At 43.2% G+C, this 144,179-nt stretch overlaps 1 protein-coding gene across 1 annotated transcript; it reads left to right on the top strand.

Moving 5' to 3' along the window:
• The first annotated feature begins 76,488 nt into the window (after positions 1-76,488).
• HSD17B3 (hydroxysteroid 17-beta dehydrogenase 3) lies at positions 76,489-128,926 on the top strand. The gene is made up of 11 exons (XM_083158343.1): positions 76,489-76,719; positions 89,610-89,656; positions 90,884-90,959; positions 96,009-96,116; positions 96,893-96,960; positions 98,047-98,082; positions 105,221-105,255; positions 108,988-109,069; positions 112,275-112,340; positions 117,192-117,341; positions 128,820-128,926. The coding sequence occupies exons 1-11, from the start codon at positions 76,569-76,571 to the stop codon at positions 128,916-128,918; spliced, it is 918 nt and encodes a 305-aa protein (XP_083014469.1). The 5' UTR covers positions 76,489-76,568; the 3' UTR covers positions 128,919-128,926.
• Positions 128,927-144,179: the final 15,253 nt, after the last annotated feature.

The following is a 144,179-nucleotide window of genomic DNA, read 5'->3' as shown; positions in this document are numbered from 1 at the left end:
CGTTTTTTTCTCAAGCGCTGATGTAGCGGATAGAATTATCTTCTATACCCGTTACATCCACGACTTGCTAATTTTCTGGCAGGGCGATGGAGGCGAGCTTGCTGCCCACATAGATAGGTACAATAAAGGCCCTGGTACCATCAAATTCACTTACAATTCGAGCAAATCAGTTATACACTTTTTGGATGTTTCAATTTCCATTAATGATGGTCTGATTTCCACTAGTTTGTATTCAAAGCCTACAGACAGAAATAATTTGCTACACTTTGAGAGTTGTCATCCACGGTCCACCCTCTACGGGTTACCATACTCCCAATTAATCAGATGCAAAAGAATTAATTCAGACTCTACATCTGCTGACCAACAAATGAATGCAATGATGGATAACTTTCATGCCAGGGGTTACAATAGAGATCTCTTATTAGAGGCCAAAAAGAAGGTTGACAATACCCCTAGGGAATCTCTCCTGTTAGCATCTAAAAAATCTAGTCTTACAGGACCAATGATGCCTTTCATCCAAACGTTTAATCGGTCCAGCCCATCTATTGTCCATAAAACCAAAAAACTTTGGTCCATCGTGTCATCTGACCAGGATCTTAAATTGCAGTCCACCAGATTAATGCCCTGTTTTAAACGAGGGCGTAATCTACGCGATAAGCTGGTAAAAACATACAGTGAGCCAGTGAGTTCCCCTGTGGGCAAAATGGGGTGTACGCGATGCACCTGTACCACATGTAGATTTCTCATCCCTGGACCGACTTTTTATCACCCACATACGGGCATTCATTGAATTGTAACACAAAATTCACTGTGTATCAGATTATATGCCCCTGTGGGTTGTCATACGTTGGCAAGACTGAACGAGCGTTCAAGGAACGTATGGCAGCCCACAGGTCGGCAATTAAAAATGCATTATCCTCTAAGAAAAGTGACCAACCCGTGGCCCGCCACTTCTTGGACGCCCGTCATGGGGTGTCATCCATCCGTTACAGGATGATAGACCATGTACCGGCGTCCATGAGGGGCGGGGACCGGGGTAAACGTCTGTTGCAACGTGAGGCCTTTTGGATCATGAAATTAAACACTGTTAGCCCTAAGGGCTTAAATGAATCCATAGGTCTTAACGCATTGTTATAGGCATTAGGCACTGATTACTGGTAGAGCGGTCAGTCGACGCAGTATGCCGGCAGCGTGTCGCCTGTGCTAGTATGTATATGAGATAAAACCAAAATTGCCGTTCTCTATGGGCTATTGCTAGGTTCAGTTCGTTATACCTGCAGTGTCATGATGTCCTTACCTGGATGTATGCTTGCTTGTTTGTATATTTGCTGTGGTTTGTTTTTGATGTATTTTTTCACATTTTTCTTTGATATCACCTCATCGTGCATCGCGCTATGGAGCGCGCCATCTTTGCTTTTTTTGTTTACTGGTATCCCCTAGCAACGGTCCGTGACACGGCGTTGAGGGGTGATGACAGCACTCTGTGAAGATCGTGGGGCTGGGCGTGGGCTTGACTCCCGCCTCACGCAGCACACATTGCTATTTAAGCTTGATTCACTTATCTGTATGTTAGCCTGAAGACAACATGTAAATGTTGAAACGTAGCTGATTGCTTATTATTAAACCACCTATTCGTACAAGGCTGGAGTGCTGCATCATTGTTCTCTGTATATGCTGTTCCAGTAGTGGATGCGGGCACCCGCCGAGGGTTTATCTGTACAGTGTTGGAGTGCCGGACACAAGTGTTTTCTATTGCATTGCGTGGAGCATAATGTGTGTCGTAATATCATATGGGCATTATGGTGTGCGGCATATTGTGTAAGGGGCATTACGCTGTGTGGCATAATACATAATGGGCATTACTGTGTGTGGTATAATGTGTTATGGGCATTACGATGTTACTAGTACTTTTATAGGGCCACGCCTCTTCCCCATGAAGTATCGCTCCTACATTTTGCCGCGCGCCTTCGGCGCGCACTCTCCTGTTTTTGGTGTGGTGGTCGGATAAGCACCAATTTCCTTTCTGGCACAGGGTACCAAAGTGGATAGTTATGCCACTGGTTCTGGCATAACTAGCCAGGGGAAGCATCCTGTGGGGGTCCTAATATTATACAGGGGAGCAGCCTGTGGTGTCCTATTATTGTTTTTTTTTTTTTTATTAAACATATACGAAAAACCTCCATTTAACGATGCGCTGTTACTTATGGGCCGGTGCTCTGAACTTGCCCCCCAGGCTAAAAGTTGCCAGCCAGCCCCTGGTATCAAGTTAGCTGTGGTTATGTACCACAGCTAATGAATTTGTATGGAGCTATCCAATCAGCCCTGGTACGTGGTACTTAACAGGGATTATGATTCGGGTGCCCTCTGAGTCGCAATAACACATGGGATCGGGAAATTATCCTGGATTATATGTGAAGCTGCACAAGAAGAGGACATTGGGGGTTATTCAGACCTAATTGTTGCATGCCCGTGAATTTGCAGTTGATAGACTGTGCATGCGTATGCCCTGTAGTATACATGCGCAAAGCCATCCTGCAATAAAATGTTTCTACATGTTTTATCGATAGCAGCATGCATGTGGGTAGTAACCCAGACATTTTCTGGTAGTGTCAGGAAAAATGCAGTCATGCCCAGGCATTTCAAGGGAAATCGTGTGATGTCCGCTCTGGCCCCGATCAGCCTGTTTCTATCCCATCCTCCATAAGTAAGTCCCGGGCTGCGCACTGACTGCACACAGTGGAAAAATCATTTAATGACATGTGTCTTGCATACAGATTAGCTGCTCATCCCCCATAGGCATAATTTTTGTAAGCCATCCACAAGCCATGTACAGTATAGCAATTTGTAGGCTTGCACAGGGAAGGATTCCACTCTTATTTTAAAGTGGCTCACCATTGGATCTGCTACAAGTGCTAGGGCTGTTAAACCTGACTAGACATTGGATTTGAAAGGGTTAATGGAAACTACGTGTTGCATATTTAATCAGCACCTAAACGCTTTCTGAAATTTTATTTATATATATTTTTAATCATTGAAAGATATATTTATTCCATATCACATGTCCCATTAAGGCTTCTTACACATCTGACACTTCAGAAACCTGTTGTAACTCTTCCACTCAAACTCCAAAAAGCAATGAAATTCCGATCATTAAGGCTGGCGCCTTAATGGATGTGTTCCTTGCACAATACAGATATGGTACGCCGTCACAGTTTGTGGGTAAGTGCAGATTCAGCACTCTCACAGAGTGAGATTGCTGTCACTCACACAGTGGTGGAGCTGCTAGTTCACAGATTTGTGTGTTCATTAGAATACACGCATGCAGTCTATAGAACTGAAGGTCTAAGCAGTTATGTGGTCACCCATCCCACTCAGTGCCCACACCCATCCCATTTGGCCACCACAACATTCCCACCTTGTTCCAACATCCTTCTCACTTCATACATCTGTCTCATTTAGTATACACATTTTGCTCACTCAAACATTTTTGGTTAATCAAAATCAAATCAAATTTATTGGCACTACAACATTTTAAAAAATGCATAATGGAATAGCTGCCTCCTTCTCTGATCTCCGGCTCTGCCCCGGAACTTAGATCTGTGCCCCATGCCATGTCCATGTCAGCCTCTGTCTCTGTCCCCCTCTCTAGGGAAAGCAGACCCAGCTAGCTCAAGATCACCAGTCCCCGGCACCAGAGGCAGCAAGTCAGCATCTGGTCCTCTGTTCTGATTGGGGCCGGACCCGAGAGCAGCATGGGACCCGGTGTCTTTCCCCCATCTGCACCATTCTCATTAGCCTATCTGTTGCACTCTGTCTCCCCTCTCCCCCCCACCCCACTGTATTACTCTGTCTTACCTTCCCCCATCTACACCACTACTGTGTTCCACCCATCTGTGTTGCTTTGTCCCCATCGGTGTTGCTGAGTCCCCCCCCCCCCCCATCCACACTGCTCTGTCTCCTCCCTCCAATCAACACCACTATTACCTCAACCGAGCAGCTTTGTCTTCCGCTTTGACATTTGGGTACTTGTTTCCTAGCACGGCCACATATCTTATGGATCGTGTACCTTTAGTTAAGGTACACGATCCATACGATGGACCCGATTTTCTTTGAAATCAGGTCCATTTGGCCGGCTAGGACAAAATATCGGGGGCATCGCGTCGGTCGGGACCGTTTACAATGGTCCCGATGCGACCGACGCGATGCCCGCGATTTCCCCATAGGCTTCAATGTTAAAAAATATTTTAACATTGAAATCGTGTCGGGAAAGGTAAAATATCGGGGGCATCGTGTCGGTCGGGACCATTAACATAGGTCCCGACGCGATGCCCCCGATTTTTACATAGGCTTCAATGTTAAAAGATTTTTTAACATTGAAATCCTGAAAAAATGTGAAAAATGTGAAATGGGCCAATATGACCCATTTCACATTTTAGATGTCCTCGTCGTCACCCCACGATAGACGCCAACCCGAAGCGTGGCGAGCGCAGCGAGCCGGCGAGGGGCGGCGGTGCGCGTCCTCCGACCTTTTCATTCCCCTACTATCCACGTCGGCGTGGAGTTGAGAATAGAATAGTGTGGCGAGCGCAGCGAGCCAACGAGCCCGAAGCGTGGCGAGCGCAGCGTGCCCCGCGAGGGGACGCGGATACCTTCACAGTTATACGCGTCCCCTCGCGGGCTTCACAGGTGTCCGTGGCGACGCGGACACCTGTGAAGTCCGCGAAGGGACGCGTTTACCTGTGAAGGTATCCGCGTCCGCTCGCTGCGCTCGCCACACTATTCTATTCTCAACTCCACGCCAACGTGGATAGTAGGGGAATGAAAAGGTCGGAGGACGCGCACCGCCGCCGCTCGCCACGCTTCGGGTTGGCGTCTATCGTGGGGTGGGGTGTACGCCGTGACATTTGGGGGGGTTGGGAATATTTTACATTGAATCCAATGTAAAATCGGGTCCCAGGGACCCGATTTACATTTAATTAAAAAAAAAAAAATCGGGTCCAAAATCGGTCGGTCGCGACGATCGCATCGCATGTGACCAAATCGCATGCGATGCGATCGACCCGATTTTTCCGACACGACCACCCCGATGTAAATCGGTGTGGCCGTGCTAGGAAACAAGTACCGACATTTGCATAGACTGCATGTGTATTCCAATGAGCACACAAATGTGTGAATTCGCAGCTCCACCATTCCAGTGTGAGTGACTGCAATCTCACTCTGTAGAATCTGGACTTACCCACAGGCTGTGATGGCATACCATATTCTTATTGCGCAAGGAACATGTCCATTAAGGCACCAGCCTTAATGATTGGATTTTCATTGCTTTTTGGAGTTTGAGTGGAAGAGTTACAACAGGTTTCTGAAATGTCAGATTGTGTAGGAAGCCTTATTGGGACATGTGAACCCGTAAGGTTTTTTATCTATGGAATTTCATAGGTTTTTTTTTTCAAGTTATTTTTGTAATTGTAAAATTTCACTGTAAGAATAAACATTGGATTTTTTAATGAAATGTTCGTATAACATCACTGTTTTGTGGAAAATTCTAAAAATATTTTTATTTACCAAACAGAATTGTTTATACTTTTAACTTGGGTCAAGCTACATTGGGCCTTATTCGAGTTCACTCTTTCAGACAAAATCCTTCTTAGATGGAAAAAAACATGTGCACTGCAGGGGGGGCAGATGCAACTTGTGCAGATCTAATTAGATTTGGGTGGGGTTTTACTTCAAAGTGAGATCTATATTGCAGTGTTAAAATAAAGCAGCCAGTATTTACCCTGCAAAGAATCACCAAAAAAATCACCAAATCTATTTCTATCTGTACATGTTACATCTGCCCCCCTGCAGTGCACATGGTTTTGTCCATCTAAGAAGGATTTTGTCAGAAAGAGTGAACTCGAATAAGGCCCACAGGGTGCAATGACTGTAGTAGGGGGCATCAACACCTATTGTCCAGAGGACTGTAGGTTACGCAGGGTGCAGGAGATAAACATGAAATTAGACTTAAAAAAAAAAATCACAGTTCCCTGTGTGTCACCCCCCCCCCCACAGCCCTGTGTGTGTCCTCCTCCCTCCTACAGTCCCCTGCTCCCTGTGTGTCACACCCCCTACAGTCCCCTGCACCCTGTGTCACCACCTATACAGTACCATGCACCCTGTGTGTCACCTTCTATACAGTCCCACTTGCGTGTCACCACCTATACAGTCCCCTGTGTCACATCCACCATGGCGCTTGCCTAAAGACCCCTGTACTGTGCCCAGTCCTGGACCCTCTAGGTGCACTAGAAACCATGGCGCTCACCTCTGCTATGTCTCTGGCTCCACTGGGGTACATGTGGCCCTGTTGTCATTGCGTGGTGACACTGGTGTATTGTGCTCCAGCTCCATGCAGGATATGAGTAGCATATCGCCATGTGTGTTTGTGCCTGGTCTGTGTCTGTGTAAAGGCCGGTGCTTGTGCAGCTGCATACAATCAGGGCTTCCCAGCCTCTCCTGCACGGCTCCGCCTCCCTCTCTGATTGCCTGACCAATCCCAGCACAGCTCACCTGGTAAGTACTGGCTGCTCAGGCTAGTCCAGCAGTCAGTACAATGATGTCGATCCCGTAGCATCATTGCTCCTACCTGGCTCTGTAGTACTCACTACAATCCTGAGCTTCCGCTCTCACCTGGCTCTGTAGTTCCTACTACAATACTGAGCTCCCCCTGGAGAAGATCCTGCGGGCCGTTTACTGCATCAAGTACCACCGGACTCTGCTTACCGCCTATGTGGACAGCGAGGTCAGATCCTCAAAGGGGTCTCACCTTGCTATACTCCCGACGGTCACTTCCAAAGGTTACCTCTGGCAGCAGCCACGACCATAAACTGCAAGGATTCCTCAGTTATCTTCATTTATTATCTTCAAATCATCATCTACATCACCCAATCATCCAATCTACTAACCTTCATCCAATCATCCAATCTTCAAATCCTCATCCAATCATCCAATCCTCCAATCCGCATCAAATCTTCAAATCATCATCCACATCACCCAATCATCCAACCTTCATCCAATCATCCACATCCTCCAATCTTCCAACCTTCATCCAATCTTCCAATCTGCAATACAATCTTCATTTGTTCTTCAAGTCATCCAATCCTCAAGTCCTTCTGCAACCCTTAATTACTACTCCGGTTTATATTCTATTCCACTCTTCAATTATATTGCAATATTCTTCCAGGACCAAGCTTCATCATCTTTATAATACTTTCTGGACAATTGACTTTATATTTGCATACTTGCCATATACCGTTTTTATCATCATCATCATCATTATCACTGTCTGCAATATATTCATTATATTTTATCCTCCTTGTTTCACTCCCTTCTGTCGTGGATGCAACCACCATACGTTAAGCACCCAGCCTCCGTCACTCTCTAGCTGGTGCTTCTAAGAGCGTGATACCCTGCACCCAGTGTGTCACCCCCTACAGTCCCCTGCACCCTGTGTCATGACCCCCACAGACCCTGTGTGTCACCACCTATACAGTCCCCTGCACCCTGTGCGTCACCCCCCCCTACAGTCCCCTGCACCCTGTCACACCCCGCTACAGTCCCCGCTCCCTGTATGTCATCCCCCTACAGTCCCCTGCACCCTGTGTCACACCACATACAGTCCCCTGCACCCTGTGTGTCACATCCGCCACAGTCTTCCTCTCACAGTTCCCTGCACTTTGCATGCCACCCCCCTACAGTTACTACACCCTGTGTCTTATCCCCTTAAGGTCACCTGTGTGTCACCCCCTATAGTCTGCTTCACCTCATACTTGCCTACGTCCCACAAATTTGGTTCCCCTCCTGGCCCCCGGGAAGGTGGGGAAGGTGGGCAAGTCTCCTGCATCGACAAAAGATTTGGACTAATATATCATGCGCTTAAATAGCAGCCCCAAAACCACAACCAAAAAATTGGAGAACCACTCCAGAGGTTAGTTACATACAATACCGTGTGGAATTTGGTAGGTAATCAAGGCGCTTTGCAAACATTTAAGGTGAAACCCAAAAAAAACAAAAGAAAAAAACCACAATAGTGTAATATGGTTTTAACAGTTCAATTAAAACTGGAGTCGACTCGTACCGAATTAAATGGTCCCACACAAGAGATAGATTAATAAAATGGAGAACCTAGGATTGGGTGGAAATATCTGCAGATGGGTAGGGAATTGGCTATGTAATAGAGAACAAAGAGTGGTTGTGAATGGTGCCGTATCAGATATGATACCGGTACTAAGTGGAGTGCCCCAGGGTTCGGTTTTGGGGCCCATTTTGTTTAACATTTTTATTAACGATATTGGGATAGGGTTACTCAGCAATGTATCCATCGTTCAATGTAGATAAATGTAAGGTTATGCACCTTGGGAGACACAACCAGTGTGCAAGTTACAACCTTAGCGGAGAGGAACTGGGTAATTCCATACTTGAAAAGGATCTAGGAGTCCAAATAGACAGCAAACTAGGATGTAGTGCCCATTGTAATGTAGCTACAAAAAAGGCCAACAAAATTCTGGCATGTATTAAGAGGGGAATGGAAACTAGGGACTCAAGGGTAATTATGCCACTATATAAAGCATTGGTGAGACCTCACCTAGAGTACGGAGTACAGTTCTGGGCCCCACACTATAAAAAGGACATCATAGAATTAGAAAAAGTCCAAAGGCGAGCAACAAAGCTTATTAGGGGAATGGAGAATTTAAGCTACGGGGAGAGATTAAGCAATTTGGGACTATTTACATTAGAAAAGAGACATTTAAGGGGGGACATGCTCAACATGTACAAGTATATCAAGGGCCAATATAAGGAACTGTCACACACCCTATTTTCTACTAGAAAGGAATCTAGGACGCGAGGGCATGAGTATAGATTAGAAGAAAAAAGATTTCATTCAGCTAGTAGAAAGAATTTCTTTACGGTCAGAACAGTCAAACTCTGGAACTCTCTTCCCAGAGACTTGGTAACGGCTGGCTCATTAAATGCGTTCAAGGCAAAGTTGGACAAACATTTACTGGAGAAAAACATCCATGGGTACAAATAAGAAATATAATTTGTCTGTAAAATACCAGAACCTACCAAATTAGCAATGGATATCTATACCAGGTTGAACTAGATGGACGCAAGTCTTTTTTCAGCCTTACCTACTATGTAACTATATATATGAGGTAGACAATAAGGCGTAGGGAGGGACATATGCTTGTCACAATGGAACCAAGAACTCCTCTCACTTTCTTTAGATGCTGATGAATCTCAAACGGATAAGAGAAACTTCATGGTGCAGTATAACATACTTTTATTCACACACAATTAAAACATCACACAATGTAAGGGATCTCAGGACTCTCACCATTCAATTATGTACACAAGTGATTGTAGACACAAAAGCATAAGATGTAAAACCACCACAGGCGTCCCTGGATACTGGCTGTAAGGTGAAGTCCGTCCGGTCCCCTTCCAGAGTGTTTTCAAACGACCACTGCCAACCGGTTTCGATACCTTGTGGTATCTTTCTCAAGGCATACAGAAAGTGGTCACCAGTAGGGGTATTTATACTACCATCCCAAATTTACAAAGTATTTCCTAATTCCAGACATGGATTTTCTAGCTTCTAGGTACACATTACAATCAATAGATGATCTGCAATACTGTTACTCCTCATTAGAAGCACCACGCTGAAATAGTGTCCCCTCTGTTAGGGAAACAGCAGCTTTGGTTTTTTGTTCCATTTTTTTTTGGAGTAAAGTGCATATAGTGCTTCCAGTTTACCTCAAAATAAATGAATGGAAGTTAGTAACAATACAAGAAGTATAAAACAAAGATTAAAAAAACATAAGACCAATATATAAAAATAATGTGCATTTTAAAATAGCTATAAAAACCACTTCGTTTCAAAATCCTTATTTAATCCATTTGGTAAAAGAGTATCGTACTGTATTTAAAAATATGTGTCATCTCGCATCTGGCCAATTTTTTATGTAAATCCCCACCTCTTATGCTAGCATACATTTTTTGTAAAATGTAAAAATTCATAATTCCTGACACATTACATTGGTGGTGGAGCCTAAAGTGATCTGAGAGAGCATGGGTTTCTACGCCCTTTTTTATGTTGCGCAAATGCTCACCCAATCGAACTTTAAAAGGTCTGCTGGTGCGACCCATATAAAATTTATTACATTGACATTGAATGGTGTAGACAACATTTGACGAATGGCAAGTTAAAAAATCCTTTATTATAAAGGACTTTCCATTAATGTTCAGTTTGTCGATTTTCATTCCAAAATTATTGGGCACATTTTTACAACCTGGACATGCCCCACATCGATAAAAGCCCTTAGAGGTGACCGTACTTTTTTTAGGTGAAATCGGACACAAACTCTGTACCGATTTGTTTTTTAAGTTGGGGGCCCTTCTAAAAATCATCTTTGGTGTGGGAGGAATATCATTGCCAATTATTGGATCTTTTCTCAACAAATCCCAATGCTTCTTAAATATTTTTGTAACATCGGAGTGTTGAGCAGAATAATTAGTTGTAAAAGACCATTTGTAATGATCTGGTTGATTCTGTCGATCCTTTTTCTTAGAAGTCAAAAGATCTTGTCTATCCCTTTCTTCTACAATCAGGGAAGTTTTATTTAATTTTTCTATGTCATAACCGCTTTGTATGAAGCTTTTCTTCATCTCTCCTACTTGTTCTCTATATATGTCAGTGTCTGTACAATTCCTCCTAAGTCAATGGAATTGTGAAAGTGGAATTGTTTCGAGCCACCTCTGATGGTGGCAACTGTCCATATTGATGTAGGTTCTGGAGTCCGTCGGTTTGACATAATTACGGGTCTTAATCTCCCCATCTTCAATGTAAATTACAAGATCTAAAAAATTCACACTGACCTTACTAATATCGAAAGTGAGGTGAATCCCTCTATCATTTTGATTCAAATAAATGCAGAATTGGTCAAGTGATTCCTTGTCTCCTCTCCACAAAAATAAAATATCATCAATATAGCGCCGCTACGACACCAGGTTTGCCCCATATGGGTGGTGGGACCAGATGTAATCGGTCTCCCACTCACCCATAAAGATGTTGGCATAACTAGGCATAACTAGGGGCAAACCTGGTGCCCATGGCGGTACCCCGTTTCTGTAAGAAAAAATCCTCCTTAAACAAAAAATAATTGTTGTATAGGATGAACTCAATGCCCTCTAGTAAAAAAAATTTCATACAAAGCGGTTATGACATAGAAAAATTAAATAAAACTTCCCTGATTGTAGAAGAAAGGGATAGACAAGATCTTTTGACTTCTAAGAAAAAGGATCGACAGAATCAACCAGATCATTACAAATGGTCTTTTACAACTAATTATTCTGCTCAACACTCCGATGTTACAAAAATATTTAAGAAGCATTGGGATTTGTTGAGAAAAGATCCAATAATTGGCAATGATATTCCTCCCACACCAAAGATGATTTTTAGAAGGGCCCCCAACTTAAAAAACAAATTGGTACAGAGTTTGTGTCCGATTTCACCTAAAAAAAGTACGGTCACCTCTAAGGGCTTTTATCGATGTGGGGCATGTCCAGGTTGTAAAAATGTGCCCAATAATTTTGGAATGAAAATCGACAAACTGAACATTAATGGAAAGTCCTTTATAATAAAGGATTTTTTAACTTGCCATTCGTCAAATGTTGTCTACACCATTCAATGTCAATGTAATAAATTTTATATGGGTCGCACCAGCAGACCTTTTAAAGTTCGATTGGGTGAGCATTTGCGCAACATAAAAAAGGGCGTAGAAACCCATGCTCTCTCCGATCACTTTAGGCTCCACCACCAATGCAATGTGTCAGGAATTATGAATTTTTACATTTTACAAAAAATTTATGCTAGCATAAGAGGTGGGGATTTACATAAAAAATTGGCCAGATGCGAGATGACACATATTTTTAATTACGATACTCTTTTACCAAATGGATTAAATAAGGATTTTGAAACAAAGTGGTTTTTATAGCTATTTTAAAATGCACATTATTTTTATATATTGGTCTTATGTTTTTTTAATCTTGATTTTATACTTCTTGTATTGTTACTAACTTCCATTCATTTATTTTGAGGTAAACTGGAAGCACTATATGCACTTTACTCCAAAAAAAATGGAACAAAAAACCAAAGCTGCTGTTTCCCTAACAGAGGGGACACTATTTCAGCGTGGTGCTTCTAATGAGGAGGTAATTTCACCTGGAACAGAAAACCTGGGATGTATTATTGCAGATCATCTGTTGATTGTAATGTGTACCTAGAAGCTAGAAAATCCATGTCTGAAATTAGGAAATACTTTGTAAATTTGGGATGGTAGTATAAATACCCCTACTGGTGACCACTTTCTGTATGCCTTGAGAAAGATACCGCAAGGTATCGAAACCGGTTGGCAGTGGTCATTTGAAAACACTCTGGAAGGGGACCGGACGGACTTCACCTTACAGCCAGTATCCAGGGACGCCTGTGGTGGTTTTACATCTTATGCTTTTGTGTCTACAATCACTTGTGGACATAATTGAATGGTGAGAGTCCTGAGATCCCTTACATTGTGTGATGTTTTAATTGTGTGTGAATAAAAGTATGTTATACTGCACCATGAAGTTTCTCTTATCCGTTTGAGATTCATCAGCATCTAAAGAAAGTGAGAGGAGTTCTTGGTTCCATTGTGACAAGCATATGTCCCTCCCTACGCCTTATTGTCTACCTCATATGTAGACCATTTCATTCGGTACGAGTCGACTCCAGTTTTAATTGAACTGTTATGTACTGTTAAAACCATATTACACTATTGTGTTTTTTTTTTTTTTTTTTTTTGGGTTTCACCTTGAATGTTTGCAAAGCGCCTTGATTACCTACCAAATTCCACACGGTATTGTAAGTCTCCTGCATCACTGCCGCAGCCCCTGCTCCCCCTTCCATGCGGTATAAAATCACTCATTTCGTGGGCAGGGGGTGATGCTAAAAGTTTGCATAATTTTAGCCCCTCCCCAATCCATGGACCCGCGGAGTAGCCCCCTGCACAAGACTGTTTCCCACTCTCTCCTTATGTCCAACTGCCATTGCATAACAAGTTGAAATGCCCTATCTTTACAATGGGGCATATTTCACTAAATAAAAAAAAAAACATACTGTAACTATCTGAAAAACCTTAACCCCAAAAGGCACTACTCTGGGACAAGCTTAATCTAATAAAACAAAACCCAAGTCTTAATTCTTCATCTTCTCTGAGTTATGCTGTCCCAAAAATCTCCTCATAGACTACATGGGGCAAACGGTCTAAAAAAGCCAAACAGGAAGTGGCAGAAAAAAGGTACTTGTTTCCTAGCATGGCGCCACCGATGTCAATTGTATGACATCGGGTCGATGCGATGCGACCGATTCGACCCGATTTTTAATTGTACAGCCACCCTGATGGCTGATTACAATGTTAAATGCCCCCCCCCTCCAGACCCGATTTTTAATTGTATACCCACCCTGATGGGTAATTACTATGTCAAATATCCCCCCCCCCCCCCATTGTTAATGCCACTCCACGATCAACGCCAACCCAAAGCGTGGCGAGCGGCGGCGGTACGCGTCCTCTGACCTTTTCATACCCCCACTATCCACGTCGGCGTGAAGTTGATTTTATATAATGTGGCGAGCGGACGTGCATTACTTGACACGTATTACGCGTCCCCTCGCGGGGCTTGCTGCGCTCCCCACACTTGTGACCCGCTGCGCTCGCCACACTATATAAACTCCACGCTGACGTGGATAGTGGGGGTATGAAAAGGTCGGAGGACGCGTACCGCCGCCCCCTCGCAGGCTCGCTACGCTCGCCACGCATCGGGTTGGCGTTTATAGTGGCGTTGCGTTAACAATGGGGGGCCATTTGACATAATTAACCATCAGGGTGGGTATACAATTAAAAATCGGGTCTGGGGACCATTTAACTTTGGGTCCAATGTTAAATTGGGTCGGTCGCGTCGCATGCCATTATAATGGCATGCGATGCGACCAGTTTTTATAATTGTACAGAAACTTCTTTGAAGCCGAAAATCGGGTCGGTCTGGTTTGATCGGGTCGTATCGCATACCTTGGGTTATGGTATGCGATGGGACCCGACGGGCGCCGTGCTAGGAAACAAGTACCGAAACAAATGACAGTTGACATTTTAGGTTAATCCCAATTCCTCATTTATTACTATTTTGCCCTGAAAGTTGGCATACAGCAACTGGAGAGGATTCTACGCGTTCATGCCAAATTTCACCTCAGCACGTCCAATCACTTTTGAGGTGTAGCTCCTCAAACACCATGCCCCTATCTCAGAAGTTTGTTCGATTCAGCCTTAATATAAGGGCACGACCGTGCCTTTATAATAATTGTTTTCTGGACAGCGATTGGGCCAAGGGCTGCTCGTGCCTTACAGAAAGTGATGAAATGTGCATGCGCATTTTAATCTGAAATACTGGGATTAGAGGCTCCAATCCAGGTATTGAAACCCTGGCCAAAAATCCCCCAAATCCAGAGATTGGCATCCCTACCTATGGCTATACAGAATGAATAGCAGCAGTGCTGGTGCCATGTTTCTCTACATATATGATCAAAGTTGAAGGCAGATAAACTCATCAAACTGGCCATACTGTAACACACCTGCATTTTTGCTCTCAGTGCTATGTAATCTCCCCAAAATGGTCCCTTCCGTCAATCACTCGACACATCAGTGCAAGTGCCAAGGCACTTTGGCAACTGCAGCACAGTCTGGCGATTGTTGCTCGGTTGCCATAGCATCAGCATTACCTACAAATATGAATAAGGCCTAAAGTACAAAACCAGTATGAAAAAAAGAAGAGAAATGCGGCATAAAGTACAGTTCATTGCAGGTTTCTAAACATTGCTGCATCAGCAGCCATAATACCCGAATAGGGCAGCGTGGCAGTATCTAAGGAGTAGATGTCGTTGTAATCAGTAGGGAAGAGATGATTATATAAGTGAGGGAAGAGGGACCAAATTTTGAGAGCATTCAGAGTCTACAGGGAAAAGGGAGACAGACAGGAGGGGACTCAGAGGGGAGAGCCAGTGATCATGGAGCCTTGGTTTAGGATGAGAGCTGAAAAGCTTTTTATAAAGTGGGTCATGAGAGTTCTCCTTAATGCCACCTTTGTTCCTAAATACAGCATCAAAATAATTTGCAGCAAGAATGGGAAAATATTAAAGATTTCAAACACACAGCGTACCCATTGCATTTCCTTTCCAGAATGTAGTCAGAAGGAATAAAATTCCCAAATTGGCAGAGCAATGACTGAATTGTTGCAGTTTTTGTGCATTCCTTTCTGTCATTCTGTCATTCCTTTAAAGTTAATTGCCCTGCTGTGTCTGTAAATCTCACAGAACTATATCACAAGCTAGACATAATCAATTGCAACCCTGCATTATGCCAACTCCAGTCTCTGAACATTGCCTGCCAATTGGTAAGCTTTCATATAAAAATATATGGCTTACTTTTCAGTAGGATGCCTTTTACAAACAATGGGGCAGATGTATTAAGCCTTAACAAGAGATAAATCCAAGAGTGATAAGGAGAGATAAACATCCAGCCAATCAGCTCCTTACTGACTTTTTTCAAACACAGGCTGTAACATGGCAGTTAGCAGGTGATTGGCTGGGCGTTTATCTCTCCTTATCACCCTTGGATTTATCTCTTGTTAAAGCTTAATACATCTGCCCCCATGATACAGAGCGATTACAGATAGATGCTATAGCAGTTTAGAAAAAACAATGGGGCAGATGTATTATTGCAGCACTTAGCGCACCGCTATAATACTTCCTGCTTCGCTTCATTATTGGTGTCCCATTAGCAGGAAGGGACACCAATAAGATGTATTAATATTTTGTCAGCCAAAGCAGGGGAGCGTAAACTCCCCCCCCCCCCCCTCCGGCGATGTTGCCTCCTGGAGACAACGCATCAGTTCAGACTGACGCTCTGTCTCTGCCTGCCTGGTCGGCTCACTGGGCATGTGCAAAATCTCGGTATTATTGCAAGATCTCGAGCGCAGCCAGGAACCAGTAGCAGGGCAAGTGTTGTCCCTGCAGAGGGGATTGGACAATGCAAGCCCTGAGCTGGTGAAGCGGCTGGGGGGGGATAAACTCCCCAGTCACTGTTTGCTGGGGGGATTGAAAGGGAACAGCTGCTCCGAGTTATTCGGCAGGCTGTCCCTAGCGCGCATTAGTTTTGCTGTTAATACATTTGAAAAAACATTATTCCCCCCCCAGTTAACTAGCAAGAAGTGCAGATATGCACTTAACCTTTAGTTCATACATATGCCCCAGTATGTGTCCCTTTTGACCACTAGGTGGCAGAGCTCATCAAATTCACACTATTCTACTACTGTTATTGTGCTACAGTTACAAAACATTGACATGACATTTGAGACATTTTATAAAACTTTATTCAGTAATGCTGTTTTTTATGTAAAAAATGTATTCCTTTTTTTAATATGTTTATTTTGTGAACAACAAATACAACTGCAAGATAGAGAGTGTGTCAGTTTCCTAAATGAAAGACTTTAAACAATAAAAAGATTATGGTAACATGAAAAAAAGAAAGAAACTCCACCTTAAATAAGAATACTAGAAAAAAATAGAAATGCTAATTTTGTTGTTGGGCTTTACATTTGTAATGGTGAACCACCACTTTCTATTTGCATGTTAAAGATTCCAAGCAATCCATCCTAGGGTTTAAAGGGGTCACATGGAGAGGAGGTCCTAGGACAAGTGTACCATGTGCATCCCCTATTAATCTCTGAGCTGGTAGCAGGAGATGTGAACCCCATAAGCTTCCAGGACCCGTAGCAATGTTCCAACTGTTGTTACCCCCTAGGCAAGGCTACAGGGCCGCCGAGAGGTATGCCAGGCCCTGGTAAATTTGAGGCGTGACCTAATTGCGGGAGGTGTGGCCACCTCCCGCAATTAGGCCACGCACCCAAAATGTTTAAATGGGGTGAAAAAAAACATTCTAAAGTAGAGGGGTTGAGTGTTATTGCCCAGCCCCCCACCACCACCACCACCTCAGCAGCAGCACACCTGACAGCGTATGCGCTCATGCTAAGCCTGCTGTCAGCATAGCACATGCTGTAGGTGTGTGTTTCTGCCTGGGAGGATCGGAGGGGGAAAGTATGGGGGGCTGGTCGGACCAGGGCCCCTGCCGGGCCCCTTCAGCAAGCCCGGGCCCAGGTACTTAGTACCCCCGTACCCCCCCTCTCGGCAACCCTGCAAGGCTATAGGTCTAGTGTCATGATTAAGAAGGCAAATGGCAAAAACAGAAAAATAATTAGATCATTTTGGATAATATTGTGTTTTCCTACAACCACTTCTCACTTTTCCTAAATAAATATAGACAAATTAACTTATAATATTTCTGAAATTGCAAAGACCGGTTTTACTATGTAAATATTAAAAAATTAGGTTAGGTTATAATATATTTTAATATTTGTTTTTCTTTTTGCTGCAATGTATTTTTAGGAATGTGGGTGGGAGGAGGAATAAAGTATTAGTGGGGTCACTTATATACTCATCTATTCCTAGTTAAGAAATGATCAAACTTATAAAAGGTACAGTAGATAAATAAGAAACAGAAGTAGTATATATTGAATCCATCTAGCATGCAGGGACAGGAATTGTAATGTGCACACTGCACTTAGTCAATCTAAAAAACTTAAGCCGTGATCCAATGTTTTGCTACTGCGCATAAGTATTTATTCGCATGTGCAACCTCTTTGTCCGAGCGCGTGCGGCAAATTGATTATTTGCTGGCCCGTTCGGACAAAGCAGTGCAGACGGTGGCGGACATGGGACATGGGTTGTGCAATGAAAATGCTAGGCATTCTCATGGTAACTCGCAGGTGACGCTGGTGCCAGGGGCGGGCAATAGATGTCACCGGATGTCAGCTGTCCACCCTCTTCCCGTACAAAGGCGCTGCAAATCTAAGTCAGCAGAGACTGACTTAGATTTGCGCGCACTTGAGAAATCATTCAATAGTTGGGGACCATTGAAGGATTTCTGCCCCGCACGCAATCTGCAAATGGATGTTTATGCAAAACACTCATTCACATGGGTGCGGGTAAATTCGTTGTGCTTATGTAGGGCGGGCATTCATGTGAGCAGCGTTGAAACGACTCCAAAGCTACAAAATCCGCAGCTTTGCAAGTCAATGAGGGCCATAGTGAGATATCGGCTAATGACCAATTTTGACTAAGCAACTGTTCCATTAAATGCCTGTAGATCATAAAGTGTTCATGCATATGCGATTATAAAGAATGTGTTAGCCAGCGAAGGCTGGCAATGTGGTGTGACGAATGTTAGTGCACCCCCCCCCCCCCACACACACACACACACACACACACACTTTATCCTTTACTGATATCTGACTCCCATTGTTCTTCTGTCAGTAGTTTGGTATCAACTTCTCCAGAGAGCCTGAGAACAATAACCAGTGAAAAGCCCAGACAAGCGCTTATCAAGGATTGGCTATAATGGCACTGCGCATATACCAGCCTGATTTCAGCACCGTCTGCAGCCAATTCTCTATGACGTTCAGGAAGCCATTCCTCTTGACTTCATTCTTTATTCCAATCCACAAAGGCATTATGGGCCTTATTCTAGTTCACTCTTTCTGACAAAATCCTTCTTAGATGGACAAAACCATGTGCACTGCAGGGGGCAGATGTAAAATGTGCAGAGAGGTCCGGCCGCAAGGCGGCCAATAGCGGCATTCGGGAGGCGGAGCCGCACGATGTAAACAAACACCCTGCGTCTCCGTGTCCGGCTGGATTCGGGCTGTCGGTTTGTTTTTTTGCAAAGACCCTTACCTGGACTACGTCGCGCTGGGACAGGTGAGTATGGTTTCCTTCCACAGCTTCCTCCATGGATTTCGTCGGACCCGGACACCGGACGCCATCGCCGACAGGGACGTCGACTTCAAGAAGGACGTCGACATGAAGAGGAACGCCGACACAGGACCGGAGGACATCAGGACCAGGGCTACCTACGGGAAGAAGATAGGTAAGTATTAGTATGTGTGTAATGTGTGTATTAAAGTTTTATTTTAAAAGTGTGTCAGTGTGTTTTGTGCACTATTTTTTTAACTGTGGAACTACAAGTGCCAGCGGGCCCTTTAATGCCCAGCAGGCTGGGACTTGTGGTTCTCCAAGTCCCAGCTTGCTGGGGAGGCTTGCTGGCACTTGTAGTGCCACAGTAAAAAACAATAGGTTCATCTTTTTTTTTACACGATAATCAGCTCGATGCCCACCGCCCAGGGGCATCGAGGACAGCACCAGGCTTCAGCCTGGTCAGGTAAGTCCTGGAGGGGGGGGACCCCTTCATTGGGGGGGTCCCCACTCCCCCAGGGCCCCTGGCCAGGCTGACTGGTCGGTAGGGTTAATGTTTTGGCCGCGGGACCTTATATTATAAGTGTCCCCCGGCTGTGACATTACCCTGCTGGCTGGTTGTGCCTGGGTTGTGCTGGTTCTTAAAATACGGGGGACCCCTAGTCATTTTGTCCCCCGTATTTTGGGAACCAGCCCCGGACCTGGAGCCTGGGGCTGGTTGTTAAAAATCGGGGATCCCCTATTTGTCGGGTTCCCTGATTTTTAATTACCAGCCCCGGCTCCTTCAGCCTGGTGCTGGTTACAGCTGTGGGGGGGACCCCACGCCAATTTTTTTTTTTAATATTTAATTTTTTTTCTATTTTTTTACACTGCAGCCTGCACGGATCTGACTGATCCGTGCAGGCTAAAACGCAAATAGAACAGGAAAATGGTGTTCTATTTTCCTGTCGTATTTGCGTGGGTGTTTTACACCACTAAGCAGCCGTATTATCAGTACGGCTGCTTAGTAAATCAGAAACCACCATTCTTTTGAATGGTGATTTCTGTCGTATCCTATCGATGGTGTAGGGCATTCGTATTTGTAACTACAAATACGAATGTCCCATCTTTAGGACTACGAATTGTTGTATTTTTGGGATTGTAAATCCCGAAAATACAAATTCGTAAAAAAAAGGTGTATTTCTCCCTACGAATACACCTTTTTTCTACGAATCCATTTTGGTAAATGTCCCCCACCGTAGCAGAAAATGTGTTAGCATATACCACCTAAAACTGGATTTTCAGTTTTGAGTGGAATTATCAGTCAAACAGTCCCCAAAGTTTATTTACCTCCTGAGTATGGTGTTCATTTCTGCATTGGCAACATAGTGACTGATGGAAAATACAGGAGTAAGGGAAAAAGGTTAAAAGAGGATTTAATAGAACCTAAACTCTAGAACCAAAGTAACTCTAGAACTACACAGGTGCCATATCAAGAGCCACAGGGGCAGGACCTTATGGGATATGGTCGGATGGTCGACAGTCATTAGGTCGACATGGCACAAGGTCGACAGGTGGTTCGGTCGACAGTCAAAAGGTCGACATGGGGTTTTTCACTGTTTTTTTGAGCCGACAGGCGGTATTTCATGCCCTACCATCCACTAGGGCGTGGTGGTAGAATAAAATAGTGTGCCGAGCACAGTGAGGCATTGTGCCTGAAGCATGACTAGTGCAGCAAGCCATGCAAAGGGACGCGGTGCACTAAAAACGGTGTCCATGTTGACTGTGTCGACATTCGGGTTAAAGAACAGTAAAGAAACCCCATGTCTACCTTTTGACTGTCAACCTAGACAAGGGGTAGCCAACTTGAGAGCTACTGTACCAACAGTTCACATTTTCCAGCTCCTCACAGGTGCACTCATTACTGAGTGACACATTTTAAAACATTCACAGGTGGAGCTAAATACTTCAATTGTGATTCTGTGAGAAGACCTGGAAAACGTGCACTGTTGATAGTTCTCGAGGACTGGAGTTGGCTATCCCTGACCTAGACCATGTTGACCTAATGCTTGTGTTGACCTAACCACCTGTCGACCTTGTGCCATGTAGACCTAGACACCTGTCGACCTAATGACTGTTGAAATATATGTATATAGTGCAATAAATGTATTGGTTAAACTCACTATTTAGATGAATAAAAAGGCATATCACCCTCATAGGGTATGAAGTACCTGTACTCCTGGTGGGGTATTTGAAGAACGTCCCAGTCAAGTGGTAATGATGCATAAACCGGCCAGCGGTGTAGGCAGTGACAGGCAGTTCTCAGTCCCCAGGTCACAGGAGAGTCCGTTCGGCGGCAGTAATGTTTTTATTCATCAAAAATATGTATATTTTTTCAGCATGTAATCATTGTTTCTAATTATATTTGCATTCATTCTATTTTGATATCTATCCATTTTTGTTTTGATATTTTACAGGAATTGGGCAAATGTGGTCTTATTTTTTACAACTCCAGTTTCACAATTCTACCTACATTGATTTTTGTGTTATTTAATGGAGATTTTCAGACCGTAAGTGGATAATAATAATATAGCAACTATTTTATTTACCAATTACAAATCAGAAAATATATTAATCCGAGACTATGGACCTTATTCTGGTCCACGTGCAGTGCTGCGAATTTCGCAGTGTTGCGTGGGGACTAAATGCCTCCTGCCGCCCGCAACCCCATCACACATCGCAATCCCACGCATGGCTGTGAATGGATGATTTGTATAAGCATCCATTTGCAGCCTTGGGTGTGGGGGAGAAATCATTCGATCAAATGATTTCTACAGCACTCGAAGATCAGAGAAACCTCTATGGTGTCTCTGACCTGCGAGCGCCCTGCGCGGGAAGCAGGCGGGCAGCTGACATCTGCTGATGTCAGCTGTCCATCCCCCACATCCGCGTCACTGGGCTATTTGCATGGGAACACCCATGGGCTGTGCCCTCGCCCACTCTGCTAGGTGCAAGCAGGGGATTCAGTATTAAATCCCGGCGGTCGGGATCCCGGCGTTCAGAATCCCGACGCTGGAATCCCGATCGCCGAAATCCCGACAAGGGGGGGACGTGGATTGCCCCCCCCCCCCTTGCGGGCTCGTTGCGCTCGCCACGCAGCGGGCCCCGTGCCTCGCTACGCTCGGCACACTAATTTATTCTCCCTCCAGGGGTGTCATGGACACCCACGGAGGGAGAAAGTGTTGGGATTTCGGCGATTGGGATTCCAGCGTCGGGATTCTGAACGGCGGGATCCCGACCGCTGGGATTTACACTGCATCCCCAAGCGGGACGTAGGCCATGTAGTTCACCGTGCCCACTTGCACCCTATGTCTGGAGATGAGCAGAATTGCATGTGCAAATGTTGGTCCCCCGTGCGAACGTGCGGGGGACTGAACCAATTAGAATAACTCCCTATATCTAAAGGCCCCCATATACTATGTGATTTGGGTCTGATTTCACTCGGATTCCGGCGGATCGGGGTGGAAAATTTAGTGAAATCGTCCTAAATAATGTGTGACCTCTGATCCGAAGTCCGGTCCCGTTCTAATCGAATCAGAGCTGGAGATCATACGTGCTACACCTAAGATCTCTGGTCAGACCCCTCCCAGCGGGAGGGAAGTACCACCTACAATGTATTTGGGTGGCTCAAGGGGGATTGGATTCGACTTCTCTGAGGGAAGGGGCCTTAATAATTGCTGTATTTGTTTTTGGTTTGTATTGGTTTAAGTAAATGGTTTAAGTAAATGAAAGCTGAAGCCACAGGTGTATCTCTCATGGCTGCATAGTATGCCATGTACACAGGTTCAGGGGGCTTGTCCTGCAGTGCCATCTTCTTATTGATGTATTCAAAACGATCATACTGCATAGACTTTGCCAGAGTCTGTGCTCACTTTGGTGCATGCACAATCTTGCACATTTAAACAGTTATGAGGCCCATATGATGGTGGTAGTGGCCTGCTGCACACCCTTCCCCTCAGCTTTTAAGAAACCCCTGACAAACATTGCTATAGTATTTTCTCAATCAAATCTCTATAGTTACTCTAATCCACATCTATTCCTAGGATATATTTTTGTGCTATCTTGGGTATTCAGATGGTTGGTCAACAATGTCTAGGTCTACAGTTAATAGGCTGACGCATGAAAAGGTCATCATGAGATTTCTTGGGATTTTTTCTTTATTTTATTTTTACTTTTCCCTACTGTATCATCTACGATTGGGAACAGTAAAGTGTGGGAAGTGCACGTGTGGACTTTTTATCACAATCAAGCTTGTGCATGTCGACCTTTATGTGTTGACCTAGACATTGTCGACTTAACATATCACATCTGCTATCTTCAAATTCACATGGCAAGGTAACAAAAGTTATGCAACCAGATGGGTGCAGTTTCTCAGTGCAGGTTCATGATGACACTAGGATTCATTAGATGTTATGGGGATGATTTACTAACGCTTCTCAAACAGAATCTGATTGGTTGCTATGGGCATAACCACCAGTTATCTGTTTATCATTTTCTAGAATCTGATTGGTTCGAAGTTGTCTATAGTTCTCAATTTTCTAGCTAATATTTATCAAGTACATTGTAGAAAATACTAAAGTCCGATGGATGTGTTTTGCTGCAACTGCAGGCTATGCAGACTTATACAGAACGGTAAATATGTATGTCCCCAGATACTTCTTATGCACCAAAGGGGTTATTATAATTCGTTCTGTCACCCCTGCATTCTCACAGCGGACCAATGTTTTGCATCTTGCGCATGTGCCGATGCATTTCTGCCCATTGGTGACCATGAATGATGTGGGTTTGAGAATGGATGTTTATGTTAAACATCCATTCGTAGTCAGGAGGGTGAACCAGCGGTGCAAGGGGCATGGGTGTAACGCCGGCGGGGCCTGGGGGACTCTCGAGGCTGCGAATTCACAGCCTTGAGAACGAAAAAAGAAAAGGATTGTCTTTGTTGCTGGCGCACTAGAGAAGAGAAGTTATTATATATTAAAAAGTAACTTTTAATGATATCAATAAAAATAAGCCATTTAAGGTGAAATGAAGACTACGTACATGACTGACAAAAACATTGAACAATGATTAAAAAGATGCACGTGCTGTGTGTGTGTGTCAATTCACTTATGGATCATATCATAGGGTTACTCCTGTTGGTAGGTTGTGGGATTACTCCTATGGGTTGGTCACTATAGTGCGTGACGTAATGGGTCTTTGGGCCCTGAATGTATGTTAGTAATAGAAGCTGTCAACGGAGTCACGTGAGTCAAAAAGGTCGTATGGGTAATCAGACGTTATGTTGTGTCTGGTTCCTCTATTGTTTTACGACTAAAGGATATTCAATTGAATATCTATTGATTGGGTTGGTTGGTGTGTATCAAATCTATAAGTGTAACACACCACACTTCGTTTTGGGGGCTACTGATCACGTGGATGGTTGTATCGACAGTACCTCTCACAAATTGATTGGAGTACACAATAAAGATTTAATTGGTTTGTGATGTGTGTCTTATTCTATACACATGGATCAGGTTGAGTCCATTAAGCACATAATATCACAGACAGGTAAAATTCTGTACCCTGCATTGGTGAGAATTTGCGTATTGGATACAATGCAAATCGTGCATGTATATAAGCACGTGGTGTTAGACAGGCTTTTCCTGCGCACCAAGCTGACTTTGGTTTGCAAGGATTGGGTGGGCGATCTGACAGTGTGTATACTGACAGATCCCTCTATTTAGTTGCAAGCACAGTAGTGTATATCTTATTTTATACACATAGACCAGGCTTGATCCATAAAGCATATGATGTCAGTTGGTGCAGCAGACAGATAAAATTCTGTACCCTGCACAAGTGAGAATTTGCGTGTTGTATGCAATGCAAATCGTTCATGTATATTAATACGTGATGTTAAACAGGTTTCTCCTGCGCAGCAAGCTTACTTTGCTGTTTATAGAGGTGGGTTTGTAAGAATTGCATGGGCGATCTGACAGTGTGTATGCTGTCAGATCCCTCTATTCTATTGCAATTTGAGCTTCACAGACCAACAGGGTAAGTGTACATAATAAACGTTAGTTAGAATCTAATGGAAGTGACACCCTTGGTAACTGTTGGAAACCCGATAATGGTGTGTAGCAGGACGGTGCTTATGCGTGTATAATGTTGGTACACATCAACCAGATTGTGTCGATTATACATATGAGGCCAGCCGATATGGCAAGCAGACAGCGTTCTATATTGTGCACAAATGGGAATACCGTGTCCTGCACTGTATTGTTCGTGCAAGTGTTTTTAACACGTGATGTTAGTAAGGATTTAAATTAATCCTGTGCGACAAGCTGGCTTTGCTGTCTTTTTTTATAAATTTGTTCAGCGGAAATTGTATGGGTGGTCTGACAGTGTGTATGCTGTCTGATCCCTCTATTCTATTACAATTGTCTGCTGATATGTTTATTTCCTTCCAATCTAACAATTATCTGGTTTAGCAACAAAGTGTAATACACTAAGGTCCTTTCAATCGGGTTTAACAACTATTGTAGCAAAGAATACAGTTTGGTCTTAAATAGTTGCATACATTCTATTTCATTATAGCTGTTTGTGCGTTCCTGAAAGGATTGAGGTACCCTGTGTGAGGTTGCTTGGGTAATCTGATGGTGTATATGGTTTAAGAGATTCCTCTATTTAGGTAGCAATTTTCCACATAGGTATTTTATAGGCATACAATGTTTAATATCGTTCAATATTGTATCTCTTTCAACCACTTGTGATTAGGATACATGCGAATAGGGAGTCACAACAGGATTTATATATCGTAGTTTCCACAGTGATAGTAAGTCTGCTAGGTTTCAGACTAAAAGTATGCAGAAAGCGGGGTTTGTTCGTGTGTTAATGATCAGACATTTAATTTGTATACGGTCTCTTCTATCTGGTGCTTTGTCTATCTCAGCACACGTCGTAGTTTAACTGATTGCAGATAAAGAGATAAGTGCAGTATCGTACATTAGCCCTGCTTGTAGTATATGCGCGGTCTATTGAAACCTTGTTCGCTCTTAGTACTAAGCAAATCGGGCGGTGTGTACAACACAACCATATGTCACACCACGCTCAAACACCCGCTAAGCGGTATTCTTTACTGCATATTCGTTAGCTAATGACTGTTCTATTAAGGTCACATATCATTTAAACAATGTAGTTTTTAGACACACATTCAAACAGCACGTGCATGCGGCCAACGCGCGTTTCACATATGGCTTTTTCAAGGCTGAACCCGAACAGCCATGTCGATGGGTATAAGTCAGATAGCTGACCAATCAGGTACTTGGTTTAGGTCATCTGGTATTGCAGTGTCAATCAATGTCTGCTCCGATGGTATTCTCCGTACCATGCTAAGTTAAGTTACGTATCCTAACTATTCTTGCGCGGTGTGTTCCAATTAAATAGAGGGTTGTATACATATAGCCAGTCTGTTGGGTTTAATGATATTATCAGGTATTCCCTGCTTGAGGGGTCTGCGTGTTGTTTTTCAAAGGGGGGACAGCAGTTGTCATGAATTGGTTGAGGGATGTGCGGCATTCTGTAGATATCTAACCTTAAATGTAGTAAGTTTTGGTTTTATTTATATTTAGGTTTTTATTATTATTGTTGGTGTTTGTTCTTTTATTATTAATGTTTATTTTTCGTTTTTTTAATTTTTTGTTTTTTGTTATGTTGTTGAGGTGTTCATTTCTGTTTCATATTTGCAGGGTCGTGCGAGGGAGGTGAAGAAATCACTGCAAGTAAACAAGGTGAGTATCATAACGTGTAGAAAAAAGAAGAAAGAGGATGGAGCTTATTATTCTCCAATATTAGTGATGAAAAGGGGACCGTGGTTGGTGATATTATTTGCTTGGTGGTAAGCCGTTAATTCATATTTGGGTATAGGTAAGAATAAAAAGAAAAAATGGGGACTGGGTGATTATAGTGGGGCATCAATATACAAAGGATGATTTCCCACTCATATTGGTGAAGATTGAGGTGCTGAAATTGTGATTGGGAGCGTATTGAAAATAGATTGAAGCCAAAGTGATAATAGGTCAGGTAGAATGTGTGATGGTCAGATAGATCATAGATATACAGTAGATCGTCTAGGGTCAATCCCTTTCCTCATAAATATGATGAGAAACTGTTGATTTCATTAAGTCCTGTCGGCTGCAGACTATTCATCAAGAATATCATCTTGGTCTCTTGTTGGAGTAGGATTCTGTCAACATCTCCCCCACGTACATTCATTTGAATGTGTTTCATTCCAAAGGCTCTTAAATGCTTGGGGTCACTGTTGTGGACTTGTAAGAAATGGCTGGCTATTGGTGTTAGGGTTTTGAATTTAAGTTTGTCTTGTTTAGAGTTTCTTATACTACCAATATGTTCTAGGATTCTTACTTTCAACTGTCTTTTCGTCTTGCCTATGTATATCTTGTTACATGGGCAGATCAGTTGATACACGACTCCCACTGTGGTGCAATCTATGTAGGTGTCGATTGTCCATTTTTTGTTGTATCTGTCCACAAAATGTGTGGTGGGTGCCATATATTGGCATGCCTTACATAGTCTGCATTTGTATGAGCCTTTTTTGGCATACAGTGCTTTTTTGGGGGATGTTAGGTGGCTTTGTACCACTCTGTCCTTCAAATTTGGGGAGCTTCTCCAACTAGTTTCAACCTTGGCTGGTAATATTTCTTTCAAATCTGGGTCCGTATGTAAAATTGCCCAGTGTTTTTGGCTGTTGAAAGTACCGATGTACCTGATTGGTTCTTCTCGTGTTTGTTTGAGTTTTGGGGCTAGAAGCGATTCCCTCGGGTATCTTCTAACTTCATTTTTAGCTGATTATTTTGTTACTATACCCTCTTTGTTTTAATCGGTTGCACAATTGTGCCTCTCTTGTTTGGAAATCTGAGGATTGGGAGCAGTTGCGTTTGGTTCTTAATAATTCCCCTTTGGGGATGCCCTTGATAGTTGCTTGTAGGTGGGAGCTTGATGCGTGTAAAATGTTGTTTGTGGCGGTTTTTTTGCGGTACATATCGGTAGTAATTTGTCCGTCTTCTTCAATCCTAATCGTTAGGTCCAGGAAGGTTACCTCCTTCTGACTTTCCTCACCAGTAAATTTGAGATTTAAATTGTTTTTGTTAAGAATGGAAATTAATCTTTTAAGGTCCTCTTGCTGGCCATCCCACAGGATCAGTACATCATCAATATACCTGAGGTATATAAGTATGTGTTTTGTGTATATGTCATATTGTTCGGAAAAGACCACTTCTTTTTCCCACCATCCCAGGTAGAGGCCCGCGTAGGTAGGCGCACACGCCGTACCCATCGCGGTGCCTCTAACCTGGAGGTAGTACCTGTCATTGCACAGAAAAAAGTTTTTGGTTAAGATAAATTCCAAGAGTTTGAGTAGAAAGGAATTGAGGTCTTGGTGTTTACCCATCCCTAAGAAATACTCAATGGCTTTGATTCCATTTCTGTGATCAATGCTTGTATACAAGCTCTCTACATCATATGTGGCTATCCATGTGCCTGGGTTCACTACGATGTCTTGTAATTTGGTGAGGACGTCCATGGTATCTCTAACATATGCTGTTAGTGATAGTAGATATGAGCGCAGGTATTGGTCCACAAAGATGCTTGCCTTCTCCGTCAGGCAGCCCATTCCCGAGACAATGGGTCTGCCTGGGGGGGCGGTCTCACTCTTGTGGATTTTAGGGAGTAAGTAAAGCTTGGGTGTGATAGGTTTATCCACTCTTAAAAAATCCAGGTCTTTCCGTGTGATGGTTCCATTCGAGAAGGCTTCATTAATTATGCTATTATAGATTCTCTGGTAGTCTGAAGTGGGATTAAATATCAAGGGTTGGTAACATGTCTGGTCTCTCAGTTGTTTGTTGAGTTCCTTAATGTACAGTTCCCTTGACCATATGACTACATTGTTGCCCTTATCCGATGGTTTAATAATCACGTTATCCCACTTGGAGATCTGGTGAAGGGCATCCCTTTCTCCTTGTGTAAGGTTGTCATGTGTTATAAACGGGGTGTTTTGGATGCATAGTTCATCCAATTCTTTGGAGACTAGGTCCAGAAAAACCTTCACTGGTGGGCAGATTTTGTAGTCAGGGAAGAAGGTAGATTTTTTCTTTAATTTCCTGGCATCTTGTGGGCACAGGCTTGGGTGATCTCCTTCTTGTTCTGATTCTAGCTCTTCCAAAATTTGGATCATTGCTAGATCTTCGTCGTTCAGGGTATTGGGTGTATCGGGGATAAGATGTTGTTGTCTCAATTTCGATTGGTTAGAAAATAATTTTTTCAATAGGATTTTACGGGTGAAAAGGTGGAGGTCCTTTTCACATTCAAATCGATTGGGCTGTGTTACAGGTGAAAAAGACAACCCTTTCGAGAGTAGTGAGATTTGTTCAGAGGTAAGTATTATATCGGATAGATTAATTATTTTCATGGTCTCGGAATTTATGTCCTGTACCTTCTGTTTTCCCTGAAATCTTCTCTCTCTTTCTTCTTTCTGCCCTTCCCCCTCCTGGTCTTGCGGTGTCTATATGGGGGTGGTTCCCTCTCCCTCCTGAATCTAAAAAATGTCTTCCCCTGCCCGGATTGAACATACTCAGGGGGCCTTCGCCCTCTGATGATTCCGCATCCGATGTTGTATAATTCATTGAATTATCATCTTTGTGTTTTTGATTGTAAGACTTCCACCTATAGACATTATTTTGGGCAAAATCGGTTTTGTCCCTGTAGAGTTTCCTACGTTTTCTTTCTATAATGGTTTGCTCAAATTCCTCCAATTCCTTCTGATATTTTTTATACGTGGTTTGGAATTTTTCTGTTGTTTCGAACTTCTTTAAACGTTCCCCCAGTATGGTGATTTCGGATGAGTATTGATTAAGAAGCAGTTCGTCATGTTTGATTAGTATTTTCATGAGGTCTTTTGAACACTGAGTCAGTGTGTTCTCCCATTCTCTCTTAAGCTCTAAGTTTGCTAGCTCGAATGTCGGGAATACTCTAGGTCTTAGACCACGGGGGGTGATGTTATTTTTAAGATAGTTGTCAAACGCATTCCTATTCCACCAAGTTTTAGTTTGTTTTATCTGAGTTTGTTTCAGAGAGTAGAGGTCATCCGACTAGTCCCTGTTCATTGGGTCATTGGTATCCATATCTCCACCTGACATGATGTCCAGTCTATTTTTCAATTTTTCCCGTCTATCATCTAGGTCTCGGGTGAGACTAAAGGTGGCCATTGTTGTATTGGTATCAAATTAATTATATGCAGTTTTCTGTGCGAGAAACTGAAGACTAGAAAACTAGTCAAAGTTGTAAGTACTTGAACAAGGGTAAGGGGGGTTTTGGGAGGTAGTTCTGCACAAGAATGTTTCTGGTTATTTGTGAGGTGTCCCCAATTATTAATTGCCGTGTTGTGATTGCAATTGATACATGGATGGGGGTGCTGCCAAAGACAATAATGGTAATACAGAGAACGAAAAAAGAAAAGGATTGTCTTTGTTGCTGGCGCACTAGAGAAGAGAAGTTATTATATATTAAAAAGTAACTTTTAATGATATCAATAAAAAGAAGCCATTTAAGGTGAAATGAAGACTACGTACATGACTGACAAAAACATTGAACAATGATTAAAAAGATGCACGTGCTGTGTGTGTGTGTCAATTCACTTATGGATCATATCATAGGGTTACTCCTGTTGGTAGGTTGTGGGATTACTCCTATGGGTTGGTCACTATAGTGCGTGACGTAATGGGTCTTTGGGCCCTGAATGTATGTTAGTAATAGAAGCTGTCAACGGAGTCACGTGAGTCAAAAAGGTCAGAGGGCGAAGGCCCCCTGAGTAAGTTCAATCCGGGCAGGGGTAGACATTTTTTAGATTCAGGAGGGAGAGGGAACCACCCCCATATAGACACCGCAAGACCAGGAGGGGGAAGGGCAGAAAGAAGAAAGAGAGAGAAGAGAGAATGGAGAGAAGATTTCAGGGAAAACAGAAGGTACAGGACATAAATTCCGAGACCATGAAAATAATTAATCTATCCGATATAATACTTACCTCTGAACAAATCTCACTACTCTAGAAAGGGTTGTCTTTTTCACCTGTAACACAGCCCAATCGATTTGAATGTGAAAAGGACCTCCACCTTTTCACCCGTAAAATCCTATTGAAAAAATTATTTTCTAACCAATCAAAATTGAGACAACAACATCTTATGCCCGATACACCAAATACCCTGAACGACGAAGATCTAGCAATGATCCAAATTTTGGAAGAGCTAGAATCAGAACAAGAAGGAGATCACCCAAGCCTGTGCCCACAAGATGCCAGGAAATTAAAAAAAAAATCTACCTTCTTCCCTGACTACAAAATCTGCCCACCAGTGAAGGTTTTTCTGGACCTAGTCTCCAAAGAATTGGATGAACTATGCATCCAAAACACCCCGTTTATAACACATGACAACCTTACACAAGGAGAAAGGGATGCCCTTCACCAGATCTCCAAGTGGGATAACGTGATTATTAAACCATCGGATAAGGGCAACAATGTAGTCATATGGTCAAGGGAACTGTACATTAAGGAACTCAACAAACAACTGAGAGACCAGACATGTTACCGACCCTTGATATTTAATCCCACTTCAGACTACCAGAGAATCTATAATAGCATAATCAATGAAGCCTTCTCGAATGGAACCATCACACGGAAAGACCTGGATTTTTTAAGAGTGGATAAACCTATCACACCCACGCTTTACTTACTCCCTAAAATCCACAAGAGTGAGACCGCCCCCCCAGGCAGACCCATTGTCTCGGGAATGGGCTGCCTGATGGAGAAGGCCAGCATCTTTGTGGACCAATACTTGCGCTCATATCTACTATAACTACCAGCATATGTTAGAGATACCATGGACGTCCTCACCAAATTACAAGACATCGTAGTGAACCCAGGCACATGGATAGCCACATATGATGTAGAGAGCTTGTATACAAGCATTGATCACAGAAATGGAATCAAAGTTATTGAGTATTTCTTAGGGATGGGTAAACACCAAGACCTCAATTCCTTTCTACTCAAACTCTTGGAATTTATCTTAACCAAAAACTTTTTTCTGTGCAATGACAGGTACTACCTCCAGGTTAGAGGCACCGTGATGGGTACAGCGTGTGCGCCTACCTACGCGGGCCTCTACCTGGGATGGTGGGAAAAAGAAGTGGTCTTTTCCGAACAATATGACATGTACACAAAACACATACTTATATACCTCAGGTATATTGATGATGTACTGATCCTGTGGGATGGCCAGCAAGAGGACCTTAAAAGATTAATTTCCATTCTTAACAAAAACAATTTAAATCTCAAACTCACTGGTGAGGAAAGTCAGAAGGAGGTAACCTTCCTGGATCTAACGATTAGGATTGAAGAAGACGGACAAATTACTACCGATATGTACCGCAAAAAAAAACGCCACAAACAACATTTTACACGCATCAAGCTCCCACCTACCAGCAACTATCAAGGGCATCCCCAAAGGGGAATTATTAAGAACCAAACGCAACTGCTCCCAATCCTCAGATTTCCAAACAAGAGAGGCACAATTGTGCAACCGATTAAGACAAAGTGGGTATAGTAACAAAATAATCAAAACAGCTAAAAATGAAGTTAGAAGATACCCGAGGGAATCGCTTCTAGTCCCAAAACTCAAACAAACACGAGAAGAACCAATCAGGTACATCGGTACTTTCAACAGCCGATGGCGCAATGTCACCTCAATTCTCCAAAAACACTGGGCAATTTTACATACGGACCCAGATTTGAAAGAAATATTACCCGCCAAGGTTGAAACTAGTTGGAGAAGCTCCCCACATTTGAAGGACAGAGTGGTACATGTTGGCAATTGAGTTTTACCCACGCAGTCAGGATCACCTTCTGTATCAAGCTTCATTCAGTAGACACACACTGGAAAGGTCTTTGTGGTATGATTGGTTTTATATAAACTGGAACTTGTCATAACATGAACTTGTAATGAGAACAAGGTAACTGTACATGAATAACTTCTCACTGCATGCTGCATCTGTCTTTCTCCTTCATGTAACCTTCAGACACAGGAAACAACAACAAACAAGTATATACATACATCACAGACTGTAAGACACACAAACACAAATGTGACAGCACCGCCTGCTGTCCCTCCAGTGTAATTGCAGCTTAAGTCATATCTGATGCATTTATTCTCAACACCCCTTCTCAACAGATGAGGCTTGATCCACGAGACCCATCTTTCTGGATAGTCTGTGATGTCTTTCTCCAACCAATGGCTTGGTGAGAATGTCTGCAGTCATCTCTTCTGTTGGGCAATATTCCAAGTTAAGAAGACCTTGTTCCTGTAGATCCTTCAAGAAATGGTATTTCACATCGATGTGCTTGGTCCTTGGATTTACCCGTTCTGTTTGAGCTAATGCGAGACATCCTTGATTATCTTCAAAGATTTTTGTAGATTCTACTTGTTTCTGTCCCAAACCAGCTAACAATTGTCTCAGCCATATTAGCTCTTGACTTGCTTGAGCTGCTGAAACATACTCTGCTTCTGTTGAAGAAAGTGCAACGCATGATTGCTTCCTACTTGTCCAACTGATTGGTCCTTCACCAAGTAGAAATATGTGTCCACTTGTAGACTTTCTGTCATTAGAGTCTCCGGCCCAATCTGCATCCACGTATCCAATCAGATCACAATTTCTGCTTGCTGGAAGATTAAGCACTAAGTTAATGGTTCCCTTTAAATAACGTATTACCCTTTTCACAGCATTCCAGTCCATCTGACTTGGCTTGGAGACCTTTCTACTTAGAATTGATACTGCTGTAGCGATGTCAGGTCTGGTAATAGTGGCAATGTACAGCAATTTTCCTATTGCCTTTCTGTATTGGTGATTATCTGGTAATGATGTACCTTCATTGTACATTTCCTTTATGTAGTTGGTCTCCATGGGAGTACTTGCCGGTTTTGCATCTTGCATCCCAAACTCTTCAATGGCTTCCTGTATCTTTTGTTTCTGGTTTAAGGTAAAGTCGCCGTTTTCTTCTCTTGATATTTGAATACCTAAATAGTGTGTTATATTTCCTAGGTCTTTTGTTTCAAATTCCTTATTCAGGATCTGCAGTAATTCCACTTTATCCCCTTCTTGCTCGAAACATACTAGAAGATCGTCCACATAGATTAACAGGTAGATCCACCTGTCAGTTATCCTCTTGACATATAGGCAGGGATCTGCTTTGCTTCTCACAAAGTCTTCCTGTATGAGGATTTCGTTTAATTTTTTGTTCCAGGCTCTTGCCGCCTGCTTCAGACCATATATACTTTTCTGGAGCTTGCACACTAGGTCTGGACTTTCAGGGTCTTTGAAACCCGGTGGCTGTTCCATGTAAATATCCTCTTTTAGCTCGCCATGTAAGAACGCTGTCTTTACATCGAAGTGTCTTACTTGCATATCCTTTGCGGCTGCTACTGTAAGCAATGTCCTGATGGTTGTGTGCTTTACTACTGGAGCAAATGTCTCATCATAGTCCTCTCCATATTTTTGTGAGTATCCTTTGGCTACTAGTCTGGCCTTGTATCGCTCCACTTTTCCATCTGTGTTGTATTTAACTTTGAATGTCCATTTGCTGCCTATGGTTTTCCTTCCTGATGGCAGTTCTGTTAGTATTCATGTCTGATTGTCATGCATGGATTTAATTTCTTCTTTTGCTGCTTCTATCCATTTCTCAGCTTCCCTTTCTGGTAAGTTAGATATTTCTTCCCAGGATGTGGGTTCACATATACTAGTGGTACTAGCTTTATATGAGAGACGCACTGGTGGTTTGCCTTTGTTCTCTCTGCTCGAGCGCCTTACTTCACCTGTTGTGCACTCTTCCATACCTTTGGTAATTGGTTCCAGACCGACTTCAACCTCTTTGATGGTATCTGTTGTGGTGGTGTCACTAGAGTCAGCGTTGTCTTCTTTATCCAGATCGGCTGGAATCATTACTTAATTTCTTAGTTCCTCCACAAAGGTCACGCTGTTGCTTATGGTTATCTTATTTGTCTTTGGGTTCAGAATTCTGTATCCCTTGGAACATTCACTGTATCCAACGAAGATTCCTTCTACTGCGCGATTCTGCAGTTTACTTCGTTTTTCTGCTGGAATGTACATAAATGCTTTACATCCAAAGACTCTTATATGTTTCACATTTGGTTTCTTGCCATGCCACAACTCATATGGTGTTTTCTCCACTGTTCTTGAGAATAATCTGTTTTGTAAGTACGTGGCTGTCATTACGGCTTCACCCCAGTATTTATCAGGTAGTCCTGAATCTGTTAACATGCATCTGATCATTTCTGTCAGAGTCCTATTCTTCCTTTAAGCTACCCCATTCTGTTCCGGTGAATAGGGTACGGTCTTGTGGTGCTCTATACCGAGCTGTCTCAGGAAGTGTTCTATTCTGTGACCTGTGAATTCACCTCCATTGTCGCTACGAAACACTAGTGGATTTCTTTGAAATTTATTTATAGCCATTGTTATATAATCCTTTAACTTGTCCAGTACTTCATCTTTGCTTTTGATGAGATAAGTAACTGTGTATCTGGAGTAGTCATCAGTGAAAGTCACTATATATCTGTTACCGCTTGGTGTATGTACTTGCATTGGGCCACACACGTCGCTGTGTATGAGATCTAGAGGTCTCTGGGCTCTGTTCTCACTTTGTTTTGGAACTGTCATTCTTGTGGCTTTGGCTTTTATACAGCATTCACACCTCATGGTTGTTGAACAGTCTGATACTGTGAGATCCTTCGTTAGACCTCTCTTTTGTAGTTCCTTAATGCTGTCTGGATGCCTGTGTCCTAGTCGTCTGTGCCACATGTGAATACAGTCGTTGTGTTCGTGTGTGCTTAATCTCACCTGTTGTACTGTCGTGTCTAAGCGATACAGGTGTTTCTCTGCTTTGGCTGTGGCTACTGTTTCTGTTCCATTCTGGATAAGACACATCTTGTCTTGGAATTTAACAGTAAGTCCTTTATCCGTTAAGCACTTTACAGATATTAATCCTTCCAATCTGGGAACATATAGTACATCTTTAATTGGTATTGTTTTGTCACTTTCATTAGTACTGGAGCATATGAGCATACCATGCCCTTTACCTTCTGCAGTGATATTGGTACCATCTGCAAGATAGATTGCTTCTCTATGACTTGTGTCAATCTCGGTGAAGAAATCTCTGTCGCTTGTCATGTGACTTGTTGCTCCTGAATCTATGAACCAACTAAAGTTTGTATGTGTTACTGTCGCTTTAAAAGTTCCATTCCACTTATCTGTGCATATATCTGTGAGTGCAGCTTTCACTTTCTGCTTGGACCCTTTTAAAAGTAGTTTCTGCTGTTCTTCTTTCCATATGGAACACTGTCTTTTTAAATGCCCGATTTTCTTACATCTAAAACAAGCTCTTGTTTCTTTGTTATGCACCCTGATGTCTGTAACTTTGAGAGATTTTTCAGAGTCACTGTCCATACAATCCTGTGTGATTTCTTTCCTGTGCTGATATTCATCTATAAGCCTATTTTTCACAAAGTCTAGTGTGAGTTCTGTTTCAGGTCTTGTTTCCAAGGCATTTATCAGTGCACTGTATGTGTCTGGTAGACTGCACAGGAGTATGGCTACTATGTGACTGCATTTCAGCTCTTCTCCTATAGATCTGAGCTTTGCTACCATTTCCCGCAATTTACTTATATGCTCTTGCATAGTCTGCCCTTTGCTAAGTCTCATCTGGTACAGTTTTCTTAGCAGGAATAATTTGCTGTTTAAACTGCTTCTTTCATGTAGCTTCTGCAATGTCTCCCACATGCCCTTTGCAGTGTTTTCTCCATTTAAATGGACTAATTGATCATCCTCAACTAATAAGCCTATAGTTGCACGTGCTTGTCTGTTCTTCTTGTCCCATTCCTGGTAATTATCACTTGGTCTGTCTGTAGTTATGACTTCCCACAAATCATCTTTAGTCAGCAGCATTTCAACTTTAAATTTCCACAGTTGGTAGTTATCATTAGACAGCTTGGTTACTGCAAGTCTAAGATCTGTGTGGCTTGCCATCTCTTCCGCTTATCTGCTATTCCCCCTGAGTTATACTGTAATACTGGGTTTACTCACAGTTGCTTTGCAGATCTCTCAGAGATGTTTCTGGTGCCTTAATCCTTGTAAGCTTTACTCCTGGTAACTAGGATCCTCTTGTCTGTGTCTGGGCCCATAACCTGTTGGCAATTGAGTTTTACCCACGCAGTCAGGATCACCTTCTGTATCAAGCTTCATTCAGTAGACACACACTGGAAAGGTCTTTGTGGTATGATTGGTTTTATATAAACTGGAACTTGTCATAACATGAACTTGTAATGAGAACAAGGTAACTGTACATGAATAACTTCTCACTGCATGCTGCATCTGTCTTTCTCTTTCATGTAACCTTCAGACACAGGAAACAACAACAAACAAGTATATACATACATCACAGACTGTAAGATACACAAACACAAATGTGACAGCACCGCCTGCTGTCCCTCCAGTGTAATTGCAGCTTAAGTCTCATCTGATGCATTTATTCTCAACAGTACAAAGCCACCTAACATCCCCCAAAAAAGCACTGTATGCCAAAAAAGGCTCATACAAATGCAGACTATGTAAGGCATGCCAATATATGGCACCCACCACACATTTTGTGGACAGATACAACAAAAAATGGACAATCGACACCTACATAGATTGCACCACAGTGGGAGTCGTGTATCAACTGATCTGCCCATGTAACAAGATATACATAGGCAAGACGAAAAGACAGTTGAAAGTAAGAATCCTAGAACATATTGGTAGTATAAGAAACTCTAAACAAGACAAACTTAAATTCAAAACCCTAACACCAATAGCCAGCCATTTCTTACAAGTCCACAACAGTGACCCCAAGCATTTAAGAGCCTTTGGAATGAAACACATTCAAATGAATGTACGTGGGGGAGATGTTGACAGAATCCTACTCCAACAAGAGACCAAGATGATATTCTTGATGAATAGTCTGCAGCCGACAGGACTTAATGAAATCAACAGTTTCTCATCATATTTATGAGGAAAGGGATTGACCCTAGACGATCTACTGTATATCTATGATCTATCTGACCATCACACATTCTACCTGACCTATTATCACTCTGGCTTCAATCTATTTTCAATACGCTCCCAATCACAATTTCAGCACCTCAATCTTCACCAATATGAGTGGGAAATCATCCTTTGTATATTGATGCCCCACTATAATCACCCAGTCCCCATTTTTTCTTTTTATTCTTACCTATACCCAAATATGAATTAACGGCTTACCACCAAGCAAATAATATCACCAACCACGGTCCCCTTTTCATCACTAATATTGGAGAATAATAAGCTCCATCCTCTTTCTTCTTTTTTCTACACGTTATGATACTCACCTTGTTTACTTGCAGTGATTTCTTCACCTCCCTCGCACGACCCTGCAAATATGAAACAGAAATGAACACCTCAACAACATAACAAAAAACAAAAAATTAAAAAAACGAAAAATAAACATTAATAATAAAAGAACAAACACCAACAATAATAATAAAAACCTAAATATAAATAAAACCAAAACTTACTACATTTAAGGTTAGATATCTACAGAATGCCGCACATCCCTCAACCAATTCATGACAACTGCTGTCCCCCCTTTGAAAAACAACACGCAGACCCCTCAAGCAGGGAATACCTGATAATATCATTAAACCCAACAGACTGGCTATATGTATACAACCCTCTATTTAATTGGAACACACCGCGCAAGAATAGTTAGGATACGTAACTTAACTTAGCATGGTACGGAGAATACCATCGGAGCAGACATTGATTGACACTGCAATACCAGATGACCTAAACCAAGTACCTGATTGGTCAGCTATCTGACTTATACCCATCGACATGGCTGTTCGGGTTCAGCCTTGAAAAAGCCATATGTGAAACGCGCGTTGGCCGCATGCACGTGCTGTTTGAATGTGTGTCTAAAAACTACATTGTTTAAATGATATGTGACCTTAATAGAACAGTCATTAGCTAACGAATATGCAGTAAAGAATACCGCTTAGCGGGTGTTTGAGCATGGTGTGACATACGGTTGTGTTGTACACACCGCCCGATTTGCTTAGTACTAAGAGCGAACAAGGTTTCAATAGACCGCGCATATACTACAAGCAGGGCTAATGTACGATACTGCACTTATCTCTTTATCTGCAATCAGTTAAACTACGACGTGTGCTGAGATAGACAAAGCACCAGATAGAAGAGACCGTATACAAATTAAATGTCTGATCATTAACACACGAACAAACCCCGCTTTCTGCATACTTTTAGTCTGAAACCTAGCAGACTTACTATCACTGTGGAAACTACGATATATAAATCCTGTTGTGACTCCCTATTCACATGTATCCTAATCACAAGTGGTTGAAAGAGATACAATATTGAACGATTTTAAACATTGTATGCCTATAAAATACCTATGTGGAAAATAGCTACCTAAATAGAGGAATCTGTTAAACCATATACACCATCAGATTACCAAAGCAACCTCACACAGGGTACCTCAATCCTTTCAGGAACGCACAAACAGCTATAATGAAATAGAATTTATGCAACTATTTAAGACCAAACTGTATTCTTTGCTACAATAGTTGTTAAACCCGATTGAAAGGACCTTAGTGTATTACACTTTGTTGCTAAACCAGATAATTGTTAGATTGGAAGGAAATAAACATATCAGCAGACAATTGTAATAGAATAGAGGGATCAGACAGCATACACACTGTCAGACCACCCATACAATTTCCGCTGAACAAATTTATAAAAAAAGACAGCAAAGCCAGCTTGTCGCACAGGATTAATTTAAATCCTTACTAACATCACGTGTTAAATACACTTGCACGAACAATACAGTGCAGGACACGGTATTCCCATTTGTGCACAATATAAAATGCTGTCTGCTTGCCATATCGGCTGGCCTCATATGTATAATCGACACAATCTGGTTGATGTGTACCAACATTATACACGCATAAGCACCGTCCTGCTACACACCATTATCGGGTTTCCAACAGTTACCAAGGGTGTCACTTCCATTAGATTCTAACTAACGTTTATTATGTACACTTACCCTGTTGGTCTGTGAAGCTCAAATTGCAATAGAATAGAGGGATCTGACAGCATACACACTGTCAGATCGCCCATGCAATTCTTACAAACCCACCTCTATAAACAGCAAAGTAAGCTTGCTGCGCAGGAGAAACCTGTTTAACATCACGTATTAATATACATGAACGATTTGCATTGCATACAACACGCAAATTCTCACTTGTGCAGGGTACAGAATTTTATCTGTCTGCTGCACCAACTGACATCATATGCTTTATGGATCAAGCCTGGTCTATGTGTATAAAATAAGATATACACTACTGTGCTTGCAACTAAATAGAGGGATCTGTCAGTATACACACTGTCAGATCGCCCACCCAATCCTTGCAAACCAAAGTCAGCTTGGTGCGCAGGAAAAGCCTGTCTAACACCACGTGCTTATATACATGCACGATTTGCATTGTATCCAATACGCAAATTCTCACCAATGCAGGGTACAGAATTTTACCTGTCTGTGATATTATGTGCTTAATGGACTCAACCTGATCCATGTGTATAGAATAAGACACACATCACAAACCAATTAAATCTTTATTGTGTACTCCAATCAATTTGTGAGAGGTACTGTCGATACAACCATCCACGTGATCAGTAGCCCCCAAAACGAAGTGTGGTGTGTTACACTTATAGATTTGATACACACCAACCAACCCAATCAATAGATATTCAATTGAATATCCTTTAGTCGTAAAACAATAGAGGAACCAGACACAACATAACGTCTGATTACCCATACGACCTTTTTGACTCACGTGACTCCGTTGACAGCTTCTATTACTAACATACATTCAGGGCCCAAAGACCCATTACGTCACGCACTATAGTGACCAACCCATAGGAGTAATCCCACAACCTACCAACAGGAGTAACCCTATGATATGATCCATAAGTGAATTGACACACACACACAGCACGTGCATCTTTTTAATCATTGTTCAATGTTTTTGTCAGTCATGTACGTAGTCTTCATTTCACCTTAAATGGCTTCTTTTTATTGATATCATTAAAAGTTACTTTTTAATATATAATAACTTCTCTTCTCTAGTGCGCCAGCAACAAAGACAATCCTTTTCTTTTTTCGTTCTCTGTATTACCATTATTGTCTTTGGCAGCACCCCCATCCATGTATCAATTGCAATCACAACACGGCAATTAATAATTGGGGACACCTCACAAATAACCAGAAGCATTCTTGTGCAGAACTACCTCCCAAAACCCCCCTTCCCCTTGTTCAAGAATTCACAGCCTTGCAAGGCAACCAGAATAAGGGCCCAAGTGTAGGCTGGGACAAGTGTGCACAGAGGATGCTGATGGGCTTTACAGTCAGTAAACAGAAATGTGTACAGACCTTTTATGCAGCAGGGGTGAATATATAGATTTATTTCCATGCGTGCAAATCGAGAGCTTTTGTGACTGAGTTCCTTTCTACTGTGTATCTGGCCCAAAGAGCGAATGACATGGAGTAAAATATTTATTTACAGGGATACCACGTAATATAATGCCTGATCATAAACAGTGTAACCAGTCGAATCATTCACTTGGAGTTGCAGGGCTTGGTCTCATCTAGATAAATCGCTGAAATCCAGGGATTAAAGTGATTTGGCCTGCAGCATCAGGGGCGTATTCAATCCAGGATTCTGACTGTCTGAACGTCCCGATAGTTGTAATCCTGTCCATTTTTGCAGGCTTTCCGACAATCGTAATTCAATGAAAGTCCATGTATCGGGAAAACGGACATTCCCGACAAGTTTTGTCTTTAAAAAAAAAAAAGACAAAATTGACAGCCTTCAATGCTGTTGGAAATCAGTAGCGCACGCAGGGGGGGTTTCTGAGTACCCAGAAACCCCCCAGGCGTCTAAGGGCCCTAGGCTGAAAGCTGAGGGTCCCCTCTTTCTATGGGTATAAGAATTTTAAAAATCGGCCCTTGGGAACCGGAGATATCTCACTTCAAAGCAGTGGTCCCCATCCAAGCCTGTTAATTGCTCTTCCCAGTCAGATATTTCAGGTACTGTCTGATTTAGAGTTTTTCTGAGGGTATATCCTAAAAGCTGGGACTCTCCCCCTTTGAGGGACACTGGTAGTTTGTCTCTACTGTTCCCAGAACCAGAGATATCAGCCTTCCAGCAGCTGGTTACTGCTCCAGCTCCACAAACCTGGTATGTAGTTTTATATTCTCATTGGCAGATTGCTCTGCCTCCTGAACTCTGATCCTCTAGTCCCCAATACCATTTGGTAGGTGGGATTCTCTAGTTTTTAATTCCATTAAAATCTAAGAAATCTATTTCTGGAAAGTGGAGATATCTGCAGTCAAGCAAGCTGTCCTCCCACCAGAAAATTATGAATAATAAGCCCACTCCACTATACACCCCATCCACTGCGTATTAAACATACTCTACCACCCTTCATTCAGCCCAATGCCCCTTTCTCCCACCCCATCTCCCACCATCTGTGCAGTAAAGGGGTAATTAATGGAAATTACTGATCCAGGCCCTACATGCTGAGGTGTTGATATAATACCCCCTGCCACCCGGGGGATATCAAAGCTTCCCCCACCCCAACCGCTGGAGGATCGGTAGGGGCCCCAATACATTGCTATGCCCAGGGGTCATACACTGCTGTTGACGCCCCTGTATGTGTATATATATAAATATATATATATATTATTGTTATTACTTTTATACATTTGGTCTATCTATAATACTTTAACTGACCCGGCATATACTGGGTCACCTAAGTGTCCATCTCCGTGCTTTGCTCCGCCCCTCTGGAAACCCCCTTCTGAAAATCCTGCGTTTGCCCCTGGAAATGGCAGCATTGAATATACGAGTGCCGGTATTTCCCCCTGATTAAATACCGTCCTTCCTCTGCATTTAGGAAAACATGATTTACTGAATTTTAGGCAAAGCAATACTAAACCAAATAACTGGTAAAACTATGTTGCATTGCAGATGGGGCAAATTAAAATGTGCAGATAGGGGCTGATTCTTATGGTAAGCTTGTAACGGTACGGTACACTTTTTGTCAAGGTCTCTATATACAGGGCCTTATTCTGGTTCATTCACTTGGACGCGCGAATGATCCAAACCCCGCCTTGCGAATGGTTAGCCCGCACTACCAATTCGGACACCGAATTCATTTGCATGGCTTGCAAACGGATGTTTTACATGAACATCCATTCGAATGTCAGTGGGAGCCACCCCCATCTTTCTATGGTCACCGACCATCAAATGATTTCTCCTGGGCTCACAAATATGTCAGTGGACACAAAATAGGCAAAAATTGTACCAATATGTCCCTTGGTGCTGACCATAATTTTCTTTACTCTCATATGGTTACCCAAAAACGAAAATAAAAAAAAACACAATAGAGACATTGTGGGACTGGATCCAAGGAGCTAACAGGGACGCCTGTGATCTCATTACCAACTGCTCATTTGTCTGCAATTTATTGTGGACCTTGATGCCTGTTTCTTGCTTATGGTGACATTACTGCTCTCCCAAAGGCGCATATTGTCTACTACACAAGTAGACCAATTGATTTGGTACGAGTCTCATCTACATAAATACTACAGTATATACAAATGGCTATTTCATGTGACATATGAAAAATTGGGTACTTGTGTATTATCACAGCGCCCGTTAGGTAGTTTATTTACTGTCCTGTTCAGCGTAGTGGCCCTTCAGCACGTCTTGGCAGTTCACAGCGCCCATTAAATAGTTTTACGTACTGTCCTATTCAGTGTAGCGTCAGCTATTCAGCGTAGTGTCCCTTCACCATGGCGGCAGCAGTCCCTCCAGCGTAGTGTAAGTGGAGGAATAAGAGACAGAGGGGCACTGCTCGCAAATACCTTGACTTCTACCTGCAGGAGTTTATATGGCAAAAAAACCTTTCCTGCACAGGAAACGCTTTCCTGCGCATTTTACATCCACTAACTCTGGTCCCAATGGCTGACAAACCAGCCGACATCTGAAGGGAATGCAGTAAATGAAGAATGACTGTTTTTAGAGTTTCTTGGCCTTGTTGTATGCTATTATTAAACATTGTTCATTGGTTTTCTTCTTTCCTCTTTATTGTTCAATAAAATCCAGTTGTTAGTTAACACATCGTCATTACTGTTTCAGATGGATGATATACCAGGAGTGGCGAGCAGACGCATTACGTGTCCTCCTGACCTGTTCATACCCCCACTATCCACCTTGGCGTGGAGTTGATTTCATAAAGTGTGGCGAGCGCAGAGAGGCGAGCGCACGCGTAAAATGAGCCCGAAGCGTGGTGAGCGGCCGCAGGATACATGAGCCCGAATGAGCCCGAGAGGCGAGCGCACGCGTAAAATTAGCCCGAAGAGCGGCCGCGGGATATCCGTGTCCCCACGCTCGCCATGCTTCGGGCTCGTTTTACACGGGCGCTTGCCACACTTTATAAAATCAACTCCACACCAATGTGGATAGTGGGGGTATGAACAGGTCAGGAGGACGCGTAATGCGTCCCCTCGTGGGGCTCGTGCTCGCCACGCTTCGGGCTGACGAGGATAGTGGGGTTTTGAAATGGAGGCATTTGCCAGAATTTGACATGGAGCACTGGCAAATGCATTCTTTTTTGTGCACAAGACGCACATGCGCCACACACCGTAACCCTGTCCATCTCATTCAAGTGGAGATGGGCAGGGTTTATTTCCACAGCCACAGAGTTCTGGGACGCTCGTACGTATAAGAGGCTCACGCATCGCAGAGTGTCTGGGACGCTCGTGCGTATGAGACACTCCTGTGTTCAACTAACATGGAGCACCTCTCTACCGGTGTATCAGCCACTCGTCTCTGGCACGCTGCATCCCATGCCCCATGGCACCCCGGTGTGAGCGCCATGCCGACTGTGCAAGTTGAAAAAGGCATCCGCATAGAAGCCATGAACATGCGCATATGAGAATATGTGCATGCACAGAGGCTTACCATAGGTTCCCCATTCGAACACACTGGGGACCGATGGCACCAGAATCAGGCTCATAGATCACTTGGGCAGATTGCTAACAAATAGACATTGTATTAAAGAAGCAAACATTCTCTCCCCAGAACACTGGGCCTTATTCTAGTTCACTCTTTCTGACAAAATCCTTCTTAGATGGACAAAACCATGTGCACTGCAGGGGGGCAGTTGTAACGTGCAGAGATAATTAGATTTGGGTGAGTTATTTTTTTTCTGTGCAGGGTAAATACTGGCTGCTTTATTTTTACACTGCAGCATAGATCTCACTTTGAAGTAAAACCCCACCCAAATCTAATTCTCTGTCAACAAGTAACATCTGCCCCACCTGCAGTACACATGGTTTTGTCCATCTAAGAAGGATTTTGTCAGAGTGAACTAGAATAAGGCCCTCTATTACATGGGATTATCTCCTTTTTTTAAGAATGGCAATGATATGACATGATAAAAAGCATCCTACAGTATAACGTATTGTTACATTATATAACTTACATTAACAGACACTAGATGGTGCTGTTATTATTCCAGTACAAATCTTACTTTAACAGACACTAGGGGCCATATTTACTAAGCTTGAAAAGTGATAAAATAGAAAGTGATAAACCACCAGCCAATCAGCTGCTAACTACCAGGTCACAGGCTGTGTTTGAAAAATGACAGGTAGGAGCTGATTGGTTGGTGGGTTATTATCACTCTCCATTTTATCACTTTTCAAGTCTTAGTACATCTCGCCCTAGATGGAGCTTTTATACTAGTAAATGAGAAAGCTTTGCTGCCACTCTGTTGTCATGGATACTGGAAAATGTGATGGCTTCATATGGCTATGGCTTCATGCTGTATTGTTTATACAGGCCTACTCTTTACTATATTTACTATCTGTACCTTATACTTGTTTATGTGAGTTAAATACAAATATATGTAATAATAAAAAAAAAATACATTCTCTATATTGCTTAGAATGATGTAGAATTACACTGATACAGGATGTCATTTTATTTTAATTGGTCACTATGGACCTGATTAACATGCAGAAGTGCTCTCAGCAGCATCTTTTGGTGGTTTTATGAAAATAGCCTACATTCTTCTTCCCTTGTGTTCCTCTATGTAGTCAAATGTGCAAGGACTCTGATACTCTTTTGGCTCACATGCACACAGTATTACTGTCCTTCGGCAGGTGCATGTTCGCTGCAAGCGACAGTGGCGTATAAGAAGAACACCCAGGAGAGGACCCGCTTGCAGCCTCCGCTGCGTACCCCCCTCCTCTCTGATAGCAAGTAGACTCTGGCAGCATTACAGAGTCATTTGGGTTAACCCTGTACAGGGTTGGGTATATACCTGCACAACCTATTTGAAACTTTATTCACAAATATAGAAAGAGAGACCCCCAAATATTGTATCCACTATGTGGGGGGTGCAGTTCCCAACAGAGATAATATATTTTTATGAGGAGCAGAGAAAAATACTGTATAGGGGAACGCACAAAATATTAAAACGTAACTTTTATTATTTTATATTCTAAGATGCCCTGTATCGAAATAAGGGGCACTACATAAACAGCAAAAATATTAAAGAGGTTAAAAGCACATATAATACACAAACAGAATGGGTGATGGAAGAATAAAGAATTAGTGTGTTAAAATACACATTTGTTATTTAGGGAGAGATGTTTTAGGGTAAACTTGAGAAAAAATCCTCAATGAGGATCAATTCCTTATATTATGTATTTAGTTATTGACCACGGAGAAATATAGGTTATAGGCGAGTTGTTTATTATTCAATCATACTATGGATTATCTGCTTGTGATGGGTGATCCCCTCTCACTGGTTCCCCAGTCTCAAGTGGTAGTAAACCGGTGTTGTCATGTACTGTATATAGTATATGTATTCATGGGCACTCTTTGTGATGGGTGGTCGGATCCGATATGTAATGCCGGCGGTCGGAATCCCGGCGGTCGGAATCCCGACACTGGAATCCCGACCGCCGAAATCCCGCCATGGGGGGGACGTGGAGCGCCCCCCCTTGCGGGCTCGCTGAGCTCGCCACGCAGCGGGCCCGGTGCCTCGCTACGCTCGGCACGCTATTTTATTCTCCCTCTATGGGTGTCGTGGACACCCACGGAGGGAGAAAGTTTCGGGATTTCGGCGGACGGGATTCCAGTGTCGGGATTCCGACCGCCGGGATCCCGACCGCCGGCAAATTGACCGCATCCCGGGTGGTCCCCTCTCACTGGTTCACCCCTCACAATAATTGGTTGGTATGGTTATATGCTGAATTGAGGTGGATAATCCTCCTAAACCAATTCCAAATATTCACAATATATATATTTTTATTGGGTTATACTTTATTTCAGTATCCCATTCGTGCACTTTATAGATAACACATCGGTTTGTGCCTCAGTTCTCTTAATGTATATTGTGATTACATTAATATAAGTGTCTTCACATGAAACACAGTTGCCACCAGTCAAAGTATATCGCCACAACAGTATCTAGTATTATTTCAGGAATACCACTCTCACTGGTATTCCTATTGGTACTAGTTATTGGGTTAAATTACCCTCAATGTAATTATATTCTGGTACATAAGCACTTCTAATTATTGCACAGTTTGGTATGGGATTTCCCTTGTGTTATAGTGATTCAAGTGATATTATCTATTGGCTTAGATTGCCCTCTTGTGGTCAATCAAATGAATCACAAACACATTACTGTTGCAATATTATGTTAAGTACACATACTCAATACATTTCTGATACAATGTCCTATTTCTCCTGTCTCAAGTTTATCCAAGTCCTGGAAATGGAAACATTCTCAGAATTTAATGAATTCCTTTTGGAATTGCTCGAGTTTATACTGACAAATTTTTTTTTTGTATGCCAGGAATCCTACTACCTCCAGGTCAGAGGGACAGCTATGGGGACGGCATGTGCCCCCTCATATGCTAACCTCTACCTGGGGTGGTGGGAGAGAGAATTTGTATTTCACGAATCAATGGAGGAATATACACAAAAATATTCTCATGTACTTTTAATTCTCATGTTCTTGGCATCAAGAAGTAGCCTAGCTACCTTGTGGGGTATGTTTTATACAAAGAGAGAAAATATATGCACAGTTAACTAGGTACTTATGCATCAGCCTCTCAGCGTTCATAACCGGTATATTATAATACATAGGTATATAACAACCATAGGCGTGCGCACATAGAGTGTTAGGGGTGCACAGGCACCCCCTAATGCTGTGCCCGCCCCTTATAAACACCTAACTGCCACTAGCAACCAGCAATATCTTTTACCAAAGACTATTGCTTTTTAGAACTGTATTCTATAAAAAGAAGCGCCCATCATTCAATTATGTGTGTTTTGCATTGTTAATTGTACTAGACCATTGTAATATCACTACCTGTGTCATCCATATATGTTTTTGACTTAAGAACTGACTGAAATAGGCAGGAGATTATGTTGTGGCTCAGAGACTTTTATATTGTAGTGAGTGCCAATAGATGATGGTAGACATGCCTGATTGGTGGTGTAAGACGCACTCAATGGGTGTTGTTAGACATGCACAATAGGTGGTGCACCCCCCTAATAAAATGTGCTGCGCACGCCTATGATAACAACCACTGATGCCACTATGTACCACTGCAGAGGTTTGTTTATAGGCAGGTAGCAGGAACCAAATGATGGGTCTGCTGAGATGTAAAGTCCAACTCTTAGAGGTGGGTACTGTTCTGGTGCCGGATTGTACCACAACAAGCTTGATTAAGCAGAAAATTCTGGGCAAGTAATAATGTGGCAGTTTGTGCTAATTACAGTTCAGGGGGAGTCACGTGACACAAGTGTCCGCATCTGCACCTAGTGGCAAGAGACTGGTATTGAATTCTGCTCAATACAATAGGAGGAATAGGAGGAAGGAGGAGGAAGACCCGACGCTCCTGTCCCCTCACTGTTCGGCAGGAGCTGGATTGTGTACCTGCTCACTGCTGCAGTGTGAGGGATGGAGCCATGGCAGGCATTAGTGTGTGCAGTAGCTGCCAGAACAAGCATGAAGGGGTAGACCCAGTGCTCGGTTCTCCATGTCCACACTTTGCGGCAGGAGCCAGATAGAGTATCCACTCACTGCAGCCATGTGGGAGACGGAGACGCGGCTGAAGACCCTTGTTACCTAAATCCCCGCTGAGGTGCAGAGAGATGGGCTGGCATGAGGCAGATGAGACAGGACACATGCATACAGACAGCTTGGTGATACTGGGCAGTATTCAACGAGAAAAATGACGACGTGCAGTGAATCCTGTTTAGGATTCGCTGCACATTCGCCACTGCCCGCCGTTTTCTGGAGCCTCGCCGGCTCCAGTATTCAACGAGTCAGGGGCTCGCTGCCCCTGACCGGCGAATTTTAACTCCTGCGGCGGATGCCGCAAGGAGCATAGGACAGCGGCAGGCAGGGAGATGGAAGTCTCCCTGCCTGCCCAAGAAATGTGTGGGGGGGGGGAGGTGGGCTCCCCGGATGCCAAGCAGCACAGGCTGCCCCCCGGGAGAGCCAGCAGGAAAGCAGATATTCACTGCACCCGATTGTGCATATGTAATGATCGGGTGCAGTGAATATATGAATATCTAATGAACGGCTCGGCTCCGGCCCCCTGCTGGCTGCTCGTGTAAAAAAAAAATTTTTTTAAATTAAATATATATTCATGTGCTTACAGCACATGAATAAAAATAGCATGCCCCTCCTCAGAATAAAATTCCTGATTTTTTGACACCAAATGTAAAAAACACTTTATTTTAAAAGTTCACATTCCACTTCACCATAAAAAGATAGCGATTGCTACTCGGTGAATCATGGCGAAAAAAACCTTGAAATGTATTCGCCATCTGGTCATTGAATAGGGTGATTCACCGTTTTAGTCAAAAATTTGCCTTACAGCACAAAATCGCCATAAAAACATGGCGAATCAGCCTCATTGAATACTGCCCACTGTGTGACATCGGCTTAGCTCATCCTTGTTAGTCATATGATCTTCTCATCTAGCAGTCTTTCCAGAAACAGTGTCCACCTGCAAGGTCTAATTGAGAGTACCGGGGCTTAGGGGACTCAGAGTCTGTGAGTGCCATGTGGCAGAGCATCTTTTGCCAGGTGGACCGACCAAAAATGTATGCCTGGGGAGAACACTGAATATGATAGTTAGGCTCATCAACAGGGTCTTTCCAATGTCTCGATCAGTGGTCCCAATCGCCTCAATGATTTGAGCCTCATCTAATGTCACAGTCTGATCAATTCCATCTCGGAGGTCACCCATTGTCATTTGTCATGTGAATACAAAAGCAAAACCTCTCATAGTATATAAATTTATGGCGTTTTATTGCACAAATAAACCACAAACTGATATATTAAACAATAAAATAAGATTTCTTATATTTACATTGGAGAAAGTGCTGGTGCAGTAAAGTGATAAAAGTAAATCCCAAAGCGTTTGGTCATTTACGCCAACCGCTGTAGGGCCGGAGTTCATCAGAAGTCCATCCCTACATTGGTGGATGTAAGTGAGGAAACTCGTTCGGGATTACTTTTATCACTGCACCAGTACTGTCTCCAATTTACATGGAAGATTTTTTTTATGGCAGTTTGTGCTTTATTTGTGCAATAAAACTTCATAAGTTTATATACTATGAGAGGTTTTGCATTTGTATTCACATGACAAATGACAATGAGTGACCCTGAGATGGGAGTGATCTCACTGTGCCTTAGACCAGTGGTTCTCCACCTCGGTCCTCAAGTACCCCCAACAGTTCATGTTTGCCAGGTAACCCTGCAGGTGCACAGGTGTACTCATTATGCACTGACACATTTTATAAAGATCACAGGTGGGGCTAATTACTTCACTTGTGATTCTGTGTTAAAACCTGGAAAATGTGAACCGTTGGGGGTCCTTGAGGACCGAGGTTGAGAACCACTGCCTTAGACCACAGGTTTTCAAACTCAGTCCTCAGGACCACACACCATGCATGTTTTGCAGGTCTCCTCACAGAATCACAAGTGAAATAATTAGTTCCACCTATGAATCTTTTAAAATGTGTCAATGAGTAATGAGGTCAGCTGTGTACCTGCTGGGTGACCTGGAAAACGTGAACTGTGTGGGGTCCTGAGGACCGAGTTTGGGAAGCCCTGCCTTAGAAGATATGCGAATCATTGACCCAATTGGGACCACTGATCTCCTGAGACCTTGGAAAAACCCTTTTGATGAGCCTCACTATAATATTTAAGTGGTACACATATTACTTTGTTCTTCCTGTAAATATACTTAAAATACTAAACTAGAGGGAGCTGTTTCTCATTCTTTTTTAGTAAATTATTTATGGGGCAATACAGTAACAGTCCCCAAGGAGAAAAATTAGCTGCCACCGTGACCTGACAGATGGGTAGTGTTAAAAATTGATGGAGGACAAACATGCTGCAAATACACTGTTCAAGTACACCTAGTGTTAGAAGCACCTTTTCAGTTCATTATTTTGTACTAAATTATTTATATCTAGCATATTCTTCTTTTTTTTTTTACCTGTAGGCTATTCATTACAGCGAGTGGACCAATGCTGCTTTTGTTTTTCGATTTTCCCTTTCCTGTGGGATGGGGTAAGTAGTCAACAGTATTTGTAATTTTGAGTGATGAATATATTTTATGAGCATAGATGGAAGTTTTTTAATTGTATACTCAGAAAAACTTTAAAGTCAGAACTCTGGAAAACTCACTGCCACTAGTGTTAAGGTCCATACACACTGAGTGATTTTGCTCATCGTGTATGGTCAGTGATGACCACTGTCATCGCTGGAGGGAAAAGACACTCAGTGTGAATGCTTTCCCCCCTGCCCTGCGCTGTCAGCGGGGGAGAACGGCTTTGTATGCAAAGCTGTCCACAAAGCCGCTCATCTGCTGGTATGACAAGCAGATGAACGGCTTTCCCAGCGATGATGCAGGAGTGCGCATCACCGCTCATCGCTGTGCCATACACATTCAGTGGCAATGAGCTGGAAGCCTCTCAAAACACCAAGTTTGAGCAGCTTTCAGCTCAAAATCACCCAGTGTGTATGTGCCCAACAATTATTTTTTAATATCTTTTATCTATTGTTTCTTTAGTACGCGTCAAAGCCATTGCTATAGGCAGTTTGGCTCTCAGGGTGAGCACCGCAATGGATGTGGCTGTGCAAGAAAAGACTAACTTACACCCCAGATTTGCAAGCTGCACAGTGCTATCACTGGCAGTGACCACTTGAGACCATGTCACTGTAAAAACAGTTGTTGTTCATTGTCACAGAGCATTTCACCCAAGAGTAACATGCCCTATAATATTGAGAATTAAAAATGTTCATATTAATTATATGTTATAAGTTTAAAGTCTGGATAGTAAACTGAAACTAATTGGGGTAAAATGTGTCTATTATTTCTGAAATATCCAAGTAAAATATCCACAAAGACCTCTGTTATACCCCTTTTACACCACCACCAAAGCACAGGTTTTTCCCTCCTGGACCCAGGTCAGAGGCAGTGTAAAAGGGGTTAATCAGTTTCCCTTTACACGGGACTTCTACCCAGGTCCTGACCAGGGTATAACATGGGCAGGACCTGGGTAGAGGGCAATATAAACGGGTACGCCGGGTCATCCGACCCAGCTCAGGTTTACATCAATGGGAAAGCCCAAACTCTGGACTGTCTGCTGTACTCTGCAGAAGTAGTGGAGGCAGGGAGGAGGTGAATGGATGCCTGTGCACCTTGCGGGCTGGGGGGGGGGTGTGCACGTGGGCTGCTGCGGCAATTGGCGATTCTGGCGCTTGTAGATGAAGTAATCTCCAAGTGCAGGCTCAGGAACTGCTTCCACCAGGGGGGGGGGGTATTATTTATATATACAGCATTTGCAGTTAACAAGGTGAATGCTGAAACAAACAATAATGTAGAATATGCAGCTCGCAAGCTAGTTATAAAAATACTAACTGTTTAACTTATCAACATTTCTGTGGTGCCATTCTGGTAAATTTGGGATACCACCAGGATTTTTATTTGGAACCACAATACATATGTATTGTATGTATACATGTGTGTGCTACATACATAACATCATAAAATGAGCAGTATGTGAATACTTTATGGTTATATGCATATAGCTAAGAAGTGGTAGCCACATGTAAAATGGTTCAGAATAGGGTCTTAATCTAAGTCCTAACCAAGGGGGAGATATAACAAAGCATGGAGAAAGAGAAAGTACCGTTCAGTCATCTCCTGACACTTTTTAAACACTGCCTGTAACATGAGATACTAGATTGTTGGTACTTTGTCTCTCTCCAAGTTATCTCCCTCCAAACTTTGATACATCTCCTCATAAATACATACAAAAGGTCCATAAAAGCGCTAGAGAGTCCAGAAATGGAATGGATCCGTCCGTGTATCAGGATCAACATGCAGTGCAGCTGTGCTCCGTTTGGTGTTTCACAAAACACCACAGGGGGTAAACATGTAGAAAAAAAAAACAGAGAGCGCACAAATGAGCTAGTATGAAGGTACAAATTTACTATAATAAAAAGCTCACATACATGTAAGTTAGGATATGCAGGTATGCAATCATATAAAAACCAGCAAGGCAGTAGTCCACAGTCAAAGACTCAGCGGCACGGCGGCTCGACTACAGCGGCTGGAATCGGAGGACCCGGCAGACATCACAACGTCAGAGGATAATCAGCGTCAACCAAGGACCGGCCAACGCGTTTCGTCAGCTTGTGACTTCGTCAGTAGGCGTGTCATGCATCACAAATGGTAGAGCTTATATACCCGAATGGTGCACAGATCGTATATATCATCACTGATTGCTTAAAGGTATATTACCGGCAAGTACATTAACGGAATAGATACAATAGCAAAAAACAGACAAAAGAATACATTGTGTAATACAAGAAATACAATAAAAGTACATTTACATCATAATATAACAATACATATATAATAAGAAAACACAAGAAAATATATAAAATATATAAGGCAGAATGAATGAAATCGACACAGCGTTGCACGACACGGACATCACAACAGGACTAAGCATGGACTAAGGGGTGTACGCCCAACTACAAAGCCCAGCACATCCAAGGAGTGATATCAATGCCATTAGTGCAAAAAAGGTACTATGTCAATGCCCTCATTCATACCAGTAGGAGACATGGTATTAAGGGTAAAAATCCAGTATGATTCTCTGCGGCTTAATTTAGTTAAAATGTCACCACCCCTTTCATCGAGGGTGACATGCTCCAATGCTTTGAAAGAAAAGAAATCAAGATTAGAGTTACAAGATCAGGCAAAATGACGAGGGACACTGTGGAGGATAGATTTATTTCTAATACTCCTTGTGTGCTCCAATATTCTAATTTTCAGAGGACGTTTAGTCTTGCCGATGTAGCTTTTACCGCATCGGCAAGATAGACAATAAATGACACAAGTAGTTAAACAGGACATTCTGCTCTTAATACTCCATGATTTAGAATTGTCACTATTAGCAAACCTATAATGATCCTTATCCACGTACTGACACATCTTACACTTGTTGCAGGGAAAAAACCCATTACAGGTTTTTAACCAACCATCCTTCGGTGTATCATTTTTAATGCGGCTAGGAGCCAAAATAGATCTTAAAGATGATGCCTTTTTAAAGACAATTTGAGGCTTGGGGGGCAATAAGTCATGTAAAAGGGGATCAAGTAAAAGCACATCCCAATGTTTATTAAGAACTTCTCTAATACCTTTGCATCTGGAATTATATTTAGTAACAAAAAGTATGAAATTATCAGATCTAGCAGGACGATTTTTATATTGTAACAGCTCATTACGATCATGGTCGCGAGCTTTCTTCTGGCAATGTTCAACTAAATGAGGGGGGTATTTCTTATCAATAAAACGTTTATTATAAATGGCAGACTGTTCATCAAATTTATTCAAGCTAGCACAATTCCTTCTAACCCTCACAAATTGGGAGTAAGGGATATTCTGGATCCACTTAAAGAAATGACAGCTATTAAAATTAACATAGCTGTTGCTATCCACCTGTTTGATATATGTAGACGTTTCGATGATATTATTGGTAGGAGACCATTCAGAAGAATCTAGCAACAAATCTAAAAAAATCTATTTTGCTATCATGAAAGTTAGAGGTAAAATGGAGATTGTAGGAGTTCACATTAATAGCAGCAAGAAAATTATTAAAAGAGATATCATCCCCGTCCCATATAATAAGGATATCAACTATATATCTATGGAAAGAGACAATCTGGTCTTTATATATAGAATTAATCTCGGGACTGAGCTCCTCCCATAAACATTTATATTTCTGCTTTTCCATTTTTTCACAGATTTGTGCTGCTTTATTCAACAATGCTCTGCAGTTACTATAACTCAGCACTTACAACTACAGTCGTTGGTGCGTTCAAGGTAAACATTAATTGCTTTCTTATAGTAAATTGGACTACAGCTACTTCCAGATAAATTAACTCCACAAGGCATCTACTGTACTTATATTACATTTTTGCATTCTATTATCTAAAAATTAACCAGGTTGGCCAGGCCTGCACTGGTGCATAAGGTAGATGAACCCGCAAGAGGTTCATCAATAATACCACAATTGATTAGAGGTATTAATAACTTACTTAATTATTTAATCACCTGATCAGGAATGTTTTTACCCTTTGTGTAATAGAACATGACACTAGTATTATCCAGATGTCAAGTAGCACATTGACGACTGAGAAAAAAAATATCAGTTTCAACCGGCATTAACATATGACGGTGCAAAATTGCTACCCATTGCACATCCACTTCTCTGAATGAAGAACTTGTTATCATAACCATTTCTAACAAGTCCAATACAAACTGTATATCAGGTCCCTGATAACATTCATTATTGTGTAATAGTCTACATACTGCTACATACTGCCGCCAGCCCACCTTGACTGGGAATGACAGTGTATAGGCTAGTTACATCTACACTACAGAGGAGACTAGCCTCTAGTACTCTCTTAATCTCAGCCAATCTATTAATGAAGGCTGTGGTATCTAACAAATAGCCAGGACTCGACTGAATACATGGTTGCAATAGTGCGTCTATATACGTTGAAATATCCAGAAAAAGTGATCCTCTGGAGGCTATAATTGGCTGTACAGGGGAAGCTACTAGACACTTATGAATCTTAGACAATGTATACAGCGGCGGTACAGTGGGGGAAGACACAATAAGAGCACTATGTAATTCAGCTGTAATAATTCCCTCACTGACCACATGCTGCAACATACTATCCAACTCCCTAGCGAACAAATTTGGTTAGATCACTGTAAACAAAATCATCCGACAACTGGCACTCTATTTCACTTTCGTAATCTGCTAAATTCTGAACCACCAAGGCCCGCCTTTGTCGGCAGGCCGCATGATGATATCAGAATAAGACGCTAGATCCTTAAGTGCCTTGCGTTTACCAGTTGACATATTGTATCTAATGTCTTGTCGTGCCACCTGTGGAAGAACATCATGCTGTACATCAACATCAAGCATACGGATAAACATTTTAATTGTAATATTATTGGAAACCGGTTAAAAAAATGATTTGGCTTGCAATCTTTTCAACTGTATAGGTATAACACTATCATCCATAGCCTTCTCAGTGTCCGCTTGTTTCCCAAAATATTCTCTCAATTTAAGCTGATGATTCAATTTGTATTTCTATATGTCCCATCTCATTGGATGGTACGAACTAATAATATTATTGCCTAAAAATCATTGTCTGTTAAAGGTTTTGGTACATTTTTATTATATGTATGTTATGCATATCTAGCTCTGAGTAATGGACTTTTGCAATCAGGGCCGGTGCCACCACTAGGCAAATCTAGGCATTTGCCTAGGGCGCCGGCCACTGGAGGGCGGCATTTTGTGCCGCCCGGGTACCTGTCCTACGGCGCTGTGTATTTAAATCTGGCGGCGGAGGCAGCGGGGGTCCCTGCAGTCCATTAAAAATCACGAGCGCTATCCGCCGGGCTATGCGGAAGCGCTTCTAGTGTGAAAACTCTGGCAGCACGGCGCACGCTGATCTCAGCCAATCAGCGTGCTGCCAGTGTTTTCACACTATAAGTGCTTCCGCATAGCCCGGCGGATAGCGCTCATGATTTCTAATGGACTGCAGGGACCCCCGCTGCCTCCGCCGCCAGATTTAAATACACAGCGCCGCAGGACAGGTACCCCCCCCCCCGGCACCAGGGCGCCCCCACCCCGACTCGCCTGGGGCGCTCCGGTGCCTTGCACCAGCCCTGTTTGCAATTGTTTGTTATATCCAGAAAAAGGCATGTCTATATTTTGGTATGTCGACCTTTTGTCTGTGTTGACCTAGTGCATGCCTACTTTTTTGTTGTCAAACTATTGACTGTCTACCTAGGCACCGTGTAGACCTTTCGATCCACAGCCTCTCAGTCTTGCCCCACTGGAAAGACTGCTGCATGTGATTGATTCTTGAGTTCCATTTTATACCACTATGATCTTGATTACGTCAAATCTTTTTTAGTTTTCAAAATAATTTAGTTTCCACTGTAAATTATGATATAACACCTTTAATAATTATCTAGCATTGTAAATGTATGTGATGGTGATGACTACATCATTAAACATATTCTTTACAATTTTGTGTTTAAAGTATTGTTACAGATCCATATTTTGGATTTCTTGTTGCCATATGCAGATTTAAATTAAAGTGAACTTTTCGCACTGTTCTTCAATCAGCAAAGCACATGTTTGTATGAAGGTGTATTCCAAATTACATGGGATGGTAGTACACTAATATATAGCATATGGTTTTAAACCTAAAACAGAATTCTTATTTTTTGGCGATGTTGCAAACTACAAATTTCTATGATTGCAGGGTATGTCATTTTTTTTTATAACATTTGTTTTTAATCTTTTACCTTTAGAATATAAGCATTGCCTATATTGGGATTTTCATTAGTGGAGATTATAGCTTTTCTTGGTTAAACTTTTTAGGCTTAAATATTTGGTAAGTATTCTCTATATGTTTTTATTATTATTATATATTTACTTTGCTGTACTAGATTTTTGTATGAGTTTATATTTGCATTACCAATAGTAGCTCTGATACAGGAGAAAATTTAGCTGAAACACACATAAACCTAGTATGTTAAAGATAACACTCTACAAATAAAATGACCTGCAAGCATATTTCTTTTCTCAAGGAATCTAAGAAATGCATCAAGGGTTTTCCATATACAAAACAATGTTGGTTTGGTGTCTGCGTTCCTAGTTTGAGAAACAAAGATTAGATTTAAAGGACTACATTTTTTATCCTTTTATGGGTTTAACATTCATCGATATGTTTAACGCTCACTTTAAAACAATTTTGCCACCTCACAACTCTTGGCAGCACAATGATAACTTTTTCATGAACTATTTTTTCTGTACATCACATTGTGGTGTTCAGTATTTTGGAATCTATCCTGTGTATTTTCCCCCTTCAAATTATAGAAAAGAATAAATATATGAAAAGGAGTTGAATAATGTCACTATGGCCCTTATTCTGATTGAGTCGGATGGCTCCGAGTGCGGACGGATGGCCGATGGTGTTTGCGCATGTGCAGAGGCATTTCTGCGCATGTGCGAATGCCTCACACATACGAACACGGCGCGAGGTCCGTGCAGAAAATGATCTTACGGAAACATCCGAGCAGGGGGTGCAGAGGGGCGTGAGGGGCTGTTTGGGCTCATTACCATATGCATACGCCCTGCGTTTCATGGGCGTTCCCTTTTAAAACGCTGGGCGTACGTATGGTAATCCGCACGTGTGGGGGGCGGAAAGCAGACATAGCCGGATGTCAGCTGCCCGCGCCATATCCCTGTGTTCATACGGAAAAATGTTCGAGTGATCTGGAGCACTCAGTGCTGTCTGACCACTCGGTCCATAATTCAATGGTCGGTGACCATCGGAGGATGGGGTAGGTTCCCACAGATGGAGGAGGTGCTCACATGAAACATCCACTCGCGGTCAGTTTGGTCTGCATTTTACAGCATTCGGGCGGTGTGAGTGATCCTTACGATAGGCAGAGCTAAGAACACTCAGTTCCTGTCCGAAATACGCATCCGTCCGATTCAACTAGAATAAGGGCCTATATGCCAAAATTCATTTTAATAAATAATATTCAAAGTGTAGTATTTGTACATTATGCAGTATTTGTTAATGTCTTTGATAACCTTTTTAATTAAAGGCACTCTTTTCAGTTAACTTTGTGCTAAAGATTTGTCCTCGTACAACAAAATGGCAGTCACATCAAAAAGCCCCTATCTGCATGCCAAATTTTCTAAGGCTGTGCTTATGTTACTCTCTGCACATAATACATTTGCCCCACCTGCATTGCACATGGTTTTGCCCATTAGAGAAAGGCTATTGCTTTTGTGATCCATGCAGTGTCAGGCCCATAATCTGCCTTGCATGCCATTTATGTGCAGCTTGGTGCACTGTATAGGCAGGGGTGTCGACAGGTCGTCCGGGCCCCGGTAAAATTGAGGGGGCATTGCCACCGGGCAGGGCCACTAGAGGTGGCATGACCATGTCCCTGTGAAAATATAAAATAAACGAGAGGGAGAGAGGACAGGCTGCCGCTGTCTCTCTCTCCAGCTCAGCACACAGCACTGAGCAGCGTGTGCTGAGCTGGGGACAGAGGCTGTGCTGCAGCGGCAGCATGTCCCCTCTCTCTCTCTCTCTCCCCACTGCCTGGCTCCCTGGGGGAGCAGGTCACGGGCCCCTCTAGTGGGCCCGGGTAAAAAGAACCCGCCCCACTCCCAGGGGCGGATTTAGGGGTGAGGGCGCCCGTAGGCACAAAAATAATGTCCGCCCTTCTGCCCTAATTTGACGATTTGCTAAGTAAGACAACTGACAGGGGCAGTATCTGCATGTTCCATCTACTGTATTTACACTCTATTCAAGATGGAACCTGGTGCATTACAGTGGATATTTTGCAGTTACTGGTACATTTCAGGCTGACAGTACTATCACATGCATCCAAGTGCCGCCCCCAAACATGTGCCGCCCCTAGGCACGTGCCTCACGTGCCTAATGGGAAATTCGGCACTGCCCACTCCTCTCAATGGCACTCACTGTGGGATCCATGTGACTAAATGGAAATATTGTAGCTCCTTTATGTATAACTTAATCTTTTATGACATATTGCATGTCGCCGGTGTATCCCAGTGATGACACCGGTAAAGTAGTCAAATGAAGCCCTATATAACCCCTCAAAAATATTTTTTAGACATTTTGGTTTTTAGTACATAAAGCACTGTAGCTCGTACACCAAAATATTGCCATTCATTCTGATTTGATATTCTAATACTCTAATACACAGCTTCTCAAACTCGGTCCTCAGGACCCCACACAGTGCATGTTTTCCCGGTCTCCACACAGAATTGCAATTGAAATAATTAGCTCCACCTGTGGATCTTTTAAAATTTGTCAGTGAGTAATGAGTGCACCTGTCAGGTGACCTGGAAAACGTGTCATGCATATAACTGGACATAAGGATTTCAATGGTCGTCCATTTTTATGAACCAGGGGTTATAAATAGGGTTAAGAAGAAATATATGAATAATTTTCAGTATGAATAATTGTAAACAAATTATAACGCACTGGAAATTTATAAGATTGCTTTATGTAAATTATATAATTCTTTTGTAGACACCATATAACACCATTTGTTTGCAAATACTTGGTTCATCCTACAGTGAAGTAATTTGAAGTTACTGCTTTAAATATTTGTAACATAATGTAAGATTTAATTAAATGTAAATTAATATGCTAAAATAAGTTTGAATTGTGACTGCTTATTGCATACTGTACTGTAATGCTGCTACTAGTTATAGTACTCTAATAGGTATAGACTGTAATAGTAATACTATTTTAGCATAGCACATCACATTATTTCTACATATTTGTAACCTACAGTAGACAAACAAAGCTCAAAGAAGATTTAGTAAATTCTAAAGCATCCAGTGGCCAAAATGGAGACCTCCCCTGAAGGAAACACACCCAGTAGATTAGGCCTGGCCTTGGTACAAATAAGAACCACACTGGAACTACAAAACAGCACTGGTATACATAGATCACCTTTTGTATGCAGACCCAAAGTAAAATATATAAAAAAAACAAAAACGTGAATTATCAAACAAAAAAGGAAAATGTTAATTATCAAAAAATATTCATGGAAGATGGAAAAAAAACATAACTCATTTATGCTTTCATTTATCAATTTCAGCATGGCAGGTGGAATGGCATATTCTTTTGCAGTATTACGGCAAAGACCTTAATTTCTGAAGAGCAAGGTCATACTTTGTCACCAAGTGTTGAATCCCAAAAACAGAGTGTGAAAAACATTCACTGAAACATTTATTGAAAATTTGTTGTCCATTGTTGATTTTTAAATGGTAAGAGATGTCAGGCAGAATACGTTAACTAGTTGTACAGAGTATGGCATTTGAAAACTGTATATTCTACTGGTATTAATCTGTTTACGTGCCAAAGTATACTCACACCAACTGCTGCCGTAACTATAGATGCCAAATTTGTTTGATATATTCACATATATTTATTATAATAAGTGACAGTTATGCATATACTAGATTTTAAATATCAGAATAGAAAAGGGGGGGGGGGGGGGGGGGGAATGGAAAATGCGCTAACAAGGTAAATCTTATACTGTCACCCAAGGTGCAAAAATAATGTCGGAAAAATACTTTCCCTGTACAGTAGTGCTCTACTTTGCCTATAACAGGCTTTTGAATATGGTGATATATAACACAGGAAAAAAGGAAAATATGATGCAATACGTTTGCATACTCCTATAATAACGGCAACAAGGAAATTATATTTCGGTACGTGTTTCCTAGCATGGCGCCCGTCGGGTCCCATCACATACTTAAGGTATGTGATGGGACCCGACAGACCCGATTTTCGGTTTTAAAGACCTTCCCATCCAATTTAAAAATCGGTCGCATCGCATGTGACGCGACCGACCCGATTTTACATTGTACCCAATGTTAAATGCCCCCCCAGACCCGATTTTTAATTGTATACCCACATGATGGTTAATTATTATGTCAAATGTCCCCCCTTTGTTAACGCAAGGCCATGATAAACGTGAACCCGAAGCGCGGCGAGCGGCGACGTTACGCGTCCTCTGACTTTTTCATACCCCACGATCCACGTCGGCGTGGAGTTGATTTTACATAGTGTGGCGAGCGCAGCGAGCCACCGGGCCCGAAGCGTGGCGAGCGGACACGGAATACTTCACATGTATTCCGCGTCCCCTCGCAGGGCTCGCTGTGCTCGCCATGCTTCGGGCTCGCCACACTATATAAAATCAACTCCACGCCGACGTGGATAGTGGGGGTATGAAAAGGTCGGAGGACGCGTACCGCTTCGGGTTGGCGTTCATCGTGGCATGGCGTTAACAATGGGGGGGGCATTTGACATAGTAATTACCCATCAGGGGGGGGGGGGGGGCATTTAACATTGTAATCAGCCATCAGGGTGGCTGTACAATTAAAAATCAGGTCGATTTGGACGCATCGCATGCGATCGACCCAATTTTTCAGACCCGATGACATACAATAGAAAACACAATAGTACCTATATTTCTTACATTATTTTTGCACCTTGATAGCTGCCTTGAAAAAAATGCATTGTCCCTTCCCCCTTTTCTGTTCTCAGCTACAGGGAGAGTGTAGCAATAGGGGGTGGAATGCAGCTATTTTTTTTTTTAACTATAGTGCCCACTATCTTTACACAAAATATAATTTTATACTTTAGTTTTTAAAATGCTAATAATCAGTTATGATGCAGGTTTTATTTGTTATAATACATTGTTACCATAAGCATGTTGGAAAAGCACTAATCATGTGACATCTGTGTCGGATGGTGGATTTCTACATTTAAATGGGTATGCGTCATTAGATCAACCCAAGCATTATGTTGACAGTCAAAAGGTTGACATGTTTTTTTTGCTCCGAATGTTGACGTAGTCGACATGGACACCATATCTGTGACGTGCCGATAGGCGGTATTTTATGACCTACCATCCACGGTGCCTCACTACACTCGGCACACTATTCTTTTCTCCCTCCATGTCCTAGTGGATGGTAGAGCATGAAATACCGCCTGTCGGCACATGTCTGCTCCAAAAAAAAGTGAAAAACTAATGTCGACCTTTTGACTGTTGAACTAATGGCCCTGTCAACCTAAAGCCATGTCGACGTTTTTCATGTGTCAACATAAGGTCTGTGGGACCTTCAGTGGTCGATCTATTGCATATCAACCTTTTGAATGTCAACCTAGTGACCATATACCATTTAAACGGGTTTGGTAGCACGGCATGGAGAAACAGCAAAGCATTATGGGAAGTACTTGTTTTGTGGACAGCATAATGCCAGCAGTATTTTGCCAGTGCCATACTATTGCTTATTAAAGCATTTAAACAGTGTTAGAAGTATACCTTTAAACATGTTTACTAGAGCCATGAATGTGTCTAATAATCATTTACAATAGATTCCCTTTTATATGTGTGGTGAATGGGAAATAGTTGAATGAGCTGGTCATACAGTATGATAATACTTGTATCTGCAATGTTTTGCATCCTAACCTTTCGAGTCATCTGTTTTTATTATGAAATTCATATCTGTAGCGATCTAGAAAAAGTTAACAAATAAAAAGTGGGTGTTCCCTCCAATGGCGCCTAAAACAGGAAATATACTTCCCTGTATATGGTTGGACGATCCTCTTCTCCAAATTTAAGAGATCATATAGAAATATAAACCATACGTTCCTCTTACATAACCAACGTCTCCTCTTCTCCAAATAAACGACTACATTCTCTTTTCAGGGAAATTATTTTACGTTCTCATAGGCACATGACAATGGAGAGCAATACCTGGGATCGATCAGCCACAGCAGGCCAGGCGGGTCAGGAATCCAAATACTTGGGCCCTTATTCTGGTCGGTGCGGATATATCTGCATGCGTTCGGCCCGCCGATGTTTTGTGTCTGCGCATGTGCAGAGGCGTCTCTGCGCATGTGCGAGCGGGGCGTACGGCCAAATCCCGCATGATATGTGAACACTCCGAACAGGGGGTGGAGAGGGGCGTGAAGGGCTATTTGGGCTCATTACCATATGCATACGCCCCGCGTTTCATGGGCGTTCCCATGCAAACGCTGGGCGTACGTATGGTAATGCGGCCGTGACGCACGTGTAGGGGGCGGACATATGACATCGCCGGATGTCAGCTGCCCGCCCAGATCCCTGCTTTTGCACGGAGAAATGTCCGTGTGGTCTGAGGTTGCGGGAGCTGGTGAAGCACTCGGTCCTGCATTCGATGGTCTGCAACCATCGAATGATGGGGGAGGTTCCCTTAGATGAAGGAGGCGTATTCCGTGTAAAATACACGTGCGGTCCGTTCGGCCAGCTTCTTACTGGACGGAGTTGGCGATCCGTATGGAAGGCGGGGTTTCGCACGCACGGTCCTGGCCGCATAATCGGATCCGGCCGCACCGACCAGAATAAGGCCCTTTATGTGGAACCGTAGATGATGTTTGGATTCCTGACCAGCCTGGCCTTCTGTGGATCGATTGATTTGTTGATGGTGCAGGGACACCATTTAAGGTTTTTCCCTGACATCCTGTAGGCTGCCAGGCCCACAGACGGACTTTTATCATCCTTTCTGCCATTTGTCCTAGAAAAAGTTAAGTCTGGCAACTGCCTTGATCCATAAAATCGATTACCGATTAAATTATCATTAATCTAAAAAAACATGTTTAACATTACTGGATTAACTGTGTTAATCAGTGCTGCTTCTATCTGAGCGGTTCCTCCTGAATTTTGTCTATTTGAATATTTATCGGAAATGTTCATATGAACAGGAAATTAATTTTGTACCGAGAAGATATTTATCCAGATCTTTATTCAATTACAATATTCACATAAAGGCATTGATGCTCCAATCATGCTAATATATGTAACCTAAGATTACAGTCTATGTAACCTGGTCGACAGTCATTAGGTCGACACATTTGGATCGACATACAGCAAGGTCGGCAGGTGTCTAGGTCAACATGAGATAAGGTCGACAGTGTGCTGGACTGTTTCGACATTCATGTAAAAAAAACAGTGAAAAACCCCAAGTCAACCTTTTGACTGTCAACATAACCCATGTCAACCTAACACATGTGTCGACCTGTTTTTTTACCTGAATGTCAAAACAGTCCAGATGGACACTGTTTTGAGTGCACCGTGCCCCCTCGCATGGCTTGCTGTGTTCGCCATGCCTCGGGCACGGTGCCTCACTGCACTTAGCACACTATTTTATTCTCACACTACGCCCTAGCGGATGGTAGGGCATGAAATACTGTCGGCACGTCGGCTCAAAAAACAGTGAAAAACCCTATGTCGACCTTTTGACTGCCAACCTAACCCACGTCGACCTAGACACCTGTTGACATTGCTGTATGTCGACCCAACTGTGTCGACCTATTGACTGTCGACAATCATTAGGTCGAACCATTGATCCCAACCCAGATTACAGCCTTAATTGAAATAAAACAAAATGTAAACTTATTTCCATATGATGTACACCCTTCGCAGTATTCCATGTTATCTTAAAATTGTATTTTTCCGTAAAATCTAGATAAAAAATTCCTGTGATGTTAGAATATTTTCTAAGCAGTTACTTACTTAACCCCTTGAGTGGTATGCTCGGGAAATTTCCAGACATACCATAAATATGAAATAGGTGTGCGCCAGTGGTGTCCAGGTGTGCACCTCTTGAGCCCCCGGTTACATACCCCAGCCCCCACAATCACCTGTGCTCCGGCGATCGGACGCCGGAGCTCTTCTAACCCCCAGCCTCTAGCCTCCTGCCGCCATTCATTTTGTAGCAATGACGTAGGCGGCAGGCTCGGGGATGTTCAGGCGCCCGAGTCCTCCCAAGGTCCACATGGGTTTAGGTTGACATAGCGTTAGGTCGACATGGGTTATGTCGACAGGTCGCGAGGTCAACATGGTTTTTCCCCACTGTTTTTTTTTACCCGAATGTCGACACAGTCGACAAGGACACTGTTTGCATCGCTCACTCGCCATGCTTCGGGCACGGTGCCTCGCTGCGTTCGGCACACTATTTTATTCTCCCGCCACACCCTAGTCGATGTTAGGGATGAAATACCGCCTGTTGGCACATGTCGGCTCAAAAAAACAGTGAAAAAACCATGTCGACATTGCGACCTGTCAACATAACCCATGTTGACCTAACGCTATGTCGACCTAAAACCATGTCGACCTTGTCCCCTGTCGACCTAGACACCTGTTGACCTTCAACCATGTCGACCAAGAAACCTGTCGACCTAATGACTGTCGACCTAAGTGTGGTCGATAATACAACCGTATCCCATATTTTATAAGTGCACACTGCCATTCGCTGCTAAGGGATGATTTGTTTTGTTAGCAAATATAACCAAAATAAAATTGTTAGCAAAATATATGCCAAGCCCCCCCCCCCCCCCCCCCCGCTCTGTACCGCAACCTTCACAAACATGTACCTTACTCACCTCTGGAATGGCACTTGGGTGTCCCGATAGACCATAGTAAATTATTACATAGAATAGATCCATTACCCATAATGCAACACTTGGCTAGCTGTTTCTGTAGTTTTAATCAACAGATATTCTATTGATTATAATAGAGGAAGTTCAAAAAGTCCCTTCGCAGTGACTGTGCTAACAAAACTGGGGGGTGATTTTGAGCGCTAGGGGCACATGTGCTGTGTGATGTACAGAATGCTGCGCTCTGGTATAGGGTTGCCGTCCTTACAGAAAGCTTTAGCGAAGAAAAGAGAGCCAGTAGGCGCCTTCTGTACACTAAAAAATGTTTTAATCAACAATCAACATACAAGTATCACAATTCACAAACACATAACATGTACCTATGCATGCATGCAAAAGAGATAAAAGCTAAAAAATAAAAAATTAAATAAAAATAAAAATAAAGTAAAAAGTCTGCATCAGATAATTACCGAGCAAGCTCATGTGACGGCGCCCCCCCCCCCCATATATATATACATAAACATAAAACAATAAATATATAAGATACATAAATATACTGTAGCTCCCACACCTGAAACCCCTCACTGTGCAGCCTGTCAGCAGGTCCTCCTCAACCCCCCAGAGCCGAGGTCGGACAGACTGGCGGGCGATGTACATAGTGAACAGCGATGACTCAATCCATGGGGATTTGGGTGAAAACCGGACCGCCGGAATGGAACAACTGTGTCTGTCTCCCTGCAGCCTGTGGCTGCTCTCGCAGTCACTCAGTCTGGGAGCAGCAGCCAAAGGCAGCACTAGTCAGGGAGCCGATCTCAGTCTGGAAACAGCTGCAGATAAGGGAGACGGACACAGCTGGTCCAGTCCGGCGGTCCGGTTTTCACCCAATCCCCACTCCATGTTCTCTCTGACTGGCACTCTACACATGACGGCGCCCTGCAAACCTTTGGCGGCCGGAGCACAAGCTCCGCCGGCGCCACCCTAGCTACACCTCTGAACTGAGTATGCACTTTTTGAGGAGAGAATCACAGTCTATTACATCCATGGAGGAGAGAGGTGGCCTGTCTGTTTTATCAGTCCCCACAATTCCTGATGGTAGCCATGATGGAGTTCAGTCTGAAAATGAACAAATCAGTTGTGTACCGTATGTTGTTATATGCTGTTTTTATTTTATTTTTCTATGATGTACAGATGTAGCGGGTCTTATTGTTGCTGGCGAATCGCCAGCAGCATGTTGCTGGCGATCCGCCAGCAACACGGCGCTCCATCTGACTGAGACGCGCGTGCGTCCCCCACGCATGCGCGTCTCAGTATCCGGGCGGCGGGGCGGTGAGGCGGACGCAATCCTGTCTGCCTCCCGCTTCAGGGGGCTGCGGAGGGTTGCGGGGACCCGGTGTAGACACCGGGCGACCGCCGGCAGCACCGTCGAAAGGGGACGCGCGCGCACCTCGTGCGTGCGCATCCCCTTCCGGCATACAGATGGCGCGGGGCAGGGGATGGTGGCTGGCGTCGCCATCGCCATCCCCTGGATAGATAAGTCCCGCTCCATCTGTATGTTGCTCTGGCAGGGGTGGAGGAGACTACATTCTGAAGCATCATTTAGCTGGTGGGTGGCAAAAGCAGAGAGTTCATTAGAGTTCTCAGCCAACTTACATAGGACATGAAGACATTTCTGAGAACAGTACAACACATCAGTACTAAGAAGCGTAGGACAAATATTCTGATTCATGCAGCCCACGGCTCCCCAGGAGTTAGGCACCATGGCCCAATTTTTTGGCATCATTGTGGATGGAATTTGTCAGTCCTTATTGTAAAAGACATATATTACATCACTTTTTACTCTTGTGTTTCAGGGAACTGCTTTAGACCATAAAAAGTTAAACAACTTCTAACAATATAATTATCCATTGAAAACATTTCAAATGTACAATATGTACTTTCCGAGTTAATTATTTTTCTTTCCCACTGTCTTTTTTTTATCTCCCTCTCCTCCTCTCTCTCTAGGGTTTATTACTGAGATGGGAGTTCTATTGAAGATGGGATGTTGCCCATAGCAACCAATCAGAATCTACTTATTTATTTAGCACCTTCTTGTAGTTAATAAATAGAATCTGATTGGCTGCCCATATCAACATCCCATATTCAATAGAACTCCCATCTTAGTAAATAAGCCCCTCTATCTCTCCTCCTTCTCATGTGCTTCTCTTTACCCCTATTGTGTTTGTGTGATAAAAACATCTAATAAAATACAGTAGGTTACATTTATAAAAAAATAAATAAAAAAAACACATTTTAACCACTGACTTGGTGGTAATATCACCATGCTAGTTGTAATAAATCCCAATGATTATTAACTTACACCATAGAAACCTCTCCCCACATGCAGAGAGCAGTTAAGAGGCACCCAGAGGGACTAATTAATTTTCCCACTTTGTACTTAAATTTTAGTCTAATATGGTGCATCTGCATTCTAGGACCCAAAGACAGCAATGGTCAGTGACTGCCGACATCACTGCCAGGAGTGGGCCAGAGCAAGAAATCAGTTGATGGAGGTCCTACTGTTGCACAGAATTTCTGACCTAACTAAGGGCCAGGGCCATTATGATAAAAACGCAGGCTGATATATGCCTTTAATTTTTAATATTTTCCTGCTGTACTGCAGTCCTAGGTGTAGGCAGTGAAAATGTTGCCATATAAGTGTTTGATGATCTAGGTGTAAGATGATGTAAAGATCAACACTTCTGAAATCCACCTACCGGTATACGTGATGTCATAATTCGCATGGGATTGCAGCCCTGTTCACACACATCTTGGAATTGGTGTGTCCTGCGCTGCAGGGCCGCATGCTTAAAAGCTCGACCCCTCGACTTCATCTCCAGATCGCAGTAAACGGATGGGGCCGTATGGAATCAGAAGCTAATTGGTGCAGTTCTGCTGGGAGCCCAAGGTAGAGGGCATTGCAGTAATCTAATCGAGATGATGCAAATGCATGTATGACCTTTGGAAGATCTTCAGAGGGAATTAAGTCTTTGATTCTGTCTATGTTCCTCAGATGAAAGTATGAGGATTTCATTGTGGTCAAAATTGATGGCAAGATGCATGCAGCATGTTATCAGGAAACACTGGAGGAAAATTTGCACTCTTCAGCCTGGAAACTGCACATGAGACGTACTTGGACGTTCCAACATGACAATGATCCAAAACACAAGGCCAAGTCGACCTGTCATTGGCTACAGCAGAATAAAGTGAAGGTTCAGCAGTGGCCATCTCAGTCTCCTGACCTCAATATCATTGAGCCACTCTGGGGAGATCTCAAATGTGCAGTTCATGTTCCGCAACTGACCCTGCTCCCCTTTCCCAGCACCATCAACCCTCATAATAGCAGTCATCATTTGGTGCTCCTACCCGCAATATTCTAAATAGAAACAGTGCACACATTCGGTGCGCAGCCCAAACAGGGGTGTGTTCTTGCTGGGAAGGGGCATGGCCACCCAATAGTACCCCCAATTCAAATTATGCCACACAGTAGTGCAACTTTATTCACATTATATCATGTGATGGTGTCCCATATTCACTTTACATCACACAGTAGTACCACTTTACCTTATATACATTACTCCTCACATTATACCCATAGGGAAAAATCCTGAGAAAATATTGTATTTTAAGCACCTCCATGGCCACACTCCAACCCAACACAAAGCAGTGTGTGCTGGGCAGAGGAGAGAGCTGCAGCTGCTGCTGTCACTTAAGGGGGGGGCCCGGGGCCCCCACTGGGCCCTTTCATCAGACTTTGGCCTTGGTAATTTGTACCCCCTACCCCTTTCTCTCGGCACCCCTTACACATTATTAATGTCCTTATAAACATAATGCCCCTTACACATTATGCCAACCTTTAGTAATGCCCTTCAGACAAATAATGACACACATAATGCCCCTTACACATATGTTGCACATTATTAATGCATTTATACATGACACACATAATGCCCCTTACACATATGCCGAACACTACTGCACAACCAACTCACCCGCAGACAGCACTCGCACAGCCGCTAACACTGTGACCTCTGCTTGAATATAGATGTTTCCTCATACATCATGCCTCAATAGGCCATGCAGCTCCTGGCCAGTTCTGCTAACGGTGGGTGCCTTTTTTGCTGAAAATTCATCTTATTTGCATTGTTATGATAATGTGACCATGACACACAATGAGCTTCCGATGATTAAAATGATATGCTGCATGGCTATATTCTGTGTGCGACTGTGGCTGTACCTCCATACGGAATGCTATGTTACAGTGATTTCCATGAATACACTATTTCATATGCAGATACAGCCGCACTCACCCACAGAATATAGGCATGCTGTATATCATTTTAATCAGCAGAAGCTGCTGTTGCCCCTAGGCATTCCAAATGCCCTAGGCATTTGCCTTGTTTGCCTATGCCTAGGGCCGGCTCTGCTCATCCACAACTACCACAATAGACTTTGGAGGTTATTCTGGTTGCTGCGTATATTTCCGAATTATTTCGGAGCGGTCCGCACGCCACGCTGTGCGGACATCGTACGAAGAAACGCCCACCGGTCCTCCGCATTCGGACGGACTCACTCTTTAAGAAGAGGGCGTGTTTACGGACGACATCCAAACCTTTGCGTGTGCGGTGGACACACACATATTCTGCACGGTCTTACAGCGTATGCACGGTCTTAACGCGTCAGAACGGACGGGAACCTGTCAGAACGGACGGGAACCTGGCCGTACGCACCGATGCGGTGTATTTCCGCAAAACTCACCACTATTATCTGAACACCGAAATCTGTTACATGACCCACTTATGCAATTAGGCAATGGAACAATGGGGGTAATTGAAAGGGTCCCTGCGCTATTTGCTGCCGGTGGGTTTAAATCAGTGATAGGCTTCACCTATAGGCAACCTCATTAAAAAGGGCGACAAAAGGGGTTGACTGCGCTAAAACATATTGTGCTTTCACAAGCTAGATTAAATTTACATATACATGAGTAGAAACAAATATGAATGGTCAGGTGTGTAAGAAAAATAGAAATTGCATTTATTTTACCATATAATAAAAAATGAATAAAAATATATAAAATAGGGACAAATGAATTAATAGTCACCCAATTATGGAGCAGAGGATTTCAGAATGGTTGGGGAAATCCCAAAATGGTGATAGTCCTGGATAATTGTTTGTAATCCAAGTAGTGAAGAAGGACACTGAGTGCCGATGCCACTGAAATTTCCACAGATGGTTCCCGGGTTCTTTTTAGGGAGGTGGCGTACCTCCACAGCGTGTTGGTGCCTCTGGGTAATAGTGGGGGCTGGTCGGCAATGGTTGTCACTTGTATTACACCGATGGTTCCCGGGCTTCCTTTTAGGAGGTGGCGTTCCTCCACACTGTGCTTGTGCCTCGGACGGTGATGAGTAGCCAAATAACAAATAGATAAAAGACAAAATGTCCCAAATGAACTGGATGAAATTCCAGGGCTCCAAATAATGTGAAGAGGGTGCTAGTAGTCAGGGTCCCTTTGTGAGGTAGCACCTACGCGTTTCGCTGTCGTGTGGCAGCTTTTTCAAGGTCCTTTGTCGTCTTTGTATATTGTATTGGAGGTGACCCCTCCAATTTTAGATTGCAGCTGTTCAGCAAAGCACACTCATATTAAGCGCCCTCAAAACTTGATATAGTTTTCTATATCCCCCCTCCTTTCTCATTAAAAAGGGATTGTTTTTAATGGTCATCTATTATTTCTCAAATTGATTGCTTGCAGTGTAAATGTGTGTCAAAAATGCAGCATATATTTGTGTGTTTAGTAATGGTCCATTTAAGCTGCAATGGTTCCAATTGAAGCAATGACAAGAATGTAATTAATGAGTAATGAGTAAAGGAGTGGATTGTGTTCAGCTGACATTGGTTGAGGTGCGCCCGTACTGATTGGGTGTTCCGAATGCCTAGCGTATGACCGAGTGGTGTCCGCAAAGCAATACTTGCTTATGAAGACCGCATGTTTCCTGCCTTTTTGTTCGTGCGCATTCGGTGTGCTGTCCGAATGTACGCGTACCAGAATTAGTGCACTCCCTCGTGTACGCCCATGTTTACGGCCAGTTTAGCCCACTTTGAAACTACGCCCCTGTGTAGTTCCGAATGACGCCCATAATACGCCCATATTTCACGAGTGAATGCGGTGCACATTTCTGTACGGTATTGGTGAGAACAAGTACGGAGACCTTGCGTGGCACATGCGCATAGCGTTGCCCACGCATGCGCAGACGGCTAAAAAACGCCAGCCGAAAGAGTTCGGGAAAGTACGCACAGACCAGAATAAGGCCTTTAAGCTGTCATTGATGTTAAAGGGGGCAATATCCGGTATTAAGAACTGGGGTATGTAAATTTTTGATCAGGGTCATTTGGGTAGTTTCTGTTGTCATTATTATTTAAAAAGAGTAAACACAGTTGTTTGACAATACATGGCTTCACCCAAACTCTAACCATGAGTGAAAGAAAAGTTTCATTCATATTCTCTGACAAATGGCCAGAAAACCTCAAATTCTGCTAGGGTATGTAAACTTATGAGGACAACTGTAAATGGTGTCCATGTCTACATATTTCGACATATACACCAAAAATTTGAAAAACTCGTGTCAACCTTTTGAGTGTTGACCATGTCCCTGTCGACCGTAAGCTTGTATCGACCCACTGCCAATGCCCGCCTATGGTATGTTGACCACTTCCAGGTGTCGACCATTAGTGGTCGACCTTGGGACTGTCAACCTAGACATTGTCGGCCCAGGGACCGCTTACTGTGATGAAGATTGATGGTAGATCATTATCGCCTGGGAACTCCTGTATATATCCAATGTGTATAAGGAGACCCAGACAGAGGGTTGCAACCTGCCCATTGATTTCAGTGAAACTCATAACCTTTTGCAGGACCACCGGTGGGTGTAGCTTGCTGTGCACAGTGGTTAATATTATGCATATAATAGGCCCCAGGTTATAATATGTACAGATAGAAGATGTTCATATTGTACCACATGGAAAGCGCATATAAATATAAAGCTGCCCTGAGTGCATGCAAAAAATGCAATTATATCCATTATATAGTAGTCTGTCTCTTTAAACATGTGCACCATAGCACTGAATTTACTCCTAAGTAGAAATGACGTGCCCTCCTATACTTATTGGTGGTAGTGGGCTGTCATTTTATCTATGATCCAGTTTAGCAATGGAACACCTACCTTCTCCAGGAAACAGTCGATAGGTTGACAGTTATTAGATTGACAGTCAATAGGTCCACCGCTATTGGTCGACAGTCAAAAGGTCGATATGCATTAGATCAACACGATACATTAGGTTTTTCTAAAAAGGTGTTTTTTCATACTACGGTGCACTTTCAAGTATGTTACACTTAGACGGGGATGCATTCAAGTTATACCTGTCCATGTTGATTTATGCAACCTACCCATTATTTAAATTTCAAAGGCTGATTTGCAAGACGGTCACAGGGTATACTGTGCCACACATGATGCACTGGATCCGACTAATGACCATCGTATCGCAATCATTTGACACAAATGCAACATTTTTAACAAATCAAGAGCCTGCGACTGCCAGTTAGCTCCCGGGAAGCTCTAGGCATATTGTTTCACAATCTTTGCACGATCGTGGTCATTCTGGTGTGTACATAGCCTTTGAGCAGGCATGTCCAAACTATGGCCCTCCCATCATGCCTTGCCACAGTTTTGCTATTAGGGAATGCTTAAACTATGGCAAGGCATGCTGGGATGTGTAGTTTTATAACAGCTGGAGGGCCACAGTTGGGAAATGCCTGCCTTAAGGCCCCCATACACTATGCGATTTTGGGCCGATTTCGGCACTATGTGCTGATAATCGGGTGAAATCGGCCCAAAATCGCAGGTGTGTGATATCTGATCCGATCCGATGCGCGGTCCTGTGCGCATCGGACCGGATCAGGGAGGTCGGACGGTCAGTACATACGATCACGTCCGACCTCCCTGTATGCATATGCCTGCCCACCTGACAGGCATATGCATGCAGACACCGGGGGAGCAGTGGGAAGGGCAGCGGGTCCCTGAGTGCTAAGCTGGCGGCGCCGGGGAGTGCTGACCTGGCCGGGCGGTGATGATCATAGATTTCAGCACAGCAGCGCTGCGGGACGGGACGCGCAGTGGCGGGTATTACATTTTAAAATTCCTGTCAAATGACTAGCCGTTCTCTGATTGGCTGAGCTCTCAGCCAGCCAATCAGAGAACGGCCAGTCATTTGACAGGTACCGCCCGGCCAGGTCAGCACTCCCCAGCTTAGCATTCAGGGACCCGCTGCCCGCCCCACTGCGCCCCCTGACCATCACCGCCCGCCCCCTGCGCCCCGACATGTGATAAATCACAAGCGATTTATCACATGTCAAATTTGGCTCATCAAGTGTCAAATTGTGTGTGAGCCTCCCGGGGAGCTCCCGGGCGGCTCACAGGAGAATTGGGTCCAACTTGTCCTAAGGACAAGTCGGCCAAATGTATGGGGGCCTTTAAAGATTGCAGGGTGGCCAAAAATCTTACCATTAGTGCTGGCTCTGCCTAATTAGAGGATGGGGTAGGGGTAATTAGGAGTCCTTGGGAAATGAGGTCCCCCACCTCTCCAGGACTACCTTAATGGTTTGTACACACGGTGAGTTTCCCTTGCTATTCGACTTAAGAGTCAAGTGCTATACAATCTTAAGAGTCGAGTGCTATCTCTGTACTTTTAACATACAATTCATGCTATCTACATTAGATTTGCACTATATAGTCATTGAAGCCCTGTCTATCTGGGTTTTGATTTGTGCTGTCACGGGAGCGTGCATTGGGATCGCAAGGTAGAAACCCTGTGCGATCTGCATGTGATTTTCACTATATAGTAAAAATCTAATGTCAAATCTCACCGTGTGTACACAGCATAAGCAGAATTCAGAGTGGCTTTGCCAAAAAGAAATCAAGCCCAAAATACATGTGTATGTGGACATCTCAACAATTTCTTTAATCACTTTACTGTTGTCTAGCATTAAGGTAATATTAATAGTAGTGGGCGACAGGAAAATAATATGAACACATAGTTTATAGTTTGCTAGTTAGGTTTAAAGGTTCTAAAGACCTACCCTATACAGCATTGGCATTGTAAGCTATCATTTGGTTCATGGGTCATATCATAATGGCCCATAAACTAGAGAAAAGATAACACAGGCAATCTAGAGTTAGCTGTGCTAAAGGCAAATGTTACCAGAGTCCAACAAGCATCTATACAGTGTAAATACACCTGAAGCTAATGTATTTTATGTTCTACACCGGAAGCCTACTTGTGACATAAACAATCATTTCATTTCTTTCATTCTTCTTTAAGCAGTTTTGAATAGAATGTTACCTTGTTACCTAATAAATACTTGACATACCCAAGTTTGGCATGACATGAGTTAAATAACTCAACAAAGATTTCTATGAACTTGAAAAAAGAAAAAGGAGGAGAGAAGGAGTAACCATGTAAACCGTAAACTATGACATGTTTTGTCAGTATACATGTGATTTCTGAGCTCTCGCCCAAGCAGTTGTTAATAATAAAATCTAGCAAGTAACTAAAGAGTGAGTAAGAGAGTGAGGCAGAGCACAGCATTCAGGACTCTGCTGCTATGGAGCTCATTCAGCAGTTCTTCATTGTGCTGGGACTTCTTGTATGCCTGCGAGTCATACTGCGATGTTTGGGATTTACAAAGTACCTGTTTCCACATCTCTGGGGTGCGGTGCCAGCATCTTTTTTCCAGTCAATGGGAGAGTGGGCAGGTAATGTAACAGGTTTAATTTATTTTTATATATATATATATATATATATATATATATATATATATATATAATGTTACTATAATGACTGATGTGAATGCTCTGAAAAAGAATTCTCTGTAAAGCGCTGCGGAATATGTGTGCACTATAAAAAAAATGTTACTAAATAATATGTATATAATATGTATGTGTGTGTATGTGTGTATACTGTATATATATATATATATATATATATATATATATATATATATATATATATAGTATATCGACGCCATCCCACAATTGTCTGTATATTTGTTCTGTCCCTCCCTCGCAAACAGGGCGGCGGTTTGTGGGTAAGGTAGCCTCATTCAATATCTGATTGATTTCATTTATTTAAACCAAGCACGAGTCAAGAGTCTGTTTTTATATATATATATATATACAATCCAAGAGAACTGGCACTCCCGGGCTTAGGTATAGCCTGATGTAGCTTGCCCCGGTGCCTGCAGTTAGGAACCTTGCAGTCCCAGTATACAACAATAGGAAAGAGGGCACTCGGGGACTCCAATGCGGTGAAAACAGTGGACTGGTTTATTAAACAGTCATAGGTGTCGTCAACGTTTCGGGGTCGCCCCCGTCGTCAGGACAGTAACAGTGAACAGTTCACTGTTACTGTCCTGACGACGGGGGCGACCCCGAAACGTTGACGACACCTATGACTGTTTAATAAACCAGTCCACTGTTTTCACCGCATTGGAGTCCCCGAGTGCCCTCTTTCCTATTGTTGTATATATATATATATATATATATTAGGGCGGAGTGAAAAAACTGAAATTGAGAAATTCAAAATCGGCTAGTGTGGAAAAGTTGTGACTTGACTTGAATAAGAAACATGCAAAAGCATTTTGATCTGAGTCAACATCTTCTGTTCTGGCAAAAGGCCTAAAGTTTCACTTTTTTGGTGAAAATGACGAAAACTATGAAGATGCTCCGATCTAGTTAAAATTATGTCAGGATGTCTTAGAGGGGTTCATTAATATACTTTAGCTTAGTAAAAGAGAGTACGAGATTGTCCTAGTGCAAAGTGACTGACTTTGGTGGGAGAAAAAAATCCCTAATAATTGACCCATTTTCATGGTCACAATTGTGAATATTGTGTGTTTTCTCCTGAACGTGTTTATAATAGAAGAAGCACAAATACTCTAAATGGAATTTCGGTGACACTGTGTGAAATATAACACTGCATAATAGCCCTTAATCAGACCTGATCCCAGTACAAATTTGTTCTCAAAATGGGCAAAACAAATGCTGTATTGCAGGTGGGGCAGATGTAACGTGCTGAGAGAGTTAAATTTGGGTGGTGTGTGTTAAAACTGAAATCTAAATTACAGTGTAAAAATAATGCAGCAGGTATTTACCTTGCACAGAAACAAAATAACTCACACAAATCTAAAGGTGGCCATTCATCTACAGATCGATTGTAAGATTGGGCCGGTTGGAACAAACAGCTGGTAATATCTGAATGACAGTTTTTCAGCATTTCAAAGCAAATGGTCAACTGTCATTTGCTCTCATCTTTTACCAGGATTTTGTTCCAACCAGACAGATCGGACAATAAATCTGTAGATGTATAGCCACCTTAAATCTCTCTGCACATGTTACATCTGCCCCACCTGCAGTCCACCATTTTTTTGCCCATTTTGAGAACAAATTTGTACTGCGATCAGGTCTGATTAAGGGCCATTATGCAGTGTTATATTTCACACAGTGTCACTGAAATACATGAAATTGGATTTATGCTGCTCTCTTTGCAGTGCATATACAAAGATAGACAATCCTGTGTACATAAATAAGAAATAACTGTTGCAGTCTGTTATTGAAAAACAGTAACTGTTACAATAAGTATTACAAGTAACAGTGTAAACTGTCTAATGTATCATTTTACATATCACTTCTGTTTATAAGAAACTAAATAAATAAACAAATACATCTAATGTTTAGGGGGGGGAAAAAAGAACATTGATTCAAAAAATAACAGGTTAATCATTCTATGAGTGGTGTCCAGCAGTACATATATGCCAATCACTGTGTTTATTTCTAGGCAGCAGGGCCGTCTTAGCAGTGTGGGCCCCTGGGCAAAGCAATGCACTGGGGCCCTTACTCATTCTCCCCTCCTAGGGGTGGGGTGGGTGGTATCAGCAGCAGCTTTGATGTCCCAGGGGTGGCAGGGGGTGCTCTATCTTCCATTCAACATGTAGGACCTGGAGCAGTAACTTCTGCTAATTACTCCTTTACTGCACAGGTGGTGGGAGGGTGAACACTAACGTGTGGAAGGGGGCACTGCGCTGAATGAAGGGACCCTTGTAAATGACTGCCAGGGAGGTAGGGGGTGTTTTATACACAGGGGACGGTTGGATAATGGAGTGGGCTTAATATTCGTCATTTTCTGGTGGAAGTGCAGCTTGTTTGACTGCAGATATCGCCATTATCTGGAAATAGATTTCTTAGCCTAGTTTAAAAACCTAGAGTCCCAACTTTCAGGAGGTGCTGGGAACTTGGGGATCAGAGATCAGGGGTGAAATGTAATAGGATGAGAGATTCAGAAAGTGAGAGATTTGGTAAGAAATCTCCAGGTTTTTTAAAGCGGAAATCATTTACACTTTACAATCAAACTGCATTTGCAGTGTAAATGATTGCTGCTTTAAAAAAACTGGAGATTTCTTACCAAATCTCTCACTTTCTGAATCTCTCATCCTATTACATTTCACCCAATGAGTCAGAGCAATCCATTGACAAAAATATAAAACTACACCAGACGTTTGGAGCTGGAGCAGGGATCGGCTGCTGGAAGGCTGATATCTCTGGTTCTGGGTATGATAGACACAAGCCGCTAGTGTCCCCAGAAAGGGGAGAGGGGGGAATATACTCGCAGAAAAACTGTACGTTAGAGAGAACCTGAGAAATATGACTGGGATTTGTAATGAACAGGTCGGATGTGGACTGCTGCTTTGAAGTTGGATATCTGCAGTTCCCCAGGGCCGATTTTCAAAATTCTGGTATCCCTGGAAAAAGGGCTATCAACATACAGCCCTTATACGCCTGGGGCCCCTAGGCAAGTGCCCATTAAGCCCATACAAAAAGACGGCCCTGCTAGGCAGGATTGATCAGCAATACTTATTACAGCATAATGCACTTTAATGTATTCAACTGTTAATATATTGGCTTATCTTTGGCATAATTATATGCTGTAATGCAGCTGCAGGTGGGGCAGATGTAACATGTGCAGAGGGAGTTAATGTGGCCATACATCTACAGATTTATTGTCCGAACTGTCTGTTTGGAACAAAATACTGGTAATGGATGAGAGCACTTTGCTTTGAAATGCTGGAAAACTGCCAAAAACTGTCATTCAGATATTACCAGCTGTTTGTTCCAACCAGCCAGATCTGTCAATCGATCTGTAGATGTATGGCCACCTTTAGATTTGTGTTGAGTTAATTTGTTTCTGTGCAGGGTAAATACCTGCTGCATTATTTTTACACTGCAATTTAGATTTCAGTTTCAACACACCCCACCCAAATTTAACTCTCTCAGCATGTTACATCTGCCCCACCTGCAATGCAGCATTTGTTTTGCCCATTTTGAGAACAAATTTGTACTGCAATCAGGTCTGATTAAGGGCTATTATGCAGTGTTATATTTCACACAGTGTCAATGAAATTCCATTTAGAGTATTTGTGCTTCTTCTATTATAAACACGTTCAGGAGAAAACACACAATATTCACAATTGTGACCATGAAAATGGGTCAATTATTAGGGATTTTTTTCTCCCGCCAGTCAGTCACTTTGCACTAGGACAAGCTCGTACTGTTTTTTACTATGCTAAAGTATATTAATGAACCACTCTAAGACATCCGGACATAATTATAACTAGATTGGAGCATCTTCATAGGTTTCATTATTTTCACCTAAAAAGTGAAACTTTAGGTCTCTTGCCAGAACAGAAGATGTTGACTCAGATCAAAAAGCTTTTGCACGTTTCTTATTCAGGTCAAGTCACAACTTTCCCACACTAGCCGATTTTGAATTTCTCAATTTCAGTTTTTTCACTCCGCCCTAATATATATATATATATATATATATATATATATACATAGGCGTGCGCAGCCCATTTTATTAGGGGGTGCACCATTGGAGGGGCGTGTCTATCACCGCCTACTGGGCGTGTCTATCACCACCTACTGGGCGTGTCTATCACCGCGTACTGGGCATCAATACAAACTAAACAGATGGTGACTTATTTATGTATATGGGCTTCAGAATGAGTCCCCCCCCCCCCCCATATACACACAGTAGAAACAGGGACAAAAATTTACATCATAATGCCCATTACACATTATGCCACACTCCGTAATGCCCATTACACATTAGGTCACAATCCATAATGCCTATAAAACTTTATGCCACACTCCGTAATGCCTATTACACATTATACCAAACACCGTAATGCCCATTACATAGTATGCCAAATGCTGTAATGCCCATTACATCATATGCCACACACCATAAATCCCATTGCACATTATACCACACACTGTAATGCCAATTCCACATTAGAACACAAGCCTTATTATGCCACATAAGTGCCGGGCGGAGACAGTGGACGGGCAGAGAGCGGTGGGCTACCCGCCCAATTCCCTCGATACATCAGGTGCAATGTATCAAATGGAATCCACGTTTTCTGCTGTTGGAAAGGGGGTCCAACATGGAGATCATATGTGCAGCACAAATGATCTCTGGGTCTGATCCGATCGGACGTCAGACACATGCTATTTGGCCCAGTTTCTCATGAAATCGGGCCCAAATTAGATAGTGTATGGGGGCTGTTAATCTGCCACATCTTACATATGAACATAATGTAAAATCCTTAAATATTTAATGTCCCTCCCCCATACCACGCACCCTATATATGTATAATTCACTTTTCCCACCCCTAACCTTATCAAATATATTTAACGATACCTCTCTGCTTTGATAAACTGACCCCCACAAAGCATAGGTAGCTTCCTAAACCTCTGACTCATGTGTACCTGATGCTGCTGTGAGTCTGCTCTGTTGTCTGCGCTGCGGTGAAGCCTACTGCAGCCGCATTGATAGTGCCGGGCGGGACTTGTGTCATGACAGCGCAGCTATGCTACAGAGAAATAGCAGCAGCGCGTAAGTGTGTGGGCGGCCTGGGGAATGGATTCGGAGAGATCGTGTATATGGGGGACTGCGCCGCAGCCAATACCCGCTCCAGCCAGTGCTACTGTGTGCATGCGGCTCAGCTCAGAAGCCAGGGCCATCTTAAGAGCATTAGGGGCCCCTGGGCAAGGCAGCACAGTGGGTCCTTAAATAATAATACACAGCACTAAGCAAAAATATGTGTACATAAAATGTTTGATTAAAGGTGAAATAGTTACAAAATGCCCATATACTGTACATATACTCCAAATAATAGCACCCTCCCACCCCACCCTTCTCCATTCAGACAGAGAGCGACCACTACCAATTGCACAACCAGCTCTCCCTCCCCCTCTTTCTTCCCTGTCCCATCCCATCCTGAATCATCTCACCTGAGCTAATGGGCAGCACTGCATCCTATCTTCATGGCTCCTCTCTCCCTGAATGTGGCATGTCAATTGTAGCACACTGTGACAGTGTATGGGGGACACGGGGGGAGATCCACACAGCGCCGGCACATGTAATAATAGAACGTTTATGCAGCAGAGCAACTGTAGTGGACACCATGAGCCCGGCACCGCCAACAGGGTTATGTAATAAAGCCTATCATAGGCTCTATTAAAAAATTCTGTCAGCGGTTCCGGGCTCATGGTGTCCACTACACTTGCTCTGCTGCAAATATGCCTCTGCATAAGTGCTATCAGTGGAGGAGTGAAAGGGGATCCGCGCCGCAGCAATTGGAAGCTGAGGGTGCAGGGCTTCCGGCGTCACTGCTTACCAGTCCGTTCTCCACCACATGCTGGGCTCCAGAGCCACGATCACCGGACCGTAACTCCTGCACCCGAACTTCCGTTACTTTCTAGCTGTGCGCAAAGCGATCCGCCTGTCTGCATCGTTACACCTGCCCCACTTACTGAATGTCACCATTCAGTAAGCAGGGCAGGTGAAACGTTGCAGACAGGGGAGGGGGAGCATGAGGAGAGCCGCCGCTGCCATTGAGCACCCTACTGTGCCAGTGAAACTGGTACTGTGTTAAAGCGTGAGGCGGGTCATTAGGAGGTGCCTGTGCACCCTCGGCACCCCCCGTGCGCACGCCTATGTATATATATATATAGAGAGAGAGAGAGAGAATGGATGAAGCGGGACTCCGCTGTCTTTGCAAGGAGCTGTAATCACAACTCGGTGCCCCCCGTGTAAGTACCCGGTAGGTTCCCGGGATAAGTAGATGCTGGGTGACGGCGGCACTCGAAGGAATAAAGTAGCCAGACAACTGGATAGTGACCAACGTTTCAAGGCTGGTGCAGCCTCTTTGTCAAGGTGCGGTAAGACAATGTTAGGAACAAACACCACATACCTTTATCCCTGCTCTGTGCAGCTCAGCGTCCGTGGCCACGCCGCCTCCTGGCGCTCAGTCGTGACGTCATCGCCCCGTTGTGGAGGGGCGGGCGTTGTAGCGAGTATGCCAGAGCTGGGGAATGATACATATTATTTGTATTTCAAAAAACAGTGTAATTGATGTATGGTACAAAGTAATGTGACAATATTAAGGCAACTGTTGCTGCAAACATAATCAATGTGAGTCTATTGAATAAAAAATGAAAGTGAACAAAATGAAGTGAATATAACAGCAAACAAAAAGTGATCAATGTGTACTTCAAAAGACATAAATGGTGAAAAAAATGTATAAATAGTGGAACACTCTTTGGAGTGGGGTTAGAGAACAGCGACATCAAATATTAAAATGGGCTGAACAGTTAATCTCAGCATAAACATATGTAGGGTGGGAGTCGACACATCGTGTCAACCACCAACTAGATCTTACCATATATTATTTGTAGCTTAAAAAGATTTATGCTGTCGCTGGCACCAATCAATGGGCGGCAACCTTGCTGAATAGGTACTGGCACATACACAGATGTATACTGTGTGTGCAGAGCCTAATGAGTGCAAATGCTGTTAGAACATACTACAAAAAGTACGCTAGTCCTGCATGCTCATTGAGCCCTCTAGGGGACAGGGTGCTCAACCTGTGTATCCAACGGCTCTCCGATTGGCACAGTTTGAGTCCCCTGTCACCTCCTCTTTTCAATGGGGGTATTTGCTCAATGATCCTATACCTGAGGGATGTTAGAGGGTGTCTAGCCTCCGCGAAGTGGCGAGCCACTCGTCGCTCGCTCACTCCGGTGGCTATGGCATTTTTGATTGCTGATCGGTGGGCGGCTGCCCGTTCTTTGAACATTCTGACAGTTTTACCGACATAGTGTCGGCCGCATGGGCAGCTGATCAAGTAGACAACATGATCTGAAGTACAAGAGACGCGTTGTCTGATCTTAATGGGCCGTCCTGAATAGGGATGATTAAATGTTTCACCGGCTGTCATAAATTTACACGTGGTACATCCGCTACATTTGTAGCACCCATTCTTGGGGACACCAAGGAATGAATTGGTTTTAATAACTGGTGTGGTGACATCATTCTTCACCAGGTAATCTTTTAAATTTTTACCACGTGTATATGCACACATCAACTTTTTCTGATGAAATGTGTGCAAAGCTGGATCGGTGTTCACGATCGGCCAATGAGATTTAGCTATTTTGCTAATGGACGTACTTAGTGGGTTAAAAGCATTAACCCATATGACACTTGTATCACCTTTTGCTGCGGGGAAGGCTGTAATGACTGATGTCTAGTCATGTTTTTCACTTTGTTTTTGGTTTTAAGCAACTCCTCTTTATGATAGCCTCTGGCAGCGAATTTATCTACCATTTGTGTTAAAGATGTCTCAAGCTCATTTGGGTCACTGACTATTCGTCGGACTCTGAGCATCTGTGACAGAGGCAGCCCCCGTTTTAGTGGTGTAGGGTGATGGCTCGTGGCCAATAACAAATTGTTACGGTCCATCTCTTTTTTGTATAGTGAAGTGTTGATCCTGCTGTTAACAATGTTAATTTGCACATCTAAGAAATGGATGTTGTGTTGATCAATAGTGAATGTGAACTTCACTGGAGAGTTGGAGCTATTGAGAGTTGGAGCACACAACTCCACGAGGACCCCCACGAGGGAAAACAGCAGGTGGTCGTCAGGCACCCGGCTGTCGGCATTTTGACAGTCGGGATCCCAACATCGGGTAAACGACTGTCGGGAACCCGTCCGGCACCCATAAGGAATGGTGCGGAAGAGTAACATAAGTTTGGGGAGAAGCAACATTTTGTAGGCAGCTATATGGCCTAACCACGAGCAGGGCCGGATTAACAATGGGCCTGGTGGAGCTGTAGCTCCAGGCCCACTCTCCAAATAGGCCCATTTTGTAGTTGAGGGCCAGGGCTTTCCAATGAGACCGACCCCGCGTCGCTAGCCGCCGGAAACCGAAGATACGGCAGGGCAAATCTGGAACGTTTTCCCCATAGGATAACATGGGACCCGCTAATTCCGACCCCCACTCAGTTCCAATGGCTGCCAGTTGAACCCAAATCGCTGGGCCTTCAATCTGATACCAGGCTGGTCCATATCGGTTAATTGGTTCCAGACATATTGCGGGTAAACCAATTCTTTTTCATTTCTGAAATGTAATTTCTGGCTGTTCATGTTGTTTGAGGGCAGCTTTCTCTGGCATCAAATGGTTTCACAGGTCCAAAATCATTTGAAGCCCACTCAAAAGTTCTTCAGTATGATACTGGTCTCATGTAAATGGATAACTTGGTTCCGAAGATATAGCCGTTGATTGAAGGGGGAGAGGGGGTGGTATTCTTTCCCCCTCACACCAGAAAATGCAGGGACTTTTTCAAATAGCTGAGTCCTGCAGTGCTCTGAATACAGCTGGGCAGCCCCCTGCTCTCTGCCTGGCTGTCAATGGCTGTCACTTCTGCCCGGCAGCGACTACAGGGGATTACATGCTCATTGCCAAGGGGGAATACATTATGAGCATGTATTCCCCCTTGGCAATGAGCATGTAATCCCACATGGAAATGAGCATGGAACCCCTGGCAATGAGCTGTTATGATCTGCCTCCAGGGGATCAGTGTAAATGTGCAGTTTATATATTCTGTTTGCAGTTTGTATGTTTTCCCCTGGATCAGTACTCCCTGGGTTTCATGCATACCCTGCTTCTTGGGTGTGGCTGCATGCAAAGTTATATAGTTAGGTGCTCAACATGCTGACGCTGCCGGTTTTACTGTAGTTCCCAGTGCAGTTCTGTTTGTCTTGGTTCCTGCTCCAGAGTGTTCCCGGTCCCCGCCTTTGTATCCAGCATCCTGTGCCCAGCCTTGCTTGTGCTACAGAGTCTGTGATTCTGGTCCCAATCAGGGCTGCTGCCTGCCTGTTCCTATGCTGCAGTCCCCTGAGTTCCTTCTGCTGTGATACCATCATCCCATATAAGTCAGGGGTTCTCCATGCAGCTCTTCTTTTATTTAAATTGTACTGTACCATCTCTGCATTGTTGCAGCAGATCGCACTGGGGGGGGGTCTGGTTTGCTCTCTAGGGGTCAATCCTTCCCTGTGCGAAGTAGTCTGGGGTTTGTTGTGTATTTAACACCTTAGTGCATTGTTGTACCCATGGGGTTACTTTTCCCACGCATTGGTAGGCTGGGTGTGTAAGCCATCTCACTCCACCTTGTCGTGTGTTTCACTTCCTGCGGGCCACCTTGTCCCACTCAAGACCAGATGGCAACGTTCTGGGGCTGGACCTAATCCTAATCCGACCCACAAATTGGTGAAGCCTTAGCCCGCAAGAGGCCAGCAGAATTGTGGAATCACGGCAACACACACCCAATCCTACTTTACATGAGCATGTAGGTAAGCAGCATTTATAATTTTTAAGAGTCATTATGGTGTTTGGCATAATACGTAATGGACATTATGATGTGTGGCTTAACATGTAATGGGCATTATGGTGTAAATTTTTATGACGCATATTGTGAATTTTTGCTCAATCCGTTTGGTATAATGGGCCTTATTCAGATCTGAGCTCAGTACAAATTTGTTCGGAAAATGGGCAAAACCATGTGCACTGCAGGTGGGGCAGATGTAACGTGCAGAGAGAGTTAGATTTGTCTGAGTTATTTAGCTTCTGTGCAAGGTAAATACTGGCTGTATTATTTTTACACTGCAATTTAGATTTCAGTTTCAGAACACACCACCCAAATTTTATTCTCTTTGCACAGGTTACATCTGCCCAACCTGCAGTGCATATGGTTTTGCCCATTTTCCAAACAAATTTGTACTGAGCTCAGATCTGAATAAGGCTCAATGTGTATTTTGGCTCAATCTATGTGGCAAAATGTGAATTTTGCCTTAATCTGTGTGGCATAACGTGAATTTTGACTCAATCCATGTGCCATAGTGTGAATTTTAGCTCATTCCATGTGGCATGATGTGAATTTTGGCTCATTCCATGTGGCATAATGTGTAAGAGGCAAGTACAGTATAAGGGGGTTACTACTGTGTTGGATGTTTTGTATAAGGGGTATATGGTGTGGTAAACTTAGGTGACCACATAAAAGGTGCTGAAATGTTGTCTACCAAGTTTTGGTTTTCAGTATTTTTTTTATGACTGGAGTGCTGCCTCACCTCGCAAGTATTTTAGGACATCGGCATTCTGCGGGTGCACCTTTGAAGGGCACCCGGCAATATATCTCCCTGCATCCTGTGATATATATGCCATTGCACTCTTTGGCTGGAGGGAGTGTGCATATATATCTTCCGATGCTCTCAGTGCTGGCGATTCATGGTCGGCACTGCAGATGCTGATGGAAGGTAAGTATATCTGCAGCTTCTATTTTCCCTCTTTTCTGTGCCAGGTCCTTGCATATGGCAACCTTTTTGCCATTTTCCACCCTATACTAAACCCATTGCATTTTTCCTATGCCAGCCCCCTGCCTTTTCCAGGCATATATAATTAGTTACAAATATAACAAAATAGGTGACACCACTTAGCGCTAACTTAGTGATCAGATAAAGAATAATTTACATATCTTCCATTGGTACAGTGATCCATATGTAATTCAGGTTTTGCAGGTAATAAAACATCACAAATGATACACCCTTTCTCCCACGTTAGTGGGATTGTTTGAACACAAGGGTATATCATATTGATACACCCTTGTGTTCAAACATTTATTCTCTCCTCCTACAGCTTTGCTCTCTCCCTCACCAAACAATCCTTTTTCCTCCCATCCCCCCTCTGCTGCTGCCATTACCCTTCCACTCCAACTATCCTACTCTGCCCTCCTTCTGCCCCACTACAGAAAAGGAAGTCCACTACCTCATCTTATCCTCTCCCCCCTCTACCTGCCCCTTGGGCTCCTGTCTCCTCTACATCCTGTCCCCCACTGGCTGCTCCCACGTTGCTCACCTTTTCAACCTATTAATCTCTAATAGCATCATTTCCTCACCATTCCAACATGCTCTGGTCTCACCTATTCTAAAAATAAAAAAGCAACCTCAACCCGTTATCACTCACTAACTACTGCCCGATCTCCCTTTGCTTACAAACTACTTGAACGGCTAGTTTACAGCTGTCTCACAGCTAATTTTCTGACAACTCCAGCCTTTATGCCCTACAATCTGCCTTTCACCCACTCCACTCCACTGAGATTGCTCTGGTGAAAGTCACCAATGACATGATTTTGGCCAAAATCCACTTCTCTGCACACTTGAAAACATTTACCCCTCATTATCTTCCCCACAGCCAGAGTAACACCCCCTTCTAATATTTCTATCACTGTTGTAAACATCATCATCTCCCCCATTCCCCAACTCTGCTGTTTGGGTGTCGCTTATTTTAGGCATATCTTATTCTCCCTCCACTCCTCTTCTGCCACTCCCCTTTGACAAAATCTGCACCAGCTCCCATTCCTCTACAGAATCTTCTTCTAACTCCTCAACCTCACATACTAGGCTTTCCCTAATTCCACTGCCCCATACATCTCCAACCTCATATCCCTTCATACTCCCTGTCGCCCTCTACAGTCGGCCAATGCTTATCGCCTCTTCTCTACCCTGGTCACTGTGGTCTCTCACAAGAGAAAAAACACAGTGGTCTCTCACAGGAAAAAACAAACAAACACAGTGGTCCACACAGGAAAAAAGCTGTGGACCCGCACAGATAAAAAAACCTACACTGTGACCTCAAACAAGAAACAAACAAAGACAATGGTCGTTCACAGGTCTCCATATACATGGAGCCTGCAATGCTCCCAGTGGTGAATCATTCACCATTTTCCAAGAGATTTCTGCTGCTATGATTTCTGCCTATACGCAACTCTGGAGAGTTAAGTAATAAAATATGGGTGCAGGGTGTGCATCAGGGCCCCCTGGACCCAGGAGCCTGTGTGCACTGCACCCATTACATATATGCCTATCACACTTTTTTGCTTCATTGTTGGCATATGATAACACTTCTGAATTACAATTGCCACACCCACTATTACTGACCAGTAGCTAAAACTTTTATTCTACTACAATACCTCATATACTGTACCAAGGGTTCCCCATAATTCTTAAATTGTAAGCTCATCTATATGGGCAGAGACCTCTACAGTATGTTTTCTGTTACTGTCGATAAATCTTGTTTGTTTGTGTTATGATCCCCTGTGTAATTTGTCCACACTAAATAAATAATAATTTACTGGTGTAGAGAGTAAATGATTCGAACATTAAATAACTACTGTATACCCTTTTTCTTTTTTAGTTGTGACTGGAGCTGGAGATGGTATCGGTAAAGCATATTCCATTGAGGTAAATATACTTCTTTGGACTTTGTAGAGTCTGTCTGTTATCAGTCTGCTTGTTCTGGCATCATGCAAAAAACTACTGGATGGTGTTTTCACTATTCTATACCTTAGTGAGCCAGAATTATCACAAACACAGGGTCCTTGATTACAATGTTGTTTATTCTCAACAGCAGGTTAAAGCATAGCAGGTTCAATCCACATGCAGTGAGTTTTACAGGTAGAAACATAGCAGACTCTTAACAGGCTCCACTGATCCCTATGCTATAACACTCCCAGTCTATTACTCAGGCAGATATTACACCATCAAGAGCAAGACAACTCTGCCCTAAAAACCCTTATATCAGGAAATCTCTGGTGCTGCTGATTACACCTGGGATTCTGCTGCTGCTACCAAAACCTGATCTGGATCCTCCACATTATTTTCATGTGGGGGAATGCTGACTGAAATATATATACTGTGTTCTGATTGGTGGATCAGTGTGATAAGTATGGGGAGCCGTCAGTCACAAGCCACACCCTCTGACGAAGTTGCATTACGAAACGCGTTAGAGCGGGGCTTGTGATGGCATCTCTCACCTTGTCCAGCTCCCCCCACCGCGTCTGTTCCTGTGTGGTTGTCCCGACATGCTGTTTGCTTCAGTGGGAGATCGTGGTTCCCAGCAGTGCCCCGGATTAGCGGTAGGAGGTTGCCTGGCATTTTCGATTTGAAACTTGTGGTACCCAGCCCACAGCAGTTTTGCATTTGGTACGAGTACACTGTTGCTCCATCTGGATGTGTTTTATACTTCATTTTTATTAAAATCTTGTGTGATACACTATGGAGCACCCATCCTGTTCTTTATTTTAATATATATATATATATATATATATATATATATATATATACACACACTATGTGTAATGTACATATATTGTACACCTGAACGTGAAGAGATGTATGTATACATACTGTATATAAATTCATATATCTATTTCACATGAAAATCCGACTATATATTAATCACTAATTAGGCAGGTTATCTTGACTTATAAAGTTTCAGTTTACACATCAATCCAGTAGATGGTGCACAGAGGATGATCACAATATTAGATGGTCATTCAATATGAGCAATAACAAATATCCATTTGAGCGAAGCCGCAGGCAAAGGCTAGTCGAAATATATTTACACTGATTGGTCATAAAATGTGCACAATGTAATGAGGTAAATGAAAGTTTCACTATCTTTTGTAGTTGGCAAATCGTGGCATGAATATTGTGATGATCAGCCGAACCTCTGAAAAAATGCAGAGAGTTGCTTTAGAAATTGGTAGGTTCCATGATTATTTTGCAAAATGTCACAATCAGGAGCATTTGTGATTGTTCTAGATGTCTACATATATACCAAAACACAATTACACACACACACACACACAGAGGCAGAACTCTGGGAGGCAATGGAGTCATGTGGCACCGAGCTCCTGCTCCCAAGGGGGCACCTCTCCTCACCTTCAAGTTTGAATCAGTTAATTGAAAGCAGTTGATATCGCTAATGTGGCTGATTGGGTTCTAACATAATTTTTGCAAGTGTCACACTTTGTATTAGATCCCATGACCTGTCCTAATGGAGACAGCCACCTTTGTGATTGAGCTATTTGGGGGCACCAATATTTACCTGGCCTCCGGGCAGCTCTGATTAACTTACGCCACTGCACACACACACACACTTCAAGGTTTTAGATTCCATAAGGTGTCAATATTTTGGAGGTGGCAGTCAGATTAATTGAAAACACAGACCTAGCAGGGATTTCACCAACAGATCAGTACATTGGATGCATGAATACAAAAAGGTTATTACCAGTGGCGGCTCCTACCTCTTTTGCAGGTACCCCCCTGTCACTGCCGCCATCGCCGCCATTGCCTCTTCCCGTCCCCGGGGCCTGTCCTATGATGACAGGCGCCATGACTGGCGCATGCACAGTACAAACATATGTACTGCGCATATGGCTAGCTTCTATGGGCTGCTTCATAGAAGTAATCATGGTCCTGGTGCCTGTACAATTTAAGTTACATGCACCGGGACCAGCGCATGTACAGTACCGATATAAATACTGCGTATGCGCATTTGCTGTTTTTGCCCAGCAGCCCGCAACAAGGCGTCCCGGAGGAAGGTTACACCTCCCAATGGGACTGCCTTCGTGACTGGCAGGTCAGACTTCCAACAGGAAGTTTCTGCCAGCCACAGTGAAGCCAGTGCAGTCTCACAGACTGCATCTGGCTTCACGACAATGGCGTATTTTACCTGGGGGGGGGCTGCAGCGCTGCAGCCCATAAGTAAAAACCACCACTGGTTATTACACAGTGTAAAATACCCATCTCCATGTACAGTGTGTTGGTTGCTCTTCACATGACATGCTGATCTCACTTGCCTGCTCTAGGGATGGGAATTACTATGGGAATCAATATTTTTGATATAATGTTTTTTTTATTTATGTATTTTTGTATCAAGGGTGATTTTTCAATGCTGAATCACTAAATAAATTATTTTGATAGTGATTGACTTAGCTCTACTTAACACTTCCCGCTGGTGGTACTTTGGAAACCACACATACAAGTTTCTACAGAAACTATACATGTATTTGGATGTGCCCTATTGTTGCTGAAGCTGGTACAGACCTTCCAACACACACACACATCCATACCTTCTGATGTTAAATCATTAATATTCCAGAACCAGTGTTTAAGGATAAACATCTTAAAGCATGTGTAATACTGATAATTTTGATATCATATCACTAGCATGTTCTTGCTAGTGCTAGGAAATCTGTAATTAATTGTGCAGTGACATAGAGGCTGGTTCAGAGGTGGAGGCTATAGTCTCCATGCATGCATATATGTTCACAATGGCTGTGTGGCAACAGGAGGCGTTTGTGCATGTGTCCTACCGGGATGCGGTCATTTGGTCTACTACAGTATGGTCGACAGTCATTAGGTCGAATCCATTAGGTCGACATGCTAAAAGGTCGACATGACTCTAGGTCGACATAGGAAAAGGTCGACATGATTCTAGTTCGAAAGGTCATTAGTTCGACAAGGTCATTAGTTCGACAAGGTCATTAGTTCGACATTGTCTATGTCGACATTCACAAGGTCGACATGGAGTTTTTCACTGTTTTTTGAGCCAACATGTGCCAACAGGCGGTATTTCATGCCCTACCATCCACTAGGGTGTGGTGGGAGAATAAAATAGTGTGCCGAGCGTAGCGAGGCACCGTGCCCGACGCATCGCGAGCGCAGCGAGCGATGCGAGGGGATGCAGTGCACTTTAAACTGAGTCCATGTCGACTGTGTTGACATTCAGGTAAAAAAACAGTGAAAAACCCCATGTCGACCTTGTGAATGTCGACATAGACAATGTCGAACTAATGACCTTGTCGAACTAATGACCTGTCGAACTAATGACCTTTCGACCTAGAATCATGTCGACCTTTTCCCATGTCGACCTAGAGTCATGTCGACCTTTTAGCATGTCGACCTAATGGATTCGACCTAATGACTTTCGACCATAATGCAATAGACCAAATGATCCCAACCCGTACTACCAATGTCTGCTCTTGAAATTTCATCTCTAGTATAATCTTGCCAAACTTGTTATAAAGAAAATACCACTAAAAAATCTGGTACTTGTGGACAATCACGGCTCCCACGATGTGCATCGTATAGCAAAAAAATCGCATGTGATCGCATCGCATGCGATTACATGCAGTGTTTTTTTTTAACAGATAAGCATCCAAATGCATTGAAATTAGTATCAAACATGTTCAATGGCCCCCAAATGTAATTTTTGAGGCTGTACCACCCCCACTATCAACGCGAACCCGAAGCCTGGCGAGTGCAGCGAGCCCGCGAGGGGCGGCGGTACGCGTCCTACGACCTTTTCATACCCCCACTATCCACGTCGGCGTGGAGTTGAGAATAGAAAGTGTGGCGAGCGCAGCAAGCCACCGAGCCCGAAGCGTGGCGAGCGCTGCGAGCCCCGCGAGGGGACACGGTTACCTTCACAGGTATCCGCGTCCCCTCGCGGCCTTCACAGGTGACCGCGTGCGCTCGCCACGCTTCGGGCTCGGTGGCTCGCTGCGCTCGCCACACTTTCTGTTCTCAACTCCACGCCGACGTGGATAGTGGGGGTATGAAAAGGTCGTAGGAAGCGTACCACCGCCCCTCACGGGCTCGCTGCGCTTGCCACGCTTCGGGTTTGTGTTGATAGTGGGGGTGGTACAGCCTCAAAAATGACATTTGGGGGCCATTGAACATGTTTGATACTAATTTCAATGCATTTGGATGCTTTTCTGTTAAAAAACGCATGCGATGTAAAAAAATTGGTAAAAAATTTGCAAAAAAGTATCCAATCGCATGCCATCGCATGCCACTATATATGGCATGCGATGGCATGCGATGGGAGCCGTGATAATCCACAAGTACCAAAAAATCTAACTGCTCAATAACATAAGGGCTGATTCAGGAGTAGATGCTATAGCATACCTCCCAACATGACCCTCTCCAGGAGGGACACAATGCTCTGTTACTGGACTTTCTCTTAAAGTATGATTGCCATCACCTGTTTCACACAGGTTAATTGATAAGAAAGGTGCTTCAACACAGATGATGGCAATCATAAATTAGGGGAGAAGTCCAGGAGCAGAGCAATATGTCCTTCCTGGAAAGGGTTGTGTTGGGAGGTATGCTATAGTCCCATAACACTCCCAAAAGTCAGGATTGTGTTGTCACTGTCCAGTTCCCACCCTGAAATCCCTTTTTCATGGATAGACAGATCAGGCCAAGTTGTGGCTGAATAGAACAAGACATAGCAAAATGTGTAAATGTGCTTCTATGCATGTGCTGTATGCACAAATATGCCTCTCACATCCATGAACATGAGTCATTTTGCAAAACTTTGCAGTTGCAATTGCCAGTGGGGGAGTCCCTCACTTCAAAATGTTGCAGGTGCATCGCTAGCAAAGTGCTCACACATGAAGTGTAGCCTCTTGCGGAGCTAGACGCACAGAGCTGCCATCTTTTGGATCACAGTAGCTGCATGTGATGGCACTCAGCCGCTGCCCCCCCCCCAATGGTTCGAGCACTCCTCCACTGTCTGCACAACACACCAAAAGTGCTGCACCGCCACCTCCATAACGCCCCCCTTGTGCCTTAGACTGCAGTCACAATTTTCATGATTTTGGATTTTTGGCTCATTTGGAAACACATCTGATTCAGGCCCAATGTGAGGCGTCACCAGGTCTGGTGACATCCGCAACAAGCTCTGTATCCCCAAGTGTGAGCAAGAGTAAGTAATGTGTCACTACCCTAATTTCCAGTAGAATGTCACCCAAATAACGGGCAATGTCTCAACAGTCGGATTTCAAGGCTGTTTGAGCTGAGAGCAACTTGACATTTGGAATTCAATGTTACGGCTGTTGAGTGGCGGAAAGTCTGTGAATCAGCGTAAGCGGCCACGGATTGTCGAAAAAAATCTGTGAATATGACAACACGTGGCTGTTTCTGACAAAACAAATAGTTGGATCTGACACCCTGCAATACTGTCGTTAACGGCAGCATTGAATAGGTGACTGCCGTTATTTCCCCTGTCGGGAAATATCAGCACACAATGAATACCCCCTTAATGTCTGAATGTGGAAATGTTTCTATAGTACTACTGAAAAGAACATGAGATATATAAACACACATTTTAAAATTAAAAACATTCCAAAATGTAGAGGAAAATTATAATTTTATTATACAGGTTGAGTATCCCTTATCCAAAATGCTTGGGACCAGAAGAATTTTGGATAACGGATTATTCAGTATTTCAGAATATTTTTATATTTCAATTGAGAAATCATGCATTTATGTTGTACAAACACATTAAACACATGAAATACACACAAATATGTTATATTACTATATTATAATTTGTGCATGAAATAATGTTTCAAAACATGAAACGAAGTTTGTGTACTATCTCAGATACTGAATTTGAATGCCAAGCAATCATTGTCTTGCACATAGTTAGTGCCACTTACATATCCTGTCCCCAGTAGTGCTTTTACAGTTGTCTCCAGTAGTGCTTTTACAGTTGTCTCCAATATTGTTTTTACAGTTGTCTCCAGTAGTGCTTTTATCATGACATTTTTTATTTTACTTTCTGGAATGTATTGTTTTCGGAATAATTTGGATAAGGGATACTCAACCTGTATTACAATACCTATTCTCCAACTAGAATAATGTAGAAAGAATGGCAACATAGTAAGAAAAACTACTGCTAGAAACTGAAAAAAATAAATATATGTTTAACTTTTTTATATTATACACATTTCAACAGAGCAGTCTACAAAAAGAAGTGTTAAAATCATACAAGCTGACTTCACAAATAATAACATCTATGAGGGTATCGAAGAAAGTTTGAAAGAATTGGAGATTGGAGTTTTGGGTAAGAAATCTGATCATATTTCTCTTATTTGCATACTGCAGTGGTTCCCAAACTTTTTTAAACATGACGTCCTAGGGTATCAGGATTTTTCTCACGGCACTCCTAGTCCAAAAATTTCTTATTGAAAAAGTCACACAAAAAGTAAATTGACTTTATATGTCATCCTTAGGTACTGTCACATGGTGATGGGCAGGATTCACTTCTGTTTGTCCACATATTGTATGATTGGAAGCCTCAAGAACTGTTTTTTTTTTCTATGAAAATAAGCATTAAAAATTTGAATTGGTCCTGGACCAAGAACTGTTTTTTTTTTCTATGAAAATAAGCATAAAAAATTTGAATTGGTCCTGGACCACCATCCCAAGGCACCCTTGCAAGTGTTCCACAGCAACCCAGGATGCCATGGTGGAACACACAGTTTGGGAACCACTGGGATACTGTAAAACATGATAAGTAAATAATGATAGTATAGATAGTATGGAATAAATAAATGACACAGGATTAGATGCAATAATTCAACATTTGCATGATAATGCAAATAATTAATGATTTGCAATGATATTTCTGAGCTGCTTGCCATACTTTCCTTCGGGTGCAGTACAAACATCCTGAGGAAAGGATACTCAGGTGATGCTTTGAAAAGAACCAGTATGTTTTTAGCTGAACAATATGCCGCCTTTCCAAAAATGATATAGATTCAAACTTGCAATATGTTTTGTTAGTATTTAAGTGCATTGAAAATACTAATATTTTTAATTTGTATTTTGTTTGGCTAGTTAACAATGTAGGAATGCTCCCAAGTCCTCATCCAGGCCCATTTCTGACCAGACCAGACAATGATGAGGTGCGGTAATTCAATGCATATTTTAAGGATTACTGAAGACGGTTTTAAAAGTCAACTGACTGACTCTTACAACATGTACCATGAAAGGACATGTAATTGCTATTTTTTTTTTAAATATACATGTCTTGGGAGAGCCTGATCCCTATGGTACTACCAATTTGCACGCTACTTTTACTAAGGGGACAGTGACTGGCTGTGAAATGTTAATATGCTCCAAAAATAGAGGTCGGCATCCTTTTGCTTTCAGTTAAAATCCAGATAATCTTAATAATATCATGATAACAAATAAACAGAAAAATGGTGATGGTTTGCAATCACTCAGCAGGGTAGGGTAAATAGCCTTTCACTATGTCTGGATATATTTTTGGATGCTTTCACAATGGGCGCTAAGGGGAGAGCTTTAGGGTTAGGAGGGTGGCAGGGCTATTTTTGTGAAGGCTCCAGCAGGAACTGAGGCCCTTATTCTAGTTCACTGTTTCTGACAAAATATTCCTCAGATGGACAAAACCGTGTGCACTGCAGGTGAGGCAGGTGTAAAACCCCACCCAAATCTAATTATCTCTGCACAAGTAACACCTGCCTCACCTGCAGTGCACATGGTTTTGTCCATCTGAGGAATATTTTGTCAGAAACAGTGAACTAGAATAAGGGCCACAGTTCCTGCTGGAGCCTGCACAAAAATAGCCCTGGAGGGTGGGTTTAGACTGCAGGGATGGAGCGTTAGGGTCGGGCACGAACGGTGAGGGCTTGAGGTATGCTGGGGGGGAGGGGGCATGGGGGTGGCTAGGGTTAGGAATTAGGTGGGAGAGTTATAGTTAAGGGGGTATGGAGAACAAAATTAAGTGAAGTGTGTTTATAGCTCATCCTTAGGATCAGGATTCACTTCTGTTTGTCAACAATGTATCTATTACATTGGTCCACCATCCCATGGCACCAGTGCAAGTTCCCCCAGGGTGCCATGGCACACAATTTGGGGACCACTGGCCTAAACCATTTCAAAAGTTTGCATCACAGGGCACTAATGATGTCAAATAATTAAAAGCAATTAATTACACTAAGAATAATGCTTTTATTTCTTTTACCTAGAATCTGATTAATTGCAATGTCACTTCTGCAGTTAAGGTATGTACTATACAAATGTAAAAGCAAGTTGTTTAGTTCATGCATGTAGTATATTCCATGCATATATTTAGTCACAGCATACTGAGGGCGGGATGTACTAAAGGGAAAATGCGGTAAAACCCCCGTTTTACTGCATTTTCCTATGCACTATTACCCGGCCGCACCGTTATCGTAGGGCAGGGTATCGCCAACTTTGGGTGGCGATACCATATAGAAGCCTATGGGCTTCTTTTCGCCGCCCGCCGCAACCCCACCGCCTCGCCGACCCCCCCTCTCCCCCTCCCTTGGGCTTACCTTCTTGCAGGTCCTCCTGGCCCCTGTAAGGTAAGCCCTTCCTCCCCCTATCAACGCAGCCGGACGTCCTTATGGCTGCAGGGGGGAGGAGGAGGCACCGGGGACAGCCTGCTTAGCTGTCCCTGGCGTGTAGGCATCAGGAGCCGGCTGGGGAGGTGACGGAGACCCCTGCGGACCAGAGTACAGGTATCGCGGGGGGCTCCGTTAGTACATATGCGTTGGCATCGCGGCGGACAGCCGGCGAAGGGCGGCGATGTATATTAATACATCCCGCCCTCAGAATCTATTACTACAGTTACCAGCCTGTCATTATGACGGAACAACCTAACCTATCAGTATGCACCCGAACAGAGCAACACTTGAATTGCTCCATCGGGCACCATTTGGTGGCTGGCATGCAAAACAGCTGAATCTGCTCAAAAGAGGTAAGAGGTAAGAAGTGACTATTTTTCTATAAGGGTGACGGCTGTGCGCTATAGGTCCACAGTGTATACCCTTCAAAGTATTCAACGGCTTCCTGACATTCTTTGAGTAAGCTGCTGAATACTTTGAGGTGTTGAAACAAATTAGAAAGAGGCCTTTTCTTCTCCTGGTACCAGTTCTCATTTGCACCCAGTGGTGACCATTATGTGGGCGGATCCAGACAAGGCATATTGGACTGCTAACCAAGCCGGGAGTGCATACTTACAAATCGCCATTCGGGTGGCCCCCTGTGCACATTTAACTGATCCCGGCTGAGGCAACCACAATTGCTGTCAAAAGGAGTGGTAACTATAATGCACTGTTTATACTAACAATCATCCACTGTTATCACGTTCCATTGACTATTTAATTATACTAACGGACAATCATCTATTAATCCATAACTACCCCATTGGAACTGTATCAGTTAACCAAATAAGTATTCTTACAAGGACATACTGTATACACAAAGTGGTTTGGATTGGCTCATTAACCCCACTTTAATGCGAGCTATTGTTGCTTCTGACCAAGTTTGTTTTCATTTATATATGTTTTAATTTATGTATTATTTTTAATATCAGATTTAATTTAAATTAAATGTGGTTTCTATTTTAGTGCAGTTTTATTATTATATAAGATTAACATGTTATAGATGTCATATCAGCGAGCGTCTTCTGAAAGAAAGAGTTCAGAGAGGCAAAAGAAGTTTAACATCTTTGTGTGGGCACTCAAATGTAACCTGTAAATTGATAAAACTTAATTTTTATTTAGGATAATTACGGCGCCAGAAAGTGTGTGACATAGGTATAATACCTCTGTCATGTGACACCGTTTCCCCCTGTTCAGGGCTTGTACACACTTGTGTAAACAAGCCCTAAACAGGATGGAATGGCCGTCCTGTGACATATGTAGTTTACCTATGTCACGCTTCCCGGCACCATGGTGCTCATATGGAGTCGGTCTACAGGCATCATGCAGGACCATAGAAGGGATGGACATATGAAGCTCACCATCAAATGATGGCTGGGCATCCGGCATCGAATCTTTTGATATGATGGTCACTGACCATCGCATCAAATGCATTTGTTAGAAAAAAGTATTCATATGATTTGTGCATGCACAAAAGCCCTTTTTTGCAAACATGTTCAGCATGGCTGACGGGAGAGAACAGAAGCACTGCTAAATGGCCACAAGGGGGGCAGGACCGTTGGAATACTGTGAAATGTTTACAATTCAATGATGGCAAACATTGGATTGCTGCCATCGAATGGTAAAACTATTACCATCAAAACAAAACCATTGATGGTTGCAAAACATCGGGATGCGCCTGACGCCACCCTACAATATTATATTGGCAGACTGGCCACAGGGGGAGACCTGCCGACAGCAGAGATGGGACTGCTTCTATCCTTTCAGAACTAAGCATACTGCAGTCCCCTCATGAGCCATTCACTGCACATGCAAATGGCACATAATTAGCAGCTGCAGGATATCTGTGTCCTCACATTATACTGCAGTAATTATAAGCGTTATAAGGTGTCATATCTATATACAGTTATGCAACTTTACTAAGGGCTAGATGTACTAAGCTTGAAAAGTGATAAAATAGACAGTTATAAACCACCAGCCAATCAGCTCCTAACTGCTATGTCACAGGCTGCGTTTGTAAAAATCGCTTTTAAAGGCTTAGTACATGTCGCCCATAGGGAGAAATCACATAAGACTTCCCTTGAACCTCCCAGGATGCGGATCACATGCGATGTATCCCATGCCGCCCTTTTAATGTGATGCCATACCCGCTGCCGAGAGGCTGCCCGTGTCGGAGGACAGACCTGCAAACACATCAGATCGGATCAGATGTCAAACACATCCGATTTGGCCACTTTTCACCCAATTTCTTGGCCAGATCCATCAGAATCTGGTGAAAAGTGGCCAAATCCGATTTAGCACTGACTACTATCTGCAGACTCATACCTAATTTGAATTTGGATTCCTGGGTAGACGCGGGAGTGACTTCCTTGGGCCACTTAGCACATGAGGGGTCTCTTTTACAGTTTTCCTCTCTTCAGGAGAAATATAGGCTACCCAAAAATGATTTTTTAGAAATACCTACAAATTCGTCATTGGCTTAGCACTACTTATAGAAGTACTATAAGACTTCTCCCTATACCTAAACTTCTTTCTGCTAAGATGTCCCCACAAACACATAGAGGTGGTATTTCAAAGTGGTATGACTATTTGATATCCAAATCTAAGAAGGGGGAACTCCCTGCTCAGTTAAAGTGGGAGCTTGACTTGGATATTTCTTTTAGTGAGGAGGTTTGGGACACTATATTATATTCAGGTTTTAAGATGTCCAGATGTTTGCAACACGCTGAAATGTTCTACAAACTTTGCCATAGGACTTATTTTACTCCTAAGCGGTTGCATGCCATCTGGCCGACTGTCTCTAACTTATGCTGGAGAGAGTGCGGGGAGGTGGGCTCCATTTGCCACATCTTCTGGGGGTGCCCATTGATTCGTCCTCTTTGGACAGCAGTTTTTGCTCTGATAAGTAAGGTATTTAGAATATGTGTGCCGTCAGACCCGGTGGTGGCGTTGCTACACCACACGGACCCCAATTCTGGAGGTGATCTTTATATCTTGAGACATATTTTAATAGCAGCCAAGGCCGCCATAGGTCTCCACTGGAAATCTACGGAGTTGCCCTCGATTAGTCATATCACTGCGAAAGTCCATAGACACTTAATCTTTGAGACCGTGAATGTTAAATATTCTTCTTCGGCCTCATCGATCCATCTTAAGTGGCTTAAATGGTGCGAGTATAGGGTGTCCCAGAATCTCCCCCTTTCTAATTATGATACGTGGAACCTCTCAGCTCTTAATTCCCCTTAGAGTGGTTAGAATACCTAACCTTACAGAGAGCTGAGGCTTGTTGCTGGAGTATACACCTTTCTCCCCGGAGAACAGCTGGACCTCAAAGTACCACATGTCCCCCCCTCTCCCTCTTGTGTCTGTCTATCTCTCTTTTTACACTTTACATTTCTCCTCACTCCCTATTATATGTTTACTTTTCTCTCTCTCTGTTTAAAACTTTTGTTCTCAATATGGGCCGCAGACATATACGTGGCATATAAGGTTTAGCATTATGCGATACATTTACTATTGTGTTCTGTACTGTCTGATGCAAGACATTATTCTTTGTATAGTACCAATGTTTACCTTTATGTATATTGTACGATGCCATTTTATGTGTCTGGTGTCTCAATAAAAATTCATTATGGGAAAAAAAAAGAAAAGTGGCCAAATCTGACAAGGCCAGTTTAAGTGTTTTCAGTATTCTGCCGTCTTCTAATTGATCTATGTCTCTGTGAATACCTCAATCATTTCATATATACACTACTTTATTCCCCCTGGTGTGTTTTTAGATATTTTCACCCATAAAATAGCCTTGGCAAATTGACATTTTTTGATAATTTAAAAAAGGTGGTGACTTAGGAGAAGCATAGTTGTAAGATGCTTTCTTCTCCCTTTTTTTCTTTATTTGCTAAAATATTTTTTTGACAATTGTGTAAATTATTATGTTTATTTATGATAATTAAAATATTACATTTGAGTGCCCCCAAAAAGAGGATAAACTTCTTTTGCCAACTGCTATCATTAATGTCAATAATTATATTCACTTTACTATGCTATTGTTGGTCTACCTATTAATTATCCTATTAGAGTCACTGGTGCAAGCTTATACCCCCTTTTCTCTATACCAATGTTATAGACGTCATATATGTCGCTTTATATATGTAACATTGTTATTCAATGTTGCCGTTTTCATGGTTTTCTTTTTAGCATTAATATTGTTATTATAGTTTATTATTGAAGTGCATTGGTTTTATAGGTCGCACATTTTGCCAGCACTAATGTAAACCATATCTAATAGAGCTGTTTCATTAGTGGATTTACAAGTGCTGGCAGGCTATGGGATATGATACAATAGGTTTAAAAACGAAACAGCTGGGCTCAGTGGGAAGAGGGCAACTACTGCAGTCCTTACAAGAATGACATCTTATTTTGCTATGGAATCTGCATGTAGAACTGTATGCTGGTATGATAATCTTGCTGTTATTGCTATAGTCTAATTAAAGGAGCACTAGATGATTTCTACGCTTGCATTTTATAGGGCAGAAATCATACTGACTGTCTTTCTCATGCAGGCCTCTATGCAGATTTGCCTACCCTCCTGCATTCTGCAGGAGACTCTCTGAAATAGCAGCAATCTCCCTCTCTCCCTCATTAGTCTAGCAATCTCCCTCATTTCACCTAGTCCACATTACACTGTTAAATTTCTGAGGAAAAAAGGAATGAGAGATATATACATTTACATTGAATCATCAGCACCATTTCCCAGCACTTTAGCAAGTTTAGTAGCTCTTACTAACTGCTTTGGGGCTAGCAAGTCATTTTAAAATATTCCTCTCAGATGTAGCAGTACACACCCACGTTTCTAGGTGCCACGTTCACAATCTCTCCATATATGAAACTAGACACGCCCTTTGGTTGGAACATGGGGCACTGTTTAATATGTCTACTACCAATTATAATCTCCATGTAACCAATTTTCAAGAGTAGGCAAGTATGCCTCTCTGGTATCCAGAAGGGGATACAGTATCATGAAATTGAAAGGGGTGTAGTGCTATGATCAGGGCTGCTGAGAGGGGGGGAGGGGGTGGGAGCAGGTACTAATTAGCTGGGGCCCTGGTCTCACCCCCCCCCTTCCCCCTCCATCTCCATCGCTTCCCCCACCATCGCTCCCAGGCAGCAGCAGCAGCAGCAGCATACACATACATGTGCTGTGCTGACAGCAGGCTCAGCATGAGCATCTCACTGACAGCATGAGAGCCTGCTGTCAGCACAGCACATGCTGTAGGTGTTTGCTGCTGCTGCTGCGGGGTGGGGGGGGGGGGGCGACAATAACACTCCCCCCTCGACTTTAGAGTGTTTTTTCACCCCCTAAACGTTTTGGGGGCATGGTCTAATCGATGGAGGTGGCCACGCCTCCCGTAATTAGGCCATGCCCCCAAAATTTTACTGGGGCCTAGCATACCTATCAGCAGCCCTGGCTAAGACTCACCTTATTTTGGCTCGACACTGCATGGCATATTGCTGTGCAGGCATTATGCAGCATTTTACTGGAGAAGTGGGCTGGATACAGAAGAGTTAACCACTTTCCCAAGATATTTTGGAGCCTAATTGTAACTCCAGGACAGTTGGTAAATGTGACAGAGCCTTGTCAACAAGGTAGTTCCTATTCACATGATTTACTACTCCAGCCCAATGTCATGTGAAAAATGGGCATATTGTATAAGTGTATAAGCATCTTTAGACCTACTGTAGTGACTAGGGACTGAATGCACTAATAAAAAATGTTTTTTTTTACCACCTTTCCGTATGCTCTAAACCCCCTCCACTGGGCCAGCGCAGCAGAGGGCTATGTGTAGAAGGCTATGGGCTTCTCTCCGCAGCGCTGTGTGAGGGAGCAGTCACGGATCCCTCCCAGCATGCCCTGCAGGCAGCCACCACTCATGCGCACATGCGCAGAGGGACTCCCGTGTCTCAGACCCAGAAGTCCAGGGACGGCATCGCATCACAAGGGACAGCTCTTATCGCAAGAGCTGTCCCTTGCGGTATTAATTGCATATGCTAGTGCATATGCGATTAGTAAGAAAGTGGTAGATTGCGGAGGGGTGCAAACACGGGCGGCGTTAGACCATCCCGCCCCTAGGTCCGTGTGGCTCTGACGGAGGATTCCTGACACTAGTTTTTTTAATTGAATGTAAACATACTAACTTGTCATCGCGCTACTAATTGATGTTTTCTGGGTACTGTTACCACATTAGACTTTTTCAGATTTAAGGCTTAACCATACAGAAGAGTTATGCTATCTACATAACATAAGTAGACTTACCATACTATTCCTTTCAGTGAGGACACACAGAATTACAATACACAGGTTCTATGGCTGAGCAAAACCAGGTCAAAAGAAGACTTGAATTAAGCTAGCCCCAAACCCTGTGTAATTCATGATTGTCCCAGTTGGAAAGAATAGTATGGTAAGTCTTTACATAACAGACAAAAAAAGTAAATGTTTGATTGACTGCTCAGGTTTAATATAATTATGCTGTTTTTGTTTTTTTTTTAACTGTGTGTGTAGTATAAATAAAGTAATATAAAATGTGTGTGAGTATACTTTTACGTGTTTTTACAATGAGAAAAAGTTAGACAAACATCAAACCCTGTTAAGAGATCATTTGCGATGGACTTTTAGATAACTATATTGTATATCTTAAAAGTACAAATATGTGAACATACATTATTATTTGTTTAGATGACAAGAATAATATTAAAGCAAATGAAACAAAGGTAAGGTGTATGATTTTCAAATAACAGTGGGTTTTTAATTAATGTTAAATATGATAAATAAAAATACAGATGGTTCAGAAAATATATCTTGAGTACATTATTTTATTAAAGAAAAATATATATTATATATAATCAGGCGCAAATGGTTAATTGAATAATTTATACAGAAAATCAAAGTATTGAAAGGCAGCTCCCAGTGGATTCCCACAGAGGAACCCAATAAATCAAAATAGGGGGATATAATTATTTTAATCAAATAATGGTAGAGAGTGCACTGAATTAAGCACAATATATTTATTTAAAATTAATTTAATAGGAATGAGCTTATATCACAATCGCAATTATTTGATATAACAATAAAATCAGTAGAATAATATATTAAAAAATCTTCGGAGGAAACCGTCTGATCCCACGACGGAGAAACACGTTAAGACCGGGAGGACCACCCGGCACCCACTTATACCCTCCACCTTGTCTCAAACTACCAGCTATTCATCTCTTTTCCTCGGGGCTGTCACCTGTGTGCGGAAGGGTGACGTGCGGCGAACCTGGACCGATCCATACCATCAACAGGACCCCCGAGAGGTGTGACTTGCTCCAGACTTCACCACAGAGTGCGGCAGGTACCTCATCACTCCCGCCGTTGGCTCTCCCTCAGAGTGTCACGGCGGTAGATGAGACGGCAATCCATCACATTACCCAGCCGCGCCGCTGTCTATCGTGGATGTGCTCCCGGCTTACTACAATCACCTGCCGGTTGTAGCACAGGGTCATCTTCTCCAAACAAGTGAGTCTGTCTTGCAAGTTACCATTCATCATCACACCTAATCCCCCCAATCCCCCTTCATCAACCCATATATCACCACTGCCAATAAACTTACCGAAAGGACTTTTCTTTATGGACATACAAATATCATCTGTTTACAAGTTCCCCGCTACTGGACATTACACCTTCCTTTAGTGGGAAAGAGCACTGGACATTTTATTCACAATAACAGCATTGTGTAGGGTATCAGTGACTGCCTAAATGGTTTAATTTAATTTTTTTTATATATTATTCTACTGATTTTATTGTTATATCAAATAATTGTGATTGTGATATAAGCTCTTTCATATTAATTGAATTTTAAATAAATATTTTGTGCTTAATTCAGTGCGCTCTCTACAATTATTTGATTTGAATAATTATATCCCCATTATTTTATTAACCTTAAATGACAAGAAAGCCTGCCCCATTATTGTCTGTGTAATGGGGGTTTTAATATATAACCCTTATTCTAAGTCCCTTTAATTCCCATGAATAGTACTTTAGTACCAAAGTAGTAGATGCCCCATGGGCAGTGCCTCAACCAAAGTACTACTGCAGGAAAGGTTAAGGATATTTATTATTTATTTATTAACAATTTCTTATATAGGGCACACATATTCCGCAGCACTTTACAGAGAATATTTGAACATTCACATCAGTCTCTGCCCCAGTGAAGCTTACAATCTATATTCCTTACCACATGTACATGCACACAGACATTCTAGGGTTAATTTTGTTGGGAGCCAATTAGCCTACCAGTATATTTTTGGATATGGGGAATGTTATTAGCAATAACCCTTCAGGTGGTAATAGAGCAATCTTCTAGCTCTGGTGACGTGAGCAGGGCAGCCGAGAGGTATGCCGGGCCCCGGTAAAATGTTGGTGTTGTGGCCTAATTGCGGGAGGCGTGGCCACCTCCCGTGATTAGGCCACACTCCCAAAATGTTTAAGGTGGGTGAACCCCCCCCCCCACCTCAGCAACAGCAGTAGTAGCACACACCTACAGCATGTACTGTGCTGACAGCAGGCTCAGCATGAGCTCTCACGCTGTCAGTAAGACGCTCATGCTGAGCCTGCTGTCAGCACAGCACATGCTGTAAGGGTGTGCTGCTTATGCTGCCGGGAGGGATGGAGGGGGAAGGTATGGGGGGGGGGGTGTCAGACCAGGACCCCCGTCGGGCCCCTCCAGCAAGCTGGGGCCTGGGTAATTAGTACCTGCCCCACTCTCGGCGGCCCTGGGTGGGAAAGAGTTTTTACAAGGATTTCACATGACGCAATAACTGTAAAATATGTTGTGTAAATTGGAGCTGTTTGGTGTTAGAGTTCAGTTCATGTGGGAGGTTTAAGTTTTTATTTCACTTGTCATATATCTTCCTTGTAATCTTCCTTTACAGTACATGTGTCAAACATATTGTGCTTTCTTCTGTCTTTCGTGCATGGTTAGACTGTAATTAATACTTTTCCATAATCAAATCTGTTGATGGTTATGTCATTTCAGTATGCAGAGGAGACAGAGCTGCACTAAATGCCACCTTTTAGCATTCCCATACTCGGTCCTCATGTTACCCTAACAGCCCACGTTTTAAGGATATCCATTATTGAACACAAAGGTTTGATCTAACTGAATAAGGTACTCATTAAGTCACTCTGGGCAAAATGTAATAAGCCTTGAAAAGTGATTAAATTAAGAGTTATAAACCACCAGCAAATAAGCTCCTAACTCTAATTTTTCAAACACAGGGGCATATGGAATAAGTCTTAAAAAAGATAAATGTAAGGGTGATAGAGTGATAAGCGTTTAGCCCAGTGGTTCCCAAACTGTGTGCCGTGGCTCCCTGGGGTGCCTTGGGACACTTGCAGGGGTGCCACGGGTTGGTGGTGCAGGACCAATTCAAACTATTTATGATCAATTATTTAAACCAGTGCTAGTGGCTGCCAATCATAAAATATGTGTACAATCAGAAGCAAATCATGCCCTTTAACACATAACTGAACCTAAGAAGCACATATTAACACAATCTATTTAACTGTATATATTTTTAGGGGGCCTAGGGGTGCCGTGGAAAAATTCTGATACGCTAGGGTGCCGTGATTTGAAAAAGATTGGGCACCCCTGGTTTAGCCAATCAGCCCCAAACTGTCATGCTACAGGTGGTGTTTTAAAATGTCAGTTTGGGGCTATTTGGCTGTCACCCTCATGTTTATCTCATTTTAATGCTTAATAGGTCTGGCCCATAGCCTGTAACATGACAGTTAGGAGCTAATTTGATCTGCACTTTATCACTTTCTATTTGATTACTTTTCAAGCTTAGTATATCTGGCCATCAATGCTCAAACATGGATATTTTTAAAACCTGTTAGGACTGTTAGGGTGCTTGGTGAGAGATAATGTGGTCAAAGATAAGGTTCCAACCTACCAGATTCTATTTGTCATTATTAAACACATTATTCTCCTCCAAACAAGGATATCATTATTGCATGGTAAATATAAAACCCACTGGTGTTGATTTGGACACAAAACCAATCCTCCATAATATCAAATGATAGCTGGAACATTTACATTCATTATGTTTTATCAATGTTCTTTTTTAAAACAAATTAAATTTTTTATACAAGTTTTGTTTTATGAGAATGCTCATATGTATAGTGTGTGATTTTTAATTCATTAAATATAGATACATTTTAATAAATTCTATTTCAGAAAAACCCTAGAGCTGTATCTTTTTTTCTCATTCTTAAAAACAGCCTGTAACATGGTTGTTAGGAGCCAATTGGCTGCCGCTTTATCCCCATCCACTTTATCTCTCTTCAAGGCTTAGTAAATAGACCACTGCCTTTTGTAACCACAATATACAAGATAAAGAAAATGACAACATAAACCATAAATCATTGTATGGTGTATTATTTGTTAATTTTTGTTTCAGGAGAAAAGGCCTTATTTTGAATATATCCTCTGCTTTTGGTAGTTTTCCTTGTCCACTGTATGCTCTCTATTCGGCTTCCAAAGTAAGTCTACTAATTAGAATTCAAATCTATGAGATAAAGATCTAGAGGTAATCTGGTATTGTATATTTCACTAATTACAGTATATACGTGTGAAAGTTTAATTCCACCTTAAGATACATTTTAGAGTGTAATATTCTGAGCCCAAAGATTTCTAAAAGGTTACTGATCTGAAGTCAATTGTTTATGTTATATGGAGGATTCCTTACAATGGGGCAGATGTATTAAGCCTGGTGAAGAGATAAAATGGAGCTAAAGTAGAGATAAAGTGGAAGGAGATAACTCACCAGCCAATCAACTGTGTTTGAAAAATGACAGTTGGGATTTGATTGGCTGGTGCATTACCTCCTTCCACTTTATCTCCACTCTATGGCCCTTTTTCTACTTGACTCGGTCGGATGCGTATTTTCGGACAGCCACCGAGTGTTCTTATGCCCGCCTAACGTACAGATCGCTCACACCATCCGAATGCAGTAAGACGACGAGCGAATGGACCGCGAATGGATGTTCAATGGGAACAACGCCCCCGATCTGTGGGAACCTCCACCATCCTCCGATGGTCACCGGCCATCGAATGATGGACCGAGCGGTCAGACAGCTCCAAGTGCTCCAGACCACTCGGACATTTCTCAGTGCAAAAGCAGTGATATGGGTGGGCAGCTAGCATCCGGCTATGTCAGCCCCTCACACGTGCGTCACGGCTGGATTAGCATATGTATGCCCAGCGATTTCATGGAAACGCCCATGAAACGCGGGCGTACGCATATGGTAATGAAACCAAACAGCCCTTCAAGCCCCTCTCCACCCCCTGTTCGGATTGTTCTGACCGATCATTTTCTGTGCTGAATTCAGACGTGCATGGCGTTTGCACATGCACCAAAATGCCTCTGCACATGTGCAAACACAAAACATTGGCCATCCGACCGAACACGCAGCCGTCTGACTCAATCAGAATAAGGGCCTATATCCATTTTATCTGTTCCCCAGTGTTCCACACATAAACTTGTTGCTGCTCCGATCACTTCTGCATGCTCCTGATGGCTGTGATAGCACTGGGAAAAAGAGGTTTAGAAGCTGCTCTGATTGATATCTGGCCACAGTCACTGCTATTAGCGGTTTTGATCTAGCTGGTTGAATGGATGGAAACTGCCTGTATAGAGGTCAAACTGTGTGCGGCATCTAACATGCACTCAGGAATGCTCAGTTGTCGATGTACAGTAGGCGTGGGCTGACGCGTTTCTCAGCCTCCCACGATACTCAGGTAAATATAAAACATCAGTGTTTTTACCATCTGCTAAAATTGCCCAGTAGGTTTCTTAGACGATTATTGCTGTCATTTTTAATAGTGGATTTTAAATGAGTCCCGGAGTCTGTGTATATTTATTAACTTTTTAAAATCAAACTAAGAAAAAGTCTGATAATGCACAAATTACCATTGATTGGACAGCTCTTCTGTATGCCGGCTAAAAGGGTTAATTATATGGGGAAAGTTACATGCCAATTAGCAATTAAGCCTACAGTATATGAAACCAGCCTGAGACATTTGTACCATTGAAGAGAGAAGGTCACGGAGACGACCAAAAGGGGACATGCAATAGTTTTTTTGGGGCACGCTACGCTCGCCACACTATATAAAATCAAACCCATGCTGAGATGGATAGTGAGGTTATGAGCTTACTAACTATAGTGGGTGCCCAACTAACATATAAGTACCAAATGTTGAGTTGATTATTTAAAATGGAACTTTTATTGATATATTAAGGTTAAGAAAAATGCGTCAGAAGTAAATAACAAACTTGGGAGAATACATATATCACAACAGTGATGCAGTCACAATGTTTAAATATCAAATCGAATCACAATAGTTTTTTAGACGAAATACTGTATTAGTGAAATAATAATTGAATATTTACTACCTTGTTGTAACGACACTTATTGTTTTTTATGGGGCACCAATGCCTAATTGTGATTCGATTTGATATTTGAACATTGTGACTGCGTTACTGTTATGATATATGTATTCTCTTAAGTTTGTTATTTACTTCTTTACGTCTTTTTTTAGCTTTATATATATTAATAAAAGTTACATTTTAAATAATCAACTCGACATTTATATATTTACAAAGCGTGCCCCAAAAAACCTATTGTACTGTATGTTCCGTTTTGGTCATCTCTGTGACCTTCTCTCTTCAGTTATATTACTGAACATCTTTGGGAGCACCACCAACCAAATACCGCCAACAATTACTAAGAGGCAGGGCCGCCAATAGGGGGGTGCTGTGGGTACAGCTGTCCCGGGCCCTGGCCTCTGGAAGGGCCCAGGACAGCTCATTTTGCCCACAGCAACCCTCCGCTGTATGCTGGCTGCTCTGCGCTCAGTCTTCACTCAGCATGTCCGGAAGCACAGGCTATTTCAATGGAGGATGCTGGTGGCCAATTAAAATTCTGCACCGGCTTTTGAGCCAATCAGAGCTTGTGTACCATTGGCAAATCAGAGCGGCTGCCAGTACACAAGCTCTGATTGGCTCACCAGCCGGTGCTGCATTTTAATTGGCTGACATCCTGCATTGAAAAAGCATGTGCTTCAGGACCTGCTGAGTGGGGACCGCACTGACAGCTCGAGGGGTAGGGGGGCCCGGACTGGAAATCAGTCCTGGGCCCCAAAATTCCTAGTGGCAGCCCTGCTAAGAGGAGCGGTGCTTATCTTGGTTATATCTAATTGTTTGAACCTACCAATTTTTCACTGGTGCCCATTTAAGCTTGTGCCAACCCCTTTCCCGTACTGTACATTTCTACCATTGCTATAAATATTGAGCTTGAAAATTCATTTTCAGTTTTGAGGAAAAGTTTCCTTTAAGGCATTTTAGATATTTTGTGAATAGTAACCTTTTTAAAAGTGTTGCATAAAACAATGTTTACCATGAATTTCAGCATATAGGCCATATTGGTAAACTGTTATTGTTATTTTTGAAAACATTATGTGGAATTTCAGCAGAACTTTTATGTGAAATCATTATTCCTTCCATCCAGAAACCAATATATATATAAATTGTACATACTTTAAATTACATCAGTTTAATTAATGTGTTCATACATTCTTATGTAGCTGGCATGGTCTTTCCTGCCCTTTAAAGGGCATACACCTTCATAGCATCACCTCCTTTTTTAGTGTTGTGTTGATTCTTAATTTTTGGCTTTCTTTTCATAGGCATTTGTTACAACTTTTTCCAAAGCCCTCCAAGCTGAGTACAAATCAAAAGGAATTATTATCCAGGTATAAAATGTTATATGTGATCTGTAGTAGACACACTGTATTTCTAATCATACTTATTTTATATAATTTTATTATAAAATGATTTCTGTGTTCTGTAATTTGGTATATCTAATGTCACTCTTTTCCCCACAATAGCTCAGATTAGCTTCCTTTAAAGACACTATCAATAGATATCAAATTATGAATTACATTTCATTATAAATTATGTTTATATTATATAAAAGTATAGATGCTGCAAGCTACAGTTCTTGTTTAAAAGATCAAATAAAATGGTACTTGTTTCCTAGAACGGCGGCCACTAAGCAAATTGCTTAGTGGGCTATTCTGCGTAGAGAAATCGCATCGCGTACCATGTATAGTGCTGTGCAATGCGATGTTCATGTTAAGTGCCCAGGAGTGCTTATACAATTAAATATCGTATGGCACCATATGCGATGCAATACGATATTTGATTTTATAAGCACCCATGCCATGAGATGTGATGGGTGCTTACTATGTCTTGTGATGCAATGAGATGTGATTTGTGCATTGTATAGCATGTGGTATTTTATTTTGTCACCCCCATTATCCTCGCCACCCCGAAGCGTGGGGAGCGGGCCCCGCAAGGGGCGGCGGAACACGTCATATGACCTTTTCATACCCCCACTATCCATGTAGGTGTGGAGTTGATTTTAGATAGTGTGGCGAGCGCAGTGAGCCACCGAGCCCGAAGCATGGCGAGTGAAAGCAGAATACATGTAAAGTAACCCGCGTCCGCTCGCCACGTTTCGGGCTCACTATCTAAAGTCAACTCCACGATAACGTGGATTATGGGGGTATGAAAAGGTCGGAGGACGCGTTCCACCGCCGCTCGCCACGCTTTGGGGTGGCATGGATAGTGGAGGTGTTTTAGGAACAATTTCACACCTGCATTATCATATAACTGACAAAATAATGACAACATGTGTTCAACTGATATTTACTTAAATAATTAAATTATTATTAAATAATCATAAATAATTAATAAAATCGATTACAAGACTGATTGATAATTGATTACAACAAGAAAATATAACATTAAGAAAACATTCACACAAATTTATTCGTCCTTTGGGAGCAGTTTAAGTGCTTCCAGAATCCTTTTGAAAGGATCCTCAGTGCCCAGTGTCTTTCGCCACACTAATTCTATGAGGTAAGATTCAAGCTGATAACTGGCTGTTCCTCTTTGGCGCTTGTTGCGCCATTACAATTGGCCCCACAACATCTCCACAGTTTGTGTGTGAACACCTGTTGCTGGATCAATAAAGTTATATCTGTGATTAACAGTGAAATGGTGGTAGCCAACCTGTTCTAATTGTTCAGAGTTATATGCCCTCCAGCAGTCAGTGTACCTATTTGTGCCTGCCTCTACATTCTGCATGATGCAGTTCATCAATGTGGCTACATCCCAGGTGGCCACCTTTTCCAGAAAACATTGTCCAGTTTCCCGGCAGATCCACTGTTGTGGTAAAATTCTTCCGGCATTATTCTTTCTTTTGACAAACAATGTCTCATCGCATTCCACGATCATCCTTGGCCCACCAATGCGCCGCTGTGGCTGCGCCATTACATCTGGGGCACATGCCTCCCTGACCCAGCGGTTGTACAGCACTGTGGTCTTCTTGGAGATGTGGAGCTGCTGCGCACAATACTACACAGACGTCATCTCCTGTGCCTACGAGTACAGGAACCGTGCCAGTGTGAGAAACGCTAACCGACAGCCAGGGAACCATTGTGCCGCTCGCAAACTGACCTTAAGTCGGCATGTCTTCACGTGGCACCGCCACATCGCCTCCTTAACGGCAAGGCGCATCGTGTGGCCATTTGCACAATTCGCGGCGACTGGGAGAAGTCCATGGTCCTGAAAGAACTTAATCGCCTCCTCCTCGGACTGAGGCAAGGTGAAGATATCCAATGATGCTGCCATATCAATATTTAATACCAATTTAATAGCGTATATTAATACAACAGCAGGAGCTCTGAGTGATGCTTCCAGTAGTCACAGAAAATCACCTCAGAGTAATTTCTGACAGAATCCAACAGGGGGCGGGAATGTCAGTGAGCGGGAACATGAATGGTACTGAAATCGTTTTGCACGCATCGCATGTCACTATAACGCGGCATGCAATGTGATGCGATATCTGTACGGTATATCTGTGGATGCCGTGCTAGGAAACAAGTACCAATAAAACAATAAAGACCTGGTCTGACCACAGCTCCAACATGGTTTATTCCCAGGTCGGCGTCATTTACATGGGATATCATCATATCCAAGCGCTGGGAATGCGGTTCTCCCTATGTTGTGAAAGGACCCATGTTGCATGACCTTGGTTACCTGTTCACACTGCTCCTTTACCCAGGTCCTTCCCAGGACCAGTCCTGCAATTTACCTGGATTGGATTTCCAGGTAAATGGACTCAAATATTTTTTTTCACATGAGCCATAACCAGAGTTACATGACAATAACCAGCATTGAAGCATGGATGATATACTAGAACCTAGACCACATGCATCTACATATTGCCTCTCAAGTATTTAAGCATGTTATAAATAAAAAAAAATTATTCAAATGCTCTTTAAGACAGTCCTGATTCCAAAATACAGGGGGGAAATGTTAGGGTCCCTTGTATTTAAAAAAAACAGCACCGGCATAAGGTTCTGCTGTGGAACAACAAGTCCCAGCGAGCCTTCCCCACATGCAGGGACTTGGAGAACCACAGGTCTCTGCATGTGCGGCATTAAATTGCCCGCTGGCAGTGGCAAACGCAGGATTTTCAGAAGGGGGTTTCCAGAGGGGCGGAGCAAAGCACGGAGATGAACACTTAGGTCACCCAGTATATGCCGGGTCAGTTAAAGTACACACACACACACATATATATATATATATATATATATATATATACATACAGGGGCGTCAACAGCAGTGTAGACCCTTGGGCATAGCAATGTATTGGGGCCCCTACCGATCCTCCAGTGGTAGGGGTGGGGGAAGCTTTGATGTCCCGCAGGTGGTAGGGGGTATTATATCAACTGCTCAGCATGTGAGGCATGGATCAGTAATTTCCACTAATTACCCCTTTACTGCACAGATGGTGGGAGATGGGGTGGGAGAAGGGGGCATTGGGCTGAATGAAGGGGCTGTGATACATAACTTCCAGGTTGGTAGACCCAGAGGATATTTAATATGCAGAGATGGGGTGTATAGTGGAGTGGGCTAATTATTCATAATTTTCTGGTGGGAGGACAGCTTGCTTGACTGCAGATATCTCCAGTTCCCAGAAATAGATTTCTTAGATTTTACTGGAATTAAAAATTAGAGAATCCCAACTACCAAATGGTATTGGGGACTAGGGAATCAGAGTCCAGCAGGCAGAGCAATCTGCCAACGAGAATATAAAACTACATACCAGGTGTGTGGAGCTGGGCAGTAACCAGCTGCTGGAAGGCTGATATCTCTGGTTCTGGGAATAGTAGAGACAAGCTACTAGTGTCCATCAAAGGGGGAGAGTCTCAGCTTTTGGAATATACCCTCAGAAAAACTCTCAGTCAGACAGAACCTGAAATATCTGACTGGGAAGAGCAATTAACAGGCTTGGATGGGGACCACTGCTTTGAAGTCAGATATCTCTGGTTCCCAAGGGCCAATTTTTAAAATTCTTGTACCCATGGAAAGAGGGGACCCTCAGCTTTCAGGCTTGGGCCTTTAGACTCCTGTGGGGGTTTCTTGGTACTCAGAACTGGCTGGAACTTGAAGTCCCACTGCAGGACCAATACTCAAATAAAAACATACACACTGAATAAAGTATAACTTTATTTACCTACATGGATACATCATACCTACATACTAACCTATCTTGACCCCTTAGGTTCGGTCCACTTTTTTATACAAATCCATTGTAGACCTGTAAAAAAATTATACTCACCTCATCCAGTATAGGCACCAAAGGGGTTAAAATAAAAACATGCCAAGTACCCCAACCAGTGGACCTGAGGAGCTGCATGTTTACAAATGCAGCTCCTCCATGAGAATAAGTGGAATCCCACTGATGTCAGTCATTGGGACTTCATTCAACTTACCAGGAGCAAGCTCCAGCACCTGATAGGCTGTGCGCTCCTCTATAGATGTGCAAGTTAAGAATATAACATGTGCGTCCATGGCCGGTTCTCACCATAGATGTCCATATTTAGAGTTTAACATGGACGTCTATGGTGGGAACTAGCAAATCGGCCTGACCACAAAGTCAAGTGGGGTCGCCTTTGTGTATGCTTCATCAAATACAAATGTAAAAGATGGTCTATTTTCCATTCACATTTTGAGCTGAATTCACATACAAATGATTGTAAATTAGATAAATTGATAGAACTCTTTGGCCATTTTTGGTGCCGAGTTCTATCGATGGTCTATTCATTCGTTCAGTCAAATTCAGCTGAGCTTATCATTCATAAAAATGGCGACTCGCCCAGATTTGTCTCTTTGTAAAGTTGTTGGCTGGTAGGATCAAATGGGTAAGAATTGGTGAGTTCGTACCCAATCGATCTTAGTAACTTTCCCCCACATAGTAATATTGTCTTTGTAATGTAGTTACATAGCAAGAAATATCAATGAGTCTGTGTTTCTATTACAATACTTATTGATTTTCCATTTCAAACCAAATTCAAGAGTTGATAATAGAATTTAAGACCAATAACCCACATTAATTTAGGAAGTAAAGCATGATATTATCTTATCTGTAGTCACCAGTAGGAGAATACCCTTTTCAAATACTATATAGTCTTTTGGAAATATTGTCAATGCCATTTTTGTATTTAAACTGTATATGTATTCTTACCCAGGCTGTTACACCTTATGGTGTTTCAACACCAATGATACATAATCCATCAACAAATATCATAACAAAATCGTCAAGAGACTTTGTAAGAGAGTCGCTAAACCACGTTACACAAGGAAATGAGACATATGGCTGTACGGCACATGCAGTTTTGGTAAATTGACTTTAAAATTGTGCATGCTGATCATTTGATTTGCAGTCAGTAGCTATTATACAATTGACATAGCTGATAATAACCAGTCAAGTGTTTACTAAAGATAGGGGACGGTGTATTTCCCTTGCATTGTACTGCATGTCCATATACTGTTCCTAGAAAGCTTTTGTTAAATACTCTCAACATTTTTCCTCATAAACCATGCCTACAGTATTTCAGTCCTTTGATCGCATTATATACTTTCCAACCTTCATCCTCAAAGTACATTTATAGGCCCTCATTCTGATTCCTTCACTCACCTGTGCATTCGCACAGGAGAGTGACGGGTAGCAATTGGTTATTCGTCAGCCCGTTCACACTTAGCAGTGCAGGTGGGGCGGCGGGCAGGAGAAGCGCCCATGGAAATGCCCAGCATTTCATGGGCGTTCCCATGAAAACACTGGGCGTTCTCATGCTAATGCGGCCTTGATGCGGGGGTGGGCACTAACGTCAGCAGATGTCAGCTGCCCGCCCTCTTCCCGTACAGGGAAGCCGCAGATCTAAGAAACCTGAGAGGTTTCTTAGATCTGCGAGCACTTGCAAAATCAAATGATGGGATTTCATATCCCTGCTTGAGCACAGGTGTTTATATTAGTACAGTACCTTATTTTGATTAATCCGTATATGCTGAAGCCAGGACATCACTACGTTTCACAAAAACTGCTCCAAAAGCCCTTTAACGCATTCAGGTGATACTAATATAATGCAAAAAGGGTGTGAAAACACCTTTCACCACATTATTTTGGTAAAAATTAATTTTAAGAAATTAGCCCCTCAGAGACCAACAATCGGAATTTTTCTAAAAAGTTTTCTGTTTGGAATCAGAGGCAGAACTCTGGGAGGCAATGGAGGCATCTGCCGCCAGGCTCCTGCTCCCAAGGGGGCACTTCTCCTCCCCTGCAAGTTTAAATCAGTTAATTGAAAACTGTCAATATCTCTTTTGTAATGGAGTTATGAAATATGTGTTCTCTCTTTCTATCTCTCTCTAAATATATATATATATATATATATATATCACACATGTCAGAAAATATATATAATGTAAAATTTAAGGTTGTGTGTGTGAGGGGGAGGGGGGCACCAATATTAATCTTGCCTCCGGGCAACTGGGACAAACTTACGCCACTGTTTGGAATAATTAGTGGGGCTTGCTCTGGCATCCCAGTGGCATCCCCTTGAAGACTAATTAAGCAAATGGAAGTTTCCAATTAGCTTAACCCCTTCCCGACATTTGACGTACATTTACGTCATGGTCGGGAAGCACTTCCCGACACATGGCGTAAATGTACGTCATGGATTTAAACTGTCACCGCGTCTATAGACGCGGTGACAGTTTCAACATGTCTGCTGTCCCTGACAGCAGACATGTCCGTGCATGCCCAGGGGGGGCTGCGATGCCGCCCCCCCGTCGGCGATCGCTGTGATTGGCTGTTCAGTGTGAACAGCCATTCACAGCGTTTTCCTGTGTCACCGGCGAATAACGTTCGCCGGTGACACGGGATCAGAGGTGATTGGTGCTGTAAAGTACAGCACCAATCACCGCGGGGTGTAAGGGTGACACTGGTGTCACCCCACCTCACCCCGCCCGCCCCCAAAGGCCGTGATTGGTCCGTCGGACCGACGGACCAATCACAGCCAAGGAGGGGGATTTAAACTAACGGTGACTGCACTGCAGACGCCATTCCGGTCTGGAATAGCGTGCAGTGCGGTCACCGTACCCCCCTGCCGCCATACTGACCAGAACCTTGCTCCATACTTGCTCCATACTTGCTCCATACTTACCTGATCGCTGCTTCATCACTGCTTCCTGGATCCTGTTGCTACTTGTGCCTTCCTGTGAAATTGTGCTGCTGCAGTGTACTAGCTAGATAGAGAGATAGATAGAGAGATAGAGAGAGATAGAGAGATAGAGAGAGATAGAGAGAGATAGAGAGAGATAGAGAGAGATAGAGAGAGATAGAGAGAGATAGAGAGAGAGATAGTGTCAGAGAGTGCTATATTTTGTGCTGCTGCAGTGTGATATAGTTATAGATAGAGAGAGAGAGATAGAGAGAGAGAGATAGATAGAGAGGCCTAGTGACAGAGTGCTATATTTTGTGCTGCTGCAGTGTGATAGTTATAGAGAGATAGAGAGAGATAGAGAGAGAGAGATAGAGAGAGATAGTGACAGATTGTGCTATATATTTTTTATATAACTGACTGCTGCCCCCTCCTTTTGTGCTGATCAGTATAAATTAACTGATCAGCAACTTTTTGGGGGCGCAGGTTTTTTTTTATATATAGATATACCTGTCAGTGCTGCTGCTGCAGTGTCATAGAGTGATAGATAGTGAGAGATAGAGAGATAGAGAGAGATAGTGACAGAGAGTGATAGAGAGTGCTAAATTTTGTGTCTGCTGCCCCCGCCTTTTGTGCTGATCACTATATCTGAGGTGATCAGCAACTTTTTTGGGGGTACAGAGGTTTTTTTTTTTTATATATATACCTGTCAGTTGCACCAAAGGTTGTGCACCTGCTGCACCTCACTGGTAATCAGTGTCGCATCACTGATCACCTTTTTTTTTTGTGTGTGTGCTGTGGGGTCTTTTTTTAATTTTTTTTTTACACACACTGTGATTTTGTGGGTGTCCTGTGGCCGCTGTGCGCTGATCAGTGACGTACATCACTGATCATCTTTTTCGGCACAGGGTTGATCTATTTTTTTTTTTTTTTTGATCAAATTCCTGTTGCCTTTGAGCGCTGTTCAGTGACAGACGTTACTGACCAACATCTGTGCTCAATTTTTGGCGCAGGACCTTTTTTTTTTTTTTTTAACCCCTTAAATTTTTTATTTTTAACCCCTTCATTTTTTTTTTTTTTTATTGGTATAAAGTATTTTTTTTTTTTCTGCACTACATACATACTACACACTACATACCCCCCGGATTGAAATAAAGTTTGTACCCCCCCTACACTATACACGTGTTGAAACATTTCACTACCAGTAACACAAAAATAAAAATGTCCTCCCAAATGTCCTCCCAAATGTCCTCCCAAATGTCCTCCCAGTCATCCAGGAGAATGTATTCAGTGGAGGAGGCATATGCCATGCTTGCTTCTGACTCTGACACAGCCAGTGATGCAAGCGGGGAATTTGAAGGATTTGCCTTAAGCTCCTCTTCCTCCTCTGGTGATGAGGGACCCCCTCAAAGACGCCCCCGTAGAGCAGCTGAGACCCCCCCCCAATAATTGATCTCGTATGGACCCCACCACCAGACAATTTTGAGCCCCAGGTTCCTGAGTTTTTGGCCATGCCAGGAATCCAATTTGATTCCACAGGTCTCAGAGAAATTGACTTTTTCAAATTATTTTTCTCTGATGATTTTATAAATTTAATGGTGGACCAAACTAATTTATATGCCCAGCAGTTTATTGCTCAAAACCCCACGTCATCATTTGCTAGGTGGACCCCTGTAGATGCAGTAGAGATGATGACGTTTTGGGGTCTGGTGTTTCATATGGGCATAGTAAAAAAGCCAGAAATTAGGCAATATTGGAGTACAGATGTTCTGTACAGTACTCCATTTTACCGTATGGCCATGACCCGGACTCGATTTGAGACAATTCTTAAATTTATACATTACACCGATAATGCACAGTGCCCACCCAGAGATGATCCCACCTTTGACCGGCTATTCAAAGTCAGGCCGGTCATTGATCATTTCAGTGCCAAATTTGAAGAGGTGTACATCCCTGAAAAATTTATTTGTATCGACAAATCCCTTATACATTTTAAAGGAAGGGTTAAATTCCGCCAGTACCTTCCCAGTAAGAGGGCAAGGTATGGCATAAAAATGTATAAACTGTGTGAAAGCACCTCAGGGTACACCCACAGGTTTAGGGTTTATGAAGGGAAGGATTCAAGAATTGAACCGCCAGAATGCCCCCCCTCCCTCGTAGGTGTTAGTGGGAAAATTGTCTGGGATTTAGTGCACCCCTTCCTGGATAAAGGTTATCACCTCTATGTGGATAACTTTTACACCAGCATCCCCCTGTTTAAGGCCCTTGGTTCAAGAGGTACAGCAGCTTGCGGTACTGTGCGCAAGAACCAAAGAGGCCTCCCAAAAACGCACATTGCCCAAGTAATGAGAAGGGGTGAAAGCAGGGGAATATGCAACGAAAATATGTTGTTGGTCAAATATAAGGACAAGAGGGATGTCCTTATACTGACAACAATTCACGGAGACAGTACCACCTCCATCCCTGTACGAGGTACCAGTACCCACACCTCCAAACCTAATTGTATCCTGGATTACAATAGGTACATGGGCGGAGTGGATCTTTCAGATCAGGTACTGAAGCCGTACAGTGCCCTGCGGAAAACAAAAATCTGGTACAAGAAGGTGGCCGTGTATATCATCCAGATGGCACTGTATAACGCTTACGTGCTATTCCGTTCTACCGGCCAGAGGGGGACATTTATGCACTTTCAAGAGGAAGTCATAAAGGGCCTAATATTTGGGAACCAGCAGGCAGAGGGCCCCAGTACTTCTAGTACTGGTCCCCGTATTGTACCAGGGCAGCATTTTCCTGATGAAATCCCCTCCACTGGAAAAAAGGGCAGGACACAAAAAAGGTGCAAAGTTTGCTATAAAAAGGGAATAAGAAAGCAAACTATTTTCCAGTGTGACACTTGCCCCGACAAACCCGGCCTATGTATAAAGGAGTGTTTTAAAATATACCACACATCTATGGAATATTAGGTTCATAATTTCACCGTGCTTCGGGGGTCTTGCTAATGCCACATAGCACCCACCATTCATTCCACCAGAATCTGAGCCGCAAAATCCAAAAATCACTCCTTCCCTTCTGAGTCCTGCCATGCACCCAACTGGTATTTTTTGGTCACATGTGAGGCATTGCCGTACTTGGGAGAAATTGGGGCACAGATTTTGGGGTGCTTTTTCTCCTTCATTCCTTGTGAAAATGAAAAATTTTGAGCCAGAACTGCATTTTTGTGTAAAAAAATGTAATTTTTCATGTTCACTGCCCACTTGTATCAAAATTGGTGAAACCCCTGGGGGTTTGAAATGTACACTATACCCCTAGATGAATTCCCTGAGGGGTGTAGTTTGCAAAATGGGGTGACTTGTGGGGGGGTTCCACTGTATTGGTGCAACATAGCACCCACCATTCATTCCACCAAAATCTGTGCTGCAAAATCCAAAAATCACTCCTTCCCTTCTGAGTCCTGCCATGCACCCAACTGGTACTTTTTTGTCACATGTGAGGCATTGCCGTACTTGGGAGAAATTGGGGCACATATTTTGGGGTGCTTTGTCTCCTTCATACCTTGTGAAAATTAAAAATTTTGAGCCAGAACTGCATTTTTGTGTAAAAAAATGTAATTTTTCATGTTCACTGCCCACTTGTATCAAAATTGGTGAAACCCCTGGGGGTTTGAAATGTACACTATACCCCTAGATGAATTCCCTGAGGGGTGTAGTTTGCAAAATGGGGTCACTTGTGGGGGGGTTCCACTGTATTGGTGCTTTGGGGGTCTTGCTAATGCGACATAGCACCCACCATCATTCCACCAGAATTTGTGCTGCAAAATCCAAATATCACTCCTTCCCTTCTGAGTCCTGCCACTTTTTGGTCACACATGAGGCATTGCCGTACTCGGGAGAAATTGGGGCACAGATTTTGGGGTGCTTTGTCTCCTTCATACCTTCTGAAAATGAAAAATTTTGAGCCAGAACTGCATTTTTGTGTAAAAAAATGTAATTTTTCATTTTCACTGCCCACTTGTATCAAAATTGGTGAAACCCCTGGGGGTTTGAAATGTACACTATACCCCTAGATGAATTCCCTGAGGGGTGTACTTTGCAAAATGGGGTGACTTGTGGGGGGGTTCCACTGTATTGGTGCAACATAGCACCCACCATTCATTCCACCAAAATCTGTGCTGCAAAATCCAAAAATCACTCCTTCCCTTCTGAGTCCTGCCATGCACCCAACTGGTACTTTTTGGTCACATGTGAGGCATTGCCGTACTTGGGAGAAATTGGGGCACATATTTTGGGGTGCTTTGTCTCCTTCATACCTTGTGAAAATTAAAAATTTTGAGCCAGAACTGCATTTTTGTGTAAAAAAATGTAATTTTTCATGTTCACTGCCCACTTGTATCAAAATTGGTGAAACCCCTGGGGGTTTGAAATGTACACTATACCCCTAGATGAATTCCCTGAGGGGTGTAGTTTGCAAAATGGGGTCACTTGTGGGGGGGTTCCACTGTCTTGGTGCTTGGGGGGTCTTGCTAATGCGACATAGCACCCACCAAAATTCCACCAGAATCTGAGCTGTAAAATCCAAAAATCACTCCTTCCCTTCTGAGTCCTGCCATGCACCCAACTGGTATTTTTTGGTCACATGTGAGGCATTGCCGTACTCGGGAGAAATTGGGGCACAGATTTTGGGGTGCTTTTTCTCCTTCATTCCTTGTGAAAATGAAAAATTTTGAGCCAGAACTGCATTTTTGTGTAAAAAAATGTAATTTTTCATGTTCACTGCCCACTTGTATCAAAATTGGTGAAACCCCTGGGGGTTTGAAATGTACACTATACCCCTAGATGAATTCCCTGAGGGGTGTAGTTTGCAAAATGGGGTCACTTGTGGGGGGGTTCCACTGTATTGGTGCTTGGGGGGTCTTGCTAATGCGACATAGCACCCACCAAAATACCACCAGAATCTGAGCTGCAAAATCCAAAAATCACTCCTTCCCTTCTGAGTCCTGCCATGCACCCAACTGGTATTTTTTGGTCACATGTGAGGCATTGCCGTACTCGGGAGAAATTGGGGCACAGATTTTGGGGTGCTTTTTCTCCTTCATTCCTTGTGAAAATGAAAAATATTGAGCCAGAACTGCATTTTTGTGTAAAAAAATGTAATTTTTCATGTTCACTGCCCACTTGTATCAAAATTGGTGAAACCCCTGGGGGTTTGAAATGTACACTATACCCCTAGATGAATTCCCTGAGGTGTGTAGTTTGCAAAATGGGGTCACTTGTGGGGGGGTTCCACTGTATTGGTGCAACATAGCACCCACCATTCATTCCACCAAAATCTGTGCTGCAAAATCCAAAAATCACTCCTTCCCTTCTGAGTCCTGCCATGCACCCAACTGGTACTTTTTGGTCACATGTGAGGCATTGCCGTACTCGGGAGAAATTGGGGCACAGATTTTGGGGTGCTTTTTCTCCTTCATACCTTCTGAAAATGAAAAATTTTGAGCCAGAACTGCATTTTTGTGTAAAAAAATGTAATTTTTCATTTTCACTGCCCACTTGTATCAAAATTGGTGAAACCCCTGGGGGTTTGAAATGTACACTATACCCCTAGATGAATTCCCTGAGGGGTGTAGTTTGCAAAATGGGGTCACTTGTGGGGGGGTTCCACTGTCTTGGTGCTTGGGGGGTCTTGCTAATGCGACATAGCACCCACCAAAATTCCACCAGAATCTGAGCTGCAAAATCCAAAAATTACTCCTTCCCTTCTGAGTCCTGCCATGCACCCAACTGGTATTTTTTGGTCACATGTGAGGCATTGCCGTACTCGGGAGAAATTGGGGCACAGATTTTGGGGTGCTTTTTCTCCTTCATTCCTTGTGAAAATGAAAAATTTTGAGCCAGAACTGCATTTTTGTGTAAAAAAATGTAATTTTTCATGTTCACTGCCCACTTGTATCAAAATTGGTGAAACCCCTGGGGGTTTGAAATGTACACTATACCCCTAGATGAATTCCCTGAGGGGTGTAGTTTGCAAAATGGGGTCACTTGTGGGGGGTTCCACTGTATTGGTGCTTGGGGGGTCTTGCTAATGCGACATAGCACCCACCAAAATTCCACCAGAATCTGAGCTGCAAAATCCAAAAATCACTCCTTCCCTTCTGAGTCCTGTCATGCACCCAACTGGTATTTTTTGGTCACATGTGAGGCGTTGCCGTACTCGGGAGAAATTGGGGCACAGATTTTGGGGTGCTTTTTCTCCTTCATTCCTTGTGAAAATGAAAAATATTGAGCCAGAACTGCATTTTTGTGTAAAAAAATGTAATTTTTCATGTTCACTGCCCACTTGTATCAAAATTGGTGAAACCCCTGGGGGTTTGAAATGTACACTATACCCCTAGATGAATTCCCTGAGGGGTGTAGTTTGCAAAATGGGGTGACTTGTGGGGGGGTTCCACTGTCTTGGTGCAACATAGCACCCACCATTCATTCCACCAAAATCTGTGCTGCAAAATCCAAAAATCACTCCTTCCCTTCTGAGTCCTGCCATGCACCCAACTGGTACTTTTTGGTCACATGTGAGGCATTGCCGTACTCGGGAGAAATTGGGGCACAGATTTTGGAGTGCTTTTTCTCCTTCATACCTTCTGAAAATGAAAAATTTTGAGCCAGAACTGCATTTTTGTGTAAAAAAATGTAATTTTTCATTTTCACTGCCCACTTGTATCAAAATTGGTGAAACCCCTGGGGGTTTAAAATGTACACTATACCCCTAGATGAATTCCCTGAGGGGTGTAGTTTGCAAAATGGGGTCACTTGTGGGGGGGTTCCACTGTATTGGTGCTTGGGGGGTCTTGCTAATGCGACATAGCACCCACCAAAATTCCACCAGAATCTGAGCTGCAAAATCCAAAAATCACTCCTTCCCTTCTGAGTCCTGCCATGCACCCAACTGGTATTTTTTGGTCACATGTGAGGCATTGCCGTACTCGGTAGAAATTGGGGCACAGATTTTGGGGGGCTTTGTCTCCTTCATTCCTTGTGAAAATGAAAAATTTTGAGCCAGAACTGCATTTTTGTGTAAAAAATTTAATTTTTCATTTTCACTGCCCAGTTGGACCACAATTGGTGAAACCCCTGGGGGTTTGAAATGTACACTATACCCCTAGATGAATTCCCTGAGGGGTGTAGTTTGCAAAATGGGGTCACTTGTGGGGGGGTTCCTAAATTTTAGCATCTTATGGTGCCTAGAAACCTACATGGTGCCTAAAAAATAATCTCATAAAAAGGAGGCTCCAAAATCAAGTAGGTGCTCCTTCTATTATGAAGCCTGTGGTTTGGTCAACGTGCACACTATGGCCACATATAGGATATTTATGAAAACAAAAGATTTGGGGGAATCAATTTTTAGTCACATTTCTCTAGTAAAATGTACTGTGTTCCTTAGAAAAATGTATTAAAATTGCAAATCTGCAAAAAAAATGAAATTTTGAAATTTCACCTACACTTTGTTTTAATTCCTGTGAAACACCTAAAGGGTTAACAAACTTCCAAAATGCTGTTTTGAATACTGTGAGGGGTGCAGTTTTTGAAATGGCATCATTTATGGGGGTGTCTCACATACAAGTCCCTCAAAGTCACATCAGAACTGAACTGGTCCCTAAAAAAATCAGTGTTTGAAATTTTCTTGAAAATTTGAGAATTTGCTATTCATATTGTAAGCCTCCTAGTGTCCAAAAAAATTAAAAGGAAGTTGAAATAATGATGGAAACATAAAGTAGACATATGGTCTATGTTAGTTATTAACTATTTTGAGTGGTAAGATTATTTGTCTCACAAGCAGAAAATTTAACATTTTGCAAATCGCTAAATTTTCCATTTTTTCACGACATTTTGGTATTTTTCACAAAAAAACACAGACTGTATCGACCCAAATTTACCACTAATTTGAAGTACAATGTGTCACGAAAAAACAATCTCAAAATCACTGGGATAAGTAAAAGCAAAAAAAAGTTATCCCCACTTAAGTGAGACATGTCAGATTTGAAAAAAATGGCTCTGTCAGGAACGCAAAAACTAGCTCTGTCAGGAAGGGGTTAATTAGTCAGTAATTACTCACTTTCTGAAGCAGTGTCTTCTTGTTCCAATATCCATAAAGTCTGTTAGGAAGGGATTGTGGTGTACCTCTTAAGGCCCCCATATACACAGGTCCGACTTGTCCAATGGACAAATCGGACCTGATTTCTCATCACAGGAGCTAAAAAGCACCTGCCATGTACAGTACACTGATGCACCCGATTCCGATATATCATACGAGCTGCACGTATGATCTACAGCAGGGGTGGCCAACTAGTCTGAGGCAAAAAGCCTACAAATATCTGTAGTTAAGCTAAAGAGCCGATATGATGTGCGGCCACAAAAATGATACTAGCTGGTACAAGGTCGTGTACTATTTTTGTGCAAGCACCCTCACATCAAATATACTGAAAGAATCAGGTCCACATAAAATACATTTTAGAAGCCAGATTCATATAAAATACTTAAAAAAATATCTAGAACCTCATAGGGGGTTATTCTTACCTGATAGCTGCTGTGCGAATTTGCACAGTGGCCGATTTTCAAACAACTGCACATGCATATGGATCCTAGCGATTCAACCCAAAATCCAGCGTTTTTTTCTGATTGCTGGCCATTCGCAGGTTTACTGACCGGAAACCGGCACTTGTGGGTGTCACCGTGCCCTTACCTGGCAATGATGGGAAAAACAGGTGTGCAGAAGCGTTTTCATGTAGGTTCTCTGATTTCAGCTCAATCAGCCTGATTCTATCGCACAGGCAGAGTAGGTTCTGGGTTCTGGGATGGTGAGTGAGTTGTGAATCGATTTGCAGCTACACACCAGTCGGCATGATTTCCACAAGCCATTGGCAGGCTTGCACTGCTTCCTCCCTGTGGACCCCTTGAGCTCTGCCTCTCCTCATGCAATGCGCATGGAGCAGATTGGATCATGCTCCTCCCAGATAGTGAAGCCTCCTCTGAACAGCTGCGTATCTGTCAGAGGAGGCAGGCTGAAAGTCCCGGAGCCACATATCACAACAATATCACAGAAAGAGCCACATGTGGATCAGGAGCCACTGGTTGGCCACTGCTGATCGACAGTATGCGATGTGCACATGAATGGTCTTCGGATCCGATCACATGTCCAACACCTCCAATTTGTGCTCATTTCACCAGATATATCAATGAATTCGGCCCAAATCGGACCTTTAGTTCTAGCTTTTGCATGTGTTTGTACTCCATAGGTGAGCCTAGGCTGGAAGCATAGATATATAATTGAGGGGTGATGCTTTCCTATACCTTGATATTGTCTATGTTTCAAATATACTGTATATATGTGTGTGTGTATATATATATATATATATATATATATATATATATATGTATGTATGTATGTATGTGTATGTATATATATATATATATATATATATATATATATATATATATATATAACTTGTTACCAACTTTGTTTGCTGCCTTTTATTAATGCAAAGCAATAAAGAATTAGTAGTGCCAAAACTAGTATACTATACAGTATATGTGCAAACTAACGGGGGCTTTTTCTTAGAAATACAACAAACTGAATTACTTTACAATGATTCTTTATTTTATTTTCCAGGGATGCATTATGAACCAAATTCCACTGTGGGTGATCCATAGCACTAGAGTACAAGAGTACTGCCAGCATGTCTTAAACAGCAAGCTCAAGACAAAATAACACATGGAGGAAATACTTTGTATGTGAATACTTTGCATTATTCAATTGTTTTTCAACATTTTAGCTTGCTATTCCCGGGGGTGGTGAGCTTAATATGGCCCTACTATCTCCTGCCAATTTAGAATGTTTACAATTGAATACCACCTATTATGTTAATATGTACTGTACTAGGTAGGCAGTTATTTTAGAAAAATTGAGCACAGTAGCTTCAAATAAATTCAAGAATTTCTGTTTTATTTATATTTATATTTCTATATGTTTTTGTTGCTAAATGTATTAATTAATTAATTATTAGGGGAATATAAAACACAGCTATGTATATTATTTTAGACTTTTTACAGGCTTTCTATGCAAACATTTTCAGATGCACATATCTGACTTGAGCAATACTTTTTTTTATTTAGAAGGTAGGATGACAGCTGGGATAACTGACCCCTAGTCAGGCATCTGCTTATCAGTCATGGCTAGCCCTATGTTTGCTTTATCACACATCTCTAAAATGAACAATGCATCTATATATTATAGCAAAGTTTGACAATAGCAAGAAGATCTCTTGTCATGGGTTCATTAGCATATCATTTGACATTCACCTCTTTATAATACTAGTTAAGCTAGCCATACAATTTGCTGCACATTAAGATCAAGCTGAAGCAGTAATACTTAACATTCTTGTATTAAGTAGAGATGTGCAGATTCTGATTTACTTGGTTCTTATCACAAAATTATCGCATATATACACATATATATCACAAAATATTTGGATTTTTCTGATTCGCTATCGGCTGTCACGTGTTTTGGATAGCCAATAAGATCCCGCTGTGAGAACCAAGTAAATTCGGTTAAAACCGAACCCGCACATCTCTAGTATTAAGACAATGCAAAGGCTGCTAGTTATGATTTCTAATAATTATAGATCGGACGCATGCATTTCAAAGGTTCATTTTTAATCTGTCAAATTATGTATCAGTTATATTAAAAATCTTACTAATAACATGAAGCTTATTTAATAAAACCTCCTTTCCACAACCTGAGCTAATCTTCCCTCAAATAAGAATTGTTGTGCTTTCATAGCCTGGTTCAGGCATACTCCTTTTCAGTTCCTATGGTTATGTTGGCTTACTGCCTGGAGAAGTTAAAACATAAATGGCTTCTCACAGAGGTGTTGGCTATTAGCCCATCGGACAAGCTGCAGCTCACTCCAATCATTCTATTCTACACATGGAGAAAAGACAACACTGACTGACATGGCATAAGTTTAGGGGTGGAAGACATGCTCACCAAATTTCCCAGCACCTATACCATACTTGCCTACTTTTGAGGGGGCGTGTCATGCTCCACCCAGAGGGTGTGTCTAGTTCCATATATGGAGCAATTGTGAAAAGAGATTGTGAACGTGGCACCTAGAAGCGTGGGTGTGTACTGCTACATCCGAGAGGAATCTTTTATAATGACTTATATCCAAATGTAGATGAGCCCCAAGTGAGTAAGAGATACTATACTTGCTAAAGTAAAGTCACTAAAACGCATTAGGGATTATTACTCTATTGTGCTTTACACGTGGTTCCATATAAATGGCCACAAGACATGCATGTACTCATAGGAATCATTGTGTTCTATAACCAAAGAATGCAGGAGGGTAGGCAGCTATGACCTATACACCTTACTTGCACTCCTCAGTAAATTGTTATGATGTCCACCGGGACCTGGGGAGTGAATGTTGGTGGTGAGAGCAGGTGGTCAGGCGTGAGCCCGCAGCCGGGACCGCCGGTTAGGACGGCCACAGCGGATGCTACTCTAACTCTATTGAGCCCCTGAGGCAGATGGTAAACCCCTGCAGAGCTAGGCTTCACCTGTGGCCGCCGCGTCCGAAGGAGCGAGTTAAGCCCGCTCCGACCCCGATGCAGCCAGGTCTTAGGAATGGGCAAGGGGTAGACGATCGCCACAGGGTACTCAAGAGGATCACTGGCTACCGGGCCTAGCTGGAAGTGGACCCCTGACTGCCGGCACCTGGCCAAACCGGGATGCGACCGTTTCGCAGACACAAGGAGGACCGGTAGAGGAATCCCCAGCAGGAAGCACCACGACTCCTCAAAACACTGTAAACCCAAGGAATACTCCCTGCCTAATGGATAGGATAAAAGACTAATGGGAGGTAGATTAAGAGGGATAACAGCTGGTGAGGATAACACTGTACCCACTGCGGGGTACGGCCACGGCGGGCCACGAGCAGGAACAGGACAAGGAAAAGTAAGCCCACGGAGGGGCACGGCCACGGCGGGTCACGAGAAGGAACAGGACAATGAAAAGTTAGCCCACGGAGGGGCACGGCCACGGCGGGCCACGGGAAGGAACAGGACAATGAAAAGTAAGCCCACGGAGGGGCACGGCCACGGCGGACCACTGAATATGAGAAATAGAGACCAAGGCTCCAAAGGAGCACTTACGTGACCCACGGATGATGGAAGAAGTGGGCCGAACGCAAGCTCACGCTGAAGCTGGCCTCTGGAAGTTGTGAATGGCTTGGCAGATTCTGGATACTGTCCGAAGCTGGGACACAGGCAGAAGAAGGGCACTGCAGCAGACAGGACACTGACAGGGGCAGGACACTGGAGCTGATATGACACAAGGACCAAGGACCTGGAAGCCTCGGGGACCGGGGAGCGTGCTTAGACAGAGAAATAACTCTAGGCACAAAAAGCTATAACCGGCGTCTGTGCCCAGCAGACGCCGGCTATTTATTTTGAACTTCGCGCCGCCTGACTGACGTCAGGCGCGCGCGTCATCTGCCGCCGGGCGGAAGCTCAGGGACGTTGCCTAGCAACGTCCCGACGCTCCGCTTCAAAGGGAGGCTTGAGACGCTGCCGGGCAACGTCCCGGGCCGCGTCACAGGGGAAAACATCCGCCGTCCGTCCAGGTGCATCGCAGCCCGGACGGCGGCGTGCAACATAAATATTAAAAGCAATGATTGCAAGTCAGTGCTTTTCTCCTGATAAGAACTACTTGACTTTGGGACAGATTCTCTAAGCTTAAAAAGTGATAAAATGGAGAGTGATAAACAGCCAGCCAATCAGCTCCTACCTGCCATGGCATAATGTGACATAGGCATTACAGAGTGTTGAATAATGTATGTGTATTCTTAACAGTAAGTCAAATTTAAATCAGGCATGGGGAGGGGGCACCAACATGTATCTTGCCTCCGGGCAACTGGGATGAACCTATGCCACTGTGTGGGGCTGAGACAAAAAGTATAGTCACAACCTGAAGGATGTAGGGTCCTCCAAGAGTCGGCCAGCTGGTGCTAATGGAACAGTCTCCTAACTCGGTATTTAGCTGCTGAAAAATGTGGGGAATTTGTGGACATGTCGAGTACAGGATCTAGAGACCAATTAAGGTCTCTGCCCATAACTGTAATAATCTTCACCAATGGCTCTATCAAATCCAGGGCAGAGTTAATAAAGTAGTGTTGATCAGTTTTTGGCATGTAAATAGTGTCCCGCGGCAGGGGGGGGGGGCAGTTGAGAGTCCCTCCTGTCGTCCATGAATAGACGTTGTGTGCCTGTGCACAGCGTATATTCCTGCAGGCAGAGGGACTGGGGGCTGGCCAGCAGCTCACAGAGATGCTGGGCATGCCCCCACCGTGGCGGAAAATGGGGACATGGCTTCGCGGCAGCGACGCGACTATAGACCATGCCCCTTTCCGATAGGCCACACCCAAAAAAAATTGACGCGCACATTCGGCACGCACCCTGTCCTGGCCCGGTGTCTCTGTATGTTGGGAGGTATGCACCCTTAGCTTTCCCATCAGGATTGTTGTTAAGAAATACTGGGGCAGATGTATTATAGTGGAGAGGCGAAGCAAGAAGGGACATCTTGTCTGCCAAAGCTGGGGAGCGCAAATTCCCCACTCCGACGATGTCCCTTCCTGGACATAGTGCATCAGTTTACACTGACGCGCTGTCTCCTTCCCCCCGGCCAGCTAGACTGGGCATGCGCGGGATCACGCTACTCATGCGAGATTCTAGCACAGCCCAGAGCCAGCAGCAGGGACAGTGCTGTCAAGTTAGGGCTTCAATACCCTGCTGCTGGTGAAGAAGATAGCTGTAGCAGGCAGAACGGTCAGCCAATATGGACAGGGGCACATAGCTCCCCTGTCATTTAGCGCACACCGGCTCCTTCATACACGAGGGAGAAGCGATATCAGTGCACATAACATACGCTGATATCCCTTCTCCCCCATAATGACACTTCATACATCTGCCCCACTGTTGGAAAACAGCAGTTAGATAAGGAAGGGACCTTAAGAGCAGATTTAAAATGTGTCTCCTGAGTCATGGCTATGTCGACTCGGCCCATAAAGAGTGGAATAATTTGGATCTTTTCTCAGGTATGTTTAAACAGCGAGCATTGAGGGAACAAATTGTCATTTTATTGGGTGTAGCCATCTATTTGGGGTAATAAAAGAAAGCAACTTTGCAAAGGAGAGTTGAACGTTGTGGTCTAGGCAATGCAGCCAGGTCCAGAATGTTTGGAGGGGCCTGTGGTGGCTGGGTGACATCACATGAAGCTGCTGCGACCCCAAAATTTTTTTTCAAAACTACATGCTGAATTAGGCCCTTAATTTGCAACTCATATTGAATGAAGAAAAATCTGGACAGAAATGAAGTAACACAACAACTTTGCCAATGCCACATCCCATTCATTTCGGCAATGTTAACTCTCCTGTGAAATCTGAATTTTAATGCAATATAATGGTCTTTGCATATCATATAAAACATTCTAATTTTTATTAGAGATGTGCACCGGCCACTTTTCGGGTTTTGGGTTTTGGGTTCTGATTACCTTGAGGTTTTGGGTTCTAATGGGTTTTGGCAAAACACCTCCTAAGTGTTTTGTGTTTGGATTTATTTGGGTTTTGGGTTCTGATTTTTTTGTTAAAAAAGCCTAAAAACAGCAAAAATTGCAGAATTTTGTGTTTTTTTTGCTCCTACACTATATTGACCTCAATAACATTCATTTACACTCATTTCCAGTGTATTCTGAACACCTCACACCTCACAATATTGTTTTTATTGCCAAAGTTTGCACTGAGGTAGCTGGATAACTATGCTAAGCCACACAAGTGTGCGGCACAAACACGTGGCTCATGTAAGAGTGGCACTGCAGCGGCAGACATGATGGCAGTTTAAAAAAATAGGCCCATAAAAGATACCTATCTGGCTTGATCATGCACTGTTTACCATGTGCAGCCAAGGAGCGGTGGGCATTTTGTGCAGCACAGAGTTTGTCTGCAAGTGTGTAACTGTTTCGATCACTTTAACATCCAACAAGACCCCTATCTGGCTTGATTGTGTGATAATGTAATCTGATTGTTTAATTTTGTGATTATTATTCATTTATTATTACCAGTCGTCTCTTAAATCATTGCCTAATGGGTGTAGGGGAGTGGGCTAATCAATTTTAAGGTGGCAGATGGAAGATGTAATGTAATGTAAACCATCACTAGCATTGGTTGCAGCAGTGGCAGTAACTAACGGACCCGGCTGTGCAGATAAGGAGGAAGCTGACAGCGATGATGTCAAAGGGAGAGCCAGCGAACTGTTGCTCCATGCAGCGCTGGAAAACTTCGCTGCCCGTGGTAATGCCATAGGGCATGCGTAACCATCACTAGCATTGGTTGCAGCAGTGGCAGTAACTGATGGACCCGGCTGTGCAGATAAGGAGGATGCAGACAGCGATGATGTCAAAGGGAGAGCCAGCGAACTGTTGCTCCATGCAGCGCTGGAAAACTTCGCTGCCCGTGGTGATGCCATAGGGCATGCGTAGGAAGACGTAGCACCCAATAGGGGTCATGAAGGCAGTAAGCATGGAAGAGGCTCTGTCCAGAGGGATCTGCCAAAACTCACACTTGGCATTCAGGGTGCTAAAGACCGTTGCACCTGGCATGTCAGTGATCACCTGCTCGATGGTGCAGAGTGTGTATCTGTTTTGGTCAGTTTAATATTTCATAAGACCCCTATCTGTCTTGATTGTGATTATGATTATTTTTATAATTAATTTCATCTGATTTTTAATTTGGTGATTCATTTATTATTTATTATTACCATTCGTCTCGTCAATCATTGCCTAATGGGTGGAGTGGAGGGGGCTAATCAATGACTAGGTGGCAGCTGGAAGAGTTCTATCTGGCTGCGACTTCTGTAACTCTATTGATCGCTAGGGTGGATTCAGGTGATCTGGCTCGCTAGGCGGGTGTTCCCTTTGCTCACTGCTTCACATGCGTCCCTCGTGAAGCTGTGCGCTCTGTCGAGGAGGATGTCCTTTGCCGTTAGAGAAGTACTGATCTTCTCTAAAGGTGTTACGACTCGTAGCTGCACTCCCCTGCTACAACCTCAAAACAAGCACCAAGACCCCTATCTGGCTTGATTGTGCACTGTTTACACAGTGCAGCCGAGGAGCAGTGGGCGATTGGTGCAGCAATCAATTACTCTCATTAGTGGAATGCAATCAGTTGTATGCATTTAAAAGACAAGTCCCTCATACGAATGACTCTCAGCAGTGGGCACCAGACCAGACAGGTAGATGAAGCAGTACTAGACACCACACGGTAGATACTGCAGTACTAGGCACAAGACCGGTAGATAAGGCAGTACTAGGAAGTACTAGGCACCAGACGGTAGATACGGTAGTACTAGGCAGTGGGCACTAGACCAGACAGGTAGATGAGGCAGTATTAGTTGTGTGTGTATCTGTTTTGGTCAGTTTAATATTTAACAAGACCCCTATCTGGCTTGATTGTGATTATGATTGATTGATTATTAAGTAATTTAATGATGTGATTGATTCATGGTCGAAACCCCGTTTAAAACTTTCCTAATCCTGACCCTGATGTGCAGTTTGTCTCTGTGCTGAAAGATCCCAATCTCAAATGGCAGACTGAACAACCTGTGGATAGCCATATTTCAAAAAATGTGAATGGGCTTGTGTGGCAGCCCACTACAGGATACCCCCTGTGCCCCTGGAGTGCCCCCAAAGAAGTTTAATTGCAGCCAATGCAGCTCAGAGGAAAACTGCAGGGATGTGAGGGGTTAAACAGCCCCAGCTCAGTCCACGTGCAGGGAGCCTGACACCCCCCTGATTGGCTGCCCAGGGAGTGTGGCAGTCCACCCCTGGTGTACTCTTGTGCCCCCAAAGAGATTTTAATTGCGTATTTGAATCCTTTGTTTCACCCAAACTCCACTTAAATGTCATTGTTGATTCTGAAACTGGGTGTTCTTGAATGATACTAAAATGTACACGTTAAAATGTATCTACCCTTTAGGTAAGTCTTTGCAAAAAGAAACACTGTATGCATATGTTGTGTTATCTGTCAGAGCTATTTCTAGGTTGTCTAGTTCATGGGTGTCGGGGTTACCGTGGTTATTATGCCAAGGTATATTTCTGAGATAAAGATCTACCTGCAAGAATGAAAGTGCTTGTTTAGTATTTCTAGAAATTTGCATTTTTATGGGAAAAAAAATCAATGTACATTGAAGTTGTAAAGTGTAAATTTTTTGTAAGTAGAATAAATCTCTACAACGGTTAATTTTGATTATTCTCTTATTCATAAATTGTTCACTTTACATATTTTGAGCAAGTGCTTTATAGAAAGCTACATTTTCTAATAAAATCTTGGTTTTGTATGTTTTCTACACAAAATTTTTTTTAATTTAATTTAATTGCTCAGAGGAAAACCTCCTTTGCTTGTGGAAGCTGCAGGTCTGTGAGGGTTTAACAGACTCAGCTAGTGTCCTAGTGTCCCAGCTCCCCTGCACATGAGACAGGAAGCTGGGAGGTCAGAGGTGATCCCAGCAGCAGTGTGTGAGAGAGAGAGAAAGTGTGCAGAGGGGTGAAGAGCTTGTATCCTGAGCCAGGAAGCATGCAGACAGAGATGCTGTGCAGAGAGAAGCACACATCTGAGACCAGGCACTGGGAGCAAGGACCCAGCAGTTAATGACAGCCAGCACCGCTGACCAGAAGAAGGGGTGAGCAGCATGTGAAGGGAGATAGAGCCCAGTAGGAGTGACTGCAGAGACCTACAGCACGGAACTAGGCAGAGAGGGACATTGCCGCCCATCTGGGAGTCACCCAGAGGACCACACAGCACCCAAGACAGGCAGTGGCCAGCCAGGAGTCGTGACCAGCAGGAGCTGGCAACTGCAGCTGATTGTTCAGGTACTGGGGTGTTGGATACCCCCACTAACAGGACTGCCTGTTTGCCTCTGATACAGGAGATTGCCCTAAGGGATGGGAATCTGCCTGCCCCTCTTAGAGAGGATTTTTGATCACTTTTGTTATACATAAAAGTAGTGTGCACACTAAGTTATGGCCTAATCACCTGGGGGGTTATTCTAGTCCATTCTTTCTGACAAAATCCTTCTTAGATGGACAAAACCATGTGCACTGCGGGTGGGGCAGATGTAACTTGTGCAGAGAGAATTAAATTTGGGTGGGGTTTTTCTTCATAGTGAGATCTATATTGAAGTGTAAAATCATGCAGTCAGTATTTTCCCTGCACAGAAACAAAATAACTCACCCAAATCTAATTCTCTCTGCACATGTTACATCTGCCCCCCTGCAGTGCACATGGTTTTGTCCATCTAAGAAGGATTTTGTCAGAAAGAATGAACTAGAATAAACCCCCTTGTGAGGATTTCCTTCGCGGGACCGTTATTCAAATTCAGGAACTGTGTTGTTTTGCACCAGGGACTACCGCGCAGTGTATATAGGGTGCATAGCGCCACTTGGCGGACATGTTGTGACGTAATATTATTCTGTCATATTGTTATTGTTGTGATGTAATTTATTGCGTAATCATTCTCTCTTTAATCTGGTCATTGATTAGTTATAGCTTTAATTACTTAATGATATAAAGTGACTGTTTTGCATAAATACGTGAGTGTATTGCAGCAACCCATTTACATATCTCCTTTAAATAAATATTTGTTGCTGCTAGCCGTAGTAGCCTTGTCTTTTGTGGGTTCTCCTTGGGTTGTGCCATTCCCTGCCACAGGTTCTCCGGAAGAAGCCGTGAGGAATCCAGAAGCTGCCGCCGTAATCAGCTCCAGATTCAGGTACTATTTTGCACCACACCGTTACAGGGGCACTGGCACAGAAGCGCAAAAGGAGAGGTCAGAGGTGAAATGAAACTGTGCCGGAGGAGGGTTTGCAGCAGCGTGAGAGAGGATGACACGTGCTTAGAGAGAGAAGACAGGCTGGGCACCCTAAAGATCCACAGAGAGGAGAGCAGCAGAGTGCGCAGCCTGGAAGCGTGCAGAAGTGAGACCCGCTAGAGAGGAGAGAGCCGGGCAGCGTTTCCTCCTTTAAATAAATATTTGTTGCTGCTAGCCGTAGTAGCCTTGTCTTTTGTGGGTTCTCCTTGGGTTGTGCCATTCCCTGCCACAGGTTCTCCGGAAGAAGCCGTGAGGAATCCAGAAGCTGCCGCCGTAATCAGCTCCAGATTCAGGTACTATTTTGCACCACACCGTTACAGGGGCACTGGCACAGGAGCGCAAAAGGAGAGGTCAGAGGTGAAATGAAACTGTGCCGGAGGAGGGTTTGCAGCAGCGTGAGAGAGGATGACACGTGCTTAGAGAGAGAAGACAGGCTGGGCACCCTAAAGATCCACAGAGAGGAGAGCAGCAGAGTGCGCAGCCTGGAAGCGTGCAGAAGTGAGACCCGCTAGAGAGGAGAGAGCCGGGCAGCGTTTCCGTGCAGGAGACCCGGCGGTGATGGACAGCAGCGCACACAGAGAGAGCCAGCAGCCAGCATCATGAGGAAGGCAAGAGGGAGGCCCTGCAGAGTGCCAGCCGTGACACCAGGGAGACGCTACCGGCCGGAGCCGGCAAAAGCAGCAGAGTACAAGGGTGCCCTACCCCCACTCAGCCTGTACCCTTCCTGCCCCAGCCCTGACTCCCCCAAGTCAGGGAGATCACATTCTCACCCATGAAGATGGTGACACAATTTTAAAAGAGGACAGAGAACAATCTCATGCACATGAGACCACTGTGCTTGATACAAGACAGACCAGAGTCCACCTAAAGGTGTCGGCTAGTACAGCATCCCTAAAAGTCTCAAGGCTCCAAAAAAAATTAGGCAGTGAGCCCCTGACCAGACAGGTACAGCAGTATTAGGCAGTGAGCCCCAGATCAGACAGGTAGATACGGCAGTATTAGGCAGTGAGCCCCAGACCAGACGGTAGATATGGCAGTACTAGGCACCAGACAGGTAGATAAGACAGTAGTACTAGGCACAAGACAGGTAGATACGTCAGCAATACTAGTATTGTGCACCAGCAGAATTTATAATAATTAATTTTCTTATTAGGTACTGCTTGGCCGTGGCACTCAGTGGCAGACGTCAGTGCACAAGCAGCATGGAATTCTTTTTTACAGTCCCACACAGCACAAGTATTATTTTTATTTTTATCAAATTAGATATAGCAGCTGTGTGGTTGGAGGAATATGGCCGACGTGTCGCTGGATGAACTGATCAGGAAACGGGGAATGTCCGTGGGCACCGGGATGTACCGCAGGGTCAGTAACAGGGGAGGTATAGGAAACGTGAGATCCAGACTCCAACCATCTGTGAACAATCGTCCACTTGCCACCAGTTTTCAGAGAACATTTGATGCTCGTCAGAAAATTGGTGTGACTGATGCACGCCAAAAACTAGGGATAAAAGATGCCCGTGAAAAGTTGGTGGCCAAAGATGCTCGCTTCCGCATAAGGGGTAAAGTGCAGGACGCCCGTGAAATGCTGAATTCGAATAAGCAACAGATCATGGCAGGAGACAAGCCTATCAAAGTGATGGACGCTCGTGAAAAGATTACTTTAAGAGGAGTGCTCCAACAGTGGTCGAAACCCCGTTTAACAACCTGGCTGATCCTGACCCTGATGTGCAGTTTGTCTCTGTGCTGAAAGATCCATATTTAAAAAAATGTGTGGCAGCCCACTACAGGATACCCCCTGTGCCCCTGTGCCCCAAAGAAGTTTAATTGCAGCCGCCCCCAAAGAAGTTTAAATGCAGCCTCCCCCAAAAAAGTTTAGCCGCCCAAAAAGATGTGTAACTAATTGTACCCAACTGGTCATCAAAAATAAATCAATCTTTATTGTGAAAACAAGGTATCAAGTGGCAAAGAAAAGGAAGCCAGTGATGAGAATTTTGTGAGCTGTGAAAGTATTATCAAGGAAACATAACTTTACTTAAGTTTTGAGGAAAGGCTTTATCGGACCATTTCATGAATAAAGAACAGTTGATGAAGAAATTAAATAAGTATTCATCGTTCTTGTCATTAAATTAAAAGGAGAGAGATGCGAAGGTCAAATCATTACAAAGGTTATCTGATGAGGAAAAAGCAGTTCTCTCTAAAAGGCTATGCACATATGACAAATACTACAAAATGTTTGCAAATCAATTAAAAATTGAAAAGGGGGGCCAGAAGGTTTGTACAGCTTTATCTCCTAAAAAATTTCCAACAACTTGTTCCGAAGCAACTGTGTCTGTTAGTAGGTCAGCCTGTACAACTAACGGCAAAGAAAGTGACTATCTTCAAAACAAAAGGATTTTTGCCGCTTCAGAAACTGATCATGCTCAAGGTGAAGGCAGTCAGTGTACACCTCAGAATGCTAACCAAATACACAAAGTCCATGCAAAGATAAAGGATATTGTAAAAGAAAATTGCACTGACAAGTCTTCAACTTACAAAAACCAAGCTATGTATAAAACTGCAGTAACTGGAAAACTAAAAAAAACTTTAGCCGCCCACAAAGAACTTTAATTGCAGCCGCCCAGGCTTGATTCTGATTATGATTGATTGATTATGATAGATTGATTATGATTGATTGATTATGATTGATTGATTATTAATTATGATGTGCCTGATCCTGACCCTGATGTGCATTAAAAATGACTCTCAGCAGTGGGCACCAGACCAGACAGGTAAAAAAAGGTTAGCCGCCCAAAAAAAGAAGTGTAATTGAGCCTTCCTGCCCCAGCCCTGAGTCCCCCAGGTCAGGGAGATCACATTCTCACCCATGAAGGTGCAGCAATCAAGTGGAATGCAAACAGTTGTATGCATTGAAAAGACAAGTCCCACATATGAATGACTCTCAGCAGTAGGAATAATGAATGGTGATGCAAGATGGAATTGTCCTTGGGCCCTCCCACCCACCCTTATGTTGCGAAAATAGGACATGCACACTTTAACAAACCAAACATTTCAGCGACAGGGCCTACAAAACTGTGGCTGAAATGATTGGTTTGTTTGGGCCCCCACAAAAAATAAAACAATTCATAAATCTCCCTGTATAAACTGGCTCTACAGTAACAAGATGTCATCGTCACTCATCATCATCATCATCATCCTCCTCCTCCTCCTCTGATTCCTCGCCCCCTTCAGTGTGTACTTCCTCATTCTCAGAGATTATCAATTCGTCCACAATAGCGACATGCTTTGCGGAATCGCTCCGCTTTAGCTCCTCCCTCACTTTCTCCAGCTGCTTTTGCAACAGCCTGATCAGGGGAATCACCTGACTAATGCAGGCAGTGTCGGAACTGACTTCACGTGTGGCTACTTCAAACGGCTGGAGAACCTTGCACAACACGGAAATCAGCCTCCACTGCGCTTGAGTCAGGTGCAGCCCCGCTCCTCTGCCTATGTCGTAGGTGGCTGTGTAGGCTTAAAAGGCCTTTTGCTGCTCCTCCATCCTCTGCAGCATATAGAGGGTGGAGTTCCAGCGCGTCACCACCTCTTGTTTCAGCTGATGGCAGGGCAGGTTGCAGAGTTTTTGCTCCCGCTCCAGCCTTCGGCAGGCTGTGGCAGAATGCCGAAAGTGTCCGCAAATTTTGCGTGCCACCGCAAGCATCTCCTGCACACTCCTGTCATTTTTTATGAAATGCTGCACCACCAAATTTATTGTGTGGGCAAAACATGGCACGTGCTGGAAATTGCCCATGTTTAATGCCCGCACAATGTTACTGGCGTTGTCCGACACCACAAATCCCCAGGAGAGTCTAAGGGGGGTAAGCCACAGGGAGATGATTTCCCTCAGTTTCTCTAAGAGGTTGTCGGCGTTGTGCCTCTTCTTGAAACCGGTGATACACAGCGTAGCCTGCCTAAGAAGGAGCTGGCATGCAGGAGATGCTGCTGCTGCTGCTGCGGAAGGTGATGCATCTACCCAGTGGGCTGTCACAGTTATATAGTCCTTAGTTTGCCCTGATCCACTTGTCCACATGTCTGTAGTTAAGTGTACAGTGGGTACAGCCGCATTTTTCAGGGCACTGAGGACACTTTTTCTGACCTCACTGTACATCGCGGGTATCGCCTGCCTAGTGAAGTGGAATCTAGACGGGATTTGGTACCGGGGACACAATACCTGCATCAACCGTTTAAATCCCACTCCATTGATGGCGGACACCGGACGCACGTCTAACACCAACATAGCTGTCAAGGCCGCAGTTATCCGCTTTGCCATAGGATGACTGCTGTCGTATTTCATCCTCATGGAAAATGACTGTTGGACGGTCAATTGCTTAGTGAAAGACGTAGCGGTCTTACGACTTCCCCTCTGGGATGATGACTGACTTCCCCTCTGGGATGATGACTGACTTCCAGGAGCAGCAGCAGCAGCGGCAGTAGTAGTAGGCGTAGTGCTGCAGGATCCTCCGGAGGAATCTATGGAGTCATTCATGCAGGTGAGATGGACTGCAGGACTCCCCCCTATCCGGATCGAGGAGGAATTTGTCGAGGAGGGAGTTGGTGGTGTGCTTTTCAGGCATTTGGCTCCAAAAGGAGGACCAAGTGATTTAGGTGTCGCTGGACTGCTAGCCGCACTTTCTGGACTAAACACTGAACCATGACGCGTCTTTAGGTGACGTTGAAGGGAGGTTGTCCCTAGGTGGGCAAGATCCTTACCCCTGCTTATTGGAGTTTTACATAAGCTACAAATGGCAATACTTTTGTTGTCCGGATGCGGATAAAAAAAATTCCAGACCGCAGAGGTGGATTTATTGGTCCTTTGTCCAGGCATGACGATGGACTTTTTCATCCCATGGACAACAACTTTTTCCCCCAAAGGTGCCTCATTCCCCCCTGGTGCGTCATTTAAGCAAACCAAGTCTCCATCCTCCTCGACAACTTCCTCCTCAGTGCCAGCTACATCAATATCCTCCTCCTGGTGTACAACATCACCTTCACTGATAAAATCTGGAACTAGACTGTGGGTGATCCTTCCAGCATATGCAGAGGGCGTACTGCAAATGGTGGAAGGAGCCACCTCTTCACGTACAGTGATGGGAAGGTCCGGCATCACAACCACCGCCACCCTGGAACTCTCCGTGGGGATTTGGGATATGTCTTTAGAAGGATGAGTTTTTTCCAGATTTATTTTCTGAATTTTTTTCTGTTTTTTTTTTTTCTGAAATTTTTTCAGACTTTTTTGAGTCGGTGTCAGCCTAACTCTCTTTGATTTCCTATTGGGCGGGGAGAGCGGAGGAGGAGGACTTTCCTTGTCATCTGAAGCTGCACCACTAGTCATGAAGTTAGGCCATGGCCTTAGCCGTTCCTTGCCACTCCGTGTCGTAAATGGCATATTGCCAAGTTTAAGTTTCTCTTCCAACGATTTACATTTCATATTTTTATTCCTTTTACGGAAGTTTGGTTTCAATTGTACATGCCCTCTGCTTTCACACTGGGCATCGGCCGTGGCAGACGACGTTGTTGGCATTTCATCGTCTATGTCATGACTAGTGGCAGCAGCTTCAGAACTATGAGGAAGTGCATCTTCATCTTTCCTTTGTTTGTTAACCTCCATATTTTGGATCTCCATTATTATTGTGGAGTTATGTTACAGAACAGAACCACTGGAGTGCAATTATATATATGTCAGTGAGTATGCACCAGCAGGCAGTTATACAGATACAGCAGTATTAGGCAGTGAGCCACACACCAGACAGGTACGGCAGTATTAGGCAGAGAGCCCCAGACCAGACAGGTAGATAATGGTATACGGCAGTATTTAGGCAGTGAGCCCCAGACCAGAGGGTAGATACGGCAGTATTGGGCAGTGAGCCACACACCACACAGGTATGGCAGTATTAGGCAGAGAGCCCCAGACCAGAGGGTAGATACGGCAGTATTGGGCAGTGAGCCACACACCACACAGGTACGGCAGTATTAGGCAGAGAGCCCCAGACCAGACAGGTAGATAATGGTATACGGCAGTA

Source organism: Crinia signifera, chromosome 1 (assembly GCF_055691185.1).
Source record: "Crinia signifera chromosome 1, ASM5569118v1, whole genome shotgun sequence".
In the NCBI taxonomy this organism is placed as follows: Eukaryota; Metazoa; Chordata; class Amphibia; order Anura; family Myobatrachidae; genus Crinia; species Crinia signifera.
The sequence above is the reverse complement of the archived record's forward strand: the minus strand, read 5'-3'. Positions and strand labels throughout refer to the sequence as shown.

Excerpts from the sequence above, each read along its gene's own strand:
- HSD17B3 (XM_083158343.1), top strand. The coding sequence starts at position 76,569 with ATGGAGCTCATTCAGCAGTTCTTCATTGTGCTGGGACTTCTTGTATGC. Across the intron at positions 96,117-96,892 it reads ATTGGAGATTGGAGTTTTGG|TTAACAATGTAGGAATGCTC; the intron begins GTAAGAAATCTG and ends TTGTTTGGCTAG. Across the intron at positions 112,341-117,191 it reads CAAAAGGAATTATTATCCAG|GCTGTTACACCTTATGGTGT; the intron begins GTATAAAATGTT and ends ATTCTTACCCAG.